At 37.8% G+C, this 140,104-nt stretch overlaps 7 protein-coding genes and 2 long non-coding RNA genes across 12 annotated transcripts in view; 5 read left to right on the top strand and 4 right to left on the bottom strand.

Moving 5' to 3' along the window:
• The first annotated feature begins 16,633 nt into the window (after nucleotides 1-16,633).
• Nucleotides 16,634-26,098, top strand: LOC103449602 (D-lactate dehydrogenase [cytochrome], mitochondrial). Of its 3 annotated transcripts, none has more exons than XM_008388930.4 (18): nucleotides 16,634-17,309; nucleotides 17,404-17,479; nucleotides 17,616-17,716; nucleotides 17,911-17,959; nucleotides 18,296-18,388; nucleotides 18,799-18,913; nucleotides 21,186-21,246; nucleotides 22,241-22,277; nucleotides 22,351-22,412; nucleotides 22,518-22,614; nucleotides 22,808-22,882; nucleotides 22,960-23,068; nucleotides 23,890-23,999; nucleotides 24,431-24,493; nucleotides 24,831-24,910; nucleotides 25,048-25,178; nucleotides 25,465-25,508; nucleotides 25,800-26,098. In XM_008388930.4, the coding sequence occupies exons 1-18, from the start codon at nucleotides 17,059-17,061 to the stop codon at nucleotides 25,917-25,919; spliced, it is 1,674 nt and encodes a 557-aa protein (XP_008387152.3). In that variant the 5' UTR covers nucleotides 16,634-17,058; the 3' UTR covers nucleotides 25,920-26,098. The 3 variants fall into 3 exon arrangements, with proteins under 3 accessions (XP_008387152.3, XP_008387153.1, XP_008387156.1); XM_008388931.4 differs by having other exon boundaries at nucleotides 16,672-17,309; nucleotides 17,597-17,716; XM_008388934.4 differs by lacking the exon at nucleotides 17,404-17,479 and having other exon boundaries at nucleotides 16,776-17,309.
• Nucleotides 26,099-36,489: 10,391 nt separating this feature from the next.
• On the top strand, nucleotides 36,490-40,408 carry LOC103413535 (carboxylesterase 15-like). Its single transcript, XM_008352001.4, has 2 exons — nucleotides 36,490-37,303; nucleotides 39,796-40,408. Exons 1-2 carry the CDS (start codon nucleotides 36,630-36,632, stop codon nucleotides 40,100-40,102), a joined length of 981 nt encoding a protein of 326 aa, XP_008350223.2. The 5' UTR covers nucleotides 36,490-36,629; the 3' UTR covers nucleotides 40,103-40,408.
• An 11,118-nt stretch (nucleotides 40,409-51,526) lies between these two features.
• LOC139190181 (uncharacterized) lies at nucleotides 51,527-52,866 on the bottom strand. Its single transcript, XR_011574236.1, has 2 exons — nucleotides 52,735-52,866; nucleotides 51,527-52,640 (listed from the first exon to the last, which is right to left on the bottom strand). It is a non-coding gene; the product is annotated as an uncharacterized lncRNA (long non-coding RNA).
• Nucleotides 52,867-60,328: 7,462 nt separating this feature from the next.
• Nucleotides 60,329-79,346, top strand: LOC103449601 (carboxylesterase 15). The gene is given in 6 exon segments (XM_017336407.3): nucleotides 60,329-60,361; nucleotides 66,552-66,671; nucleotides 66,673-66,825; nucleotides 72,453-72,604; nucleotides 72,606-72,818; nucleotides 78,925-79,346. Coding segments are annotated over 6 exon segments (978 nt in total). The 3' UTR covers nucleotides 79,232-79,346.
• A 6,883-nt stretch (nucleotides 79,347-86,229) lies between these two features.
• LOC139189743 (uncharacterized) lies at nucleotides 86,230-87,480 on the bottom strand. Its single transcript, XM_070808921.1, has 2 exons — nucleotides 87,012-87,480; nucleotides 86,230-86,914 (listed from the first exon to the last, which is right to left on the bottom strand). The coding sequence occupies exons 1-2, from the start codon at nucleotides 87,366-87,368 to the stop codon at nucleotides 86,378-86,380; spliced, it is 894 nt and encodes a 297-aa protein (XP_070665022.1). The 5' UTR covers nucleotides 87,369-87,480; the 3' UTR covers nucleotides 86,230-86,377.
• LOC139189744 (protein ALP1-like) lies at nucleotides 87,440-88,706 on the bottom strand. The gene is made up of 3 exons (XM_070808922.1): nucleotides 88,441-88,706; nucleotides 88,121-88,346; nucleotides 87,440-88,026 (listed from the first exon to the last, which is right to left on the bottom strand). The coding sequence occupies exons 1-3, from the start codon at nucleotides 88,630-88,632 to the stop codon at nucleotides 87,569-87,571; spliced, it is 876 nt and encodes a 291-aa protein (XP_070665023.1). The 5' UTR covers nucleotides 88,633-88,706; the 3' UTR covers nucleotides 87,440-87,568.
• Nucleotides 88,707-89,070: 364 nt separating this feature from the next.
• On the bottom strand, nucleotides 89,071-92,378 carry LOC139189754 (uncharacterized). Its single transcript, XR_011573622.1, has 2 exons — nucleotides 92,244-92,378; nucleotides 89,071-89,270 (listed from the first exon to the last, which is right to left on the bottom strand). It is a non-coding gene; the product is annotated as an uncharacterized lncRNA (long non-coding RNA).
• A 40,443-nt stretch (nucleotides 92,379-132,821) lies between these two features.
• On the top strand, nucleotides 132,822-136,304 carry LOC103449599 (myosin-binding protein 7). Its single transcript, XM_008388929.4, has 4 exons — nucleotides 132,822-133,265; nucleotides 133,534-135,119; nucleotides 135,289-135,335; nucleotides 135,833-136,304. Exons 2-4 carry the CDS (start codon nucleotides 133,749-133,751, stop codon nucleotides 135,930-135,932), a joined length of 1,518 nt encoding a protein of 505 aa, XP_008387151.2. The 5' UTR covers nucleotides 132,822-133,265; nucleotides 133,534-133,748; the 3' UTR covers nucleotides 135,933-136,304.
• A 2,037-nt stretch (nucleotides 136,305-138,341) lies between these two features.
• Nucleotides 138,342-140,104, top strand: part of LOC103449598 (arginine-specific demethylase JMJ22) — a 2,882-nt gene continuing 1,119 nt past the window's right edge. Inside the window, exon 1 of one of the 2 annotated variants that reach the window (XM_008388928.4) lies at nucleotides 138,342-139,755. In XM_008388928.4, the coding sequence (XP_008387150.2) occupies nucleotides 138,446-139,755 (1,310 nt within the window). In that variant the 5' untranslated portion in view covers nucleotides 138,342-138,445. The remainder of the gene's footprint in view (nucleotides 139,756-140,104) is intronic. The other variant, XM_029090387.2, reaches the window with a different exon arrangement.

Raw genomic sequence — 140,104 nt, 5'->3', positions numbered from 1 at the left:
AATGTATGACTTATTCTTTTGGCGTATTTAAGTAGTACTTGTTGGTACAAACACATAGACGAAAGCCGTTTGCGAGTTCGGATTATAACGGTATAGTTATGAATGTTTGAAGTTGGTTATTAAAGTTAATTAATTGGTTAATGAGGACCAATTAGATAAAAGGTAGAAAAATGATAGCAGCCCAATTAGAAATCAAAAAAGATAAAAAAAAAAAAAGAAAAAAAAAAGGAGAGCTCCCAACTTTCTCGTGCACGCCACCATCGAGACCACCCAACTTCCAAGGTCGATTGCGGCCAACTACGGTGGAATTTTTCGACGCCACCACCGCCATCTTGAAGCGCTCATTCCCCTCTACAAAATCCACCAAAGAACTACCTTGATTAACCTTTGTATGTGGTGGTTTGAGGCCACAAAAGTTGACGGTTCTCACGGTGCTCCAGCCACCCTTATTTATTTTTCTAGCAAATCGACAAAGCGATGGCTGATGCCACCACTTGTGCTTTGTAGCCCATCATCCCAAGAGCAAAACCCAACCAACCTTGACCCCATTGGACCACCGTAGACTACGAATCGACACCAGGAAGCCTTAGGCACCCGCCAACTTCGTGGGCAAAATTGACCATCTTCCGTCCACTTTTGGACTTCGTGGCAGGTATGAAAGTTGTTCCTCTCATTGAGATCTTCATTTATGTGAAATTTGAGAATTTTTAGAGATAGTTAAATTTTCCAACGAATCGGGACGACTGACCGCCGTATGCGGCGGCGCTTGAGCCGAGTCACCCCTGACCTTTCTAAGTTAAGTTTGACACCCCAATTCCATTGGTAAAGTTTGATTGATGAAATCTCATCGTTTGAACATAATTTTGATAAAGACCGCTACTTGAGCATTATGTGAATTGACAATATGACCGTTAGATCGTCACCAAATTTTAATACATTATAATATGTAATAATTGAGGACCATTGAAACTTACGGATCGGGAATCTGACGTATAGATCTTCCCGAATTGGATTTGTAAGTTCATAAAATAAAATGTTGACCGCCACTTGGTTTTGGCAATTGGCGGAGATCCGACCGTTGGATCGTAATGAAACCTTAGGATGTTGTTCTAGAAACATAATGTGGATCCTTGGAAGTAACGGATTGAAAATTCTTGATGCAGATCTTCCGAATTGAATTACGTAGGGATGTGTTTTATGTAAATTATGTATTCTATCGGTAAGAACTTTGAGATGTGAATTGATAATTGTTCTAGGTGATGATGGTTCGTGATGTCTCGATATTCGTGCTAGGGAGTCGTAGTGCGGACCTAAGGTGAGCGGGTCTTTTCATTTCTATCATATATATATATATATATATATATAATTGACAATTCTACAAACGTTTATAAATTGATTATTGCATATAATTACTGTGAATGCTTTGAAGTACTAATGTGAACCAATGACTTGATCCCTATTTAGGGTACGTAGGCAGTCTAACGAGACATTAGATGCAACCATACAAGAAGTGAGATTAAATAATTGAGACAATAACCTTGTTTAGGGAATTGAGTAATGTGAGGGACATTGGTGGAAAATGTGAGATTTAACCTTATGATTTGGTGGTTAATGTTGGTCATAATCAATGTGTGAAGAATCAAGAATTTGAAGTAAGAAAACGTAAGTAATGATAGTTAATGAAATTAGTGTCTAGTTGGGCTTATTACCGATAATTATTCCAAAAAATAAATAGTTTGGGAGTAGGGCGTTATAGCCTATGCATTGTTATGCCATATATATATATATGTATATAATTGAAAATGCTATAACCTAATTGAGTATTAGATTGCATCATGATTTATCTATATATATATTACCTGCACATAATTATTGTGAACGCTTTGAAGTGCAAAGAGGAACGCAGGACAACTAGGTAAGTTCAGGTGAGTTTATGGTATTAGTTGAAACGATGGAGTTATGGCATGACTACATGATGTTTTAGGCAACTTCGACCTTGTCGTATAGGTTGCAATGGTAGGCAACTCCAACACTGTCGTATAGGTTGCCCATGAGTCGTATATGTTACATTAGATGCAATTAGAGCTCATAAACCAGCACCCCGGTGTTAGTGCTCCCGCCCGTGGCTAGGGCACAGTCCTTCACGTGATGTTTACCTCCCGCACCTTACGCTCACCTTGGATCCAAGGTAGGTGCACAGTCCTGTCGTACAGACCACTATAGGTGGTTCCGACTTGTGTGTAGGGATATATGATGAGCTATGGGTTTAGCTGTACAGGCCACAATAGGTGGATCCGGCTAACATATTACTTGGATATGTGATGAGATATGGATAAGTCGTACAGGTCACTATAGGTGACTCTAACTTATGTGCTAGCATTGATTGATAAGATATGGATAAGTCGTAGAGGTCACTATAGGTGACTCCGACTTATGTGCTAGCATTGATTGATGAGATATGGATAAGTCGTAGAGGTCACTATAGGTGACTCCGACTTATGTGTTAGCATTGATTGATGAGATATGGATAAGTCGTACAGGTCATTATAGGTGACTCTGACTTATGTGCTAGCATTGGTTGATGAGATATGGGTACAGTCGTACAGGTCACCATAGGTGATTCTGACTTGCGTGTTAGTACAAGTTATTAAGCACATGATTATTTATATTGCTAATGAGATGGTAGGTAATGGTATACTTCTGGATTTACTATTAGTATACTTTTGATTTCATACTTATACATAGTATGATTTTTGGGAAACTATACAGGTTTTACGACGAGGGGTTACTACCTTTGATAATTGCAATATCTTGAAAATCTTTGTGTTGCTCACTCACACTTTCAATTTTTGCACCCCTCCAGGTTCTAGTAGCAAAGTTCCATATCGACAAGGACTTGTGGCACTCCCAGTTCAGGTGGCTCCTTATGATGGTATAATTATTATCTTAGCTCACTATACTTTTCTTATACTCTGTATCACGTGTGAAATGGGTCTATACTCGCTCACCGCGCACTTGTGTATGTAGGCACTTTTAGGTTTAAATTTATTCACATTTTACACATTATCACATTCTATGGCTTTGTCACCTTTCAGGTGTAGGCCAGCACAACTTGATTCGGAGTTTTAGTGGACATTCAGGGTCGGGGTGTGTCATTCGATCCTGTGCCTCTCCAAGTGACACCTGACCATTCTCGTTAATGCTCAAGCTGCACGGCACATTCTGCATAACCATCACTGGGGGCAAGTGACCAAGATACACCTACCGATTATGAAGAAGGGTGGACATTGGCAACCTACAAAAAGGTAAGGAAGCCAAAACCACGAGTCACATAGCCAAAGATGGAACAATGAGGAAATCGCCACTGCCACAACAATAGGAAGTCTAAAAAAAACATAAGAGTTGATAAGCCAACATATGCTGGGAACCTATGGAGCAAGAGCCACGCATTCCCGTCTCCTTGCACGAGTATTTCCCGAAGGACTTTTTCCAACGGTGCACTACCATCTTCTGTCACATGGTTGAAGTAGAGATGGAAGAGCCATCAAAAGGCAAAGCTATTGCCACTGGGAGAAAAGACCCTCATGCCCAAAGAAGGTCGGCCAACAGACTTTAGCATCGAGGAAGCGCTACGATTGCCAAAGAAGATGCGAAGAGCATTAGCAGTGGTCTTGGCAAGTCCCGGCGACCACGAAGTGTAAGAAAGCAAGGACGAAGGCTTGAAGCTTCGGCCATATGAATGTGCCACATGATGCAATCAACTTCACTAACGAAGACTTACTGCTGGGATTAAAGCCTCACAACCGTCATCTCTTTGTCTCGGGGAACGTAAGAGAGCACAAAGTCAACCGCATGCTTGTAGATGGTGGGTCGGCCATAAACATCATGCTAAAGTCAACAATGACCACAATCGGCATCAAGGTGGATGAATTGTCCCTAAGCCATCTGTTGATCCAGGGTTTTAACCAAGGAGGATAAAAGGGATGGGCATGATCTGAGTGAAGATAACCATTGGTGAACTCAATCAAGCACGATATTCCACGTGATTGATGCAAGAACCTCCTACAGCTTGCTCTTAGGAAGTCATTGGATCCACGGGAATGAAGTAATGCCATTCACCCTCCACCAATGCTTAAAATTCTACTGGGAAAGAGTTAAGGTTATCCAAGGTAATACCAAGCCATTCACTGAAGCCGAATCACACTTCGCAGACGTCAAGTTCTACATGGATGAAGACATGGTGCCCGAAACTCTTCCAGAAGAGATCAAATCCATGGGCAAAGCAGCACCTAAAAAGCAGGAATGGCAAGCCATGACCAATAAGCAAAAAGGCTTGCCGTGCGATCTTCAAGCAAGAATGATGACGAGCCTGCTAAACCTGCAACAACCAAAGGGAGTAGGACACCTTCAAAATGACTGAACACACCCATATTTCGATACATCCCGATGTCAAGAAGAAAGAATGGTTAATCCCCGTTCGAAACTGGAGTAAGCAAAGCGGACACACAGTGGCATAAGGATAATGTGAAGTTGCTTAAGACGAATGTAGTTTTGCCTTTAACACAGCTAGGCGACGCTAAGGTTTCAAGACTACCACAAGGCTTCATAAAAGCTCTGCCAAAGGGGGTGGAACCAAGCTTTTTTCCAACCAAGAGGATCAAAGAAGGTTTTGATCCAAACGCCTACAAACGCATGTCGAAGGTTGGGTACGACTTCGTTTCCTCTTTGAATCCTGGAAAGAAGGTTTCAAACACCATCAATGACAAAGAACGTAACCTCACCAAGACTTAAAAGAAGTTGAAGGAGCATGGTTACAGAGTTGACAACAATAAAGCTGAACTTGGCTTCACACCAAATGCACCCGTGAAGATTTCAAGCAAAGCGAAAAATGCTAGCACTCAACACATCAGCGTGAGTGTTGAACAAGATTAAGAGGAGCCTAAATCTGCCCTTCGTACGTCAATCTTCGATAGGATGAATCGTTGATCGTATTAGTGGTCAAGACCAAACCTCTGTTTTCAAGAGGCTTAACACGTCAACATCCCAAAGCTCTGTTTTCGAAAGGTTGTCAAAACCTAAGAAACAAAGAAACATGGCTAGCTCTCATCTGCTATGGTCAACTTTGGAAATACTTGAAGACAACAAGAAACCTTCTAGAAAGAGGAAGACAACGCTGAAGGAAGAAAAACTCGACGGTTTGGCAAGAAAAGATGATGTTCGAAGCTCTATTCCTTCAAGGATGAAGTGCCAAGCAATCTTAGAGGTTGACACAATTGGAACACTAAAAGTGAGAATGCGCACCATTATCCACATTGGCCAATCTTCACGCCAACAAGCCCGAAAGGACGACATTGAAGATGAGGTCCAAGACATCTTCCACATCAAGTTCCAAGAAGGCAAAGAAGATGAAATCACTAAGGAAGACGTCACTGCCGCACCACCATAAGAGAAGCTGATGCCTATCTTCATAAGTGCGGACGAGATAGAAGAGTATTACCAATTGTTATTAGAGTACAAAGACGTCTTTGCTTGGACCTACAAGGAAATGCCCGGCCTTGACCCTGTCATCTCTGTGCATCATCTTGTAGTCAAGCCCAGAACGCGACCGATAAAGCAAACTAAAAAACACTATCGATCGGAGCTCATCCCATAAATTGAGGTCGAGATTGACAAGCTAATCGAAGCAGGCTTCATTTGAGAGGTGTAATACCCCAAGTGGATCTCCAACATCGTTATTGTCCTTAAGAAATCTAGACAAATACGTGTTTGCGTAGACTTCTAGGACCTCGACTTCCCCTTGCCAATCATCGAAATCATGGTGGATGCAACCACTGGCCATAAGGCATTGTCATTCATGGACAACTCTTCTGGATACAATCAAATTCGCATGGCTTTCGAAGACGAGGAACTAATAGCCTTCCGCACTTCAAAATGTATCTATTACTACAAGGTGATGCCCTTTGGTCTGAAGAACACTGGAGCCACATATCAACATGCAATGCAGAAAATCTTTAATGACATGCTACACAAAAACGTAGAATGTTACGTAGGTGATGTGGTGGTTAAGACAAAGAAAATATCAGATCACTTGAAGGATTTGCGAATAGTGTTCGAAAGGTTGCAAAAATACAACCTCAAAATGGACCCGTTAAAGTGCGCATTTGGCATCACCTCTGGAAAGCTCCTTGGTTTCATTGTCAAGCACCGTGGCATTGAAGTGGACCAATCAATGATCAAGGCCATTCAAAGCATGCTTGAGCTAAGAAACATGCATGAGTTGAAAAGTCTACAAGGACGACTAACCTTCATCAGACGTTTCATCTCCAACCTTGCAGGACGTTGTCAACCGTTCAGTCGACTCATGAAGAATGATGTTTCGTTTGTATGGGATGAAGCATGCCACAATGTTTTTGAAAGCATAAAAAAATATTTATCAAGTCTACCTATCCTAGGGGCGCCTATGCCCAGGAAATCGCTTATATTATACATCGTCGCTGAGGAAAGTTTAGTTGGAGCATTCTTGGCATAAGAGAATAGATCCCAGAAAGAATGAGCGCTTCACTACCTTAGTCGAACTCTCACCGGTGCTGAGTTAAACTACTCCCCAATAGAAGATGTGCCTTGCCTTGGTGTTCGCCATCCAAAAGCTCAGGCATTACATGCATGCTTACACCATCCACTTGGTTGCTAAAGCTGACTCGGTCAAATACATCATGTCCAAACTAGTCTTGACAGGACGACTCGCTAAATGGGCTTTGCTTCTTAATCAATATGAGATCATCTACATCCCAGCTAAAGTCGTCAAGGGACAAACACTAGCAGACTTCCTTGTCGATCACCCAATCCCAGATGATTGGAAAATCTCAGATGACTTGCCTGACGAAGAGGTGTTCTACATCGACATCTTCCCAACACGGACGATGTTCTTCGACGGATCCGCACGAGCAGACGGAGCTAGGGCATGAGTAGTATTCATGTTGCCACAAAGGTAAATACTACCTTATTCCTTCCAACTAAGCGAATTATGTTCCAACAGCGTTGCTGAGTACCAAGCATTGATCATCGGGCTCTAAATGGCGATCAACATGGAAATCACAACCCTTGAGGTATATGGCGATCCAAGCTCATAATCAATCAACTCTTGACTGAATATGAGGTGAGGAAAGATGATCTCGTCCCATACTTCCGGCTGGCAACTCAACTGCTACAAAAGTTCAAGGCCGTAACATTAGAACATGTGCTAAGAAAAGAAAATCAAATGGCATATGCTCTCGTCAACCTAGCCTTGAGTATGACATTAGGAGAAAACGAAGCTACAGACGTGCCAGTTTGCCAAAGATGGGTGATCCCGCTTGTCACTGAAATGTTACTGGACGATACAAATGTCATCTTAGTACTTCCGGTCGACGCTGAAGAGTGAAGATGACCACTGATCGACTATTTGGAGCATGGAAAGCTTCCAGATGATCCTACACACCGCTCTGAAATATGTCGACGAGCACCTCGCTTCCTCTATTACAAAGGAACACTCTACCGACGTTCTTTTGAATGAGTACTTTTGAGGTGCCTAGGTGAGGAATAAGCCAATCAAGCCATGGAAGAAGCACACTCAGGTGTATGCGGGGCATATCAGTTCGGACCGAAGCTACATTTCCATCTCAAAAGAATGGGTTACTACTGGCCAAGCATGGTGAAGGACTGCCTGGAACATGCCAAAAGGTACCAAGCTTGCCAATTCCACACTAACTTCATACATCAACTACCTGAACCATTACACCCTACAACTGCTTCATGGTTATTCGATGCATGGGGATTGGATGTCGTAAAACCAATTACGCCAAAGTCATTTACAGGAGAAGCTTACATCCTAGCTGCAATATATTACTTCTCCAAGTGGGCTGAAGCCATACCCCTAAGGGAAGTCAAGAAGGAAATTGTCGTCCGTTTCATCAAGGGGCATATCATCCATCGACATGGTGTGCCTTGCTACATTTTCACTAACAACGGAAAACAATTCTCCAACCGACTCATGGACGAGCTCTGCGAGAAATACAAGTTCAAGCAGCATAAGTCTTCCATGTATCATGCTTTGGCCAACGATCTTACAGAAATATTCAACAAAACATTATGCAACCTCCTAAAGAAGGTGATCGGCCGAACAAAGAGAGACTAGCATGAAAGAATAAGTGAAACACTTTGGGCATATAGGACGACACATAGGACTCCTACCCAAGCTCCGCTTTATTCTCTCGTATATGACGTGGAAGCTGTTCTACTACTCGAAAGTCAAATCCCCTCACTAAGGATGGCTATATAAGAAGGATTGACTGATGAAGATAATGCAAAGTTGCACTTTCAAGAGCTGGAAGCGCTGGATGAGAAAAGGCTCGAAGCCCAGCAGTACTTGAAGTGTTATCAAGCACGACTTTCCAAGGCTTTTAAAAGGAAAGTTCGCCCTCGTTCTTTTCAAATGGGAGATCTCATCCTTGCATTGCATAGGCCTATCATCATAACTCACAAAACAAAAAGCAAGTTCACATCAAAGTGGGATGGACCTTACGTAAGAAGTTTACACCAATGGCACCTACTTAATCATGGCAGAAGACGGCTTGAAGATCGGCCTAATCAATGGCAGATTCTTGAAGCGCTACTACCTTTAAAACAAACGCACCACGCTTCTGGCCCACAAGAGCATAAACTGCATACGGCACAAAAAAAAAAAAAGCATTTGAACTATGTTATGACTTGATCCCTTCTCAATCGAAGGTACGTAGGCAACTTGAAACTTCGAAACTTCAAGTACAGTCACACCATCAACAACACAAAAAAAAAAAAAAAAAACAAGAGAAGAAAAAAAAGGAAGTAACACATCTTAGTGAGATATATGTTTTATTTGTATTTAGCACAATGCATTGAATAAAATAAAGCTCGTCTATTGATATCTCTAGAAATTACAAATATGTACCCAAAAAAAAAAGGGAAGCCTTCACAAAGGTTGCTCACGTGACGCCACAGTACTTGGCAAAATTCCAGGAAGAAGAGGCACCACAGGTTGATTATTCGGAGCCTCAATACTTGGTTAAACTCTAGATCATGAAGGCATAAAATGCCTCTGGAGTACAGCCACAAACCTCTGATGGTCATTTTGAATCCGACCTTCGGAGTCCTACAGCTGATCAAGCTTCCTCTTCATGCTCGTTGAATAATTATTTGCAAGCATGTGCAAATTTCTATTCTCGGGCTTGAGCTGTCTGATCTCTTGGCTAAGATTTGCCACCTCGGTGGTCAATGATTCAAGTTGGCAAGTTTGAGCAAGTAGGCATTGGCCCATATTAGATACAGAGCCCGCACACTGAACACTAAGAGCCAGGGAGTCTTAGACAGCCAACTCATCGGACCATCTTGAAAGTAGCCTATTATCTTTAGGAGTGAGGAGGTTCCTAGCTACTACTTGCATCCTTCATCACGGAGTCTTCAATGTAAGAGGGCCATTAGAAGATAAGAAGGACGGGCACTATATATTACCCTCACACGACACACCTGTATCACTCCTGAGACTCAAATATAAGCAAATGTTAGACGGGTAGGCCATTTTCAAAAATGGTAAAAGAAAAGGGTTGGATGGAGTAAAATCTCATAAATACACCATAGACAATTTTCATAAGTGGGCAATCTTCAAAGTGTGCATGTTGGATGTGATCGATACCTTTACAAAAAAAGAGGCAACACAGCTATCAATTCAAAAAATCGAAGAGACACTACTCTTCAAATTTCAAAAGCCGGATTTTCCTGCATAAAGTTTGTTAACACTTTTCGGACGCGACCTTAGCTTGTCGGATAGCACGTGCAACTTTGTCAAAGATCTCTGGCAAAGTTGAAAACGCGTGAAGTTCACTATTCCAACTACCACACTTTTACTGACAAGCGTGGGTGACAAGGCCAAATTCGCACTAGTAACAGCTATTAGGAAATCCCTGTATAAGTCGACCTTCATCCTCTGTGGTAAGGCACGCACCCAAAATGCTTGACTCTTCTTCCTTGCCAAGAATACATCTGCAACCAAACCTCTCAACATACTTAGTTTTATTCTTTCCTAAAAATACCTCTTCAACCAAGTCACACCAGAGCAAATGTATCTCATATCATCATGGTTGAAAGCAAGGGTATCTCATAGCATGCTTTCTCCCTATCATTTTCTTTGTTTTTGTTCTTCCATGCAGCACAAGGAGAAAAAGAGCAATCGGTCGGTACTTCTTCCAATCAGGAATCGACTGCTTGGAACCCCTTCCCTGATTGCTTACCTAGCATCGCTCTTGACATCTTCAACTGTTGATGCACTTCCAGAGAAGATACCAGATGCTTGGAAAACAAATAAAGCAAGCGAAAATGACACATCGAAGCATGTGGAGACAAGCGTAACAAATACATGTGATGATTAATCCGTTACTTCTTCAAAAGCCAAAGTATCTCATATCATCAGGGTCAAAAGCAAAGGTATCTTATATCATGCTTCTTCCCTGTCTTTTCCTTTGCCTTTGCTCTTACATGCAAGACAAGGAGAAAGAAAACAATCAGTCGGAACTTGAAATCAAACTTCCAATCTGGAACTAATTGCCCAGAACCTTTGCCTGGTTGCTCACCTAGCATTGTTTTCGAGTGCTCGTTTTCAACTTTTAATAGGTCTCGAATTTCCTCAGCGAATACTTCAGGACAGTTGATATGTATTGGCTATTTACACTAAAGCTGCTAAGCATGGACGAGTCGCTGAGAGATGATGTTCTAAAGGATCATTTAAAGGCAAAAGGTTACGCACCACTTTTGCTATGCAAAAGAAACAAGTAGAGAATAATGCAGCACAATGAATTGGAACGATTCACGGTAGCACGACGCTTTTCCCTGCAAAATTGCATAATCCAGACAGAGAAGTCTAAGTCAAATCCAAGCCCGGCGTCGTTGCTCTAATTGAATAGCCCAAGAAGCTTTAACATCCTTTCACTGGTATCGTCGCCAAAGAGCAAAGCCTCGCCCTGCAACACCGTCAAATCACCCATGCTTGTTCAAAAGTAAAAATATCTCATATCATGCTTTCTCCCTGTCATTTTCTTTGTCCTTGTTCTTACCTACTGGACAATGAGAATGAGAGCAATCAGTCAGCACTTGGAATCAAGCTTCCAGTCAGGAAATAACTGCCTGGAACCCATTCCCTGATTGCTTACCTAGCATCGCTCTCAAGTACTCATCCATATCTGCCTAGAGAACAGATAAGACGACTAACAACGAAACATCAAGTTTGTGGATAATCAACAAACGCAACAACTGCATATGCTGATTCATCCCCAACAAAGCCGAATCTTACTTGCTAGGTGAAACCCCTCATGGTCCCATTTAAATTCAAGATCAAGCCTCGATGGCCGTTGAAGAAATCCCGAGTCTGATTCAAGATCAAGTGCCCACCACACTTGAATCAAATTCAGCTCCAAGATAAAAGGAGTAAGTTCAGACCTTTGGAGGAAGCCAAAAAACCCTCCAGCCCAGTTCAAGATTAAGCCTATGGAAAATCAACAATTGGAGGAAACTAGAAAATCTTCTAGCCAAATTCAAGATCAAGCCCCGACGGCATCTGAAGAAATTTCTAGCCCAATTCAAGATCAAGCCTCGGCGACCCTTGGATCGACATCTACATTAAGGGATTACAAAATGTATCTTCTACATGTGACAAACACATGTATATGACGCGCCTTGAAGTGGGGGCATTTGTAGACATCGAAATTTCGGCGAAATAAATGTTGATCAATAATTAAAATTTCAACGCTCACGTGGCACATAAATTTTACACGTATCATGTGACTCGACGAAAAATCGAAAATCATCGGAAAAGTCATCAAAAAGGACACGTGTCAACACTTGGCAGAAATGATTTATTTCATCTGATTATTTAAATCCAAAAAAATCAAGTTTTGGAATTCTATAAATAGGAAGCCAAGACATTCATTTTAGGGTACCAATTCACATCACACCAAAACCTTGAAGCTTTGAAACTCTAAAGCTCTCAAGCAAATTCCGAAGGATCAAGAAAGCTCTTTTCGTTTTTTTGTCAAATCCTCCTTCAAGATTAAGCCTCAACGGCCCTTGAAGAAAGTGTTAATCGTTCATCACCCGTTCATCCTAAGATTAAGCCCCGACAGCCTTTTTGATCAACAACATCAATAAATTCATCCACCGTTCTTCAAGATCAAGCCCAAAAGCCTTCGAAGATCTGTTCATTCGTTTGTCAAGATCAAGCCCAACAGCCCCTTGAAGAAACCATCCGTACACCACTGTTCATCCTAAAGATCAAGCCCCGACGGTCCTTTGGATCAGCAGCCCATCCACAAATCAACACCTTACGAAGATCCAATCAGAGGATAAATTTGTAGAAGAGATTGTAATCGCTAAATCATTAATACAAATATTATTTTGTACACGTGTTATTGTCTCATTCATTGCAGGAATTTCCGTGTTTACAGCAACAACAACAGAGTTTGCAATCATTCTTAGAGGAATATGAGGTATTGTTTTCAACACCTAACACTTTGCCTTCACATCGAATTCATGATCACATAATTCCATTAGTTAAGGGACTTAAGCATCATAATAATAAGGTAATGTTCAAAAGTCTGAAATAGAGAAGTGTGTAAATGAGTTATTGCAAGCTGGGTTCATAAGGGTCAGTAATAGCCCTTACTCATCTCCAGTTATTTTGGTTAGGAAAAAAGAGGGCACTTGGAGAATGTGTATGGATTATAGGAGTTTAAATTTTATCACCATTAAGGACAAATTCCCTATACCTCTTATTGATGAATTGCTAGATGAACTGTTTGGAGCTCAGTACTTCTCAAACTGGATCTTCGAGCCGGTTACCACCAGATTCGCATGCATCCTGATGACATTGAGAAGACAGCTTTCAGAACACATGATGGCCATAATGAGTTTTTAGTTATGCCATTTGGCTTAACTAAAGATTTAGCCACTTTTCAGTGTTTAATGAATGAGATTTTTAGGCCATTCCTGAGGAAGTTTATTTTGGTCTTTTTTGATGACATTTTGGTATACAGTTCATCTTGGGAATCTCATATGCAACATTTGAGAGTTGTCTTTGATACTCTACAACATCACACTCTATTTGTTAAGAAGTCCAAGTGTGCATTTGGGATGGATAAGGTGGAATACTTAGGTCACATTAATGAATGAGATTTTTAGGCCATTCCTGAGGAAGTTTATTTTGGTCTTTTTTGATGACATTTTGGTATACAGTTCATCTTGGGAATCTCATATGCAACATTTGAGAGTTGTCTTTGATACTCTACAACATCACACTCTATTTGTTAAGAAGTCCAAGTGTGCATTTGGGATGGATAAGGTGGAATACTTAGGTCACATTGTGTCTCAAGAAGGAGTTGCTGCAGATCCTGCAAAATTAGATGCTATATCCAAATGGCCTATTCCTACTTCTGTTATTTAAGAGGTTTTTTGGGATTGACTGGATACTACATGAAATTCATTCCCTATTTTGGGAAGATAATTGGCCCACTCACTGCCTTAACCAAGAAAGACAACTTCAAATGGTCAGAGGAGGCTACCAAGGTATTTCACACTCTCAAGGAAGCTATATTGTCACCTCAAGTCTTGGCATTACCTAATTTTAGCAAACCCTTTATAATTGAAAGTGATGCTTCGGGTCATGTAATTAGGGCAGTGTTGCAGCAAGATGGCAGAGCAATTGCTTACACAAGTAAGGCTCTTAGTCCTTAAAATCAAGTTCTTTCAACCTATGAACAAGAGATGTTAGCCATTATCCATGCCATTCACTAATGGCAAGCTTATTTGGTTGGCAACCATTTTATAATTCAAAGAGACCGTCACAACTTGAAATATTTTCTGCAAGGCCAAGCTCACACTCACTTTCAATAGAAATGGGTGTTGAAACTCATGAGATTCGACTATGCAATTCAATATAGGCAAGGTTGTGATAATCAAGTTGCGGATGCTCTATTCGACTATGAAATTCAATATAGGCAAGGTTGTGATAATCAAGTTGCGGATGCTCTTTCTCGTAATCCATTAACCACTGAATCTTCAGTTCTTGCTGATTGTACTATGGGTGAGTGTGTGGCAATTTCCTATCCTTACTCTGCATGTATTAATGATTTGAGGAGATACAATGAGAAAGACTCTTGGATCATTGAGAAGACGCATAATGTGTTATCATCTTCTTTAGTTGATAATGGGTTTCTAAAGTACAACCAGTGAATTGTTCTTAGTCATCTCAGTGCTTGGAGGTCTAAAGTATTTGAGGAACACCATGTTATCCCCACTGCAAGCCATGAAGGTTTTCTCAAAACTTACAAACAAATTTTAAGGACATTCTTTTGGGAAGGCATGAAAAAGGATGTGAAAGATATGGTTGCGGCTTGTACAATTTGTCAACAACACAAATATGAGATTTTCTCTCATTTTGGATTTTTACAACCATTACCAATCCTTTCGAAGATCTGGACAGATATTTTATGGATTTCATAGTTGGTCTTCCTCCTTGTAAAGGCAAAACAGTGATTTGGATGGTAGTGAATCGTTTATCGAAATATGCATATTTCTTGGCTTTGGCTCATCCTTCTCAGCTTCAATGATTGCTTAACTCTTTGTTGACAACATTTTTAAGCTCCATGGCGTGCCTACTTCTATAATTAGTGATCGAGATCATATTTTCTTAAGTAAATTCTGGAATGAGTTCTTCACACTACAAGGATCTGTATTATGTTATAGTTCAGGGTATCAACCTCAAATAAATGGCCAAACATAAGTGATGAATCGATGCCTAGAAACATATCTCAGGTGCTTTTGCAGTTTATAACCAAAGAAATGGGCTATGTGGCTATCTTAGGCAAAATGGAGTTTTAATATTGGTTATAATACTGCTACTAAGTTAACACCTTATGAGATTGTGTATGGTCAACCGTTTCCAATTATTCCCTCTTATGAACTTGGTACTACAAAAGTGGAATTTGTAGAGCAATGTTTGTTGGAGAGAAACAGGATGTTGTCCCTACTCAAATCCAATTTGGAGGCAGCACAATGTCGAAAAAATGTCCAGTATGATAAGAAGTGAAAAGATAGGAGTTTTGAAGTAGATGATTGGGTTTATTTGAGTTTAGTGCCTTATCTGCACAAGTCTCTGGCTTCTCACTCATTCCAGAAGCTGCAGCCTCGTTTTTATGGACCCTTTGAGATTCTAGCAAAAATTGGAACAGTGGCATACAAATTGAAGTTACCTGACAGTTCTAAATTCCATCCAGTCTTTCATGTATCTTACTTAAAAAAGCATTTGGGTAGCCAAGTCACTCCCATAATGCCCTTACATGTCATCACTGAAGCTGGGATTTTGCATATTCCAGTTGCAATTTTAGAAAAGAGAATCGTTAAGAAAAGTCAAGGGGCTGTCACTGAAGTGCTGGTGCAACGGCAAAATCATTCACCCGAGGATGCTACTTGGGAGCCTTGTACAGAGTTGAAGACCAAATTTCCAGAAATTGTCAATTTCTTATATGCTATTAAATCACTCAATTGTACTTGTTTCTGTCTTCTGTATTAGTAGGTTTTCAAAGGGGGGGGGGTATTTTTAGAGTGATGTTAGAGTGCCAAATGGCAACACCTCATTGTGACAGGTGTAGGGTTGTGATGAAGGAATTACTAGATAAGATTGGGTTGTTAAGGTTGTTAGAGGTTCTTAGAAGGTAGCTTAAGGAGTAAGCTAGGAAATTACGACAAAAAGCAACAGTTGTAATAATTGAGGGTTGTTGATGATGTAATATTCTTTTAATAATACAAGTTACAGTACTATTGTGAAGACATAAAGTCGGTTTCTAACAAATAATTGATATGAATCTAGCACCTAAAGGAGTTAGGCCTAAGGTACAATGATTCTACCATCTAATTATGTCATACCTAAACCTCGCTTTATTCAAGCAATATTACAATCTAATCGAGACTGCATGTAAAGGAGCATAAACTCGAATGTAAAAGTAGAGTATGTTGTTTTAGTCAGTTAGACTACGCATATGATCTACATGTAATTTGGTTAGTAGACATAGTTCGGTTAGAAAGTGAAAATAGAGATTTTGGTAGTTTTAGCTAAGGCTGGTTCGATATAGGATGCCGAACTGACCGAATCCCAAACCAACTATTTTCGGGACAGGAATGTGAGGATTGATCCTGAATCGAAGTTGGGTATTCCCGAATTTCAGGATTTTCAAAATGTTTTCTGTATTTCGGATGAGATTGGGACTGGTAAGCAAAACTCACGTTCCAATTCGAGATAAAAAATTCCCAAATTCGCTTCAGAATCCCTAATTGAGAAGCCCAAATTCCGAATCCCTAAATTCAATTCAAAATAGAAATGATGGCTTATGTTGAAATGTGGTGCACCTGTAGTTTTCCAACACAAACAAGCAGATAAAAAAATGGAGGAATCTCCTACGTACCCAGGTTGTGCACATGGTTGTGTATGATCCGTATGTATCGACAACATATTGATAGTATAATGACAATATAATGATGATGCAATATCTATATATTATTGATAAGCTGGAGATATGTTGTCAATACATTGTCAATACAGATCATACGTAACGCATTACACACAACCCGCATGCGCAAGGGAGAATTTCTGATCAAAATGTGGCCGACCTATAATTGCGCATGGTGAAAATATATCGCAGCCACCGCCATCAGCGTCATGCATGCAATAATTCTCAGATTTCCATTTTCCTGCCTGTTACTTTTGCAATCACAAACAGTCCAGTCAAAGAAGGGGAGTTCCGACGTCGGACCTTTTCCAAAGAATGGTACACCACTTGACAAGCACGGGGTTTTGCTTTTTGACAAGAAGAAAAAGGCAATTACCTAACCAGAATGAGCAAGTATACATCTTGTTTGTTGTTTATGATCAAATCAAACACTCAAATTTTGTCCGTTCCTGCATTTCATCAACAAAATCTCTGTACCTCCTAGACCGCCTTGGCCATGGCATCGTGGTTCTCTCGCCTCCGCCGTTCCTCACAGCGCTTCTTCTTCACCTCCTCCGCCCTCCGAACCTCCATGTCCACCAAGCTGGCGAGAACCCAAAATACAATGAACTCCGAGAGCCCGAAAACCCCATTTCTCTTCTGGTCGAGCTCGCTGCTTCCGGTCGCACTCGCAGTCTCAGCTGGATCGCTTGCCCTCCGCCCCCAGTCGGACCCATCACTCTGTGAAGCCCCCAATTCAAATTCTCGGTAAATTTCATTCATTTCGATCAAATTTGAAAGCTTTTTCTTTGTTATTGTTGGTATTGGTTGTTATAGGCTCTCTTTCTATGTTCACACACAGCAACGAGTTTGTGGTTAAAGGGTTGCGCAAGGAAGTCCCACAAGAGCTTATTGATGAATTGAAGGATGTTTGTCAAGTATTGCATTAACCCAATTTGGCAATCTGTTCAATACATTGTTCTCTTTCCTTAATTTGAAAATTCCTGTTAGTGTTTTTGTCTGGCTCTATGATGGTAGTTATAAATCGATAGTAGTATTTGATGATTTTTATAGGATAACATGACAATGGATTATGAGGAGAGGGATAACCATGGAAAACCGCAGAGCAGCTTTCACAGAGCGGTTAATATTCCCGACATCGTTGTGTTTCCGAGGTGAGAAGCTTGCTTCATCTGCTTCAATGCCAGCTGCTTATTGCGTTTCCTTTATGCTTCACGACTGCCAACTTTAGATTGAAAACTCTTCAACATGTGATGATAGTTTCCGTGCAAAGATATGCCCTTCATGTAATATTATGTACTTAATTCTGATTTCCTCCACAAAATGTGTTTGGATTCATGATTTTCAGGTCTGAAGAGCAAGTTTCTAAGATAGTCAGGTCATGCGACAAGCATAAGGTCTGAATTTCTTTTTCCTTCCATAAAAGCTTCTATAAAGGGTTAAAGGTTTTTTTTTTCCTACCTTTCTGTTAATTTGTGCTACAGCTTATGCTTTTCTATGTTTAAAACTTCATATTTCCATTGGACTGTTCTTTATTTAAAGTTTATAATTTTGGTTTGTGATCCCAATAATATAGCGAATATAATTTCTCACATGAACTTCCAGATTGAGAACAGCATATGATTAAGCCCACATCTTATCTTGTGTATGTGATTTCTTAGATTCACAGGTTTTGGGATGATTAATTCCCCTGTAAAAGTAATGAACTGGTTTCGCTTTTGTTTGTAAAACAGGTTCCAATTGTACCATATGGCGGAGCTACATCCCTTGAGGGTCACACCTTGTCTCCCAATGGAGGTGTTTGCATTGACATGTCATTAATGAATGTATGTATATGCACCCAGTGCATTTTAGTATCAGAATACTATTGAACTTTCTTTTTCTGTTTCAAGATATCACTTTGTTCTTCTGCTGATTGGTCTAGTGTCGGTCCTTATATTTTGTAAAAAGTAAACCTCATAATAGTAATCACATTTATGCAACTAATAAAGGTTGTAGAATGATTACTTCTAAATTTCTTAGTAAAGTGCCAAATTGTCTTCAGTTGTGAACATATACCCGGAGCTGATGCTTTCTGTTTAACCTATATCACCTTTTCCCTCGGACAAATTTACAACAGAAAAGAAAAGTTTCTAGGCTAGATTATACTATGAGTGTGTCCAATTCATATCCCTCTGTGTACATTTCCCTTTTGTACTGTCCTCCTGATGTTCCCCCTTTTTGTTTCAAATTTTAGCATGTTAAAGCATTACATATTGAGGACATGGATGTTGTTGTTGAGCCTGGGATTGGATGGATGGAGCTTAATGAATACCTGGCTCCTTATGGTCTATTTTTTCCCCTGGATCCAGGTAAATTTCTTTATGTTTTCTTTTTGCGCGTAAGTTATCAGACAATGTAATATATCCCTGGATGTATAAGTTGTTTTCAGTTTTATTCGCTATACTGTTTGAATAATTTTTCAAATAATTCGTAGCAGTGTTGCATTGTGAATGAAAAACTCTATCTGTAGCTGTATATAGGCAATGCATGTGTTAAAGAATTCTCTGATAATACTACTTTAGCTTATCTTCATGCATATGTGAATTTGGTCCTCTCTTGCTTCACAACCTATAGGATAAATTTTTTACCTTTTAATATTGTGGTTTAAAGTGTATTGGACAATTTCAAGATCAGTTTGACATGGCAAAGTTTCATCTTACATATTCAAGATTTTTGAATAGGAGATTGGAATCTTTATGTGCCTTAATCTCTCTACCTATTATTTCTGTTAGAAGTGATACTTAATACATTGTCAAGTTGGAGTCTTGCATTTGTGAAAATCTTGTCTAATATCGATCCAATTGAGCTCTAGTCTTTTCTGTCCATGCTTACATGCTGGTATGGAATTGTAGATCAGTTCAATACATAGGTAGAGAGATTGCACATAAAGATTTTCTTCACATGCAATGTTCATATGGAAGAGACCATTTCTTCTAACCCTCAGATTCCCAAAGAACATTTTAGGTTTTTGTTTTCCGGGTGGAGTTAATGATTTTTGGTGGTTGTTATATTTAGGAATTAGAAACACTGTTTAAAACTTTAAATTTGCTTAACTGCTTAAAAGTTAATCTGACCCTAGTACCTTATCTTTCTACAGCCAGGCTGGAAACAAACCACAAGAATGGATAATTTAGAATATAGTTCCGTTTACTAAATATATTGTTGCTAACCAAAAACCTCACTTGGATAACATAGTTTTATTTCAGTCCTCATGATATGTGTTTATCACCAGTTTACTGTTTAATGTGCATTTTCTATGATCTTTAAAATTTTTGTTTGTAAGTACTATCCCTTGGTGTTGCCATGTAGCCTTGAGTACATGGATAATAAATTGATAATTGAAGGCATGCTCCTTAAGTTAATGTAATTGTTCGTTTTTATCTTTTGTTGTATTAGTTTCACTTAATACGCAGAGAGTAACAAACAGTGTTTTAAAAGGCTCGCCTCAGCACACTCCTAGGCGGCCTCTGAGGCTGGGCGTCAGTGTTCCCGCCTCTGTTTTGAGGGAGTGGGCGGAAGGCGAGCGTGTTTGGGCGGCGGAGGCTCGCCTCAGGGCGTCTGGGGCGTTCATCTGGGCATTTTTTTCTTCAAAATCCAGGTTTTCTTAAATGTTTTCTGCCATTCTAGTTTCAACAAAGAATCACGAGAGACTTTCTCTCTCCAAATCCCATAAATTTCCATAATAATTGCTCCACTCAGCCTTTATTTCATTTTAAATACCCGATAAATACTCCACTCAACCCTTTACTTTCGCCATTTATTTCATTTTAAATACCCTAAATTACTCCAACCCATTTATTTCATTTTAAATATCCTATAAATACTCCACTCAACCCTTTATTTTCCTTTAAATTCCCATAATTATTGCTTTATATCATTTTAAATACTCTATAACTACTTCACTTAGCCTTTATTTCCTTTTAAATACTTATAATTGCAACATTCAGCCTTTATTTTGCTTGAAATTTTCCTATAATTGTGACCATTCATCCTTATTTTCCTTGAAGTTCTCTATAATTGCTTACAATAAAATAAATAAAAAGGTCGTACCCAGTGCACAAAGCTCCCGCTTTACGCAGGGTCTGAGAGAGGTGAATGTCGACTAGCCTTACCCCCATTTATGGAGAGGCTGCTCCCAAGTCTCGAACCCGAGACCTACCGCTCATGGGCGAAGGCACTTGCCATTGCACTAAGTGCGACCTCTTACTTACAATAAAATAAATAATTATAAAATTTTGAAACTATATGACATAGTTTCCAAGTACAACTAGACTTGGTAATAAAGAAGATGATATTATCTTTGATTTAGTTATAGTTATATTTGTTTTTACAAATTATTATATTGTTATAAATATACTCATATATATAATATATATTAAAATTTTAGGTTACGTGAGGCTTTGCCTCAGACCTCACGTCTCGCGCCTAGGCTGGGCTATCCATTGGTTGCCTTGGCCACGCCCCCACCTTTTAATACTTTGGTAACAACATACTTGTTTTGATGTGTTTCTTTCCACCACAATTTGTCCTCGTTCTCTCCAAAGTCAAATTTTCATGTATTTCATATTTGTACACATACAGGGCCTGGTGCAACAATTGGAGGAATGTGCGCGACACGTTGCTCTGGTTCCTTAGCTGTTAGGTAATTGCTCTGCTCTTTTAACTTTTAAATATTTAATGGATACAATGACATTATACACATTACCTACTGGTGTACCTGCAAATTTAACTGAATAATAGAGTTTTGGCTTTCTAAGTAGTGTTAATTAACCTTGTTTACTAGGCTTTAAACCGTAGCCTTTACTTTTAACGAAAGAAAACCTTAATCACCTACTCAAGTGTGTCCTGTTGAAGTTATTGGTCTAAAGCACATACGATGGTGTCACCCAAGTTTTACCCATTTGTTAATATGTGTCATGTGATAGCCTGAATCTTGGGATGTCCAAAATAAACAAATAGGAGATTTAATATATATACACAATATGTAAGATATATCTCAGAATAATAATCAATGAGACCTGGAAAGTTGCAATGATGAATGAAAGATTTTTCACATGAGTCTTCCAGACTTTCTTGATCCTGCTGTCCACTTAGTTTTGATCACGTTAAGATCTCTCTCTCTGTCCCCTTCTGTCTCTCACACCCTCTCTCTTGTCACCAAATAGTAGCCCCATCGATCTTCGTCATAACCAAACTTCATATCTCGAACCAAGCCTGAGGAGACTGCTTGAGACCATATATCGCCTTTTTTCACCTGAAAACTTTCCTTTCCTTCCCCTGAGCTTGAAAACCTGGTGGAGTTCTCCACAAAGAAAGGCCCTTTTGACATCGAGCTGATGCAGTGGCCAAGATCTGTTAGCTGCAACTGACAGAATGAATCGTATGGAACTGAGTTTAGGTTGTCCACAAGAGCAAACGTCTTGAGATAATTGAATGATTCCTTCTTTGTATTAAGTATTGACAGATACTATTTGAGTAACAGATGCCTTTGATTTTAAACTTATATACAATTAATAGTGTGATTATCTTATCATTTTGCATTATTGTTTTTTTATTCTATAAATGATTCCATGTAAAATTTAGTTTCATAGGTCTAGTTTAATATTGATTTTAATGATTTTGTTTTTGGCATGTAGGTATGGAACCATGCGTGATAATGTCATCAGTCTCAAGGTTTGTCAATTATCTTGACTGATGCTTGACTCAAATTTGTAATGTTGTATTTCTGATGTTGTCTATCTTCCAGGTAGTTCTTGCAAATGGAGATATTGTTAAGACTGCATCTCGTGCTAGAAAGAGTGCTGCAGGGTTTGTTTTCTATTCTATTTTATTTTATAACTATGTGGTTAATCTTTGAGGTAGTTCTCCCCAACTCAGGCATGTTGTGAACATTAAAATTTTTGCACATCATAGGTATGATTTGACCCGCCTGGTGATTGGAAGTGAAGGAACACTAGGTGTAATAACGGAAGTCACTCTACGCCTTCAGAAAATTCCGCAATACTCAGTGGTAAGTTGATAGGTCTATTACTATAACTGATAAGCTTCATTTATTTGAACATCCTGACCTCTTTGGACTCTTGTATGATTTTTGTCTTTCAGTTGATTACTTCTAGATGCTTACATTATCTCGAATTACAGTTACATTTGCAGGGTATACTTTTGTGATTTCATTCTGTTATTAATATAAATTTAAATTGTAGGTTGCTATGTGTAATTTCCCTTCATTTAAGGATGCAGCAGATGTTGCTATTGCTACTATGCTGTCAGGCATTCAGGTAGAGTTTTAGGTGCATATTACGTATCTGAATTCATAGTTCAGTTTCTTGACAGAGTTCTTCTTCATAATTATTAGGTTTCACGGGTTGAACTACTGGATGAGGTTCAAGTGAGGGCAATCAACATTGCGAATGGGAAGAATTTTCCTGAAACTCCAACTTTAATGTTCGAATTTATAGGCACAGGTAAAATAAGGTCTCTTATTTTTCATCTTGACTGTCATTTATTTTTTATTTTTGTTTTGGCTAAATACATTTCCAGAAAGGAGAACATCTTAATCATTGAGATAACTGCACTGCATATAAAAAGCATATCTTTGTTTAAATCTTATCTATTGATGGTTTGACACAACGAGGAAAATCAGGAGCAATCTGGCAGTTCATCATCGTTTACGAGTCCTGACTGAAGTAATTAAATTGTTTGGGTGTAGGATCACAGCTTATTTATGATAAATACATAATGGTGGTTTACTGGTTTGTCTTCTAAAGGTTTGTGTTTGCCTCATATTTTGGCAACTGCGGGTTTAGTGATTGGACAGGGCTAAACCAGTGCCTAGTCATCATTATTGCTGAAATAAATGGGGGTAAGAAGAAAAGAAAAAAGAGGGAAACAAGAGAATATGTCCAAGAGGATACCAAATTGCTGTGATTGATTGCCTTCTTCCATATTAATAATTGGAAATGGGTTAGATATTTCATATACCGTTTAGTAGAATGCTTTTTTTTATTATTTTTTTTATTTTTAATTTTAATAAATTTTTATGCTCTTTAGTTTTTCCAAGCCTTGTGAAGGGAAACTATTTATGGATAATTTTCTCAAAGGTCTTGCCCGATTTTCTTATCAGTCCTAGTTGAATATGCTGAGCTGGGAATAATTAGTTTTCAATACAAAGAACTAGTATTTTCCATGGGACAAAAGGGTTGGTTTGTTGACTCCCTGCCATTTAGTGCCCTCTGCCTTCTTTCTACCTGTTGTAATTCGTGATTTATTTTCTTCCTGTTTTTAGAGGCATATTCTCATGAGCAAACCCATATAGTTCAACAGATTGTTTCTGAACACAATGGCTCAGACTTTGTTTTTGCGGAAGACCCTGAAGCTAAAAAGGAACTCTGGAAGGTAGTGAATACTTAATTGGTGTATGCTAAATAAATGGAAGTCCTTTCTTGTAGTAGTTGGTAAATTATCTCTTGGTATCCTTTAAAAGCACTTACTATTTTCTTTTGTTTCACTTATACTTAATACATAGTCGCACCATTTCCAATTAGTACTTGTGCCATTTCCAATTAGTACTTGTGTCACTTAATTGGCATCAAAATTAGTTCTGCATCATAAATATGTGGCTGCTAGTCACTTCCATTAATGGAACTCTGTTCCTCGCTGCAGTTATTGTCCAATCTTACAGCTTAAATTGCTACTCGATTTCAAATTGTTGTAATACCTTACTTCCAACAAAGATGGTTGAGTTCTTTGATAGATTGAAGCCAGAGGCTTGATCCAACTCGTCCTTGTTTTCATTTTCTCTATTTAATTCTCTCTTTTACATGTAGATAAGGAAAGAGGCACTCTGGGCATGCTTTGCAATGGAGCCTAATTTTGAGGCAATGATTACGGTAAGTTGATACCAATGGATCTGAAAAAATTTCTAGACTTTTAGCATTTGTTCACACAGTTGCATAATATTTTTTTAATAGTTAAAAACTTGTTGAACATGCTTGTTTGCTCCTACAACAATCACTTATAGGAATCCTACATTCTAAAAAATTGTCGAGTTTTTCATTTGAGTTCCTGATAGTTTCCCATTTTCTTGCCTACTAATTCTCATCATTTGTAAGAATGGAAGTATTATAAATTCAAAGAATTAGTTAATGGGTTACTAGAATGACATTTTTCTGGCTGTTTTGTTAAGTTCAAATGGTTCTTTTTAATTTTTACTTTTCATATATGCAGGATGTATGTGTTCCTTTATCATGTCTTGCAGAATTGATATCAAGGTCCAAAGAACAGCTGGATGCATCAGAACTTGTTTGGTAATGTCTGATCAAATGACTGTACCCCTATCATTCAGTAGAGAGGCGATGATGAAATATGTTGTGGTTCGCAAATAGCATGGAGGATTAAATGGGCTGACTATCGTTGTGCTTTTTTTAATTTTTCCTAACAACAGCACAGTTATTGCTCATGCTGGTGACGGGAACTTCCACACATTTATTCTCTTTGACCCTAACAATGAAGAACATCGAAGAGAAGCAGAGAGACTGAGCCATTTTATGGTCCATGCTGCCTTGTCAATGGAAGGTATGGACTATCCTGGAATTCTTTAGAATTTCTCTACTCTCCAAGTCAATGAATTGTTGAAGTGATATGCAATGTGGCTGTTATTGGTTATCCTTTTTGGATTCTTTCTATATTGTGGTTTATTAATTCCATTAAGTTTGTTAATCTAGTATCTTTACATGTAATAAACAACAGTTGATCTTATCAAGTTAGTTAATTCTATTCATATTGCGCTACCCAATATATTATTATAACACAATGGTCGACGAGTTAGGGTGCTAAAAGCTGGTATTTGAAAACTGAGCAGGAACATGTACGGGTGAACATGGCGTTGGTACAGGAAAAATGAAGGTACTTAGTTTTCTGTTGACTTGCTTGCCGTTCAATTTAAAATAGGCATGCCTATATGCTTTGGAATCTGGAATCTATACATAAATATATTAGCCAAATGAATACTATGCTTGGTAACTGCCGTTTCTGGCCAATGTTATGGGAGGCATATGTCGGCACGGATAGTTAAATCAGAAGCGTGAAAGTTATAAATAAACATTGAAGACCGAGTAACAGACTTGGTATATCATTAAATATAGGTTGAAGACCGAGTATTCTTTATTCTAAATGGATTCTGGTTTTTGGTTTCAGTATCTTGAGCAAGAACTGGGAATGGAGGCTTTGAAGACAATGAAAAGAATAAAAGCAGCATTAGATCCCAACAACATTATGAATCCAGGAAAGCTAATTCCTGCTCATGTTTGTTTTTAAGAGCTTTACTCCCTATGCCTACCATCTTCCTTCCCGTCGCTGTCGGATTGAGAAATCAAGCTGAAATCATTTCGTATGATTCTCTTACGTTCTTATAATCTTAAATGGTACCCCATGCATAAAAGGATTGAGATGAAAACCTGTCTGCTAATCTTTGTTAATATTAAATATTTATCTTAGTTTTGCTTGTTTTCCTTGGAAGCATTGATGCGGGAGGCAGGCCTTCGAGAAAACGATTTGAAAACCAATAACATGGATTGGAATATTAAGTGCTGTGTGTTTTAATGACATCGGAATTTGTTAAGTCTGTTGATGCACAAAATCAGTGAACACTTTGGAACAACTTAAAGTGTTAAGTTTGTGACATTTGCTCGGTTGCTCCAGTCACTAGTGAGGATAAATATGTAAAGAGATAGAGATAGGGAAGCAAACACAAGATGTACGTGGTTCATCCTAAGTTTTAGCTACGTCCATGGAGTAGAGGAGTTCTCATTAATAGTGAAGGGTTTACACAAATATACAAGTTTAAGCACAATCATCATTAATAGGTTCTGATGACCAATTTAAGTACCATAATGACATTAGGGATTAATTGTCGGAGAATGATCTCCTTTTATAGTTGAGGAGAGTCTTCAACTTCTGTCCATGGTCGATGTGGGACTTTATGAGCTTTATTTCGACGTTGACATGTGTCGTGCTATGATTGGCCTCTTGGTTGGAGGGAAACTCTTGTGCTTCAGCAGGGGTGCCTCAGCATGAACTCCTCAGTGGGTTCTTGAAGGTATGGCGTTGATTGGTGCTTGGTAGTTTCGGGATTGGTTAAGTATGGTACAAACAAAGTCAATTTCGATTATGATTAGGAAATTGTAAAATTTATGCTTTCCTTATCTTTACTTGAGAGATTTTTCAATGTGCTTGGAATATGGGATGATACCGTATATGCCATACGTTATTATACAAGTGGAGATAAGTTTTTTTGTTTTCAAGTTTCCCTCAACTTATATAATAACATATGACGTATTATGACGTATGTGCCCATGTTCCGAGCACATTGAAAAGTCTCTCTTTACTACCATTAAATTGTGATGTAATACAAGCATTAGGCAAACTTGATTGAATTGAAAATATATTTGCCTTGTGCAATTAAAGTGAGTGTTTCTTCCTAAAATCAATCGTTTGAGTTGGTCCTGGTGGTGAAGCCACGATTAGCAACATGAGTGATTATGTTGTCCTAGGTTTAGTGATTCACAGATATTTATCCTCGTTCTTTCCATTTACCCTTAGTTTGTCCTACGTTAGGCATTGCTGTGGGTTAGAGTGCGAAAACCTCTAGTAACTGGTATCTAGATCAAAGAGAACTGTAAACGATATTTGTCTGAGTCGAATGTAAACGAGCCCCCCTATTATGAATGCTGGGAGTAAAGAAAATTTGGATGTGATTACATTAAGTGAAGTCCAAACCTCTTTGTTCTTCTGTTTTTGCTTGAGAAATACAAACTTTATGTTGCTTTCTTAAATTTCATTCTTCTATGCCCATTTCTTCCTTTCTCTAATGTCTTTCCATTAAATTATTTATCCCATATTTTTAACTTTTGCTTTTCTTGTGCAATCGATATTTGGGGGAGAGGAACTTGAACACAGAATCTCTGTGCAAAGACAAATAATCTTAACTGCTATAGCTACAAGTATCTTTGCATAAAGAGTCGAACGTAAGACTTGTTAATTAAAAAGTCGAAGTCAATCCCTAGACTTGTCAATGTAATTTTTTGAAGGAATTGGCCAATGGAATAGATGTCCCATGGCTCCATTAGGGTAGGCTAACATGGCTCAAAACATTTGCTAGGAGACATGGATTGGAAGTCAATGAAGGAATTGGAAACTGCCAAAACAAGAGTGGGACAAAATAAAACTCTGATAAGATTCGCATGGATTTGAATAAAGTGTCTTGTTTTTTTCTTTAGAAAGTTTTTGATCCTCATGATTATCTGATAAGGCCATTAACCTTAAATTGGAACCAATAATTGATATGAATCTAGCACCTAAAGGAGTTAGGCCTCAGGTACAATGATTCTACCATCTAATTGTGTTATACCTAAACCGAGATCAAGGCCGAGAGACCTCCAATTTCGACTTTCAAGAGGGAGAATTAGAGATGTGGTGTGTGATGACCGTGACTATGGACTGGTGGTGCGGGTGGATTTAGGCGATGGAGTTAGGGGAGGAGGACTGGAGGAGTGCTCGAGTTTTGGTTGGGTTTGGGCGGACGAGAGGAGTCGGAGAGAGATAGAGTGAAAGTGAGGTGAAATTGAGAGAGGGAGTTAGGGTTAATTCGAACATACGGTTGAGATTAAATCTCAACCAAATCCAACGACCTACTATTTAATTATTATGTATTATTTTCAGTTCGATATGAGATTACCAAACATACCTATGTGGAAAACCAAATTCCATACCAAAATTATCGGTTTTGGTTCAGTATTGGGTGCCGATATTTTTGAGAATGTTGGTTTCAGTTCGGTTTCGATTTAGTTTGATTCGGTTTCGACATTTTCAATATTTTTTTCCACCCCTAGTTTTAGCAAATTGTCATATAGTTGTGTATCTTTTAATTGATTATTTTTTTATGAATTGGGGAAGGGAAGTTCCGACGTTGGACCTTTTCCAAAGAAAGGTACACCACTTGACAAGCATGAGGTTTTGCTTTTTGATAACAAGAAAAAGGCAATTACCTAACCAGAATGGGCGAGTATACCAACTCAATAAAACCTCTTGTTTGTTGTTTATGATTAGATTGGATTGAATAACTCGAAAACTATATCATAGAGAGGAGATGCTTGAGTTTGGAATACAATAAGCTGAAGAGAAAACTCATATTCATCAAGATAATCCAACACTTAGAAACATGAAAGAACCTTAAAATTCGTTTGGATGTACTTTTAAAATGACTGAAAGTGCTTTTAGTGAAAATTTTTTTGGAAACAATCATTAGTAAAAATGCTAGCAAATCCTAGAAAAGCACTTAAAGTGCTTCCTGGAAGAAGCACATAACTGATGCTTCTTGTAGAAAGCACTTTAAGTGCTTTTGAAACATAAAAACATTTTCTTTAAAAGCGATTTCAGTCATTTTAAAAGTACATCCAAACGAGCCCTTATTCATTCTATCCTACCAATATGAAAAAATTGGAAGGGATAATCCACCACTACGTTGGATTAATCTTTCCATTCTTTATTTAACATGCACCGAATCTAATTAGTTATTCGGTCAATCAAATCCTAAACAACAAATAAACCCTTAAATTTAAGGATTCTCATGTTTATAGACTACCCAACAAGGAATGGACAATTACCAACTCATAAACCATACATTTTATCCCTCTTTTAAAACATGGTTGTCCTTTCATTTTCTGTTTGAATCATGGCTTATGTTGAAATGTGGTCCACCTGTAGTTTTCCAAGCCAAACAAGCAGATAAAAAATGGAGGAATCTCCTACGCACCCAGGTTGTGCACATGGGTTGTGCATGATCCGTATGCATTGACAACATATGTTATCGATAAGCTGGAGATATGTTGTCAATACACTGTCAATGCAAATCATGCGTAACCCATTACGCACAACCCGCATGCGCAAGGGAGAATGTCTGATCAAAATGTGGCTGACCTATAATTTGGGCAAAAAGTATTGTGATAGATACAATACATTAAAGCACATAATAAAATGCAGGATTGCTCCTGCAAATTGGTGTACGGAGCTTAGCTTTGAACAATGGCGACCTTGCTACTTTCACCATCACGACAGCTTCAACCAACTTAATTACCGAATTTTCCAGGCACTCAGTATAATACGGATGAACGACGAGGTTATGTTTTATGGATGTGATATTAATTAAAAATTCATGTGTATGAGTGGATGTTTACATCATGCAGCTATATTCCAATATCGTACCATACAAATTTTTTTCGTGCTTAGACTTAATAAACGCATAAGCATGCAGGGTACACCACATGTTACCAATATCGTATTTGATTTAACACCGATAATTTTGAAATAGAATTCTCTAGTTACTGAATTCTGCACTTACCCTTTTTCTCTACGTGGACTCCTTTCTTCTTCTTGTTTGTTTTTTATTTCAACTTTTGTATTGAAGAAATTTAAAGTAAAAGCAAGGTACATAAACAAAGAGGAGCTCACATGGACAAAAATAATGTGCGAAAATCACTTTCCTAACTTGAAAAAGCATTTAGATGTAGAGGTGGAATAATATGGAGGGCAGGATATATTAGCTGCTCGATCGGCCCTAGTTTTGAGACAGCTTAAATAATTCGTCATCTTGGTTCCGCCACTAGGTGGGTGGTTTTCTAAAAGCTGTAAAACAATGTTTTTATAATTGAGAAGCAGTATTAGGTTTAACTTTTTTGGTCAAACATTGTTAGATACATTTTTTTATTATAAAAGTGTTTTTATGCCACAAAGATAATGAATTAGGAGTCAAAATTGAGGTAATTTTGATCATGAAGGAAGTTAAAGTTTCATTATAAAGCTAATTGAATATAGTAATCCAACTCTTTACGTCCCATAATTTTTCAATGTGAAATAACACTCAAGATCCTCAATATACATAAAATACAATAGAATATAATAAAAAGAAAATTTTGAACTGGATAGTGATAGTTATACTATGGATGTTATTTATCTTGAGTCAAGTATGAATGCATGGTGAAGATATATCACAGCCGTCGCTACCACTTTTACCCTGATTCCCACTAATCCGTGGCTGCCACTATCACCAGCTTATATATCGATCATGCATGATAAAGAAACAACAACTAATATATCGCAGCCGCAGCCATCAGCGTCATGCATTCCATTTTCCTACCTGTTACTTTTGCAATCACAAACAGTCCAGTCAAAGAAGAAATATTAAGTTTTAACCCCAGTTGGTTAGCAACTTGCATAGCATGGCCTGCGGCCAAAGTGATGCGTAATTATTTTACTCGTTGAGGGAAGATCAAAACCCTAATTTAATATGCCGTATTAAACATTATCTCACGTGGTCTGCAGGAGTGATTTGTAATTTCAAATATGGCTTAAGTTAAAGTTAAAGGTCAGGGTCCCCTTAATATTTTGGTTAATTTGGATTCTTTATAAACTATTGCTATCAACTTATCATGTGGCCCGTATATGGATCAAGACAGAAGACTACCTGTTTTCTTTCTGATAGGGTGACATTTCACCCAATCTTGCATTGACTGGAGTAATAGATGTATATTATATACAATTGTTAGTGCGAGTTCGGATCATATTTTGATCAGGAGTGATTTGAATTTGAAAATGTTATCTTGTTTTGGTTAATTTATACTGTTATGAGGGGTAAAGGATTGGTTTAAGAATATTCAAAATGCGTCTGAGGTTTTGAGTTCGAATATTACCGTCTTCACTTATTTTAATCAACAATGGAAAGGACTGAAAATTCCATTATTGAGTTCATATACTGTATTTAGTTTGGAAGTGTTCATTTATTTCTGTAAACACAATAGAATGATCACCTCCAAGTTAGGCACAACGTCTCATTCCATTCTTAATTAATATCCAAATTTATGCACCAGAGATGTGAGACTAGGGCTTTTGAGACTTGACTCTAGAACGCGAGATACTGAACATAAACCCTAATACCCAAACCATACAGTAAGTTTAAAACCTTTTGGCTCTTTAGGGTTTGCTTTTCTTATCACTCTGAAAAACATTTAGGGGGCCGCATATATTGTATATAGAGTTTGATAGATTTTCGTAGAGCTATGAGTACATGGATTTTGGGGGAGTTTACTTCCACAAAATTCATGTGCATTTTGATTGAATTCTACATAGATTTTAATGAAGTTTGTGAGATTTTAGAATTTGTCTACAATACTTACATGTATTACTATCTCGATGGTCAAATGGTGATTGTTTTTTATACATGTAATTATTGTAGCCAATCCCGAGACTTTATCATGGATTTAAATAGAACCATGTGGATTCACATGAACTTTTAGTGATCAATTTATTAAGAAACATTACTAGTTTTTTAAATTATCATGGCTAATTTGGCAGTGCTTTTAATGGGTGAAAGCGTTTTTTGTGAAAATATTTTTGGAATCAATCCTTGATAAATATGTAAGATAATCCTGGAAAAACACTTAAACTGTGTGATTCTTGTAGGAAGCAAGTGTTTTGGAAACTACAAACATTTGCTTTAAAAATGTTTTCAGTCATTTAAAAAGCACTTCCAATCGAACCCTCATTATTTGAAATGGTGATTATGACCTTGACAAAGTGGTCGTATGAGGTGGTGGAAGTGCCATATGATGGTGGTTGGTGATGATGCTCATGGCAATGACGGTGGTGACGGCATTGGCTACAATGGTGGTGGTGGGGGTGGAGGAAATGCTCATCGTAAGGTGGCGGCGGCGACTACATGGTGGTGAAACGAGAGTCATTGCATTATTGGTGGGTTGGAGTATTATCAAAAGTGAAAAAAATGAAGTCCCTCAAAATCTTAGGGAGACAAGTTAGATTTGTTATGATAAAAACTTATTATAAGAGCGCTCAATATCCATGATGTTTTAAAATTCTTTGAATTAATGAAATTTGAATACATCTGGATTTTTGTTGACTCCCAAAACATCATAATTGTATAACAAAAGATCTTCAGACTTTTAGAAGTCATAAAAAATCTTTATTAAATACAGAGTGACTTTTATTAACTCTTTAAAAGTCTACATTCAATACAACTGAATTTCAAAATCGAGCAAAGTGGATCAAACTCATATACAATACTAAGCCATGTGTATTGAACTGGGATTTTAATACAGTTATAAATTCATGCAATGAAAATATATCATTGGGTAAATCATGAAGTTTGATGGAGTTTGATTTGATTTCCTAAAGCCTAAAACAGTGTAAAATCTTTCCAAATACATCAAACTCTTTAACTTTTAAAATACTTTAAAAATTAAATTTTAATTGAATACACATGGAGTTTTAGGGACTACTTATTTCTCTAGAGTTTTATAAAAGGAAAACTAATGAAAAAGGCCTAAAAACTTTGAGTTTTAACGATAAGGACAAAATAAAGGGTAAAGTGAATAGTACTATGATTGACTTTTTAGTGTAAAAATATTTTTCGTTAAAGTGAATAGTATCGGAAGCTTTTCGTTAAAGTTCCCTTTTATAACTCCTTTGGAATCTTGATTGGATACCCATAGACTTCCATGGATACATTTAAATCCTCATATAACTACTAGTGTTTTAAAATTAAATTGTTATTTAATACACATGAACTTTTTTTGTTTTTCTCAAACAATAAATTTGTTAGATTAGATATTAGAGGATTTGAACCCATGTCATGGTATAAGGGCAACACTCTTCTCCACCATTGTGGTAGAAGGCTACTTGCATACACATGAACTTTTATATACTCCTTTAAAATACTAATCGAATACATGCAGCTTTTATGAACTTCTATAACCTCCTTTGAAATTCTAATTGAATATCTCTCACCTTTAAGATACATTTGAATCCTAAAAAATACTCCAATATTTTTATTTTTAAATTTTTTACAAACATTAGGATAATCTACATTAAACTACAGGAAGGGGCCAAGGATTTAAACTCGGAAACTCGGGTACAAAGACAAAAGCTCTTAACCAACTAAGTTAAAAGCCACTTGCATTTTTAAACTCTTTAAAATTCTTCAATATCTCAATTGAATACGTTCCTGAAAAGTACACACATTTGTTTTATATTTTTCTAGATATTCCATTTTTAACATGAATATTATTGAATATTTTGAACAAATTTTAATATCTACTAAACTACTAAAGAAAACAACCATAGCAAGCGACCCAGTGGTAAGGGCACGAACTATGGCTCCTCAATAACAAAAATGTGGGAAGTCCAGAGTTCGATGCTCCGAGCTGGTGAGTCTGCTTAATTGTGACCACATGTAAGGTATTCCCCATAGCCTATTCGGGTCGGGAAGGGATGGATAATTGTGGCTTAACACTAGTACGTTGTCCCCCCTTAAAAAAATACTAAAGAAAACAACATGGAAATTGTAGTATATAGGTATTTCCTAGTGACCATTTTCCATCATTTTGAAAACGGGAGATTGTCCTAAAAGGAAATCACCGATGTATGGTGAATTGTAGTAAAGGTAGCCTAGTGGTCGTTTGGTTAACAGATTTGATGAGTGGTAAGTCTAATATTGTTGAAAAGTAAAACTAGGTAGCCGATTTTTGAATGGACAAAGTTTTTCATTTCTTTAATTTGGCTCGTGACAATTTTTCTTTTATCTATGTGATATATGTGATGAGTGAGATTGGGTAATGCTTATACTCAATTTTGTACTATCAGTATATATGTTTGGAACCGTTAGATTAAAAGAAGATCAAAATCATTTTTAATAACTTATTATTATGGTTTTAATAATCATAGTGTCCGAGGTGTTATTGGTAATTATCTTGAAAGTGCTTGAGAGTATGAATAATTAAGGAGTCCAGTGTTTCATGTAATGAGGACTCATGTTGAAGTGACGACTAGATATGTTACATGCAACTATCTTTAATACTATATGGAGATAATCAAGTATAAGGCTTGGACTTGATCATGAGTTAAAAAGAGATAAATGGGACCAGTTGGCCATGAGGAGTTGAAGATAACTTCCAGTATATTATGATAATATTCCAAGGAGTTGCAATGCCATCACACTCTATAGTACGACTTAAATATCAAGCAATTTATTCTCATTTTGAGAATGTGAAAGTAAAAGAGTTTCACATTGGTGAAGGAGAAATCTTGCAATGGCTTATAAGAGGTTGGGCTACTCCCCATATTGTCAATTGGATTTATGATGGAACCTTAACCTTCATCATTGTATCAGAGCAGGTTGGTTCACGCGTGAATCCCAACAGCCACATGTGCTCCACATCATCCAATTCGAGTTGTCCACGTGTTTGACTTGAAAATTCATCAAATGTGAGAGGGGGTATGAGAATGTGAAGGTAAAAGAGTCCCACATTGGTGAAAGGAGAAACCTTGCAATAACTTATAAGAGGTTGGACTACTCCCCATATTGCCAATTGGTTTTATAGTGGAACCTCAACCTTCTTCCACTGTTCTAAAAATCCCCGCCTAGGCGCTAGGCCCCAGCCCATCGCCCCGACTAATGCCTAGGCCCCAGCCCACCGCATAAACCACCTAGGCACCTGCCTAGCCCGCCTAGGCACCCGCCTAGACCCGCTTAGGTTGCAACTCACTTAGACAGAAAATACATAACTTTCATTTTGCATTTTGTTTTTTTTCCAATAAATTGTAAGAGACTTGTTGCATACTTGAATGAACAAACATTATATCCTTATTTCACATGTTTTCATTATGTTCCAATACTTCATGATATATATGCATTCTATTTTGTAGTTTATGATGAAATTATATATATTTCAAATAGAAGCAGACACTTATTTACCTGAAATATAATAGATTTACTTAAATCCGCCTAGTCCGCCTAGGCGCCCGCCTAGACTCCGCCTAGCCACCTAGGCGCTAGGCCCCAGCCCGCCGCCTGACTAGCGCCCAGCGACTTTTAGAACCTTGCCTTCTTCACCTATAAATACAAGATTATGGGCAACAAGTAAATGACTTTCAACTCAAAACAAAAATTAACGCTCTATGTGAAACCCTTTCGCATCTTTCTATGAAATTGATGTACTAATTAACCATTAGCATAAATTTCGACTTAATAGACATGTTTGGGTTGGTAGCTGATGTACAACGACCTACTGGATAGACGGGCTTTTCAGAAACATCCAATGAAGGGATTGATTGGATCGACAGGGCTGGAGTTGTAGAGTCAATTTGACTTAAGAGTCTCAACCGACTGGATAGGCGGATATTATCATTGATTATGTGGCTGACTATTTATCCTAAATCTCAATTGGCGAAAATCAGATAGCTAAACCACTTTTAAAATTAGGATGCTCATCTCCTTTGAGTATCTTTGTCCATATAGTTTGATACTGATTCGATGGACCTACATTTTCACTAATATAGTTGAGGCTGCCGAACCCTGTGCACATGATCCAGAACCTCACAATGACTTAAATAATCTTGTCTTTAGGTTTTAGAATCCAAGACTGAGAGTGTTCCTTCCTCAGCTACAATCGCTCGATTCGGAAGTTAATTGCTCATTCCATCACATCACCACATTCAAGTTATTCGCCTAGCTGAGCTAGTTGATGAATTGATATGCCCGCGTCAGCATTTAAGCCACCGAAAAACATAGTTAACTCTTAGTTACTGAAATTGCGTGCCACGTAGGCTTTATAATTTTTAAGAAACAGATATATATTTACACACATGCTAGCATTTTGATAAATTTCCAGGAAACTGGTAATTTTCAACCATCCAAGCCAACTTTCTACAGCTACCTAGCTCATTTATATATGGTCCATATTCAAAACAATAAGATAAACCAATGGCCATGCATGCATATGCGACCACCTTCAATAATGTCCCCATTAACTAATTTACAAAATAACCCTCAAATTTCACTCTATCCCCACCACCACCCACCCTCCTCTTTGTCCTCTTTATATATACCCCTAACCATGATCCATCCTTCTTCACCCTCCATTCCCAATTAACCAAACCAAAAAGAAGAAGAAGAAGAAAATGGGTTCCCTCCCTCACATAGTAGAAGATTGCATGGGCGTCCTCCAAGTCTTTAGCGACGGTTCGATCAACCGTTGCTCTTTAACGGACATAAACTTCAACATTCCTGTCATTGATGACGGCTCCGTGGGCTTCAAAGACATCACTTTCGACAAAAAACACAAACTTTCCCTTCGTTTATACAAACCCAAATCGACAAACCAAGATTCCAAGCTCCCCGTGGTGTTCTACTTCCACGGTGGCGGCTTCTGTGTTGGCTCACACGTGTGGCCAAACTGCCACAATTGCTGCATCCGCCTGTCGTCGGGGCTGCAGGCACTTGTGGTATCTCCCGACTATAGGCTCGCTCCAGAGCACAAACTTCCGGCCGCGATTGACGATGCAGTGAGTGCAGTGGAGTGGCTGCAAAGGGAGGCTTCGGGAGAGAGCACGAATAACTGTGATGCATGGATTGGTGGTACAGCTGACTTCGACCGGGTTTTTATATTGGGTGACTCTTCAGGTGGGAATATGGCTCACCACCTGGCGGTTCGGCTCGCGACGGGGTCGATCAAGCCGGCTCCGATTAGGGTACGCGGGTTTGTGCTGCTGGCGCCATTTTTTGGTGGGGCGGAAAGGACAAAGTCAGAGGAAGGTCCTTGTGAGGCATTGTTGAGTTTGGAAATACTTGACAGGTATTCCTTCAAAACTTTTCGAGTCTTGTCCTTTGCTAGTTTGCACATTTAGTGCTCTCTTATCTTTTTCTCTTCTTTATGAGGAAAATGATCTCTTATCTTACTACTTGGTATATGACAATCTCCACATTCAATCTGGATCATATATTTAAGGAACATAATATAACATATATTGTGAGATTGCATATCGTCCATTTAATTATGTATTAATTAATATTCTCTTGCGTGATAATTTCACATTTTTGTCGTCTATTTTGAATTGTATATTCAATCTAAACCTCTCTATCAATAGTTTAGATTCACATAATGTTTTAAATTGTTATTTCAATCAATAGGGAGTGTGAAGATATGCACTTTAAAACTTTTTTCAACATTGTAGTAGTAAGCATGAGATAAGTCAGCCATAATGTTCTGCTTCTGCACCTTGATACAAAAAACAAGTCACAATTAATAAGTGCATACAAATCTAATTACTTAATTCGGATAATGTGCTTCTTCCGATGTATACAAGTATTTTTGCTTGATAAAAGTTACACAAACCCTAATTAAGTTAACTCCATGCATGAGACGAAGTTCCATAAACTAATTAATTCCCTTGGTGTCAACTATTTTGTTTTTGTTCTCAAATGGGCAGTTAGCTAGGTGTCCACTTGTTTGTAGAAAAACCCAAAACTTGTATACCCCATTTATCTCTTTTAAGAGAAGTTTTTATCTGTACCTGAAACTTGCGTCTCTTTTACAGAAAGATGAAAAATTATACGTTGCAATTGGCCACCTTGTGAATTTGTAAGAAGGCATTTCTACCTATTCATGAGGATCCATAAAGCAACAAATCATTTTGGTACAAAGAAATGGGAATCTCATAGAGTAAAATTTGACTACAATCAAAAGCGTCCAAATTAAGGTTTATGAGGGCATTCAATCAAATTTGACTAGGGACATATATGAATTGTGAGATGTTTTGTCAATTATTTAAATGTCATATCCATCTTGACCATAAAAGATGTCGGCACATGTGAATTGCATCGTAATTATTTGTCCTTTCATAAGACAAAGACTATATACTTTTATGGTCTAAAATTAGACTATATATAAATTATAGGTGATGACTACTAGCTAGAAGACACCTAAACAGGGGAGAAGATGCCCTCCAAATCCCTCTAAAGTTGTTGATGTGAAACTCATTTCTTCTTTACGTGTGCCATGACTTGACCTTAAATGAGTCATCATTTGGTATTGGAGGTGTCCTTATCCAAATAATATATCAAAGTAATAATTTAAGCTTAATTAGCTTGTGTTTTACGGATTTGGATCCCATTCGGATCCAAATTGTGGGGATCTAGGGATCCTTATGTCTTAGTCATTCATTATCCATCGTATAGTCAGAAATCATTTGATTTTTTTTATTTAAAATTAAATACAAATTGTACCTGATGAAAACTGACCGCACGATGTACGATGAACGGTCAGGATGTGGGGATCCGTGGATCCGGAGAGGATCCTCTTCCGTGTTTTACCAACATGAGCAATCCAAAAAATAATAACTATAATCAAAATGATCATAACTTGATTAGATTTAAACACATCAAGTTTAGCATATGAAGAATATCAGTTGGTAATTTTTTAAATAAAAAAATTCGGACTTAGAACCTCTTACATTCATGGGAAGAGAAACAAAAATAAATAGTTAAATGGTGATCACTTAGATAGCTTTAAAAAATTGATATAAAGAGAAAGAGCTATTATTGCCAAAAAAAAGTAGTCATGATGCACTCATCTCTAGTAAGAAAACTAAGAAGGGAGAAGCGTGATGATTATTTCAGTGTTTATAACAATTAACAAAAAGAATTCCTAAAATTTTTGTTTCTCAACAGAAAAAGAAGAGAGATTCAAACTTAGTACTTTTTTCAACATCAGAAAAACAAATACTGTGGTTTTGACAATTATTGAAGATACTTTGATTTGATTTGTGTGGTATGAACATATGCAACATTGCTACTTACCATGCACGAATAATGATCAAACTTTGAGTTTAGTTTCAAACGTGTAAGATAGTGCTCAATCCAATATAAGCATGACCAACTAACCCGAAATGACTATGATATAAAGCTAGATAACCTTGATATCAGGATAACAAGCAAGTCTAATTATCGTGTAAGTAGTGCTTAATCCAATATGAGTATGACCTTTGCACACCAAAAATGATTAAGATAGTGCCATATCCATTATCCTTTTTTTAATCAAACAATATTCCTTGTCATATTCCCTTAACCAATGCATTACTGATGGTTCTAATATTGTACACGTATTTGACTGGATACCGAAATAAATTTACAAGAGAACATTTTTATGATCATTTCTCTTTTTTGGTTAACAATATTCCTTCTAGTATTATTCCCACGTAAAAGATTTGATATGTATCATATTAGGATCCCTGTCCGATTTATATGAAATTAATTTGATATCCATGTTAACTGTTATAATTCATGCAGATTTTGGAGGCTTTCGATGCCAGTAGGAGAAACCAGAGACCATCCAATGGTCAACCCATTTGGACCAAACAGTCCAAACCTTGAGAAGGTGGCCCTGGATCCCATCTTGGTTATCGTGGGTGGTAATGAACTGTTGAAAGATAGGGTGGAGAGCTACTGGAGAAAGTTAAAAGATTTGGGAAAGAAAATTGAGTATGTCGAATTTGAAGGAGAGCAACATGGCTTTTTAACTAATGATCCATACTCAGAAGTCTCAAATGAAGCTTTGCAAGTTATTAAAAGATTTATGACCGAAAACTCCAACTGATTAAGGCATCATTTGCATGCATGCATGTGATATTGTTGGAAGTGTTTCCAGCTCTTTAATTTATTCTGAAGTGTTTGAGCTTGTATGTTTGTATGCAAGAATTTGTAGGTGTAGCTAGCAACTTGCTTTTTCTGAATATGAGCAAGCAATAAGTATTAATATTTATCATGAAAAGTTGTATGTATGTATGTATGTATGTATGTATGTATGTATCTATGTATGTATGTATGTATGTTTTATGTTGAATGTTACGGGAGTAAATAATGAGTAATAACCGCCAGTAGAGACTGGTACGATTCAATTCAACACTTTGTTCATTCGGGTTTGAATGTGTCATAGCTCTATGATTCGGATTAGGTTTATCGTTGGATGAACTGCATTACTGATATTGACCCTAAAAAAGAAACGATAGGTATAGCTAGCCGTGAACAACTAACCATCGCACTGCTTAAAATTATCATGCTTGGTCCACATAGAAAAAAAACCTAAACGGTTTGAGCATAGGATTAGGAATTTTGTCAAAAACAAGGCTAATAACTAGAGGGCAATGGCCTTTCTTTCAGAACCTTAGCCAAGTAATCACCATCTCTGGCTGACTTTCTTTCAATTGGTGATGTTGGCAAAACAGCCTTAGAAGAAACCGCTACAAGGTAAGAAAGTTACTTGAGGGACTAAGAGGAGCCAACATACCACAAAGCAAGCAAGAAGGAGAGTCTAGAAAAGGTGAGGCGAGGGGATCTTCTAGGAAGATTGTGTCCAGGATCTAGTAATCTAAGCCTTGCTTCTTCTGGTCGGCCCGTATTAGCCTATGCTTTATTACAGGTAGTCATTCCTTCCGTTTCTTTAGTCTTTTCAATGGTACTTGAATCTTAAGTCGCGGTCATGTCTCGCTGTAAGGGAGTTTTTTTTTTTTATTGTCAAGCGTTAAGGTAATCCATTACGGAAATAGGGGTAGTATTATAAAGGGCTAATCAGATTTTTTTCCTCATTTTTTGCATGAGTTTGTTATTGTAAGTTACTAGGGAGAGGATGAATCATTTCCTTCTTTTGCTATTAGTTGATCTAAAGGCTTTTATGATTTCTTAACTATCTGCTTCAAAAAGATAGCTATAAGAAAATTAGAGCATAAATTATGGATACCTTCCTGAAGTCTGGTTCTCTTAAACTGTTGGAAAGGATCGTATAGCCAACCATTGTGACTGGCTTCGTGAGACCATTTCGATCTACACATGGCTAAGCTCTATGGCCCTTCTTCACTCACTCCCAAAACTAGGCTTCTATACGATGATTGAAAAAGTCATTCTTGTCTTGTAAGCTGAGGAAGAAGGGTGTTATCATCTTACAAGTCTTATCATTTTAAATTATAATTTTCTTTTAGAAATTTGACGGTAAGAGAGCTTTATTCATGATTTGAAAAATACACGACTTAGTATTACGATCTAATAGTATTATTCTCTACTTTCTTCCCGAATTTAAATAGTATTATTCTCTATTTTGTAAGTGTTAGCATTAGGTTTGACTCTGTAAATTGCAAGTTAAATACCAAATTATTATGACTGAACTATTGTGTAGCTTAGCCTAAAGTTGTCACCTCTTAATATAAATATATCATTGTATAAAGGGTTTTTATATTAACACCCCATAAATGTTGAATGCACCCCACATTAAAATTTAATATTAAATAACTTATTTACTCCACTATGCAATGACAATTTTGACCTTATTAGGTTTTAAAAAAAATAAAGATTTATAAATACACCCCAAATCACTTTTAGCGTATTATTTATCTTCTCAACTATCAAACATGTTGATTAAGAAAAATTGTTTTTGACGAATGGAACACGAAATCGATGTTTTAGGAGCTTCACATGAGGTAAGACTTCATAGTTTTCATTGTTTTAGTGATTTCGATGACATCGATAATTATTTAATCTTGCGTTTGCTGCATTATTTAAACTTCTATATTCATATTCATCTTTTAGTGTTCATATGGTTAGATTCAATCCCTGAAAATTAAAAATGAGTGTTATAAGATTTGAAAAATGTTGGGTGTAAAGAAAATGTGGGGTGTATGTACAAAATATAAGATGTATATTGAGAATGTGGGGTGTATTAAGTTTGTGGGGTTTATTCAACAATTTGTGGGGTGTTAATATAATTAGCCTTGTATAAAATGATAAAAAGACAAACAGGAGATATAAGGCCTAACCCCAAGTATATAATCTTTAAATATAATAGTGTCCTGAATATTATTAGAAAGGCATCTCAAACAATTAAAATTAAAGAAAGTTGAAGTTCTACCATAAAATCAATTAGCAATATGAAAAATAACTCAACTTATATAAAGTCTCTTGTCTCATCAATGTGAGATTCAATGTCAACACAAATAAATCAGCACAAGTTAAAACAAACTGAGCTAACGCTTTCATTTTAAATATTTCATGATTGTATATAAGTGTGATAAAATTGGTTTTGAAATAAAAGAAATTTATTCTTAAGTTACAGTCAACAAGATTTATACGTAAGTTAACCCAAACATTATATGATTGCATATGTTAAGTTAGTGTTACATGATCAAGATTAATATTTGACATGGATACAAGCTATCAAGGTCCCTTAATTGGTTCAATATTTCCTCTGTTGTAGTCCCTTTACAAAGAAAACGAAATCAAGACGGACTATTTATCCCTTTGATTAAACAATAATAAACGTCCCTGTCCATAACTTTTAGACCAAAATCACTCAAATCAAACCTTTCGTATGAGATTTTGATATGCTCATCCAATATTTGCTTTTATGCTAAATTATGAAATTGTTCATTGTCTGGTTATGAGGATCCTTCTGAGAAGATTTAGTGGGTCCATAATTATCAATCCATGCCATGCTTTGGATTAGGGCTTGTATATTATATTCATCAACTACAAATTGAGCCTTATCTTATTGAGCAAAGAAAAAATATATAACTATCCACATTTCCATTTCCCCCTATTTTTAAAGATTAATGTCTCGCATGCAACGCGTTTTCCTTTTGGTTTACACACTGCTGGTTGCCTTGACAAGACGTTCGGAAATGCTTCTTTACAAAGTACTTATGTTCAATAGTACTTTACCAATTGAATTTATTAATATAAAAATACTTTTCACTTTTATGTTAATCATAGTCACAAGTATTTCGGAATTAGGTCGGTTTTATCCTTAAAGTATGAAATATTTTATTCTCGATTTGGCATGTCCAGTGCCATTTTTCTGTACTGAGATTAATGCGGTGCACGAGGCAGACAAACCACTATAACGTTCTATGGAATGGGTTACTTGGGAGGCTCTTGACCTAAGTGGCAAAGCATAGGTGGGTTGCTAGAGAAAGACGACACAGGTATCTCCAACGATTTCAACAAAAAATTTGATTGACGCTAGGACTCATGGATCGTCCGCTTTTGATAGCAAGATAAAGTTAAAGCATTCAATTCAAAATTAATCGTCGACAAATATTGGACTCAATATTTTAGAGTGTCCGCTTTTGATAACAAAATAAATTTAAAATACCCAATTCAAAACCAATTGTCGACAAATATTAGACACAATATTTCAGCGTGTATAAAACAAGACTTCAATGAAAAATGTGATGCAAAATAACTGAACTGTTAATTGACGATGGCAACTCCATGCCAAATGAAACAAATCCTATAATACTCATAGGGTAGCAGTATTAACAGAAAGAAAGGAAGATCACTTGATTATAGCAATGTATCAATTAGTTATTATGATTGATTATAATTGCCAATCTGTATATACTTGCCTAGAATAGACCAATTATAGATTGTATAAATATAGGTCTCCGTATGTACTATTATTCATCAATTTATCAATAGAGAAAATCTCTATCAAATCACATAGTTTCAAGAAGCAGGAAGAAGAAAAGCCACTTTAGGTTGAGGTTGCATACTTGGATAGGGTAGTAGAAGGGCGAACTTTATATAAGATAACGTTAATTATAATGGGATAGTGCAGGCCAAAAGTTGATAGTCATCAAAACCAAAAAAACATTAATCAAAGAGATTATATAAGATATATTGTAATATACAACAGAACCCGATTCATTTGATTTCCAACCACCGAAGAAAATGCCTTATCAAGACTAAACCCATAATAGAATTATTTTCATGTAGTTAAGAGTATTTATCCATATACTTGATGTTCTGTGTTGAGTCTTCCTCTTTTCTAGCATCGGTCATATATATAGATATATATATATATATATATATATATATATATATATATATATATATATATATATATAATCTCCCCCAACCCAAAGCATGCTCAACAATCTTCATGGGACGTTGATCCCAAAATTGCAACCAAAAGCAATAATGTCTATGATTTCTACCACTGTTTAAGTGTGTAAATGTTTTGAAAGCTATATGTATTGTGGAGTTGTCCACGTCAATCAACTAACATTTGAAATCTAACTTTCATGCAAGAAAAAGTTCATTTGTCAAACAAGTTGAGATTAGCACCAGACCATTGAGTGAATCGGCTCATAGCATGGATTGAGATCTATGGTTGTTAAACCTTAGCTAAGGGTCTATAGTTAAGGATCCAACAGTCATGGTTCATGGTCCATAGAAACTTTAAAATATGGTGACAAAAAAGAAAAACTAATTAATTAAATGATGATTGTGGTATATGAGGAGTCTTTCTCCTTCATTTCCTTGAGTTTTACAAATTTTTCAAATGATGTGGTTGTCCACATCAGATGCCACCTAACGTGGTATAGAAATGTGATATAAAAATATAATATGAATAACACTGCTCGACAAAAAAAATACAAGAGAGGAAGCCTTAACTATTATGGATGTGTTACTTTAAAAAGAAAAAGATTCCCGATGTACTGTAAAAATAACAAGTTGTAGAATGAAGAAGTTGAGCGTTTGCAAATTGTATATTTAGAACTGTTGTGAGCATAGAAAGCATTGTATGTGGGAATTGGTAAATTTTGATAAAATAGCGCTGTGAGTTTGCATAATGAACAAAATGGAACATGGTTTTTTTATGTAATGTGCATGTAGTTGTGAATTTGCACATCGGTGATCTAAATCTTCTCTAAAAGTCACTACGCACAATGCTGTAACTACATGCACATTGCATAATGTGGCAATACATCTAAGAAATTATTCTATCGAACGTTTTCTCCCCTAAATCCGGGAATAGCGACATGAACTAAATGTCATGTCCAAGTCAAGGAACTCACTCCGAATAGTTCTGACAAGTGATGATTTAGATGAGATTTGACATTTTTAAACCATGAAACGCTCGGTTTCCATTTCGGTTGTAGGTGTAACCAACCCGCTATTAAGGATATGACAGAAAGAAATAATAGAAAAGGAGCTCTAGTATAAAGACTAACATCTTATTTTTCATCAACCACCCCCCTCAAAACAAATCCAAATCCACCACATTCATCCTAAACAGAATCTCTGGCTCTCCCGAGATCAAATTTAACCTAAACAGAATTCCTAGCTCACCCGAGACCAAATTCGCCCCCTACATACCATAAGCACCATATCCAAAAAGCCATCCAAAAGGGATACATAGGCAACTTGGAAATTATTTCAAGTGCAGCTACAAAACCAAACCATCATTCCCCCAACTATTGTTTCGTCGTAATTTTAATCAAGGTTGTTCTCTTGTAATTTATTTTGAGAGTTGTAAGTAAGAGATTATTTAATCTTGAATCGTCGGTCTGAATTTAAATAATAAAACGGTTCAAACCCTACTCTTTTTTAGTAGTGTTGAAATTCTGCTGAAAGAAGTTTTGTTCCCAAATCATAAATTTCCCTTAACAATCACGCTATCGTTTCAGTTCAAAAAGAATGTACAATATCTTTTTCTTTGGTTCACTTCTATCGGGATCAAGGGTAGAATAGTAGAATTCTTATCAAATCAATCTACAATTTTATCTTTTTAGTGTGACTTCTTCAAAAGAGAAACTGGGATTAATGAACGGCTATTCGTGTTGCTATTTCAGAATCTGGAATAAGAAGCACTATCCACAACCACAGATTATCAACAGACCTACAAGCACTAGGTAAAAAGAACTCAATTTGAGCTCAACGACCATACAAGTTTTACCGCAAACTTCCCGCATTTCAAAGCCAAATCGCAGGTCATAAAACTAAACACTTCCAGTCACGAAATAAGGCCGTCGATCTCAACATCAGTTCTTGTTCTTCATTATGTTTGCAAACATTCTCATCCGTTGTGAGTGAGGTGAAGAAATACGATATATCCTTATTACGCTCATTGATTGCAGACAACCAGGCACCTATAACATGGGATGAATTGTTAGCACAGCTATATATGGGGAACAAATTGTTATGCATAAAACCAAATTGAGCTGCAACACACATGGTAGGTTCTCGGAAGGGACAAACATAGGCTTCTCTCCTTTGTTGTCGAGAATATTGCCAATCCACAATGCAAATTTCACGAGAATTATATTCTGGTTCAGTGGAATTCTTACTGGTGTTGGATGTGGATTGTTCCCTTCTGCTTGCGCCATTTCGAAAACATTTGTCCAAAAACATCAGTAGAAGACGGATGAGGAAAAAAAAACATGGTAAAAACCAAATCACAAATTTCCCAACATAAAACATAATCATAACAACTCTGCATCTATGAATCTTCAAACTTATCTTCACAGATCAAATACTAAAATTGGCACATTGTTATCGCATAAACTATATAATTAACCCCCAAAATAGAAGGGAAAAACACACCCTTCGGATAACTCCCACTACGACTATTCTCTGCCAATTTTCAAATAACACGCACCCACGAAAAAGATGACAACATCAAACATAAGAAAGGAAAGAAAAACATAACGTTGTAGGTTCTTGAAAGAGACAAATATCGGCTTTTTTTTTTCCTGCTTATCCTGATACTAATAACCCGAATGAATAAGATAAATTCTCCAAGAGTCATATACCAGGGACATGGTATCTGCAGTCAAAATCAGGATAGGCAATACTGCTATGTAAGAACCCCTTTCATTTGAGACAAGCTATGAACACAAATGAACTTAGAATTTACATATGCAGTATTAGGTACATTTTGTTGAAAAAAATAAGGTCTAATTGCTATATTAAATCACATAGAAAATTAAGAAATAAGTCAAGCAATTATAAATCAAAGTAATGCATGCACATGAGTAACCAATGTTAAATGAACATGACATAATGGATTAGGAAAACCTAAAAATACGGTCAAGGCAAGTGTTGGACACTTTGTCTTAAAAACAAGTTTATGCTCTACTACGGTGCTCATGATTGATCGGCACTTGTCTCCCAAGATACAATGTAGCACTCCAAATCATAAGGCTTCATGAACCATGATTACATTGAAAACCCTCTCATATGGACTCAATGAGACTCTCTAATGTTTAGTGCACTCTATGTATGATTATGTAAAACAATGAAAAGTTATTTTATATTTATAGAGGTTTCCCTATTTATAGAATTTGAGATACCATATGACCATTCATGAAGAGTCAAAAGCTATAACTCTTTATTAGGATAGACAAATATTTCTACCAAAAGGCATCACTTCTAATTTCTATTCAATTAACTAACTTAATATAATAAAAATAATATTAAATTTCCCAACACATTTTCCTTTCAGTATGCAAATCTTATGAACTGATATGGAGTATGTTTATACCATATTTAGGGCCTTCGTATTTAGATCTCGTACAAATACTCAGGGGACTTAAATGTGATTATGTAAGGGGCAAAAATGTAATAAGTGAGGAGCCCTTGTTCTATAAAATGACTCATTACCCTCACAATTGAAGGAGGCCAATTCCTAAGGCTCCTCACCCCCTCAAGCTCTCACTCTCAGAGCCTCTCAGATTCATTATAGAGACTCTCATTCAGAGCTCCCTCTCCCTCAGAAATATAATCAGTGTGGACGTAACCCAAACCTTAGGGTGAACCACGATACATCTTGTGTTATTTACATTTCATGCAGATTCACGGCCGGATTTACATTGTTCCAAGATCTCCGGTTTTGTGCATCAACATTTGGCGCCGTCTGTGGGAATCGATACGAAAAGTTGTGTCGGTTCTCTTTCATTTTTTTCATCTCACCACTGACCACCGTGAATCTGCAAAAACCCAACACCCATACTCAGTGACGCACCCATTCAATCTACAGAGTGAAAGAGAAACTTAGGTGCATCTTTCTTAAATCAGCTGACTGATAGTCTCCAATTCCACAAGTAAATCATAGAGACAAACAACACAACCAATTGGGCATTGACTTCTAACTGATCTCAGCTATCCATCAGATCTGAGACTCTGATCCCTTCCAAACAACTCCATTAACCTATGCCCGCCTCATTCCCCCATTAAATCATCCCTTAACCTGCACATCCGCCTGCTGCATCTCCTCCTCCTCCACCTCTCTCGGTTGTTCTCGAATCAAAAGATGGCGAAACCTCCCAGCCCTGAACCCTTCCTCGAGGCCCGCCGCGAAATCGACGCCGGAGCTGCCTTCGTCCTCCAATCCAAAGGGCAGTGGTGGCACGCGGGGTTCCAACAACAAACTGAATACAGTTGCAGGATGACCTGGAGCAGCTGGCGGAAGAAAGCATGTCGTTGGAGAGATTGAAGCTAGACAGAGAGAGCATGTCGTCAGCATAGTAGTTCTAGAGGAAGAGACTGCTTCAACTTATCAGCTTTTTCTGAGTCAAACACACAAAATGTGTAAAGGTACTTGAAGCAACGAACCTTGAACTTCACCGCATCTTTTGTTTTCTTGATTTTCATAGAGTGTGCATATTTCCTTCTTGCGGGGGTACTATCTCTGAATATAGTGGCTGTTGTCAGAGGAAGACGAAGAGTTTAGAGATCCCAGGAAGGAACATGAGAACTGCATCAGAGATCGTAGCTAAACTGAAACTGAATCCCCACCCTGTAGGTGGCTTTTATTTCGAAACTTTCAGAGATACTTTCAGAGATCATCCTAGTGCGCTGTTTCACCTGCGGCAAGGTTATCGGAAACAAATGGGATACGTATCTCGACCTGAAGCTTTATCAAAAGCTACAATTCAAAAGAAAGATAAGATCATTTTCTTTATTATTTTATTACTTTATCATTATTGTGATAAGATACCCTTGCTTTACAGTATGCATATTAGAGACCACATCATTTCTTTCATGGCTGTCATCACGTCCCACTGCTTGTGCAATAGCAACAGCTTGACGAGACCACAGTATTATTAAATAGTTTATTATTTAATCATTCATGAGCTAATTCATTATTTAATAGTTTATTATTATTTTGTGTTGGTGGACGCTTTACAGTATGCATATTCTTTGAGGAGACCACATCATTTCTATCACACTTATATTTTAGTGCACAGTTAGCTATATTATTTGCTTTCATGATCTATGTGCATATAGTGTGGCACCTCACAATATATATACATATATATATATATATATATATATATGATCTGATAGTGCGGCACCTCACAATATCTGCTTTTCCACTATTGTTGTGTGCTAATTATGTCGGGTCACGACGCATACACATCATTACTACTATCATTATTTTACTGTTATACAAATTGCATTACTACCTAAACGAACGGGGTGACATGTTATAATAATATGTTTTACATTATTATTAATGATTTATCACATGACTATTTTCCATAACATGTGACAAGTCTGACTAAATTACACCTTTTATTATTTGAATGTTAGGGTGACATGATTTTGGTGGTTCATGGCACGGACTTTGTTGATCAACATTGTTGCTGATTAAAGAAGCATACTGATACTATTGATCAGCCTATAGATCACTAAACCATATGCTTATGGTGACAAAGATTTAGTCTGAACGGTGATCTCTTGTCTGACCGGACACCCACTTGCTCGGACATTCGTTTATTGGGACACCTATGTGCCTGGACCCAACTTGATGACCCTACAGATAGCCCCAACTTGATGACCCTACGTATGGCCCCGACTTAAAGACCCGACTTGCGAACCCGATCCATGAATCCGACACATAGACCCAATATGTGAACCCGACAAACAGACCCGAGTCATGTCGAGAATCAACTCATACTGAGTGCATGTTGACATAAAGTAGATACTTGCAATGAGGAATACCACGAGCCGAGCCGCCTCGCGGCGAACATAGCCTCTAACCGAGTCGCCTCGCAATGAGCATCGCTTCAAGCCGAGCAAATGCCTCGCCGTGAGTATAGTTGTAGCCGAGCAGCCTCGCAACGAGCATCGCCTCCAGCTGAGCAGTCTCGTAACGTGTGATACCTCTAGCCGAGTATTGCTTTATGTTGAGCATTGCCTTGGGTTAAGTACTTGTTCAAGACATCTAACCACTTCAGCCTGTATATGGATTGAATTTCAAGTCTCCAGCCAAAAAACTCTCTTGACTGAAGACTTGGGGGCCTACTGTTTATACCATATTTTGGGCCTCCGTACTTAGATCTCGTACAAATACTCAGGGGACTTAAATGTAATTATGTAATGGGCAAATATGTAATAAGTGAGGAGCCCTTATTCTATAAAATGACTCATCACCCTCACAATTGAAGGATGCCAATTCCTAAGGCTCCTCACCCCCTCAAGCTCTCACTCTGACATCCTCTCAGATTCATTATAGAGACTCTCATTCAGAGCTCATTCTCCCTCAGAAATATAATCAGTGTGGACGTAGCCCAAACCTTAGGGTGAACCACGATACATCTTGTGTTATTTACATTTCATGTAGATTCACGGCCGGATTTACTTTGGTCCAAGATCTTCGGTTTTGTGCATCAACAAAGTACGAAAATGAAAATTAGATGGTAGGAAACCATCGCTAATTAGGTAGTCAGTTCGCAATTCGTGCAAACACTGTTAATCAAGAATATTCCTAACCACTCCTTAAACTCTTAAGTGATTGATTCATAAAACTACATTTAGCTGTGTGCGTACACTTTGCATGTAGATTTAAAAGCGTAGAACTCATACAAAATTCTTTCATCAAACTTATTTCTTTCCATTTCTTTTTTTTTCCCTGACCAGTACCATGACACAGCCACCTACATGGAGGCTTAAATTAGAACAGAGTATATCCATCCACTGAATGCATATAAAGATATCATATTTGAATGCAGTTAAGTTCTTACAGGTATCAAAATTCCACCGGCCTCCCTCAAACACATATATGATGAGGCTGGTTTTGGGAGCACTCAATAAATTGTCTGAATCTATATAAAAAGCATAAGTAAAACAAACAACAATCCGATTCCACAGTAGAAAATACAAATCAAGGCAATTACAGCGCAAGGGAATCGACAACTAACCTTCTCCTAGCCTCGGCAGTCTCACAATCTTGCCCACACGGACGCTTAAATGAGATGCTTTGTATTAATGAATCGAAGACTTGATACACATAAGCTGCAATCATCCTTTTATACAAGTCTAATAGCCTAACTAACTTTCTTACAGTGTAAGCTACATATAACTATTTAAACTAATTCTTAACTTCATTACTGATGACATTATGTAGCATTTCTTTAGTCAATATAAGTCAACATCCCTTCTCAATCTCAACTAGGGTAACCTAGCTTGAGATTGAAGCAATGACGAGTGAATGTTGGACTGTGCAACCCTTTAGTAGGAACATCAGTTGTCTGTTTATCAGTAGGCAGATATTCAACCAGCAGATCATCCTTGTGTACTCTCTCTCTGACAAAATGATAGTCAATATCAAGGTGTTTTATCCTCTAATGATATACAGGATTAGCATTGAGTGCTATAGCTGACATATTATCACAATGTATAGTTGGTGGAATAGGTAATGCTACCCTCAGATCTTTCAAAATTAACTTGATCCATGCCACATTTGCTGCAGTATGTGCTGGTGCTTTATATTCTACCTTTGTTTGAGACTGAAGTTTACTTCTTGGATTGCCAAGAAATAAGATTACTTCCAATATAGACTACATAGCCAGTCACTGACCTTCTTGTGTTTAAGTCAGCAGTCCAATCAGCATTAGAAAATGATGTTAAGTAAATGTCAATATCATAAGAGTAAGTGATTCCACACTTTGTAGTTCCTTTGAAGATACCTAATAATTCTCTTTACAGAACCAAGATGCACACCTGTAGGAGCTGTCATAAATTGACACACTGAATTCACAGCATAAGCTATATTTGGGTGTGTAAAAGTAAGGTAGTAAACCAACCAAACTTATGTACAATGTAGAATCTTGCAATGGCTTGCCCTCATTAAGTAGCATCTGATTGTGTGGTTTACATGGAGTATTTGAAGGCTTTCATGACTCAATTCCAGCTTTGTGAATAAGATTCTTTATATACTTCAATTGATTCACAACATTTCCACATAACATAGTCGATATCAACTCATCAGATGATTCAGCGAGTGTTTGAGATGAGCCGGCCGTTCCTGATGTACTGGTAAGCAGCGCATCCAGTTTGACCGTCCAGGAGAAAGGAGACTACAAAACAAGATTGGTTAAAGTAAATAAAAGGGATTGTTGGATGATTAAAGGAAAGATTTTAACCTATTGAGAAGAGGCTTCGCCATATCACCTGAGGAGTTAATCGAACCCAGAAAGCTTAATGGCCAAGTCCAGTATTTTAGGTGGCTCCTTAGCTCAAACAGTTGATGAAGGTTATCTACATTCGAAGGCCATTGAGGCGGCCGAGAAAAATGGACAACGTTCCTCACCTCATCAAACTGTCGGTGATATGACCACTTTCATCTGTTGGAATATAAGTGTGTGTGCTGTGTTTTTCTTATTGTTTCTAAGTTTAAATGTGAGCCATTGGATTATAGACCAATTGGACAGCTGAGATGTAATCTCAGTTTTAGTTTAACATGTTGCCACTTGTATCTATCTTATAGGATATATTACATGAAGGGTTGTGATTGTTTTGTGTGAATTCTCTTCTCTTCGGGTATATCCTTGCACATGACTTGTGAGCAGATAATGAATGAAGAAAAGCTTTGTTAGTTCGGGTTTTCTCTTTGAACGTTCTAGCTGCATTCATCTGTGTAGGAAGAGATCATTCTTTTTCTTATTGATTTCATTTCTACAAAACAGGGTCACATTCCTGATTGCTAACATGGCCTCAGAGCCAGGTTCAATCGTTTAATCTGGGAGATTGAATCTGTGAAGTGATCTGTGTCTAACATGGCAGGATCTGGAGGAGGTGAGCTGAGAGCGCCGATCTTCACCGGCGAGAATTATGAATTCTGGAGTATAAGGATGAAAACCATTTTTAAGTCTTATGGACTATGGGAATTTGTGGAAAAAGGAATCGAGAGCTCAGATTCGAAGGGAGCTGATTCAGATCTGAAGATGAAGGAGAAAGAGGGATCGAGTGACGCTTCATCTCTCACGGAGAAGCTCATGAAAGATGCCAAGGCGCTTGGGCTGATTCAGGGAGCAGTCTCGGATGAAATTTTTCCTCGGATCTCACACGAAGAAACTTCTAAGGGAGCCTGGGATATTCTGATGCAAGAATTTCATGGAGACAAACAGGTTAGAAGTGTTAAACTACAAGGTCTTCGTAGAGAATTTGAGTATACCAGAATGAGAGATGATGAATCAATTTCTGTTTATCTTACAAAATTATTCGATCTGATAAATCAAATGAGAAGTTATGGAGAAGAGCTATCTAGAGAGAGGATTGTGCAAAAATTATTAATTAGCTTACCTTCTGCGTATGATTCTATATGCTCTGTGATTGAACACTCAAGGGATATAGATGTGATTGAGGTTCAAGAGGTAGTTGCCTCACTGAAAAGTTTTGCACAGAGGTTGGAGAGACATAATGAGAACAAGACTGAGAGGGCATTTGCGAGTTTAAGTGTGAATCCCAAGTCTGTCAATTCTCCTGGAAATCAAGGAAATAGATATCAAAAGAATTGGAAGCCAAAATACAAAAATTGGAATCAAAAGCCTGTCTACCAATCTGGAAAGCAATTTGTAGCTGCAGAAGGGGGAAGAAATCCTTGCAAGCACTGTGATAAGTACCATTATGGAGAGTGTTTTCTTAAAAGCAAGCCTAAGTGTCACTGTTGTGGAAAAATTGGTCACATTGCAAGGGATTGTAATACTAAGAAAAATGCTCAAGGTGTTCAGCAACTAAACTTTGCAGCTCAGGTTCCTTCTACAACTACTATGTTCTATGTAAGTAATGAGGTTGACAAGAAGACTATTGAAGATGTATGGTATGTGGATAGTGGTTGTAGTAACCACATGACTGGTAAAGAAGATATACTGATTGACATTGACAGAAGCATAACTGCCAAGGTAGAAATGGGAACTGGACAGTTGGTTGATGTTATAGGAAAAGGAAGTTTGGTAGTGAATACAAAGATGGGAAGGAGATATATACATGAAGTAATGCTTGTCTCAGGTCTCAAAGAGAATCTACTAAGTGTAGGGCAGATGATGGAGCACGGATATTTCCTTATTTTTGGAGATAACAAAGCAGAAATTTATGATGATTGCTCTCTTTCAAATTTGGTGGCTAAGGTGCCAATGAGAGGAAACCGAAGTTTTCCTTTGAAATTCCAAACAGATTTGCATCTTGCATTAAAAGCAAGTGTAAATGAGTCAACACTGATCTGGCATAGAAGAATGGGGCATCTAAATGTTAACAGTCTGAAGCTACTACAGGAGAAAGAAATGGTACTCGGATTGCCAGAAATCAAGACCACTAATAATGTGTGTGAGGGGTGTACTCTTGGGAAACATTGCAGAGACTCTTTTCAAAGAGAGACAACAAATAGAGCTACTGTTCCATTGGAGTTGGTACACACAGATGTGTGTGGACCAATGCAAACCATTACCAAAGCTGGAAATCGGTATTTTCTTACCTTCATAGATGATTGTACTCGGATGTGTTGGGTCTATTTTTTGAGATATAAATCAGATGTATTCAATGTGTTTAAGAAGTTCAAGGTCACTGTTGAATTGCAAAGTGGATATAAGTTGAAAAAGCTGAGAAGTGATCGAGGGGGTGAATACACATCTATTGAGTTTAATAGATTCTGTGAAGAAGTGGGAATGGAAAGGCAACTCACTGTGGCATACTCACCACAGCAGAATGGAGTAGCTGAACGGAAGAACAGGACTGTTGTAGAGATGGCTAGATGTATGATGGCTGAAAAGAGTATACCACTGGAGTTTTGGGCTGAAGCAGTCAACACTGCAGTGTATGTTCTAAATAGGTGTCCAACTAAGGCATTAGATAAGAAAACTCCATTTGAGGCTTATAGTGGAAGAAAGCCAGGAATCAAACATCTAAAAGTGTTTGGTTCTCTGTGCTATGCACATATTCCAGAGCAGCAGAGACAAAAGCTTGATTTAACTAGTACAAAATGTGTGTTTCTGGGATATGGAAGTTGTGAAAAAGGCTACAAACTTTACAATATTGATTCTGGAAAAGTCATTATTTCCAGAGATGTGGTGTTCAATGAGGAAGCTTGTTGGGACTGGAATACACAAAAGGAGTGTAGTCTTAAAATGCCAATTACTGACTCTTTCACTGAGAGAGGACATGAAACTGAAGGAACAAGGTTGAGTCAAGCTGAGATCTCTGAAAATGATGTTGAAATACCAGAAGAGAGTGAAGAAATACATGTTAGATCTGATTCAGGTCCACAGGATGTTGATCACACACCTCTGAAATATAAAAGTATTGCAGAAGTGTATGAAAGATGTAATCTGTGTATACTTGAACCTGAAACATTTGAAGAAGCTGTCAAGGATGAAGCATGGCAGAAAGCAATGGAGAGTGAAATTGCAATGATAGAAAAGAATAATACCTGGGAGCTTGTTGATAGACCATCTGATAAACCAGTAATTGGTGTCAAATGGGTTTATAAACTTAAGCTGAATCTTGATGGCTCGGTTCAGAAAAACAAAGCAAGACTTGTTGCAAAGGGATACTCTCAAAAGCCTGGTATAGACTTCAATGAGACTTTTGCACCGGTTGCTAGGCTTGATACAATAAGGACTTTGGTTGCTTTGGCTGCACAGAAAGGGTGGAAAATTTATCAGTTAGATGTGAAGTCAGCATTTTTAAATGGAGTCTTGCAGGAAGAGGTTTATGTTGATCAACCTCTTGGGTTTGTGATTAAAAACAAGGAAGATGGGGTGTACAAACTCAAGAAGGCACTTTATGGTCTTAAGCAAGCTCCAAGAGCTTGGTATGACGAAATCAATTCCTATTTCACCAAGGCAGGTTTTCAAAGAAGTCCTAGTGAAGCAACTTTATATGTGAAGATTACTAAAGGTGGAATACTTATTGTTTCACTGTATGTGGATGATATAATCTACACTGGGAATTCTCAAGAATTGTTGATGGAGTTCAAAACTGCAATGATGAGACAATATGAAATGACTGACCTTGGTTTGTTGCATCATTTCTTGGGTCTTGGTGTGATACAAACTGATAATTGCATTTTCTTGCATCAGAAGAAATATGCAAAGACACTGTTAGACAAGTTTGGTTTCAAGGATTGTAAATCTGTGGCTACTCCTCTGGCTGTGAATGATAAACTGTCTAAAATGGATGGTAGTGAACAAGCTGATGAGAGTCTATATAGGCAGATTGTTGGAAGCCTATTATATTTGACTGCAACAAGGCCAGATATCATGTTTGCAGCAAGCTTGTTGGCAAGATTCATGCATGGTCCTACTAGAAAACATATGGGAACAGCTAAGAGGGTGCTGAGATACATTCAAGGCACGATTGATTATGGTATATCATATGAGAAAGGAAATGAAGCAATGCTTATTGGCTACTGTGACAGTGATTGGTCAGGAAGTGAGGATGACATGAAGAGCACATCTGGATATGCTTTTAATCTTGGTTCAGGAGTGTTTTCGTGGGCATCAGTCAAGCAAAGTAGTGTTGCATTATCTACTGCAGAAGCTGAATATGTTAGTGCAGCAGAGGCCACAGCACAAGCAATTTGGTTGAGATTTGTTCTTTCGGATTTTGGTGAAGAACAGGTTGAACCAACTACAATCTTATGTGACAATACATCTGCTATTGCCATAACCAAAAATCCTGTGCATCATCATAAGACAAGACATATAAACAGGAGGTTTCATTTCATTCGTGATGCACTGCAAGATGGAGAAATTGACTTACTGTACTGCAAGACAGAGGAACAGGTTGCAGATATTTTCACTAAGGCTTTGTCCAGAGATCGGTTTGAATTTCTGAGACAGAAGCTTGGAGTAATTTCAGCACAACACTTAGAAGGGAGTGTTGGAATATAAGTGTGTGTGCTGTGTTTTTCTTATTGTTTCTAAGTTTAAATGTGAGCCATTGGATTATAGACCAATTGGACAGCTGAGATGTAATCTCAGTTTTAGTTTAACATGTTGCCACTTGTATCTATCTTATAGGATAGATTACATGAAGGGTTGTGATTGTTTTGTGTGAATTCTCTTCTCTTCGGGTATATCCTTGCACATGACTTGTGAGCAGATAATGAATGAAGAAAAGCTTTGTTAGTTCGGGTTTTCTCTTTGAACGTTCTAGCTGCATTCATCTGTGTAGGAAGAGATCATTCTTTTTCTTATTGATTTCATTTCTACAAAACAGGGTCACATTCCTGATTGCTAACATCATCCCTGTTAGTTTGTTACTTTGTTTAGCCCAACATGCTCAGAAGTAGTAAAAATTGAAAAGGAAAAGTCAAACTTACATAAGCCGAGTAGACCTTTTGATCCAAAGTGCCAATCTCGGCATCTTGAGGGTGACGCCTCGTCTCTTCGGCCAGAGTAGCCTCAAGAGCAGCCTTGGTGGGGACGGCATAGGTTACCGATGAAGGGACAACGTTGACTTTCCTTTTGCCCTTGTCTTGTGGCAAAAGATGAGCCTCTGACTATGCTTCCTTAGGTGGAGAATGCCTACTCTTGACCAAGGGGGCCGAATCTCCCTCGCTTTTCTAAGAATCACAAGTAAAGGTCATATTAAAATACAAGTGAGGGTAAAGACGAATGGAGAATGTATGCAAAAGCAATTTAGTCATTACCTCTTCGTCAAGGAGAACCGGGCGAGTGGTAGTAGACTTTGGATTTGACAAGGGGGGACCGCAACAACCGGCCCTTGGGGGGCACCAATCGATATTGCCTCATTCATCCCTTCCCACAACATGGGGAGCAACGACGGGTTGTTCTACCGCAACCACATAAGTGAGTGTAAAAACAACACTCTATCTATTAGGATATTGGACCACATGCACATGAGTAAGTATATATGAATGATGAAATTGGTTTTGAAATAAAAGAAATTTATTCTTAAGTTACAACCCACAAGATTCATATGTTAGTTAACCCAAACATCATACGATTGCATATGTTAAGTTAGTATTGACAGTTGAGTTATAATATTACATGATCAAGATTAATATTTGACATGGATAAAAACTAATATGGTCCCTTAATTGGTTCCACTACATTATTAGAGTTCTTCTAGAAAGAAAATGAAATCAAGACAGACTATATTATCCCTTTGATTAATCAAGAACGAACGTCCCTGTCCATAAGTTTAAAGTTTTAGACCAAACTCAAACTCAAATCAAACCTTTCGTATGAGATATGGTATACTCATCCGATATTTGCTTTTATGCTAAATGATGAAATTGTTCAATGTCTGTCTGGTTCCTTCTGACAAGATTTAGTGGGTCCATATATAGTTATTAATCCATATAGGGCTTGTATATAGTATTCATCAAATACAAATTGAGCCTCATCTTATTGGTGGATCTCCTCCATCAAAGTTCACCAATCAATTAATCTGAATCCTTGAACTTCGATCCAATGGTTAAAATTATTATAATTTTTCAAATGATCTCTTATTTGTAACCATTGTATCAAATTTCAAAGGTCCAAATTAATTTATTAGTGAGCTTTGATGGGAAAGATCCGAAGGGGATCTCTTCCCCATCTTATTGACCAGAGAAAAATATATAACTATCCACATTCTCATTTCCCCCCTATTTTTAAAGATTAATGTGTCTCGCATGCAACGCGATTTCCTCTTGGTTCATACACTGCTCGTTGCTTTGACAAGACGTTTGGAAATGTTTCTTTATAAACCCTTCTTACCTTTTTGTGAAATTGACTTACTAACAGTCAGTATAAATTCTGATTCAATAGATGAGTTGAGGTTGGTAATCGACCGATGACAACCCACTGGATAGACAAAATTCTTCAGAAGCAATCAGTGAAGGCGACCGACTGGATCGACAGGGTTAGAGCTGGAGAGTTAGTTTGCCTTAGAAGTCTCTACTGACTAAATAGTTGGGGATTATCTTTGACTTTGTGGCTGACTATTTATCATAAGTCTCAGTCGGCGAAAAAACTTTGATTTTTTAGCTAAAAGAGGTTGCTTCTTTAGCCTTCTCGACGAAGTTGGGTGTTCTATGATTGGTTACTCTCAGGTTACATTCAGAGTTCGCCACATAAACAGTCGAACCACTTTTATGATTACAACGCTCATCTCCTTTAGGTAGCTTTATCCATACAGTTTGACACCGATTCGGCATACCTATATTTTCACCAATATAGTTGAGGTTGTAAAACCCAGTTTACAAGAACCAGAACTTCACAATGATTTAAATAACTTTGCCTCTACAAGTGCTCGATTCAAAAGTTAACAGCGCATTCCATCACATCACCACATTCAAGTTATTCACCTATCCAAGCTCAACGGCAAATTGGCACGCCCACAACAACATTTAAGCCACCAAAAGACATAATTAATTCCTAATTACTTGACTTGCGTGCATGTAAGCTTTGTAATTTTTAAGATTAACAAATATATATATTCCATGCATGCTAGCAATCTGATAAGTTTCTATGCAACTGGTAATTTTCAACCATCCAAAGCCAACTTTCTTCAGCTACCCAAGGTCATCTATTATGGTCCATATTCAAAATAATAAGATAAACCAGTTGCCATGTATGCCTATGCGACCACCTTCAATAATGTCCCCATTAACTATAATTTATAAAATAACCTTCAAATTTCATACTATCCCCCACCACCACCCATCCTCCTCTTTGTCCTCTCTATATATACCCCCCAACCATCAGCCATCCTTCTTCGCCCTCCATTTCCAATTAACCAAACCCAAAAGAAGAAGAAAATGGGTTCCGTCCCTCACATAGTAGAAGATTGCATGGACGCATGCAATAGGAAAGAACGCAAAACTTTCATTCTCGCGACCTACGGTCCTCTGACGGCGCCGGAGCTTCATCTGTAGGTAGGGAGACGGTGCGGCAACTTTTGGGTATTATTGTAGCAATTCTTGGAAATAGTAGGAAGATTTTCTGGAGTATGTTGTGATAAATCATGTCAAATCTGTTTGAGGGTTCTAGGGCAAATTTTTGTCCATGGTTTCAGATTTCGCTCCTCTTCCCCGAAATTCGAAGCCACCATCTATGAAGGCCAGGACCTTTGCGTCAATTATCTCGGATTCTACTGAGTGTGTTAGCTTGAGTCAACTCCCAATTCCCGTCATACGCGGCAACCAAATTTTCGTTAAAATTAGCGAAGATTTGTACCAACAACAATTGCAATCCTTCCGTACCAATTTAATTGGGCGTTTATTGTTGCGCAAGGGCACAGCCCCTTTAAAGTCTACAGAGCTCAAAATCATCCCTCGAGGCTTTATGGAGGCCAGTCGCACCATGGCTTCTCGTCCCACTCGGGAAGGGTTATTTTGATATCCATTTCAATACTGAAGATGACAAGAGAAGGATATGGGGAGGTGGGACTTGCACGTTACCGAATGGAATTTTTCGTTTATCGGAATGGCAACAAGATTTTAATCCAAATGATATTGCACCTCCTACACATGCTCAAGTTTGGATTCGAATATATGGGCTTAGCCAGGATTATTGGCATTCACGCCACCTTCTTGAAATTGCAAGGGGAGTGGGTACTCCTTTGCAACTTGATAAGGCCACGAAGGAGCACCAGTTTGGATATTATGCTCGTGCTTTGGTTGATGTGGATCTAGCTGTTGACCTCCCCTCCTCTATCATGGTGGAGCATGAGGGTCATAGTTTTCCCATTGATATAGTTTATGAAAAATTGCCGGACAAATGTAACCATTGTGGAATCTTGGGACATACCGTTGATCATTGCCGTCACCTTAAGAAGAAAAATGTGGCAATGGATTCCCAACCTTCTCTAGCGGCAGGACGAAAGGAAAATAACAGAACAGAGTATCGGGTTATTCAAGACCCAAAAAGAAATGAATGTGTTGATCTGATAGTTGTTGAAAAGATGCAACCTATTGAAGAGGTAGTCTATTCATCCTCTCCAATGGAGTTGAACTCTCCTCTTGTTCAGCAACCGGACAATCAACTCGCAGGTTTAGCAAATGAAATAATTGAATCAGCAGCCAATGAGATCATCAATTTAATGGCTGATTTAGTGGTGAATGAGCCAATGGAAGTGACTAAGCCAACTGTAGGTTCTTTGATTAGTAAGCCAACTGGGAAAGCATTGCAGAATGAGCAAGGAAAAAATGTAATTGGGAATGACTCAGAGTCTGACGAGGCTATCACCCCTCATTCTCAACGTTTTGAAGTTAATTATGGTGATTTAGGTACTAATGTTGGTCAGCTTGTGTGCCAGCATTCCTCTCCTAATTCTTCTGATCTTTAAGAAGGTGCTAAAATTTGTGATATTGTTGATGAAGACGAAATGACTTTTGTTCTTTCAAAATCCCAAAAAGCAAAGATGAGGAAAAAGATTAGAGATGGGAATATTTCTAAAGAAGTCAGGGAACCCTATCCAACCCGCTCTAGGGTCCCCACAGAACGACTTGATTTATGAAGATTCATTTTTGGAATGCCCGAGGAATGGGGAATGCTCCCACGAAACGGGTTCTAAGAAGAATGGTTCAACATCATCGTCCATATTTAATCGATATTTCTGAACCTTTTATTCAATTAAATTCTATTAAATTGTCTTTTTGGCGATCTTTACGTTTGTTTCCAGTTGCGGTTAATGATAGGGGTGACCTACAGCCAAATATTTGGTTGCTTTGTGATCAAGCCATCCAACCTTCTATTTTATTGGCAAGCGCTCAACAAATCACTATTTCTTGTACCTTGGATTCTGTCAGTTGTGTTATCACTTGGGTTTATGCAAAAACGACAATTATTGAAAGGCGTCAGTTGTGGCAAGACTTGTGATCTATCAAATCCTCTTTTGTTAATGGTCCATGGCTAGTTCTAGGGGATTTTAATTGTGTTTTAGGTGCTCATGAAAAAAAGGGTGGGCTTCTACCCAAGACTACTTCTTGTTCTGATTTTCAAGAGGTGTCTTCAGCTTGTGATTTGCTTCATTTACCCACAAAAGGATTGCCATACACTTGGACGAATAGAAGAGGAATAAAAAATCAAGTGGAAATGAGATTGGACCTTTGCCTTGGCAACTTTCAGTGGATTGATGCATGGTCTTTGTTGGAATGTTCCACTTTACCTCGTATATCTTCTGATCACTGTCCTCTTCTTGTTTCTTTCTCAAAGTTAACAATCACTCCGAAGGCTCCGTTTCGGTTTCATAATATGTGGTTGGATCATTAGGATTTTTTTTCCCTAGTTGAGGATGTTTGGAAGTCTTCTAATTTTTATGGTTGTCCAATGTATGTGCTTGGTGCTAAGCTTCGTGTGCTTAAGTCTCGCATAAAAGTTTGGAACAAGTCGGTTTTCAGGGATGTTAATATGAATGTTGATAGAGCTTTCGATGCTTTCGATGAAATTCAAAAGGAAATTTCCAGCTTGGGTCTTTCAGAAGAAAGGTTTACAAAAGAGGATAATGCTTCTTTGTGCGTGCAAAAGGCTCTTATTGCACAGGAAAAATTTTACCGTGACAAGTCTCACATTAAATGGCTTTCTGAAGGGGATAATAATACCTTTTTTTTCCATTCCATAGTTAAAATCAGGAAACTTCACCAGTCACTGGCAGTTATGAGAGATGGTAATAGGGTACTTGATAATCAGGTGGATATTAGTTAGCATGTTGTTACCTATTTTCAAGATTTTTTTCTGCAGATAGTTCTGTGACGGACACTAGTTTGGTTGCTCGCATTATTCCCAAGGTAGCCACTGCCACAGAAAATGAGTCTTTGTTAGCAATTCCAACTCCTGATGAAATTTTTGAAACTTTAAAGTCCATGGACCACTCTAGTTCCCCGGGTCTAGATGGTTTTGGCGGGTCTTTCTATTTTAGGTGTTGGCTCATTGTGGGTCATGACGTGGTTCAAGCAGTGCAAAGTTTTTTCTCCCAAGGGAATATTCTGCCTCACTTCAATTCTAACTTAATGATTTTAATTCCAAAGGTGGATGGAGCAAATTCGGTGAACCATCTTCGTCCTATTGCTTTGGCTAATTTTTCATTTAAAATTATCACTAAGATTTTAGCATATCGTTTAAGCCCTATTGCTGCTCGCACTGTCTCCCCCCAGCAGAATGCTTTTACAAAATGACGATCTATTGTGGATCCCATCATTCTCACTTCTGAATGCATGAACCTCCTTGATAGACGTTGTAGGGGTGGGAATATTGCAATCAAGTTTGATATTCAAAAGGCGTTTGGCACTTTGGATTAGGGTTTTCTTCTCCGGGTTTTGGATGCTTTTGGTTTTTCAGCAGGTTTTGTGGATTGGATTCATTTTATTCTAACTTCAGCTTATCTTTCTGTCCTTATTAATAGTTCAGTTGAAGGTTTTTTCCCATGTTCTCATGGTGTTTGTCAAGGGGATCCTTTGTCTCATATTATCTTGTGTCTAGCTGAAGAGGTTGTTAGCAGGGGTTTAACAAAGATGGTGGAAGATAATCTAATTGACATTTTTTTCAGTTCCCATGGGTATTGCTCCACCATCTCATGTTCTTTTTGCAGATGATATTATGGTTTTCATGCGTGGAACTAAGCAATCTATGCGTAACCTAATGCGTTTTGTAGAGGAGTACAGCTTAAATTTTGGGCAATGCATAAATAAATTAAAATCTTTAGTTTTTCTTGGGAAATATGCAAGCAGTCGGCATGCTATTATTCAGAAGGTTCTTGGTGTAAGTCGCGGAAATCTGCCTTTTACTTATCTAGGTGTCCCTATCTTTCAGGGTCGTCTGAAAAAGATCTATTTTCAAGCCATTGCTAACAAGATTCGTTGCAAGTTGACGACTTGGAAGGGTTCTTTGCTTTCGCAAGCAGGGAGACTCCAACTTATTAATTCAGTAATTCAAGGAATCTTGGTCTGGTGATTACCCAAGATTCGCAATTCAGGGAGACTCCAAGATTCGTTTCAAATTTATGCTTGGCCTACTAATTTGCTACGTGAAGTTCAAGGGTGGATTAGAAATTTCTTTTGGTCTGGTGATCTGTTAAAACGAGGTATGCCTCTAATGACTTGGAGTTCTTGTTGTAAGTTGAAAGAAGAGGGTGGTTTGGGTATCCGAGATCTTTTTGAATCTAACCGTTCTCTCCTTCTTAAAAGATGTTGGGATGTAATTTCTTCTTCCTTACCGGCTTCGGATTGGTTACGTAACAGATTTCTTAAAGACAACTTTCATTTGCTAAAGTCTTATAAAAAGTCTTCCGTTTGGTTGGGGCTTAAACAATTATGGCCCTCCTTCTATAGTTCCCTTCAATGGAGTGTTGGTGCTGGCCGTAAGATTTCTTTTTTGTATGATAACTGGCTTGGAACCACTTTGCTCTCTAATATTGGTGAGGTTAACATAATTCCCTTGAATTTGAAGGTAAAAGATTTTATTCAGGATGCAAAATGGTCTATTCCCATTGTCTTTACTTCTTCTTTTCCTCATATTTCGGAGAAGATTATGAAGACTCCATTGCCAATTGCACACATGGATGATGCGTTATTTTGGACAGGTTCATCTTCGGGTACTATTTCAGCTAAAGAGGCTTTTCTTTTTTTCTCATCTCATGCTCCACATAAAAAATGGGCTAAAATGGTTTGGCATCAATCTATTCAGCCACGCAAAAGCTTAGTAGTTTGGAAAGCTTGTCATGGAATATTATTGACTGATGATTTATTGCAACTTCGAGGTGTGGCTTTAGCTTCGTATTGCGCTTTTTATCATAATGTTAGGGAATCTTGTGACCATTTTCTTCTGCATTGTCCTCAAACAGTTGCTCTATGGAAATGGATTTTCATTCTTTTTGGCAAGCCTTATGATCCTTGGCAATGCATTGAAGATATTTTTTATGGTTCTTTGGTCTTATCTTTCCCCACATCTGTTTGGAAACTTTGGTTATTGGTTATTTGCAGTTTCTTTTGGTGGCTTTGGCACGAAAGGAACAAGATCAGGTTTGAGAACAAAAGTTTCAGTATTGTCAAGTCCCAACATTGTCTTTTACGGCATTGGAGGGAATCAGCTTCTACTTGTTTTTCTTCTTTCACTGGTTGTGTATCGATTCCCATATTCTCTATGTTAAGAATTTCATCCCTTTCTTTGGATGCTCTTAGTATCGTGCCTATGTTTTGGCGTCCACCTCCTGTTGGGTGGATTAAGATTAACACAGACGGGCCTTGTAAAGGGAATGGTCAAGTGGGTAGTGGTGGTGTTTTTCGTGACTCCAATTGTCTTTTTTTAGGAGCGTTTGCCTCATAGTCTTCTTATCCAAGTGCAGTTGTTGCGGAAATTGTGGCTGTCATCGAGGCAATTCATATTGCATGGGATAAAGAATGGCATAACATTTGGTTAGAGACAGATTCTATGCATGTCATCAGCCTACTATCAACTCACTCCATGGATGTTCCATGGTTTCTTAAAGTTTCTTGGGCAAATTGTTTATGGCATATTGCCCGCTTGCATTTTCGTTTTTTGCATATTTTCAGGGAAGGGAATTATTTGGCGGATGCTTTTGCTAATTTTGGTGTAATGAATAGTAGCTTTATGTGATGGGACTTGGTACTCGATTTTGCTGATGCGTCTTATAGAAGAGATTGTGTCAGGCTTCCATTCTTCCGTTCGAGCTCATGAGGAGCAAATTGTTACTATGGAAGAGCATTTTGGGAAAGAAATATAAACAACTGAATTATGGGAATTCAATTTTAGGTGACTGAAGCTAAGCACCCATAAACTAGTCCATATCATTTTCATTATTTGTTTTTAGCAGGTTTTGGCCTAGTCCCCCCGTTTGTTCTACTTTTCCTTTTTTCTTCTTATTATTAATAAAATCTTGTAGAGAGGGGATGGGCGGGGGGTTTCTGGGTGCAACGGTCCTTTCTCCTTTGGGAGGGGGTTGGTGCCTCGCACGTGACTGTTGACGAAGAGCTAATCTCGCCTAATCCGTCTCTACAAAAATTTAAAAATAAAAAAAAAGATTACATGGGCGTCCTCTAAGTCTTTAACGACGGTTTGGTCAACCGTTGCTCTTTATCGAACATAAACTTCAACATTCCCATCATTGATGACGGCTCCGTGGGCTTCAAAGACATCACTTTTGACCAAAAAAAACAAACTTTCCTTTCGTTTATACAAACCCAAATCAACAAACCAGGATTCCAATCTCCTTGTGGTGTTCTACTTCCACTATGGCGGCTTCTGCCTTGGCTCACACGAGTGGCCAAACTGCCACAATTGCTACATCCTCCTGTTATCAGTATTAAGGGCAATATTGTAAACTCATATTCCAGGGATAATACTTTAATTTGTTATGATAAGATTTCCTTTAGTTAGAAAATTGTTACTGTACAGCTGGTTTTCATAGCTTGTATATATAGTCAAAGTGTAACATTATTTCGTTTTGTGAAATGGAAATACATTTTTCTAATATGGTATCACCCGCTGATGTCTCACAACCTCTCTCTTCGATCCAAAATTCTCCCTCTTCTCTTTGTGAGCTTCTCTCTTCGATTCTTGTAGATTAATCGATCGTCATCCTGATCTTGATTGTTTCTGTGATTTCTCAAGGCATCTCTGGCCATGGCGACATCTGCTTCTCCTTCATCGGAATCGGATTATCAAGTTCTTCCTTCGGCTGCACCCTCAAACCCTAATTCTTCGATTTCTGCTTCCATTACAATTCAGAACATCAAATCTATGGTTCCAATTAACTCACCACTACCAATTACCTGACATGGAGTGATCTCTTCGCTCCAATTTTTCATCAGTATAATCTCACGGGTCTGATTGATGGATCATCGTCGGCACCGCCTCAATTTCTCACTGATTCTTCTAGCATTCGCAGTCTTAGGGCTGGTTTGGTATTGTTGTGTTTTGAAAAAAAAAAAACTGCTTCTGCTGTGCTGCAAGAATAAATAGCTATGAAATAAAGCAATAGAGTGTTTGGTAAACTTTTTTTGTAAAAGTGCTTTCAGCAAAAAAAGTAGTGTTAAAGTGTTTGGTAAATTTGTATGTAAAACTGTTGTAACTATGTAAAATGACTAAAAAGGATATGATGTTGAATATTATATAATAATTTTTTATCTTTTCTTTTATTATGACATTTATAAGATTTATATAAACTATTTATAAACGAAGAGTGTACACCTTTTTTTTTAAGATATTTATAATTATTTATATTCTTTTCTCTAAGAGTGTTTCTTCTTTATCTTGTCCCTATTGCTCACCAGAACTCTTATCTTCTTCCTCCACTCCCTCTCCACCCTCTTCCGCCTTCAAATCTAACTTCTGCAACTCATCAGCTCCATCCTCCTCTGCCTTCAAATCCACCTTCTACAACTTACCAGCTTCATCCTCCGTCTTTAAATCCACCCTCCGCCACTCACCAGCTTCATCCTCCTCTACTTTCTCTATTGAATCTAGCTTCTGCACCTCATCAGGCTCTCAATCGTCATCCCTTTCTTCTTTCAAATCCAATTTCTGAAGCTCGTTGAGGACCGCATGATCAAGATCAGACAGTGCGGGATTGAAATCGGGAGAAGAAAGCAAAAACCCCTGGTCGGAATAAGCGTGGTTGGTGCAGGGGGAACAACAGAGATAGCTTCAGAGATTGCCACTTTCCCTCTTGAGAAATCGGTTTGCGTAGAAGTTGGGCAAGGAAAAAAAACCAGTTTTTCAAAGCTGGGTTTTGCAACTTTGTGCTTTTGGTTTTTTTTCACCCAAAACTGTGGAAAAAGAACTGAAGTTGAATGTTTACCAAACACAAAAAAGCTCACAGCTTTTTTTGATACCCACTTTAAACAGAAGCACCTCAGTACCAAACTAGAGCTGAATTTGGCGTATGTTGCTTGGTTTGAGAATGATCAAAACATTCTCATCTGGATCAACTCAACTCTTTTTGAATCCCTAATTCCCTATACTGTTGGAGTATGCTTAGCTCGAGAACTTTGGGCTAAATTGGAATTGCGTCTTGCAACCGCCCCACATTCACACATCCACGAACTCTGATCTCGTCTTCGTAGTCTAACCAAAGGTGATCTCACTGATGCTCAATATCTTCAACACATTGAGGAAATCATCGATGCCCTTGCCAGTGCTGGAGCTCCAGTCGAAGATTCTGAATTAATCTCTGTTATTCTCCACAGATTACCTCCAGAATTTGATTCTTTTGTGGATGAATTACAATGTCTGCTACTCAGCAAAGAGATCTAATTGAATAATCGAAAGAAAAGTGCACCGGAATCATCCTTTCAGGTCTACAACACATCCACTGGTATTCTTCCCTCAATTCTAACTCTCAAGGATATGTTACTCATAATTCATCTACTTTCAACACTCAAAGTTATGGAATGGATTTGAATTTCAATCGAGTCAACTACAACAATCGTGCAAATTTGAAGACAAATAATAATTAGAGATTCAATAATTACAATCATGGCAACAATCAGCATTACAATCGTGAAGCTTGGAACAATTTTTCCTCATCCAACAAGAAACTTTCTTGTCAAGTTTGTCGCCAATTTGATCATCAAGCTTGTGATTTCCCTTATCACATAAATCCTCACTACAGCGGTAAGTCATCTCAATCTACCCTGGTTACCAGCACTTCTAATTCTTCTCCTACATGGCTTGTTGACTCTAGTGCAACCTTCCACATGACCAACAATTATGCCACTCTCCAGAATCCTGAAGCTTACATAGGCCTTGAACAAGTGTACATTGGTGATGGCAAAGGTTTGCCTATCACTCACTCTGGTTCTTCTACTTTAAATACTTCACATAGCAATTTTACACTAAAAAAAGTGTTATATGTGACTGATTTGAAACATAACCTCCTCTCTGCCAATCAATTTTTAATTGATAACTACTATTTCATGCATCTTTATCTTTCTCACTTCACTATGAAGGATCTTTATTCAAGGATGATGCGTTTTAAAGGTCCTGTCAAGCGTGGTTTCTATCCATTTCATCTCTCTTCTCATACTGATGACAAGCATAAAGCACTCACTGCTACCGTGAAAGCTTCAAGAAATCTTTGGCATAAACGGTTGGGCCACCCTTTTGTCAATATTATCAATAAACTTGCATCTCAATCCTGTATCTCAATTTTATAGAATACAAATAAATCCTTTTGTTTAGAATGGGCATTAGGAAAATGTTCTAGACTACCATTTCTATCCACTACATGTACCACAAAGAAACCATTATAACTCATCCATACAGATGTTTAGGGACCCTCACCTATAGTCTCTTAAGATGGTTTTAGGTACTATGTCATATTTGTGGATGACTTTACCATATATTGTTAGTTCTATCCCTTAAGATGCAAATCTGATGTAGTCTTCACCCTTATGCAATATATATCTCTGGTTGAGAATATTTTGTGCACCAAAATTATTGCTTGAGATTTGATTCTGGTGGTGAATTCATGAGTACTTTATTTTCTAATTTCTTGGTTGGGCATGGTATTCAACATCAACTTTCTTGTCTATACACCCTAGAACAAAATGGGTGTGCAAAACGTAAACACAAACACCTTGTGGAAACTACCAGGGCTCTTTTGGTAGCATCCAATGTCCCTCATCTATATTAGGTTGAAGCCTTTGCAACAACAATTTATCTCATCAACAAATTTCCTACAATGTCTCGATCTTCACCTTGGGAGTCTCTCTTCAAGAAAGTTCCTAACTATGCAACACTGAAAGCCTTTGGCTGCTTATGTTTCCCATGGTTGAAACCTTATACCTCCTCTAAGTTGGAACCTAATAGTTAGTCTTGTGTTTTCTTGGGCTATAGTCTTAACCATAAGGGGTACAAATGTCTTGATCCAGTCACAAGAAGAATTTATATTTCTCGGCATGTTTTATTTGATGAGTACAATTTTCAATTCCATCAGGTTCACCATTCTTCACCTATTTCCTATACTAAATCTCCCACAACACCTTCTTCCATACCATCAACCTTAACCTTTAAATCCATTCCTTCTCTTATCTCTCCAATATTTAATACAACCACTGCAGCATCTTCACCCACATCCCAACCTATATCACAACCTGCACGTCAATCAAAACCAACTCCCCTCCATATACTTCAATCAGATCCATCAACTTCATATAGTGATCATTCCCCGCTAACACTCAACATCCATACCATGCAAACACGATCTAAGTCCAACATATTCAAACCTAAAGCTCTCACTACAACTAAACATCCACTACCCTCTCATTTGTCACTTGATTACATTCCCACAATCTATATCCAGGCCTCCAAACACCAACGTTGGTGCCATGCAATGTAGGAAGAGTTTAATGTTCTCTTTAACACTGGCACATGGTCTCTGGTTCCTCACAACTCATCTCAAAACATTGTAGATTGCAAGTGGGCTTTCTGGATTAAACGTAAGCCTAATAGATCTATAGATCGTTACAAGGCCCAACTTGTTGCAAAAAGGCTTCCATCAATAGGAATGCCTAGATTACGCTGAAACGTTTAGCCCTGTGGCTAAACCTATGACAATAAGACTTTTACTTACTTTTGCTGCCCAATTTGACTGGTTTTTAAATCAACTTGATGTTAGCATTTGCACAGCACTTTCTCTGAATCTGTTTTAATGCAGCAGCCTCTTGGATTTGAAGACTCTACAAAACCAAATCATGTGTGCTAACTACATAAATCTTTATATGTCCTAAAACAGGCTCCCCGAGCCTTGTATGACAAATTACATACTGCTCTTCATTCCTTCGGATTTGTTGGCTCTTAAAGTGATAACTTTCTTTTTGTCAAAAAGGATCCTACATTGGTGTTCATTCTAGTTTATGTGGACGATATTCTGGTCACTGGTCCTTCATCTGCAGTTTGTTAAAATGTGATCAAACAACTCAACACTATGTTTCCCATTAAAGATCTTTGAGCATGCACTACTTTCTTGGGATCGAGGTAAAAAGGTATTTCACTGGTATTTTTATATCTCAGACCAAATACATTTTTGACCTATTAACTAAGGCCAAAATGGTTGGAGCTAAACCCTGCAATACACAACTCAGCACCTCCAACCTTGATCATGATTCTCCTCTCATTGATAATGTTTCTGAGTATCGATCTTTGGTCAGTGTTCTCCAATATTTAACATGGACAAGACCAGATCTCAGCTTTGTTGTTAATGTTGTTTGTTAATTCATGCATACTCCAAGAGTTTCCCATCTCTAAGCTATCAAGAGAATACTTAGGTATCTCAAAGGTACCGTTCATCTTGGCCTCTAGTTTTCTAAATGCTCCACTAATCCCTGCATCAAAGCCTTCTCCAATGCTGACTGTGCTGGTTGTGCTTTGGATAGGCAATCCACTGGAGGTTATTTTATCTTTCTAGGAAATTCAATCATAAGTTGGAGTGGTAAAAAGCAACCAACTCGTTCATCAATAGAGGCAGAGTATCGGTCATTTGCAAACACTGCATCTGAAATAACCTGAATCCGTAAGTTGCTAGTTGATATTGGTTATTGTCTACCTTGTTCTCCTCAACTTTGGTGCGATAATGTCTCAGCCATATCCCTGACCAAGCAAGTCTCTCTTCACTTCATTTGTACACAAGATCAAGTCGCTGATTTATGCACCAAGTCTCTATCTCAATCCAGATTTCTATTTCTTCGAGACAAACTTCAACTTTGAGTTCAACAGTTTCGTTTAAGGGGGGATATTAAGGGCAATATTGTAAACTCATCTTCTAGGGATAATACTTAGAGGTTAAGGAAACTATTAGTTTGTTATGATAAGATTTCCTTTGGTTAGAAAGTTGTTACTGTACAGCTGGCTTTCATAGCTTGTGTATATATACACAAAGTGTAACTTTATTTCCTTTTGTGAAATGGAAATACATTTTCCTAATAGTCAGGGCTCCAGGCCCTTGTGGTGTCTCCCGACTATAGGCTCGCTCCAGAGCACAAGCTTCTAGCCGCAATTGACGATGCGATGAGTGCAGTGGAGTGGCTGCTGAGGGAGGCTTTGGGTGAGAGCACGAATAACTGTGATGCCTGGATGGCCGGCTGACTTCGACCGGGTGTTTGTATTGGGTGAATCTTCAGGTGGGAATATGGCTCACCACCTGGCAATTCGGCTCGCGACGGGGTCGGTCCAGCCGGCTCCAATTAGGGTACGCGGGTTTGTGCTGCTGGCACCATATTTTGGTGGGGTGGAGAGGACAAAGTCTGAGGAGGGTCCTTGTAAGGCAACGCTGAGTTTGGAAATACTTGACCGGTATTCCTTCAAAACTTTTCGAGCTTGTCCCTTGCTATTTTGCACATTAGTTCTCTCTTCTCTCTCTTTTCTCTTCTTTTCGAGGAAAATGATCTCTTGGCTTACCACATGGTATGCGACAATCTGCACGTTCGTATATTTAAGGAACATAATATAACATATATTGTGAGAAACATTTTTCATATCATTCATTTATGTACTAATATTCTCTTTGGCATTTTTATCGTCTATTTTGTAAAGTATATGTAAGAGTAAATTGAATACCTTTAAACCATGAACGCAATGATCAAACAACTAAATCACAATCTCATGATCAAATACTAATGTTAATATCACCCAACTAAACTAATCAAAGAATGATATACCTGTAGGCATGCCGGTGGAAGAAGAAGCCATACTAGTCGATACACAAAGCCTTCTATTCTCTGCTAAACTCAATGCTCTCCCAAGAATAGGTAATTGGTACAAATCAAGAGCGTTAATTGTAAGAGCAGGGGCTTGTGGTTTTATACTAAAACATACGGATTGCCCTATAACAATCCTACAAGGAATTTGACACCAAATCCTTATACAAATATGAGTATTTGAGCAAATACCAGAGTCCCAATTCCAATATAATTGACTTAATTCTATTATTTACATTAAAACTTCTTTATAACAATTCGAAATACTCAAGGATTATCACACAACTTGTAAGAATCATACTCATACTCTAACAGTATATTCAATCAAAACCTCTTGCATTAATAGTTTAGATTAGCATAATGTTTTAAATTGTTATTTGAATCAATAGGGTGTGTGAAGATTTGCACTTCGAACCTTTTTTTCAACATTGCAGTAAGCATGAGATAAATCAACCATATTTGTTCTACTTCTGCACCTTGATACAAAAAAGAAGTCACAACTAATAAGCGCACAAAAATCGGCACGCTATCTAATTTCAATTCGGATAATGTTTCTTCCGATGTCACTACAAGAATAATGATTATGAGGAACGGTAAATTAGAGGTGGATATAAAGAAGCTCCCGTTCCTGGTAAAAGTTACACAAATTCTAATTAAGTAATTCGGATTATTTTTTTAAGGGAAGTTTTTATACGTACTAGAAGCTCGCGTTCCTTTTACAGATCTATGAAAAATTATAGGTTGCAATTGGCCACCCTTTGAATTTGTAAAAAGGCATTTCTACCTATTCACGAGGATCTATAAAGCAACAAATCTTTTTAATCTCATAGAGTAAAATTTGACTCCAATCAAAAGCATCCAAATTAAGGTTTATGAGGGCATTCAATCATTTAAATGTCATATCCATCTTGACCATGAAAGATGTTGCCATGTGAATTGCATCGTAATTATTTGTCCTTTCATAAGACAAAAGACTATACTTTTGTGGTCTAAAGTTAGACTACATATGTTGATATCTTCTAGATAAATTATAGGTGATGACTACTAGAAGACACCTAAATAGGGGAGAAGATCCCCTCCAAATCCCTCTGAAGTTGATGATGTGAAACGCATTTCTTCTTTACGTACGTGTCAAATGACTTGACCTTGAATGGGTCAACATTTAATATTGGAGGTGTCTTTTTCCAAATAATATCTCAAAGAAAAATTTTATTTGAATTCATGTAACCTCTTTCTATATTCAACTTAAATTTTAAATGTGAATTGTTTTTTTTTTTACTCTATTTGTATAATTACCATTAAGTACAAATTGAAATTAACAATAAAACTAAAATTTATCAATAAACTCATATTCAAAAATCAAACATATAAACGCAATCATTTTCGAACATTCTATTTGGCTAAAACCCTAAGACGAGAGCAAGCTCTTTTTACGAATGGATGGTAACTTTGAAGTTTTGGATCCTTCAACTAAGTTATGAATTGATTGATATAAACAAATGAACCCTCGTACACCATTGAAGGCTAGTAGGCCAAATAAGTAGTTTTATCATGCCCTATATGCTGTTGTAAATTTGCTTGTCTAAAGCTGTAGTTCGTTCTATATATAAACGGATGAACTCATTTCAACTAAGAGCTGGCTGTGGTCAGCAAAAAATGTGAAGCAAATGGATGGTTTCATTATGGATGATTCAATCTAGTAGCCTTATCGCAGTAGCACCAGATTCAAACCGCTAATTTCGGTTGCATTTCCACGACTTCTACAGATATTAATTAGTCCTCCCGCAGCAGGAACCTATAAGAAACTAAGTAGTCCAATAGCTATAATGACTCACAAGTTAAGTTGGGCTGCTCAATCTTCCCGTTCCATAGCCTTGAATTTCTTGCGCCCAAATTGCTCATAAAAGCATCAGAAAGCGAGCAAATAGGGTGTTATCAAGCTTTTCCAACATGGTAATTGCATAAAGGTGGCTTTATGCCATCCTCCTATAAACCTAAATGATAAATTAATTCTCACCAATTATTATTAATTTTGATTTTGATTTCAGTTAAATCATGAAGAAATAAAAGGGAAGATGACATACCAGTTGGAAGGATAGAATGTCAGACAAGAGAATACATGTTTTGATTTTGAGTTTTTTATAAATGGGTGTAAAAATAAATTTACATATTGAATTGAGTTTGTTAGGGTAGTTTAGAAAGTAAACTAGGGTTTAAAGAGATATTAATAACTTAATTGAAAATAAGATGGGTGTAGAGAGTAAGCTGAGTGTAAAGAGAGGTTAAATAGGTTCAAATAAAATTATCCTATCTCAAAATAATAATTTAAGCTTAATTAGCTCGTGTTTTAACCAACATGGGCAATTCAAAAACTAATAACTATAATCAAAATGATCATAACTAATTAGATTTAAACACGTCAAGTTTAGTATATAAAGAATATCACTTGGTATTTTCTTTTTTTTTAAACAAAGAAAAATTGCACTTAGAACCTCTTACAGTTATAGAAAGAGAAACAACAATAAAAAGTTGGTGATCACTTTAATAGCTAAAGAAATTTGGAGATAAAAAATGGGAGCTATATATTATTGCCAAGAAAATAGTCATGATGCACTCATAACACAAAGAAGGGAGAAGCATGATAATTATTTCGGAGTGCTTATAACAATTAACGAAAAAATAAATACTGTGGTTTTGACAATTATTCAAGATACTTTGATATAATTTTGTGCGCTATGGACATGTGCGATATTGCTAGTTACCATGCATGAATAATGATCAAACTTTGAGTTTCTTTTCAAACGCGTAAGATAGTGCTAAATCCAACGAACCGGAAATGATTATGATATAAAGCTAGATAACCTTGATATTACGATAACAAGCAAGTCTAATATCGTCTAAGTAGTGCTTAATCCAATATATGAGTATGACCTTTCACACGTAGACTGATTAAGATAGTGCCATATCCAGTATCCTTTATTTTTTTTATCAAACCTCGTTCCTTATTAATAACTGATATAACAGAAATATAGTTAGAGGGGTATTATTGTAATTAGGTTATATGGCTATATAAGGGATTGTATAGCTATCATTTCATTAAGTTCATTTTGTATACATTTTCTCTATTCAATCAATACAATCTTTCTTGTTTCTCTCTACCAATTCTTTCTCTTCCTCTGTACCAATTTCATCTTTTACAATGTAGTTAATATGATATCAGAGCCACTAGGCTTACGCCATTGATTCTGGTGGTTCCGTATTTTATTTTTTTTTTAGATTTCTTTTTCGAGTTTTATTTTCTCTTCAGATTTTCTTGAATTTTTCGTCTAAGTTCTTTGGTGTTTCCTTCTTCTCTCTAATCCCTGAATCGGAGAAAGAAGCAGAATCAATTTCTTACTTAGTTTTTGTGGATGCGAATCGACTGAGAATGAGCGTTCTTTTGGAGATCCTTGGTGCCACCAACGTGTTCCAGGCGACTCTGTGATCACCACCCTGAAAAACGTCGTCACTGACCTCATCGATTTCAACTGGGTCCGGATGACAATTGGGTTTGCGGATCTGGGTCGGGATATTTGAAGAACAGTGTACCAGTCAGGTGGGTTTTGGTCGGTGACAACAAGGATTTAGTCGGAGCTAGAGTTGTATGGGTTGGATTCTCGACTTCTTGGTGTTTCCCAAAATCGTATGCTTCTTGTTCGCTGCAGTCCAGGTGTTTGACATATTGCCCAACTCAGAATTTTCATGTGAAGTTATGTCCTCCTCAAATTTGACATCACCGATTCTTCAAATGTCATCCTCAATTGGCAAGTGCATTCTTGCACATTATTTGTTTGACGAAATGTCAAAGAGTGATTTCAAGATTATTGGTCTATTTCTTTATTCTTAGTAGTGTTCGCAGATTAGCTCTCTGAATTCTATATTTGCCACTGCTCCGTGTTCCCTTCTCTAGTGTGGAAAGCTCTTGCAGATTTGGGATGTTGTCAGTTTCTTGATTCTCTGTTGTGTCTGCCTTGTGATATGGGATCTTCTCAGGTGGTATCTGCTCTACATTCTTGGTGTAGTTTGTATATCAGCTCTCTGTGCTTCTTTGGTGTTATTTGATCCATGTTCTGTTCTCTATTCTATTACTTTGATGATCTGGTGGAGCTGCGAATTTCTGCGATTCTGTAATTCTTGAAGATTCGAGATGGTGGTGTTTGTCGGTGCTGGAGATTCTTTCCTCTTTGCTGGTTAACTCTAACTCCGTGAACCAATATGCCCTCGCTCGATGCAAGGTTAATAGCACACATGAATAGCCCAGATGTTGTCGATTGTGGTGTGCACTCATCGCTGCCCAACCTTTCAGCAACCATAGCAGACAATAGTGAAATCAGGTCATTTCCAGTCTCTGTAGTTGTTGAAAAGTGTTGAAGTGTTTGGAATATTGTTGAGATACAAAGCCGTATATGTTTCTTGCCTATGCAAATTGTTGATATGTGGAGTCATTCAGTTGATATGGAGTGTCATTCTCCTTGGTTAATTTTGGTGTTCGGAAGATTTCAGGAGTGTCATTCTCCTTGGTTAATTTTGGTGTTCGGAAGATCTTGGAGTGTCATTCTACTTGGTAGATTTAGTTTCTTGGAGTGTCATTCTCCTTGGTAGATTTAGTTTCCTAGAGTGTCATTCTCCTTAGTTGATTTGGTTAATTTTGGTGTTCGGAAGATCTTGGAGTGTCATTCTCCTTGGTAGATTTAGTTTCTTGGAGTGTCATTCTCCTTGGTAGATTTAATTTCTTGGAGTGTCATTCTCCATTGTTGATTTGGTGCCAGTTTCTGTCAAGATTTAGGAGGGATAATTTGCATATACAGTGAGTGTGTTACTATGGCTTCTCAGTTCACAGTCGACAACTTGTTGGGTACGTTCAGACCAAGACCAGATTTGATTGTATTGCTGATCTACCTGTTGGGGAGCTTGTATTGGGTTCTGCTTAAAGAAACGACAATTCTAATGGATTTAGTGCTAATTTGGACTCTACTAAGCAAGTTCACTGCTTTGTTGTCCAAGATGGTTGCAGTGCGCAAGGATGACATTTTACATCTTGAGAGCGAGACTTTAGATGATTTTGGTGATGTTACAGGCACTGGGAGCAGCCACGGAACTGGGCAGACAGTTGGAGACCAGTAATTGCATATCAGTCTCAAATCCCTGGCTAGTTCAAACTTCACTTGGATACTCCAAGTTTAGTTTGAGGGGGGAGTAATAACTGATATAACAGAAATATAGTTAGATGGGTATTATTGTAATTAGGTTATATGGCTATATAAGGGATTGTATAGCTATCATTTCATTAAGTTCATTTTGTATACATTTTCTCCATTCAATCAATACAATATTTCTTGTTTCTCTCTACCAATTCTTTCTCTTCCTCTGTACCAATTTCATCTTTTACAATGTAGTTAATACTTATCATATTCCCTTAACCAATGCATTACTTGATGGTTCTAATATGTACACGTATGTTTTAAAAAAAAATGTATGCGTATTTGACTCTGGATACAAAAATAAATTTACAAGAGCCTTTAGGACATTTTTATGATCATTTTTCTTTTTTGGTTAACAATATTAGTTCTAGTATTATTCATTTGATATGATCATTTTAAGATCCCTGTCCGATTTATATGAAATTAGTTTGATATCTATGTTAACTGTTATAATTCATGCAGATTTTGGAGGCTTTCAATGCCAGTAGGAGAAACCAGAGACCATCCAATGGTCAACCCATTTGGACCAAACAGTCCAAACCTTGAGAAGGTGGCCCTAGATTCCATCTTGGTTATCTTGGGTGGCAATGAACTGTTGAAAGATAGGGTGGAGAGCTACTGGAGAAAGTTAAAAGATTTGGGAAAGAAAATTGAGTGTGTCGAATTTGAGGGAGAGCAACATGGTTTTTTAACGAATGATCCCTACTCAGAAGTCTCAGATGAAGCTTTGCAAGTTATTAAAAGATTTATGACCGAAAACTCCAACTGATTAAGGCATCATCTGCATGCATGCATGTGATATTATTGGAAGTGTTTCCAGATCTTTAATTTATTCTGAAGCGTTTGAGCTTGTATGTTTGTATGCAAGAATTTGTAGATGCAGCTAGCAAACTTGCTTTTTTCGAATATGAGCAAGCCATAAGTATTAATATTTATAGTGAAAAGTTGTATGTATGTTATTGGAGTAAATTGAGGAGGAAGGGTGTTATCATCTTACAAATCTAATCATTTTAAATTATAATTTTTCTTTCAGAAATTTGACCGTAAGAGGGAGCTTTATACTGATTTGAAAAATACATGACTTAATATTACAGTATTACTCTCTATTTTATAGTGTTAGGATTAGGTTGGACTCTGTAAAGTCCAATTTTTTTTTAAATAAAAAAAAAACAAAGACAAACATGAGATTTAATGGGGAATTCAATACCATATTAGGCTACTCATTGTATGGCTGGCGAATTCAATACCAAATTAGGCTACTCATTGTGTGGCTTAGCCGAACTCCACTTCCCTTAGTGTAAAACTATCGATGTACTAAACAAAAGGGCATAAATTGCAAGTTAAATACCAAATTATTATGGTTAGATAATTGTATAGCTTAACCTAAATTTGTCACCTCTTAGGACAAATTGCAAGTTGTATATAATGATATATAAATATATCATTATATAAAATAATAAAAAGACAAACAAGAGACACAAGGCCTAACCCCAACTATAATTTTTAACTATAAGAGCGTCCTAAATATTATTAGAAGGACATGTCAACTATTAAAATTGAAGAAAGTTAAGATTCCACTATAAAACCAATCAGTAATATGGGAAATAGCTCAAGTTACTTATAAGCTCATGTAATGTCATTTCTCTCATCAATGAGAAATTTAGTCTAAAAAAAAATAAGCCAGTACAAGATAAAACACACCGATCTAAGGTTTGATTTTAAATATTTCATGACTGTATATGAGTGGTAAAATTGGTTTTGAAATAAAAGAAATAGCTTATTATATTAACACCTCACAAATTGTTGAATAAACCCCACATACTTAATACACCCCACATTTTCTTTTTTAATGAAAAATTATCTTAATACACCCCACATTTTCTTTTTCAATGAAAAATTATCTTAATACACCCCATTTACTTCCCCATAATACCCTCACACCTCACATTCTCAAAAAACACCTTATATTTTCTACATGCACCCCATGTTTTTTTATACACCCCACATTTCGCAAATCCTATAAAGCTTTTAATTTGGACAAAAAATGCCGACTGGAATTTTGACAAAAGATGCCGCCTAAAATTTTGACAAAAGATGCCGCCTAAGATTTAAAGCATATGTGGTTTGTTTGCAATTCCACCATTAAAACCCATCTCGTCTGCTTTTAATATTTGGTGGTAATTTTAGGTGTTTAATTCTTCATGTAATTCATGTGATCCCTAAAAGATGAATACGAACATAGAAGCTTAAATAATGCAGCTAAAGCAAGATTAAATAATTATCGATGTCGTCAAAATCACTCAAACAATAAAGAATATGAAGTCTTACCTCATGTGAAGCTTCCGAAACATCGATTTCATGTTCCATTCGTCAAAAATAATTTTTCTCAATCAACTTGTTTGTAGTTTCATTGGTTAGGGTTTTGTTCAACAATGGAGGGTCGGAGGGATTTTAATAGTTGAAGAAGATAAATAATACGTTAAAAGTGATTTGGGGTGTATTTAGAATTTTTTTTTCTAAAAACCTAATAAGTTCAAAATTGTCATTGTATAGTAGGGTAAATAAATCATTTAATATTAAATTTTAATGTGAGATGCATTCAACATTTTGTGGGGTGCTAATATAAAAAGCCAAAGAAATTTATTCTTAAGTTACAATTCACAAGATTTATACATAAATTAACCCAAATATTGTATAATTGCATATGTTAAAGTGAGTTATATTACATGATCAAGATTAATATTTGACATGGATACAAGCTGCTAATATGGCCCTTTAGTTGGTTCCATATTTACTTTATTAGAGTCCTTTTACAAAGAAAACGAAATCGAGACAGACTTTATATCATCCCTTTGATAAAACAATATAATAGTCACTTAGTACTACAGTCTAGTAGTATTCTTTTTCGCTTATAAGTGAAAAATTTTAAGTTCGATTCTCGTCATAAGTGAATTTGAACCAAATTATTGCCCCATTATGAGGTTTAACCCACTCAATATAAACGTCCCTGTCCATAACTTTTATACCAAACTCACACTCAAATCAAACCTTTCGCATGAGATTTTGGTATGGCTAATGCTAAAAGACAAAATTTAGACTCATTAACATTATCCTTTTGGTATGCTCATCCAATATTTGCTTTTAATGTTTTTTTTTTGGTCAGATTTTTTTATATTTTTTGTCAACTGATAGATTTTGTTAGATTAAATGTTAGATTAGTCACCAATGAGATTCGAACCCATGCCGTCTTACAATGACTCAACTTCTTTCTACCACTGTGGTAAAATGTCACTTACAAAAAACAATAGAGATGTAATAGGTACTTGGCACTTTTTTTGGTCAGATTGCTTTTATGCTAAATGATGAAATTGTTCATTATCTGTCTGGTTATGAGTAAGGTCTAAAATATCGATATTATCCTGATATTTCCATCGAAATTTCCATGTTTTGGGACTACCGATATTTCCGATATCCTCGATATTTTAGACCTTGATAGGAACTCTATGTGGTACTAAGTCACTCATGTATCTTACCATGCAATGTATAAAGTGTAAAATATTATACTAATTCAATATATATAAATGATTATGGTGTGTTTAAACTTCTTTCATTAATTACTACATATTTTCTACCCTCACAATGTTTGCCAGTTCGCTATATAATCAACTTAAATAAGTTAAATCCATCATACAATACATTTCCTTCCAATTTTTTTGTGATAAACTAATAGATAATTGACTAAATAAATATCCTGCAAAGTTTCAATAAAAATTTTCAAGTTTTTCTTACAAGTTCCGTGGTTTTTATTCAATTTTTATCGATATTGATAGTATCCCGATATTTCTATCGAAATTTCCATGTTTTTTAACCACCAATATTTCCGATATCATTGATATTTTATACCTTGGTTATGAGGATCCTCCTGAGAAGATTTAGTGGCCATATATGAATATCAATCCATTCCAATGCTTATTGACCAGAGAAAATTATATAACTATCCACACTATATGCATAAGATTAATGTCTCGCATACAACAAGATTTCCTTTTGGTTCACACCATGGACCAAAATATTGATATTATCGATGATATTTCACCGATAATATCGTTTTTGTGAGAGGGCAATATTTTCACGAGTATCCACTTAATTATTATCAATATATCGCGATATTATCGGAGGAATTCGTCGTTGTCGTCTGGAACCCTACTCCCCCATTGACGACGACCTCTTCGATCGCCTCCTGGACTCCCTCCTCCTCCTCGTCTTCAACAAGATCGGTGACTTGAAGACCCTTGGCAGCCGCTGCGTCGTTCTCTGTGGCGGTGAACGACTCCCAAAGATGTGGCAGTCATCGGATCCCATTCGTTCGACGGTGGGACCCACTCGAACCATTTTTGTTTGCCATGAAACGACTTGTGGTGGTCGGAACACCTCTAGACACCCACGGCCTCGCCGGAGATGGGTGTGCCTAATCCCGAGCCGATTTCATCCCAAAAACCTTAGAAAAACACGAGATAGAACTTAAAAATTCACATCTAAGCTTCAATCTAAAACAAAAAAAGGTAAACCCGAAGCTTACCTAACCGAAGAAGATTAAGAAGCTTGCCGGAGAGTTCCTGCGTTCGCCGAGTTGCAGAGACAAGAAGGAGAGGGAGAAATACGAGGTTTGATGACGATGATGATAATGGTAATGATGTTTGCACGATGGTGCTGCTGTGTGTGTCTCGGCGACAGAGAGGGAAGAGATAGAAGGTTTCGAGAGAGAGATATAGAGTGCAGAGAAAGAAGAAGAAGAAAGAGAAAGGAAAGAAGGTCACGGGGTAGGGGACGGAAAGAGAGAAGAGTGAAGAGTGATATGGTGCTACCAAGTGGCAGTTTGGGAATGTTTAGGAATCTAGATAAAGGGTCTAGATTTAATCAAAATGGGGGGGGCCAAAATGAAATCTTAATAAAACTTTAGGGGACTTACGAAATTATACATATAAATGGGGGTTGGGGTGTTACATGTCGCACCCACTACCTGCAACCCAGAAAAATAAATAAATAAATAAAACCCTAATAGTTGAGGTAGTTTTGTGTAATTTACCCTAATATTTATTATCTAGGATAAATTTCTATATTTAAAAAAACACTAAGGGATTCGAACCCTCCCATTTTACTCCTTCAACATCTTGACCACCATATCATTTATGTTTTAGTGAAAATATGCTAAAATATTTATATATATGGTTTTGTTTTGAATTCTTTTTGCAAGAAACAAATCTACACATAGAGATGATGAAGATAGTGAAAATTTTGAACCTCGTAAGAACTCTATGTGGTATTAAATCACTCATGTATCTTACCATGCAATGTGTAAAGTGTAAAATATTGTACTAACTCATTATATATAAATGATTATAATGCGTTTATACTTCTTTCATTAATTACTACATATTTTCTACACTCACAATGTTTGCCAGCTCATTATATAATCAACTTAAATTAGTTAAATCCATCATGCAATGCATTTCCTTCCAATTTTTTGTGATAAACTAATAGATAATTGACTAAATAAACATCCTGCAAAGTTTCAATAAAAATTTCCAAGTTTTTCTTACAATTTCCATGGTTTTTATTCAATTTTTATCGATATCGATAATATCCCGATATTTCCATCGAAATTTCTGTGTTTTTTGACTACCAATATTTCCGATATCATCGATATTTTATACCTTGGTTCACACACTGTTCGTTGCTTCGACAAGACATTTAGAAATGCTTCTTCATAAAGTACTTCTGTACAATAGCAAAAATTTAACACAAAAGAACTTTTAACTTTGGGAATTGTTATTGGCATTCCAAATTTTCTATATTTAGAAAGAAAAATACATTTGTGAGGAGTGTAGAATGAGATTTTTAGAGTGCCAATAACACTTCCCTTAACATTTTGTAAAACATAATCAGAAGTACATTTTGTAATCTTAATGCGATTTTAATTATTTCAAATTCACTTTTAAACAAGTCGACATGTTCCTAATTAGGTCGATTTTACCCTAAAAGTATGAAATAATTTGTTCTTGATTTGGCATGTCCAGTGCCATTGTTCTATAGTGAGATTAATGTGGTGCACGAGGCTTAGGGCTGGTTTGGTATTGTTGTGCTTTGAAAAAAAAGTTGCTTCTGTTGTGCTTTGAAAAAAAAGTTGCTTCTGTTGTGCTTAGGCATGGCAATTCCTGATACCACCCGATAACCCGACACGACACGACACGAAATTAACAGGTGTTCGAGTCGACACGATAACGAATTGGGTCGTTATCGGATAACCCGATAAGCACCTGTTAAGATAACGGGTTGGTTCGTGTATACACGTGGGTAACACGATACACGATAAGCAGAATATTAATTTAATAATTGTATAACCCTAAAAAATACTATAAATATATATATATATATTAAATTAACTATAATAATTATAATAATTATATATACTATAATAATTATACCCCCAAAATACTAACTATAATAATTATATATATAATTTTAAATTAAATTTTATACCCCTGAAAACTATAATAATTATACGTACATAATAAATAGATTTAAATCTACTTAATAAATATATATACCATTGAATTTGATGGGATACGAATTATACGAAACTAATTTCAACAATCCAACTGTCAAACTTGTTTGTATATGCTTCGAGATTGCATCATTAAAAAATCACAAAAAACAAACATTCAAAGATCAAGTAACCGAACAAAACTTTTCAACGGTTATAAAACGAAAAATCACGATTTAACTATTATTTTAACTCCGATTTTTATGATTTTTTACAGCTACACTCTTTGACCCTATATGAATACAATGAATGAATTCGATCTTCAATTTAAAATATTTACAGATATCTTATGCTATACTTAATGAAAGTATGAATAAACTCTTAAGTGTTAGTGAATCTATTGTTTTAATGGGAGACTCATTCGACGAAACTAGTTTCAACGATCCAACCGTCAAACATGTTTGTATATACTTCGAGATCGCATATGCCAAAAATTGCAAAAATCAAACATTCAAAGATTAAGTAACCAAACAAAACTTTTCAACGGTTATAAAACGAAAAATCACGATTTAATGACTATTTTAACTCTGATTTTGATGATTTTTTGCAGCTACACTTCTTGACCCTACATGAATACAATGAATGAATTCGATCTTCAATTTAAAAAATTACACTGGTGGATACCACAAAATCTTATATTATACTTAATGAGTATGAATAAACTATACTAATTATATACATTAAGGGTGCGTTTGCTGCGCCGGACTGTCTTGGACTGGACTAGCTGCCGGGACTAAGCTGGACTGGCTTAGACTGGACTAAGCTGGACTAACTTAGTGAAGTGTTTGGTGCAGTCTCGGACTAAGAAGCAGGATAAGAAAAACAGTACTGTTCACCAGATTTGTGTTTGCTTAGACTAGGACTACAAATTTTTGCCATTGTGTAATAGAGTAATGCTACAAATCTCATGATATGGGTTAATTGGAGCATATTTTTACCATGTATATTATGAATCTTAAAAAAAATTGACAATTGTTTTGTTTCTATTACCTGCTAATAGAATTGGGTTTAATTTACAAATGTAGCTTGATTTAAACTCTATCACCCAACAGAAGAAAAATAATAGTGGCCAATACATGCAACTTCAACAAATACAAGTACATAAGATCTCCATAATTTAGAAAATCCTAGTTAACATTAGTTAACAATAGCCAAAATAGATCTCCATAATTTACAAAATGGCTAGTTAACATAAGCCAAAATACTAGTGCAAAGCTAAGTTATAAGTCATAACATAAGATTGTATGATTAATAAAATACATCCATGTTAACGTTAATAAAATACATCCATGTTAACATTAGCAAAAATCCTCATCCCCTTGCGTTGTCGCTTAGAAGCCTTTGGACGAACACTTTCTTGAGTTCCGGTTTGATTGCCCTGAACACTCCCACATTTTTTTGTTTATCCAAAATAAGAGACAATGCATCAATTTGATCCATAGGAGAGAGACCCATTGCTTCAAGTTCATTAGCTATGTCAGTATGATCTGCAGTACCTTGAACTAAAGCTTCAGTTACCATTTGCATCCTCTTCCCACTTTCAACATAAAAATCTTTCAGTCCACTGATAATTGCCTCGGTTCCATCACTTGAACTTCCCACAGCTCTTTTCCTCTTTCTTTGGCTATTTTCAGATGGGGTGCTTTGTTGGCTTTGTTGGTTCATTGAAGAAACAAAATTATCACCTCCAATATCACTTTCACCAACATGATCATGACTTTGTTCCTCCACCATTTGAGCAGGGGTTTCGGCTACATTACCCGTAGCCCGATCTTTTCCAAATATATATGCAAATCTATCAAACAGTGGAAAAGGCTTGCTTCTCCATCCATCGGCTTCTTTATTTCTCTAAGATTATATCAACATAGCAAAACTAAAATTTAGCATGCGTAACAAATATAAGAGCAAGAATATAACTAATGCATAAATAAAATAGGATATGAACCTGCACATAAGTTTGCCATGCGTCATCACTGTCAACTTCAACGCACTTTTTGACATCATTCCATGCAAATCCACTTGTGTTTATCATGTCAACGACCATACTATATGTTTTTTTCCATTTCTTCAACTTGGACTCAATATGTGGATTTGCCTTTATATTTGAATGAGGACATAAAACATTGACAGCTTTTGCTATTTCAACCAAAGTACCTTGTTTGAAAGCACCGGTGTCACACCGTTGCTTCCGAGCAACAAAATCCTCAAGAACTCCTAGTAATACTTCTTCCTCAAATGCTTCCCATTTACGCCTTCTTCCTTTTGGCTCTTGAGTAGCATTCAAAATATTTTCGTTATCCATACCTAAACAAAAAATATTTTAATGAAGGAAAATACCATACAAATAATCAATTTGCATAATATCCAATCAACTTGCATAATATCCAATCAACTTGCATAATATCCAATTAATTTGCATATCATCCAATCATTGTGCTAATATCTAACAAATGCATGATAAAAAGGAATACTAAAATAAAATGTTATCATTAAAACATATAGCTAGTTCGGTTGCTGGTTCCTAATTGCTCTCCACTCATTATACATTTCCTGAGCCATATCATTCCTCATTGCAGTCCACTGGTCCGATGATTGAACACTACCAACATATTCACCTTCTTCTGTATTTTGTCCATCTTCTATTATTGGCAAATTCTCCATTAGATCTACTGACATCTCTTGCCTAATAAGATTGTGTAGTAGGCAACAAGCGGTAATTATTCGACCTTGTGTCCTTATCGGATAGAAAGATGGACTCCTTAGTATCGACCACCTTCCTTTTAGCAAGCCAAAACAGCGTTCAATTACATTCCTTGCCTTAGAATGCTTCATGTTAAAATATTCTTCCTTATTAGAAGGTGTTCGTCCCTCCCATTCAGATAAATGATAAGGTATTCCTCTATAGGGTGCAAGGAATCCTTCACCATTTGTATAACCACCATCTACAAGGTAATAACAACCTAATGAAAAAAAAAACAGACCTTATTAGTGTTTTGTAGTTGACAAACAGAACCAAACCTAACTTAGAAAGTTGAGACTAAGTAATAGTCTTACCCGCTGGTACCTTAAAACCATTAGGCCTACTAATTGCATCATGTAGCACTCTAGAGTCTGATGCGGAACCCTCCCACCCCGGAAACACATATATGAACTGCATATCTCCTGAACACACACCTAACACATTAGTTGCGACTCGACCCTTTCTTGTTCGGTATCTTGGTTTGTCAATTTCAGGTACATGCACATCAATGTGTGTTCCATCCAATGCTCCCAAGCAATTCTTAAAAATAAAAAATAAAAAACTTTTTGTTAATTTATACAAAGGGAATGAAGAGTTAAAGCTTAGGGAAAATGAAAAATATTTCTCATCATACCTTAAAACATCGCCACCTAGCATCTGTAGAATCAATAGGCACAGGCTGGGGGACTTTTAGTAGGATACCTTGTAATCGCAAAATTCCTTGCAATACGCTATTGAAATACCTACTTATAGTCTCTCCCGACCTATAAAATCTACCGCCAACACTACGATTCTTAGTATGATGTGCTAATATTTGTAAAGTCATACACACCTGTTCCTCTACAGACACCAAACCATCAGTTTTTACCCTCCCATCTTGACGAAGTAAGTCGCATAATATGCCAAAAATCCTTCTATCCATTCTCAATTCGTTAACACATTCAGTATCAGTATTCCTTATTATACCATTCAGATAACACAAACTAATCTCTCGTCTAATAAGTGAACGGTTAGTCAATGTGAGTCGTTCAACATGTCTCTGTTTGCCACGTAGCATCATCACCACAAGAATCGTACAAATACAAATTGTCTCCAAATAAGACATCTCTAACAATAAGATCAATAAAAGCTTCCTTCGATCCATATCTATCCAAACAAAAAAAAAACAAAAAACAAATTAACTAAATCATTAACCCGAGGCAACAAATATACATATGGCGTTGAAAAAAAAAATTTCATTAACCCGAGGCAACAAATATACAGGTGGCGTTGAAAAAAAAAAATTTCATTAACCCGAGGCATCATATTCAAAATGTTCTACTCTTATACATCTATAAACATGTGTCTAAGAACACTAGTATGAGGATTGCTATCATTGCTAGGCATTGCATGTGAAAAGGGAAATTAAAGGACACCTGTAATACAGTAGCCTTAGCCTTAGCCTTCCGTTTATGCTCCTCTTCTCTGCAACCAACAACCACAACAAATTGCAATTCAGCATCAACCCCACACAATACAAAACATTCACATTGTATACACAGTACATACATACACACTGCAAACACAGTACATACATACACACACTACATACACTGCATACACTACACACACACTACATACACTACACACACACACTGCATACACTACACACACACCCTGCAAGTACACACACAGTGCATACATACATACACACACTGCATACATACACACTGCATACACAGTACACAAACACACACACTGCATACACCTTGCACACACAGTACACACACACTACACACACACACACTGCATACACACTCATTCACACACACACACTGCACACACACTCACACTCACACTCACTCACACTCACACACAAACACAGTCACACACACACACACACGGGGACAGAGTGCAACACACTCTTACCCTCACACACACACACACTGCACACACACACTACATACACACTCATTCACACACACACTGCACACACACACTGCTTACACACTCACACACACACTGCACACACTCACACTCACACACACTCACACTCACACTCACACACACACACACTGCACATTGCACACACACACTGCATACACACTCATTCACACACACACTGCACACACACACTGCTTACACACTCACACACACACTGCACACACACACACTGCGCACACACTCACACTCACACACACTCACACTCACACTCACTCACACTCACACACAAACACAGTCACACACACACACACACGGGGACAGAGTGCAACACACTTTTACCCTCACACACACACACACACACACTGCACACACACACTACACACACACACACTGCACACACACTCACATTCACACTGCACACACACACACCGCACACACACTCACACTCACACACACTCACATTCACACTCACTCACACTCACACACAAACACAGTCACACACACACACACACGGGGACAGAGTGCAACACACTCTTACCCTCACACACACACACACACACTGCACACACACACTGCATACACACTCATTCACACACACACTGCACACACACACTGCTTACACACTCACACACACACTGCACACACACACACACTGCGCACACACTCACACTCACACACACTCACACTCACACTCACTCACACTCACACACAAACACAGTCACACACACACACACACGGGGACAGAGTGCAACACACTCTTACCCTCACACACACACACACACACTGCACACACACACTGCACACACACACACTGCACACACACTCACACTCACACTGCACACACACACACCGCACACACACTCACACTCACACACACTCACATTCACACTCACTCACACTCACTCACACTCACACACAAACACAGTCACACACACACACACACGGGGACAGAGTGCAACACACTCTTACCCTCACACACACACACACACACACACTGCACACACACACTGCATACACACTCATTCACACACACACTGCACACACACACTGCTTACACACTCACACACACACACTGCACACACACTCACACTCACACTCACACACACACGGGGACAGAGTGCAACACACTCTTACCCTCACACACACACACTGCACACACACACTGCATACACACACACTGCATACACAGTCATTCACACACACATTGCATACACACTCATTCACACACACACTGCACACACACACACTGCATACACACTCACACACACACACACTGCACACACATACTGCACACACACACACACACACTGCATACACACTCATTCACACACACACTGCATACAGCTTGATTCACACACACACTGCATACACACACACACTGCACACACACTCACACTCACACTCACACTCACCCACAAACACAGTCACACACACACACACACAGGGACAGAATGCAACACACTAACACACACACACTGCATACACACACACACACACTGCACACACACTCACACTCACACTCACTCACACTCACACTCACTCACACTCACACTTACACTCACACTCACTCACACTCACACTCACTCACACTCACACTTACACTCACACTCACACACACACACACTGTCACACACACACACACACGGGGACAGAGTGCAACAAACACACACACTGCATACACCTTGCACTCACTCACACTCACTCACACTCACTTACACTCACACTCACACTTACACTCACACTCACTCACACTCACACTCACTCACACTCACACTTACACTCACACTCACACACACACACTGTCACACACACACACACACGGGGACAGAGTGCAACACACTCTTACCCTCACACACACACACACACACACACACTGCACACACACTGCACAACACACTGCACACACACACTGCATACACACACACACTGCATACACACTCATTCACACACACACTACATACACACTCATTCACACACACACTGCACACACACACACTGCATACACACTCATTCACACACACACTGCACACACACACACTGCACACACACCTAAATCAAATAACTCAACAATGTTTTGTAATAACTCACACTGCACAATCGAAATCAACAATTGACTGGTTAAGAAATTAAAATCTAAAAGCTACAGACCCTAGAAAACCAGAATCAAAAGATATACAAACTTATCCCACAGAATCAACCATTAATCGAAGGCCAGAGCAACAGCAAGCTATGTTTTGTAATAACACACACACACACTGCTTTATGAAAACCCCAAATTCCAAATTTCAAACCCCAAATTCCAAATTTCTAATGTCAATTTCAAACCCCAAAGTCCAAGCTTTATGAAAACCCCAATTTCTAATCTCAATTTCACCTAAATATCAAAACCCTAAAATTTGTTCAACTGCAGAATCAAATAAAGCTCAAACCCAAAACAAATACGCCCAAATCGACGAAAAAAATCCGCCCAAATCGACCCAAATCGACGAAAAAATTCGAACAATCGAAGCTTACCAGACAACTGGAGGCAGATGAGGGCGAGCAGATCTGTTACGTGAAGACGAGGGAGCGGACGACGAGAGGAACAGATGAGGAGCAGGATGCAGATGAGGGCGACCAGGATGCAGCTGACGGCGAGCAGGACGAAGAGATGAGGATGAGGAGGATGACGTGAGGGATGAGGTCTTACGAATCCGGACGTTTTTGGGGTGGTTCGCTAAGAACTGCTAGCGAAGGGTTTAATCCGTGCGAGTCGGATCTAATCCCATTAAACCTAATCCTTGCCCCTACCAAACATCAGACTACAATACCAATTAGTGTAGTCTAGTCCAGTCCCCCCTAAGAAGGTCAAACAAACACGTCCTAATTTAACAATTTTATACCCCTAAAAACTAAAATGATTACATATATATATATATATATATATATATATATATATTAAATTATGTGTTTTAATGTTTTGAAGTAATATTTATGTGGCAAAGTGTGGTATGTGCAAATTTAAGAAAAATATATATTTTTCTTAACGGGTCATAACAAGTGTGACACGACACGAACCGTTAAGATAACAGGTGTTACACGAACACGACAGACACGATCCGTTTGCCAGGCCTAGCTGTGCTGTAAGAATAAGCAGTTGTGAAATAAAGCAGCAGAGTGTTTGATAAACTTTTTTGTAAAAATGCTTTTGAAAAAAAAAACAGTATTATAGTGTTTGGTAAACTTTTATGTAAAAAGATGTGAAAAAGCCGGTTTTTCAAAGCTGGGTTTTGCAGCTTTGTGTTTTTGGCTTTTTTCACCCAAAATTGTGAAAAAAAACTGAAGCTGAATGTTTACCAAACACAAAAAAACTCCCAACTTTTTTTGATACCCACTTTTTTCAAAATCACCTCAGTACCAAACCAGGCCTTACTATCCACTATACATTCTATGGATTGAGTTACTTGGGAGGTTCTTCATTCTTGACCTAATTGGCAAAGCATAGGTGGGTGGCTAGTGAGAGTCGACATAGATATATCCAACAATTTCAACAACAAAAATTGATTGACCCTATTGTCCGCTTTGGTAGCATGATATAGTTGAAGCATCTAATTCAAAACCAATCGTCAACAGGTATTGGACACAATATTTCAGCGTGTAATACAAGACTTCAATTAAAAACGTGTTGCATGATAACTGAAGTGTTAGTTGACGATGGCAACTCCATGCCAAATGAAACAAATACTATAACAATTGTAGGGTAGCAGGAAGAAGAAGAGCCACTTTAGGTTGAGGCTGCATATTTGGATAGTGTATAACGTTTAGTATTATGGAGATAATGCAGGCCAAAACTTGATAGTCTTGTCAAAACCAAAAAAAAAAAAAGAATTTAATCAAAGATATTATAAAGCTAATTGTAATAATTAACAGAACACGATTCATTTGAATTCCGACTACTGAAGAAAATGCCTCATAATTTTTTTTTTAACACCCAGTATTATCTACATTAAGAAGAATGAGGTGGGCTTAGCTTCACTATGGGCTAACGATAATGTGACTCAAATTTGCATTTGGCAATGATTAAACCTAAAACCTCTCACTTACAAGTGAAAAGGAATACTACTAGACCGTAATACGAAGTGACAATGAGACTTAACCAATCACATTTGAATAGAATTATTTCCATGTTGTTAAGGGTGGTGCCGTTAATTTGGACTTTGATTAAAGATTTGAAAGGATTCTTATGGACTTTGATTAAAGATTTAAATGGATTTAGAGAGACTCTCCTGTCATTTTAAAAATTATTTTTTTAGTAAAACAAAAAAAAAAATGATGGAGAGACTGGGAGGCATAGCTGGCGATCATGGCAGCGAAATGGTAAGTGAGGGTTTAGGGTTTAAGTGGGAATGGGAGGCATAACTTTCTTTCTTTCTTTCTTTCTTTCTTTCTCTCTCTCTGTAACTTGTGTATATTCAAGTCAACATGGTAAACTCGATATATTTGGAATTAAGACCGTGATATAATAATACCAAGTAGAAAGAAGAGAAGAGAGCAATTGGGTGGTTGGGAAATTGTAAAATGGTCAAATTGAATTAAATTCTATGAACCGGAAGGCTAATATGATAAAATAAAAAAAATAAAAAAAATAAAAAAAATAGAAAGCAAATCCAGGGGGAGAAATCTCAGTCAGGTTACCTTGGTGGGGTGGGAGGGGAGGGTGTGGCTGAGACGCCATAAGAGCAGTTCCAGCCATGCTGGTTGCTCGGGCCACAGGGGAGGAGAAAGGGCCCTCTGGCCGGTGGGTGCAGCTCCAGCCGTGTGAAGGCCGAGCGACGGTGGGAGCCCGAGCGAAGGGGGGTGGGGAGTCGACGGGCCTATGGCCCGAGGGTTTTACAATTTTTTATGTTTTTTTGTGTCAGAGAGAGAGAGGGAGAGAGAGAGAGAGGGGGGACCGGTTGCAATTTTTTATTATTTAAACAAACAAAAAAAATTATTATTTTAATTGCTTATTGCCAGGGGGAGGGTTTCAAGGGTGGAGATGTAAATGTCAATTACTGTTCATTAATGGTAGTTACTATTCATTTAAGGCAGTTACTGTTCAATAGGGTGGATTAAATAGTGTATTGCCAGGGGGAGGGCTCCATGGCTGGAGTTGCTCTAAGGGAGGCAGGAAGGATGAGTTTCTTGGAGAAAATGGAGAAAGTAATGGTAAGAGAGAGAAAGAGAGAAAAAAAGCTCAAGTTGCAGAGTGGAGAAAGAGAGATAGAAAGAGAGAAAAAAGCAAGACGGTTGAAAAGAAATTCTAGGGGTGGAGGTAGGATTTTTATACTTACCATCCCTTCTCAAATCCTACAAAATCTCTTATTGAATGAAATCCTTCGTAATCTATAAAAAATTTAATACATATAGATTTGTATGTACTCAATTAAAATCCTTTAAAATTCTAGTTGACTACACCTAAATTTTAAACTCTTTTAAAATCATTTAATTGATTACCCCTATATTTGAATGGACTCTTTTAATATCTTTTAAAATCATAGTTGACTATAATAGGATTATAAAGTCTTCCAAAATCCTTATAAATCTTTTTTTTTTTAACAAACTTTATGGCCTATATTTAACCAAGGGGTACGGCATAGAGAAAGAGAGTGGAGTATAGGCTTGAGGAATTGTGTGTTAATTCTCCAGTCCTTATGCCTTTATTTATAGTAATTAGGAGGAGAGAAACTTGCTCTCCAAGTAATACAAAGTCTATTAGAGTCTATTAGGAAAGATCATCTAGATCCCAAAGGATTCCTATTTTATCTCTACTTAAGATTTACACAATCACAATATTGATAACAACATATGTCACAACACTCCCTCTTAAGTGTGAAAATACTCAAGTATATGGCGCATCAGATCTTCAGGCAAATGTAGAAGCAGTTGATGAAGTCGTTGTGGATGCAAATTTTCTCCTCCTCGATCTTGGACGATTTTGCACCTACAAAACAATTAACACCTTAGGTTAAGGCCAAGAGCCTCACACGCCCACGATGAATGGGGGGGGGCTTTGGCCGAAGAACCTCCGATGCCAAAGTTAGAATTTAGAGAGAAAGAGTGTTTAGAGAATTTTGGGATTTTTGCCAAAGTGTTGGAATTTTTTCTCCTCTTTTTGGTGAGAATGGGAGTATATTTATAAGGATAGGAGGTGGCAGGGTTTTTTGGGTTTAATTAGGAGTTACAAAATAATTAGCCAATAACTCCCTAATTAACTTGGCTAATTATTTGTCATATAAAGGAAAAAAGGTAGAAGGATGAAAGATGGCCGGCCTTTTTGTGGGAGTTAGGGTAAAGTGAATGGTCTAAATGCTAATTAAGGGAATAATTAGCTAATTATCATTATTTTAGAAGGAATGTTTTAGGAATGATGGAATAGGTATAATATTTAGCTAATTGATTAGCTAAATAATGGAATAGGAAATATATGAATAAATTAGGTTTTAAGTTGATACCTATTTTGGGCACTTTTGACTTGGTTGAAGGATAATTGACTGCTGCTTGCGCGTGGGAATCCCGGTATGCCCCAAGGGTAGTTTTGTCTTCTTTTGTCAAAAATCCACGTGTCGCCTTGTGAATATTTTTTGCTCCACAAATGCCCCCACACCTGTTGGGCTGCTCGCAGAAAAAGGCAGCAGGTGTAGAGATCTTCTTGCTTTAGGAAACTTAGGACTGCTTCCTATTTTGATATAGATTCTCTCTTTAATATGAAATTAGATCCTTCTAGGAAAGGGAAATAAATTTCTCTCAAAGCCTATTTAAGTCCACCTTAAGTGGGTTATTAAATCAACTTTGGAGAGCGATTTATTCTACCCTACAAGAGAGAGATAGCTTAGAGGATATTTGTTCCCCCTCCTCTAGCAATCTTCTACATCTTGCCCGTGCAAATGACCGTCTTTCGTTGCTTTCTTCGTCTTCTTCGTGCCGCACTGAGGTAAGAAAAAAATTAATTTTCCTTGTCTTCTTCTTGGATGGTGCTACCGCGGGGCAGCTGTCGGGGTGGTGCAGCACGTCGGCTGGCATGGGCCAGGAGTTGGCTCGGCATGGGCCGAGGAGGTATTGTGGCAGGGACCACTGTTTTAAGCTACCTGACTTGGCTAGAACCAAGGGCAGCTTGTGTGGCTAGGGCCACGGATTGTGGCGCTGGGGCGCAGTACTAGGCGAGTCACATGGTTCATGTCCTTTTAGGCTTTTGGACACGACGCGAGCTAGGCCAGTGATTGAGAGAAATGAAGAGGTTACGGGCCTCATAAGCTGCTGGAATGTTGGGTTGAACTCCCTTGCTAGGTACCACGAATGGCGTTGGCTACTTTAGCTCTATTCGTCAGGAGAAACGTGGGCTGCTCCCAAAAGATGAGGTGAATAGGATCAAGGCGGATGCATTGGCTCGTCTAATCACTGTTGTGGATCCTGCTGCAAGTGAAGGTGGGAAAAGGGATCTTCCCTGCTTGCTCAAGAGATACCGGCTGAGAAAAAACCAAAGACTTTTTTCGCTCGCGTGGGTTTGTTGACTGCCTCCAGGCTTGTGATTGACTTGACTTTTTCCAAAAGGATGAAAAATGAGGCTGCTAGATCTGAGCATGTGGTGCCTGCCATGTCAAGAATGGCTAGTACGATTGTTGATAGGATTGTTTGGCATAAAGGTTCTGTCATGCTCCTAGTGCTGAATTTTGTACCAAGACGTCTGTTGGGAGCAAAGTCCGGTTCATCTTTGAAGAGGCTTGCTATTATGAAGAACGATAAGGTGGACTCTGCTGCTAAAGTGGCGCCAAGGCCCATTCCTTATGCTGCTAAGACTGATTCGGCTGCTGGGAATGAGGAGACTGCTCGCGTAGGCAGTTGTGAGAAATCCACTAAGCTTGCTTCTGGAGGGGCTGCTGAGATCTATGTGCTTTTGAAACCATATCTCTTGAAAACATGGACGCTTGTGCCAAGTTTGTTGATGGCGTTAGAAAGGTGTTTGCCCAAGCTCGTTTACGAAGTATACGACCCAATTATAGAAGGACTGCTCTGCTTGCTATGATGCAGATATAGCAAGGCTGCTAAGGAGACGGAAAATACTATGGCAGATTCTGAGCTTGTTGCTTTGAAGGGGTCTCATATGTCTGCCCCCACTCCTTTGCAGCTTGAGACCGCTCGTCAAAAGATCGTTGACTTGAAGACTAGGCTTGACGTGATCCAAGTTAAGCATGAAAGTGCAGAGAAAGAGATTGGATGTTACATACCTTAGATTCAAGATCTTGAGTTTTCAGTTTCTGAGCTTTGTTTCGCTGCTTATGCAAAGGATGAAAAGTTGATTACTGCTTATAATCAAGTGATCCACTTCAAAAGAATCGTCAATAGGCTTGAACCCCAAGTGTTGGAACTTTAAGGTGTACTGAAGATCAACGAAAGTCTGAAGAAAGAAGTGGATGAGCTGCAGAGCATCCATGTTGGTCTGCTCGAGGAAGATGAGCAGCTGAAAGGTGAAAAAGCTGGGCTCGGGGTTTCGAGACCTTCTCTATTTCTCCGGAAGACTTGCTTGATTTTACTTTTGAGGCTTTCATTGGTGAAGTAGTTGGAGAAGTTAGTGCCCAGGCTGGGGCAGCCGAGGGTGAAGCGCCGGATGATACCGCTGTTAAGAGCGTTGCGGCTGCTGAAGGTGTGGCGACCGAGTAGTCGTGGGATGTCCAAGCTGCTATAGTCTTCTAGGTAGCCTTTAGGATTTTATTTGTTTTTTCTTGTAACTCTTGTTTTGCTTGAACTCATTCGACCTTTGCTAGTTGTTTATAAACATGTTTTCCTTTGCTTTTCTTCATCTTCGCTTCTTTTGTTCATGCCCTAACCTTTAGACTTGATAGACTAGTGGCAGGCATGCTACTTTTTTATAAGTAGACAAGCCCGCGTAGCCTATGCAGCCGTAGGTGTTGGTGTATAACTTTGCAAAGTTGTTAGCCATAGGGTTGGCAGCCGGATGCCTTACTTACAGAAGCAGACAAGTCCGCGTAACCACTAGGCTGTTAACCTTGACTTTCTCCAATTCCGTAGGTTGCGTAACAAGTATCACAACACTTTAGGACTTGGTGTAGATTGTTCCGCGCTTGGCAAAGGTGAAGCTTATCAACTACGTAGCATGTCAGCAGTGGATAAAACTTCGTATATGCGTGCTAGCTTGTTTAACCTTTCACAAGAATGTGTGGTTGTATAAGTCTAGTGTGGCTTTACTGCTCGAAGGGCAAGCCGTAGGCAGTCTTCCGGAATCCGTAGGCTACCTTAGTGCACTCGGTAGCAGCTTTAGGATTCCAGGGCAGCCGTCCATCGGATGTACTGCGTAATGTGTCATCTCCGTCTCTAGGGCCCGGTTCCCCACAGATTAGGCCAAGAGACCCAAAATCCTTCAGTTAGCTAAGCCTTGAAAAAGACCATTGCGGCTACTTCTAAGAATCCCGGCGCAAGCCATCGTGCATCTAGTTATACTAGGGCAGCCCGGCTCATCCACGTCTGGATATTCGGAGTGTAGAGTTTATCCTCCCGTTCTTGTAGAGCTGACCCATGTGGGTGTCGGGGAATTGGTTTACCCTCTCGCGTTGGAGAGCAATTAGTTTACCCTCTCGCATTGGAGAGCATGGTTGGTCCCTCGGGGGGCGCAATTCCTGCGGTAAATCCCTAAGAAGGGCGCGGTCTTCTTTTGAAGTGTAGGAGTGATCGGTTGTTATAAGCATGCAGCCAAGCCAAGTCGTGATTACTTCTGAATTCCTCATTGAAAAATGAGTTAAACAAACGAGAACTTAGATGTAAGGTAAGAACTGTTGGAAATGTGCCCTAAAGCGAATCATGTGATGATACTTTACGGACATTTCACATGTTAAACTAATCTAGTTTTACATATAAAGGGCAAAGATTATTGTTTGAGCCGTCTCATATAAATGTTATATGCTTAAACGATAAAGTCCAAGGAATATGTGATTGGGAGAATGTAATCTAATGAAGTTAGATTCATGAGACCATTCTTTCGTAGACACATCCTAAATGTTCCTGATCATAGGATTGTCAATTGGGCATTGACAGTCCGTTAAGATTGGTACGTACTATGTCTTCTCTCAGGGAGAGTGATTAGTCTCGAGTCATTGGTGTGTGTGACATCAAGACAAGTACGTAGGTGCTCAATAGAGAATGAGTACACTGAACGTGATCAACGAAGAGTTCTCATATTCCATGTCACATAAGAACTCATGGTTGGGATAATGCAAAGTAGTCCTTTGACCTGAGGCATCACAGTTGTCTTGTGGTTAAGTCCTTGATCTTTGATTATGTCAAAGTCACCCCCTCGGGGTGTCCACGGCATCGTTGGGGTCAAGTGACTTAGCTATGGAGACAAGTGAATGCGCAACAAGGGATCTCTAACCTTCAAACAGTTGAGGGAGAATACTCTATGATATGATTTAGAATCTCTGGCCAGAGTATGAATGAGATTAGGGAATGCGTTCCAAATCACATTCAAGTAAATCATATAAGCACAAGATTCACATTGGATAGTAGACATGAACAAATAAACTATCAAACCAAACAATGTGGTCAAGAGTATTAGATTAGAGAAATACCGTATTGCATTTGTAATCTCGAACTGAATAGGTTCTCTAACCTCTTCTGATTAGCTTGGATAACCATGATATGCTGCTAGGTGTCACTCATGGTTTGTGGAAGCCCTAAACGTGTATAATCACTAAAGGGAGAATTGAAAATAGTTTCAATTCACAATCGATGTAAAATGGTTTTAATCGCCCACTACCTCGCTAAAAGGAACCTAATGGATCGCACACCATAAAAGGTAGAGATTGGAGATTAAACGGAAATGAGTAAGAATGATTAAATGGTTTAATCATTTATTTATGGCAAGGATTAATTAATATGTTAATTAATCAAACGAATAAGTTCGTTAAAAACCTCGGGGATAGTTTTGGACCTTAAGGCCTAATGGGCTTCGAACATCAAGCCCATTAACTTAAGTTGTATGACAATTTAATGAATAAAGATTCATTAAAGCCCAAAAGCCCAAAATTCCTTAGGTGGCCGGCCATATGGTGATGAATTAGGGTTTTGGTTATTTAGGTCACTTAAAGAAGTGACTATATAAATGACTTTATAGCCAAATATTCATTAGGGATTAAAAGGGTTTATTTTTTGGGAAAATTGGTGAGAATTGTCTCTCCATTTTCTCTCTAAAGAGGCCAACACCTTGGAGGGTACATCTAGCAATCCTACTACTCCAAGGTCACTCATTTCTTCTACAATCTAACCTTGGTGAAGAGACTTAGAGGTTCTCAATTTTGGGAACTTGGAGAACCTATTCTTCCATCCAAATCCATGGATCTAAGAAGCAAGGAATGAAGGCCCTATCTCTTTGGGTGATTAGCCTTTGCTTATGCAAAGAGGAATCTACAAAGGTATTAATTTCAACTCACTTTGTTTTGAGTTGATTAATTGGTTCACCAATCTACTAGGCTTTGAATTTCATGGTAATGTTTTGTTTTTGAGTGCATACAAGCATGATTCCGCCTTTAATTGTTAATTGCATGCTATATGATGTTGCTCAAATGAACATGTTTTTCAAAATAATTCCTTCAAGTGGTATCAAGAGCCTAGGTCTAGTAGTTGGTGAATCCTTTTGGGTTTTGTAGTTCATAAGTTTATGATTTAAAAGTTGTAATTGTTACAAGCTTTATTCTTGCTTCTTTGAATGTAAATTTTGTTTGAAAATTTGCCATCTCAAATGTTGTAGATGTAGTTCATATGAGGATGAATATTGGAGCTTAAATTTGGTGCCATGATTTTGGGGATTTTCGGCCAAATCCAAAGGGTGATTTTTTGGGTTCATGTTTGTCTTGTTAAAAGTGTTTTAAGGTGACTTATGTAACCCCTAAGTACCCTAGGATGTTAACATTATTTTGAATGGTGAAAATTTGAGTTTTATGGCTTGAAAACATTCATGGAGCTCTTATGGGTTTTCATGGATGTTCTTCATTGTTCTTGATGTTCTTGCCAAGAACTAAAAGGTTTTGTGTTTTGATTCAAAGTTTTGATTATTTCATAAAGTTTATGTTATATGTTTTTCAAATGATTTATCATATATTTAAAATATTAGATATTTGATTAAATAGCAAAAGAAATATATATCATCATTATGAAAGGTAAAAGAAAAGGTGATAAGAATTTCTTTTCTTATGCACCACTTGAATGTTTTTGACAAAACTAATAAATCAAAACACACACCACACCTTTTATCCCTAAATGGCCGGCCACCCTATTAAAATAGGGTATTTTTGGGGCTTTTATGCAATTACATAAAGTTTTGATACTTTTGTGTATTTGTACTTTGACCCGAAAGTTTACGTTTTGACGTTAAGGCCTAAAAACGCTAAAGGACAAATTGTTTTGCTCCTTTAATGAAGTTTTGAGTTTATTTAAATTTTGGGTTCTAGTTGTATTTACATGAAGTAGTGACTTTTGTGTTTTTACAAAGTGACCCCAAAAGTTTATGTTTTCGCAATATGGCCCAAAAAGTTGTGGTTATTGCATGATGGCCCAAATAGGATGAGAACAAAATTGTTTTGTCTCTTTAAATGAGAATTGGATTTTCATTTTGTTTAGCTCCACTTAAATCAATTTTATGGATACAAAATCCAAATGAAAATGTTGCATTCAATTTAATTAGTTAAAATGTTAATTAATAAAAGGGTGATTATGAACCTAAGCCTAATATAATTGAGCTATGTGAAAGGCGTTTCAAATTTGTTTGAACCATGGGAATGTGTAGATTAGATTTTGGTTGTAATTTGATTTGATCAAATGTTGTAAAAGGGCTTAAGCTCTTCTTTACTTTAAAGTAATTTGTTATATGCAAATGTTGTAATGAGCATAAGCTCACCTTTACTTTGAAGTACTTCTTTCTTGCTTTATTTGATATGCATGAAAAGGAAGTAGTTGGGTCCAACGCCCCTATGACAACACGCCTTAATGTGATTAAACGCGTAATTAAAATCAATCTCCATCCCTAGACCGAGATTCAACACAAGGCTCGTGTTGAATCTAAACAAAGGTTCATAGTCATCCTAAGGCCCTAAGGCAACTATATAGTCCATCAAATGAATGCAAACCTTATGTTAGTAGTAACATATACTCTTGCTTTAAAAACCGTTTTAAAAGCATAGTGGGAGTATTATGTACAACTAAAACAATCAAATGGACCAATAGTTGTAAGAGGACCAAAATTGTTTTAATAGAGATTAAAATGAATGTTTATATGTGATGAGACCTAAAACCCTCAACCAAACCAATATTAAGTTGATAAGCGGAGAGTGCTTAGAACACTCTTTCGTGGCCTTCCACCGTGGTAGGCTTCAATCGTGTGTGACTCATACACCGTATTCGTCCAATTCTGGGGTTGCAAAGTATGTGCTTACATTCAGGAGAAGCCTATACACATATGATGAAGTGAAAGGTAGGCAACGAGTGTGGCCAATATGGAGTTCTTCTGAGGCTATTCTTGAACCCCTACTTGAACTAGCATGGTGGGAATGACTTAACTAAGTGCAATGGTGCCAATATGGAGTTCTTCTGAGGCATCATTCTCTAGAGGCCAAACGAGATGGGTACTTGCATTAGTTGCAAATGAGTAAGCGTACTCTCTCATTATTATTGTTGCTAGCCAATATGGAGTTCTTCTGAGGTGGGCTTGGTAATAGTGAGTCTCCCATAACCTACTAAGAGTTTCATCCAAAACTCTCGAATTCCGATGAGGGATATGGAATTTGCCAAAAATAGTGGGTGGTGCTATTTTGATTTAAAGACCCGAATCAAATGGCTTAAAATCAATCAATTTATATTCGTTATGTATTTGTTTACCAATATATTTGCAAACGTTATCCAACACTTGACAAATAAAAACCGAATGTTTTAGTTTCCGTACTTAGGTAACACAATCCCAAAGAATGTCTTAAAAGGATTGCATATGTATCTAAGTAGTCTCATCCTCACAATTTTACTATTGATAATGTATCATTAGAAGAATATGTTAGAAAAGGTCTATCATAAAGAGGACAACACTTTTAATGTCATAATTCTTCAATTACAAATTGTTGTATGAAGAAATAGGAGTTGCTTTGAACAACCCTTAGTCAATGCAAACACTTAGTGCTTGTTTCTTTGTTACATGAACAAGGAACTTGAGAAGAAAGCACAAAGGCATGGACACTTTATGTGCCATGATTCTTCACTTACAATTTGTTGTGTGAAGAAATAAGAGTTGCCTTGTACAACTCTTTAAAGTTTGTAATTATGTTTAGAACATAATGGTTGGTTGACAAAAATAGTCCATTAACATGGACTTATGATGATTTTGAATCATTAAGTGTTGAAGTGTTAAAACACTTAACGAGACGGAAACTAGGCAAGGACTTCACCTTTGTTTCCCTATCCTAATCGTTCACTAAGCTTATTGTAAACTATGTAGTGAACAATAAACCACATGCTCTCCAAAATGTTTGATGTGTATAACACAATTGAAAAATGTTTCAAGAGAGATAGTGGGAGTTTAGGGACCATGACTATTGTAGTCAAAAGGAGAAGTCAGATAAAGAAGATAAATAACTCCAAGGGAACAAACTTTCTTTATGAAAGGATGGATATTGGAAGGGGTATTTGCAAGAAATGTCTTGCAAGTGTCAAGAACACACATTTCGAAGGTGTTGTAAATTATTCTTGAATAGTTCCAAACAGTTGGTTGTTCTACTTGAATGCTTGATTCCGTATTAGTAACTATGTTTTACAAATCGTTGTAAAAGTGTGACTAATAAGAAGTAGAAGATATATGAGTGAAGAAAAGGTGCTTCACATTCGGAAACGTGAATCAAATATAGATCTCTGCGAAAGCAGATGGTACTTACTTCCTCATATGAACTACCAAAGAAATTGGAAAAACATAGATTGTCTTTATATTCCAATTTTAAGGAACTAAATTCCGTCACTATGTGAAATGGATAAATGTTTTGTTTGACAAAACAATGTTCTTTATTAATCAATGATTGGATTATGGTAATCTAATTAATTGTCTCTATAGTAGAGATAATATGGTAGTGTTAACTGTTTAGAAAATAATGATGCTTAAAACCCAAAAGGTTGCAAGGTAGTGACTAATCCCAACTAAAGTTGTGATACCTCTAAAACATAAATTACGAGTTGGTCATAAATGGACGCTTTGGATCGTTAGATCCGGATCCAATACCTTCTTGTTAAAATTGTATGGAGGCGAAATGTTCGAATCTTTATTCTTTTGAAAAGAAGAAAGAATCACAAAGTTGTTGAGGCCAATTCACTTAGATGTTAGTGGCACTTGTCCACAAACATAAATACTACTCATGTTGATAACATTCACCGAAGATCACTCTCGGTTGGACTATAGTTTATTTTGAATAAACACAAGTCCGAATACTTTGCAAAATGTTTCAAAGAATTCAAGAAATGTAAGTTGATGAGTAAGACATCTAAACTATTTACCTCCTTAGATTTGATCCAAGGAAAGGTAACACTTTAGATGAGTTTCCTTGAAAGATATCAAGGAAAATAGCATCATAAGATAATGTATTTCTCCATTAGGAGAAGAACGAACTCGAATAAGTTTTAGTTCGTTAGATGTTATCTATTACCCATATATAGGATATATACTTCTAAAAACAATATGATTGTCAATGAGAAGATCTTCCAATATTTTCATGACTCCATAAGATGTAGTTGGAAAGAAAGACAAATCTTAAGCATGTTAAAGATTTGGGGTTGTGTGCTAATAAGCAATATGTGTTAGATAACAATCTTGTAGGATATCCTTAAAATAACTTTTGGATATCGCTTCTATAAACCAACTAACAAATGTTGTTTTGTTGGGTAGTTCATTGTAATTCTACAATGTGATTTGCCTAAAAGCAAATGAACGAGAGATAGAACTCGAAGAATGGGTTCTTTGAGAGACAAGATAGTAATCAACAAATATAACAACCTAGTTCCTATACCACAAGCTCGAAGGTAGTCGATAAGGATTTATAAACCGTCTCAGTTGAATGGTTTTGAAGTTTATGACTACATTGAGTGCATATACGATATATACTCAAGAAAATGGTAAAGTACCATTTGACTCGAAATAATGAAACCTTCATAGCTAATTGGTAGCTTAAGGTGACTACAATCAAATAGAATGGTTGACTTTAAAGGAACCATTTTTGACGTAGTCTTAGTTTCAATTAATTCGAAGATTGCTAGCTACAACTAAATGGTGATTCAATGTTTTGACATAATATGGGTTTCCGAAACCATTATTAAGATAGTCTTGATAATATATGTATAAAACTATAAATCACAAGACATGTAAGTTGTAGAGATCCATCCATCATGGATCTTAGCAAGTTAGTGGGAGCTATTTGCATTTTATGGGAAAAAGGATCAAATCGTTTGATTTCTCATAAAGATGTAAATGAATCTTTTGTTTACTAGTTTTACAAAAGATTAGTGGGAGTTAATCATGTTCCTAAAATTTAAATATATATGATATATTAATTTTGGAAATGAAAAGAATACTTCTTCGTTAAAGTTATGACTTTAATACATTATATGAAGATAGAATGTATATGGGAGATATAGTCTATATACATGGGATGGAAATCTATAATGATATATTTCATGATATAATTGGATTATATCAATCCCTAATAATAGACAATGGATGCTAGGAAGTTTCTCATATGATGATAAACTTCAATAAGAAGGACGATTCTAGTGAGACTAGCAAGTTGCTCTTCTCAAAGGGAATGTACCCTTTGACTCCCAAAGAAATAATGCGTAAATAGAATCCTTTATGCATACGCAGAAAGGTGATTTATGTATTTCATATTGTATGAAAAACATTGATATGAGTTGTACCTAGAATGGTACAAGACGATATCAATGCAAGCCCAGGATCAGAACCATGGCAACTGTCAAGTGAGTCCTTAAGTATTTGAGAAATACTAAAGGATAGATTCCTCAAAGAATGAGGAAGAATTAGAGTAACGTAATGGAAGCGTAAATGTATTAGATTATGAATCTAATCCATCATTGGATGTTTCTTCATTATGAATGAAGAGATAAACGAATATCTCTTTATTATGACTAAAGAGATATTTGGATGGAAACATTAAAGTAATGACTTTAGTGTGTTCCATTATGAATGCAAGATATATTGCCATATAGAAGTTTACAACAATGTTGTTTGGATGGGAAAGTTCATTTATGAACTCTCTATTCGGTTCCAACCAGAAAGTGTTTGACACTAATGGGGCGATAGCTCAAGCCTGGGAATCAAGGTCTCATCAAGATCCGAACACAAATGAGAGACTGAACCACATGATTGAGAATCATGTATAATGGTGACGTCGTTATTCTCAACGTTACTTCTATGGATAACATATAGATATCCATTGACTAGGCCTACTACTCAGCCATTTATGAAATGACTACAGAAGAGGTATCATACTGATGACCAAGCTGATTGGCTCTAGTGCAAGTGGGAGATTGTTGGAAATGTGCCCTAAAGCGAATCATGTGATGATACTTTACGGACATTTCACATGTTAAACTAATCTAGTTTTACATATAAAGGGCAAAGATTATTGTTTGAGCCGTCTCATATAAATGTTATATGCTTAAACGATAAAGTCCAAGGAATATGTGATTGGGAGAATGTAATCTAATGAAGTTAGATTCATGAGACCATTCTTTCGTAGACACATCCTAAATGTTCCTGATCATAGGATTGTCAATTGGGCATTGACAGTCCGTTAAGATTGGTACGTACTATGTCTTCTCTCAGGGAGAGTGATTAGTCTCGAGTCATTGGTGTGTGTGACATCAAGACAAGTACGTAGGTGCTCAATAGAGAATGAGTACACTGAACGTGATCAACGAAGAGTTCTCATATTCCATGTCACATAAGAACTCATGGTTGGGATAATGCAAAGTAGTCCTTTGACCTGAGGCATCACAGTTGTCTTGTGGTTAAGTCCTTGATCTTTGATTATGTCAAAGTCACCCCCTCGGGGTGTCCACGGCATCGTTGGGGTCAAGTGACTTAGCTATGGAGACAAGTGAATGCGCAACAAGGGATCTCTAACCTTCAAACAGTTGAGGGAGAATACTCTATGATATGATTTAGAATCTCTGGCCAGAGTATGAATGAGATTAGGGAATGCGTCCCAAATCACATTCAAGTAAATCATATAAGCACAAGATTCACATTGGATAGTAGACATGAACAAATAAACTATCAAACCAAACAATGTGGTCAAGAGTATTAGATTAGAGAAAGACTGTATTGCATTTGTAATCTCGAACTGAATAGGTTCTCTAACCTCTTCTGATTAGCTTGGATAACCATGATATGCTGCTAGGTGTCACTCATGGTTTGTGGAAGCCCTAAACGTGTATAATCACTAAAGGGAGAATTGAAAATAGTTTCAATTCACAATCGATGTAAAATGGTTTTAATCGCCCACTACCTCGCTAAAAGGAACCTAATGGATCGCACACCATAAAAGGTAGAGATTAGAGATTAAACGGAAATGAGTAAGAATGATTGAATGGTTTAATCATTTATTTATGGCAAGGATTAATTAATATGTTAATTAATCAAACGAATAAGTTCGTTAAAAACCTCGGGGATAGTTTTGGACCTTAAGGCCTAATGGGCTTCGAACGTCAAGCCCATTAACTTAAGTTGTATGACAATTTAATGAATAAAGATTCATTAAAGCCCAAAAGCCCAAAATTCCTTAGGTGGCCGGCCATATGGTGATGAATTAGGGTTTTGGTTATTTAGGTCACTTAAAGAAGTGACTATATAAATGACTTTATAGCCAAATATTCATTAGGGATTAAAAGGGTTTATTTTTGGGGAAAATTGGTGAGAATTGTCTCTCCATTTTCTCTCTAAAGAGGCCAACACCTTGGAGGGTACATCTAGCAATCCTACTACTCCAAGGTCACTCATTTCTTCTACAATCTAACCTTGGTGAAGAGACTTAGAGGTTCTTAATTTTGGGAACTTGGAGAACCTATTCTTCCATCCAAATCCATGGATCTAAGAAGCAAGGAATGAAGGCCCTATCTCTTTGGGTGATTAGCCTTTGCTTATGCAAAGAGGAATCTACAAAGGTATTAATTTCAACTCACTTTGTTTTGAGTTGATTAATTGGTTCACCAATCTACTAGGCTTTGAATTTCATGGTAATGTTTTGTTTTTGAGTGCATACAAGCATGATTCCGCCTTTAATTGTTAATTGCATGCTATATGATGTTGCTCAAATGAACATGTTTTTCAAAATAATTCCTTCAAGAACTGCATAACAACTAGATAATCCTCGGTTGGTGAGGTAGTGCCCGTCGAGCTGCTTGAGTCTTCGGGCTTTGATGTAGCGAGAGGTCACACATGGTACTTCCTCAGATTGTAGGCGTTCCACTGTTTTTCGATCTTTTTGTCGTTTTATAGGGGCGAGGGTGTAATTGTTCTTGCCACCTACTCTGCTGATCTTGTACGGACTTTCCCATATGGGATCCATATTTTTGGAGCCTCTTCTGCTGGCAGTGATAAAGGTTTTTCTTATGACCAGATCTCTGGGTTGGAACTGCCGGATCTTGGCCCTTTTGTTGTAGCTGGAGAGGAGTTGATGCTGGTAAGCTGCAATGCGAGTGATAGTCTGTTCGCGCCTCTCTTCTGCTAGATCTAAGCTTATGGCCATCTCCTTTCGGTTGCTCGTCTTTTGGTTGTGCGATATGCCCATAGACATCCTTGGAGTTCGTCTGGCCATTTTCTTTTCTTATTAGTGGGGGATTTCTTGTGGCAGTCGATGATCATCTTAGTGGATGCTTTGGCCCGCCTATTGCCTTGAGGATATCTTGGCGTAGACATGTGCTGCTTAATGCCATATTTTTTTAAGAACTTCGCCAAATCTTTGCCCACGATTTACGGGCCGTTATCGGTGACGATGGATTAAAGGAAGCCAAATCGGTAAATGATACTCCTTCATATGAAGCGCTCTATGTCCATCTAAACCATGATCGTCATGGGCTCTGCTTCTACTTATTTGGTGAAGTAATCGATTGCCACGATCATCATGCCTTTGCCCCTGGTAGTCTGGCTGGTGATTAGCTAGGACTCAGAATGAATGGAAAGCTTTTTCACCACCAAGTCTTTTGTCATTCGAAGGCCTGCTAGTGGGGCTTCGTACTCTGCTTCGTTGTTAGATGCTTTGAAGTTTAGAGTGATCGCCTGCTTGAGCATTGAAACGTCTGGGGTGGCAAGAAACACGGTTGCTCACGAGCCTTCGTAGTTGGATACGCCATCGACATGCAAATGCTAGAAATCTCCATTGAGGGAGCAGGTGTGGCTAAATTGTGCTCGGCTACCTTCGGGGCGTCGTTGGGCCGAGTTATTACGTTTGTCAGAAAACTTTACATATGCCAGGGTCTACGCCTTTATCGTCACCAGTTTGGATTCGGCGGAATAGTACGTCATGATGATGACTGCTTGCGTTTGAAAGTGAAACTTAAGCTTTTGGGTTACAACAATTATCGCCAAAGTTAGCTTTTGAATTCTTAATAGCATCGAGGAGAGCTTTTAAACTGTAGAATACAGGTAGTCGGGCCCCCATCTCTTCTCGCATGATGGTAGAGCTTATTGCTACTTTACATACCGTCAAACATGCGAATAAGTCCTCCACTGCTTCTAGGGAGGTGATGTCGGGTACTTCTTCAAGTCCTTGAATATGCATTGGCGAGCCTCATCCCAAAGTGCATGCTTCTCTGCCAAAGCAAAAGAGTCTGCCAGAGTTAGATATTCTTTCATGATCAATTTTCCGAATAGCGAGTGGTCTGCTGGAAGTCCTTTTTGGAAGGCTGCTCTAGCTATTGAGTCGTTGCATCCGACTATTTTTGCCTTCTCTACTTTGAACCTCCTCACATAGTCGCGAAGCGACTCCTTTGGGTTCTTCTTAACGTCGAACAAATGGTCAGACTTCTTTTTGATCGAGCGATAAAATGAATATTCTTTGGTGAAAACCAAAGAAAGTTTGTAGAAAGTTTGTAGAAATTTCGCCTTGTAGAGTAGTGGCGAATATCTTGCACATGAGATCATCATTGTTTCGATAAAGGATCATTGCGCTTCGGTAGCGCTTTAAGTGTCTCTCCGGGTCTTCATCCCCTTTGAAAGATATGAAATGTGGCATGCTGAACTCGCATAGAGGCTCTGCCTGCTCGATCTTGTCCATGAAGGGTGACCTGCTTATGTTGGTCATGTTCCGTCATAGTGCCTCGTCGGTGACCTCGTTGCATTGGAAATCATGCAATCGCTTGGTCAATAGTCTCTCTACTTCTTCCTGAATTTGCCTTTATTGGGGTAGCGGAGCTTTCGGCTACCCCTAGCCATGACTTGCTGGTTTAGGCTGCTCTTCCATGTGTTTGGCTCATCTATGCCGCGGATGCAGTGCATGTGGTACGTTCCTACCAGGCGAGCGAGTTCTTCGCAGACTGTTGGTTGAACTTGAGCAGGATTGAGTGACTGCTTCTCTCCGTCCGTCGTGCTACCTACTCTGATGTGAGGTGGAAGATGCTCCTTGTGGGCTTAGCCGCGAATGGACATTTTGTCCGGAAGGTTGCTTATGTTGACTATCAGAGTATAAGTGGCTGCTTGCCGGGACGCTGCTGGAAAGGTCTGTCTACCCTTGTCCTACTTCGGGATACCTCATCCAGGGCACGTTGGATCCCGATGCGTTGCAAAAGTTGATTTACCAAGGTTGTCTGTTGTGCAAGGGCGTTCGTCAACTCTATGACTTGTCGAGACAAGTGTTGTTCGCCATTTGGATTGGAAGAGCTTGGAAGGAATGCGCCTCCTTGGGCAGTGGAATGGTGGTAGACTCCAGGCGCGAGATTTGAGTTGGGAAATGCCAAATCCGTGAAAAAATGTGGTGAGAATGCCCTCGGCTCGATGGTAGGTCCGGATAGTTGAGATAGTCTTGGGCCGACTTAGGCTGCTTGGAAAGCCATGAGAATAGGCTGGGCCGTGAGAGTGGGCTGCTCGACTAGAGCTGGCTGGGCCACGGGAGTGGGCTGCTCGGCATGAGCAGGCTACTCGGCATGAATAGGTTGGGCCGTGAGAGTTGGCGGCTTGACGGGAGCAGGCTGGGCCACGGGAGTGGGCTACTTGACGGAAGCAGGCTAGACCACGGGAATGGGCTACTCATCGGGAGCAGGCTGGGTCACGAGAGCATGCTGCTTGGCAGGAGCAGGCTGGGCCACGGGAATGGACTCCTAAACGGAAGCAGGCTGGGCCACGGAAGTAGGCTGCTCGACGGAAGCAGGCTGGACCACGGGAATGGGCTGCTCATTAGAAGCAGGCTGGGTCACGAGAGCAGGCTGCTTGGCAGGAGCAGGCTGGACCACGGGAGTGGGCTGCTCGTCGGGAGCAGGCTGGGTCACGAGAGCAGGCTGGGCCGCGATAGCAGGTTGCTTAGCGGAAGCAGGCTGGGCCACGAGAGCAGGTTGCTTGGCGGGAGCAGGCTGCTTAGTATGTGATGCAAGCGAATGCGAGGCTTGGCCCCGGGCCCGTGCAAACTTGGATGGCACGACTTGTGCCGTGAGCCTTGGATGGCACGGCTCGAGCCGTGGTGAAGGCACCATGGACCTCGCCACGGGTGGCTACCGAAGTAGCCACCGTGGTGGTTCCCATGGTGGAAACTCGTGGTGGTGGTGCTGCTCCACTTATTGTCGCATTTAGCCTCACGGATCTCCACAATCCCATTTCTTGAACATTAGAATTTTCACTTGTGGAATCTTCTAAATTTCTAGCCATTATATTTTGCTTATACGTTTTATCAAAGAACCTTTGCAAGTAAAAAATTCTAATAATAAGAACGTATGAAAAATATTCAAATGGACTAAAAAAATAAAGAAAAAACATTTTTGTGCGAGAGTCTTCTACGAGTATGGATTTCAACTCTCAATGAAAGCACCAATTTGTGGATGCAAATTTTCTCCTCCTCGATCTTGGACGATTTTGCGCCTACAAAACAATTAACACCTTAGGTTAAGGCCAAGAGCCTCACGCGCCCACGATGAATGTGGGGGGCTTTGGCCGAAGAACCTCCGATGCCAAAGTTAGAATTTAGAGAGAAAGAGTGTTTAGAGAATTTTGGGATTTTTGCCAAAGTGTTGGAATTTTTTCTCCTCTTTTTGGTGAGAATGGGAGTATATTTATAGGGATATGAGGTGGCTAGGGTTTTTTGGGTTTAATTAGGAGTTACAAAATAATTAGCCAATAACTCCCTAATTAACTTGGCTAATTATTTGTCATATAAAGGAAAAAAGGTAGAAGGGTGAAAGGTGGCCGGCCTTTTTGTGGGAATTAGGGTAAAGTGAATGGTCTAAATGCTAATTAAGGGAATAATTAGCTAATTATCATTATTTTAGAAGGAATGTTTTAAGAATTATGGAATAGGTATAATATTTAGCTAATTGATTAGCTAAATAATGAAATATGAAATATATGAATAAATTAGGTTTTAAGTTGATACCTATTTTAGGCACTTTTGACTTGGTTGAAGGATAATTGACTGCTGCTTACGCGTGGGAATCCTGGTATGCCCCAAGGGTAGTTTTGTCTTCTTTTGTCAAAAATCCATGTGTCGCCTTGTGAATATTTTTGGCTCCACAGTCGTCTCGTCTAGTCGACACAAATAGCGAATGCGAGTGTCAAAACAAACAGAAGAATGCATGGGTGGTAAAACTCACAAAACCTCAATATGGCAAAACCCAAGATGGGACAAAAGCCCATAGTCAAAGGAGAAAAGTGAAAAATTGCATTAAGTCAAAATTATACGTCTTCGTGACACAAGTAGAACGTACACAAAGGTATAACCAACCCAGGATGGCTGCCTCGTCAAAACCTAGTCAGTAGTAAATACCCAGTGGGAAAAATGCTCCTAATCGTAGGAAATAGAGTACATTAAGGTCAAGTGAGTATACTTCTGGATACTCCCCCTGAGTTTTACAAAACTTCCAAATGAAACCACAAGCATTGCAAGTGAGAAAGTTACGCATACCAATTCTTCGGACAAGCTTCTGGAAGATAGACTTCGGCAATGACGTCGTGTAGAGGTCGGCAAGGTTGTCTGGGATCGGACTACTTGACTTCAATCTTCTGATGCTCATGCTGATGTAGACATAATATTTTTGGCATTGCCTTGTTGGATGTATCATGATCTGGTTAATACATACTACGTTGTCTTCATGCATCGTTATTGGGACTTAACGATAGATGAAAAGTGCAGGGATTTTTAATATGCTCAACAAGAGTTCTCGACTACATCTCTCAGGTGATGAGATACAGTAAGTCTTGGAATGATTCAAAATGTTTTGCAACAAAGGTGACCTCCATGATATTATGGTGTTCCTTAATGGTAAAGAGATAACCATTCGGGAATGTACCTTGTGCGGTCAGATAGTTAGTCTGATTCAATGAATCCCACAAGGTAGGCATCATTCCAAATATCAAGGGGGTGTGATCTATTATGAAATGCATAGGGATAGATAAGCCCAAATCCGTAGTAACAGAAAAACGTCTTTTACACCAAATTTGGCGATGGTGTGTAGGCGCAATGCTGCTTTATGCTAAAAGATTATCAGCACATAAGATGTCCGCTTTTAGTGCATTGAACTAAGTACAACAAATGTCAATGGTACTTAGATATGGTTGCCTCACGTTCCAATATGGAACCTTATGCTTCATACCTTCCGTAAAGGTCTATTTGCATCTAGCATACAGATGATCAGGGTATACTTAGATGTAACATCTTCTGGGTCTAGTTCGAGAGGTAGACTAGAATACCATCAAAACTAGCTTGAAACTTCAGGTCGATGTAATGTCGAGTTTTCCCAAGATCATTCATCTTAAAGTCCGACTTTAGGTGCGAGTCAGTTTTCTCAACTTTAGCAATTTCGAATTTTGTACACATAAGGGCATATATCCCTAACTGATCAAATATTCACTTAGATGAGTATACCACATCCGCCCAGATAGTTATGCATCCATAAAGTGAAGTCCTCATCTAAACCAAAAGGGTGTTCTTGTGGTCTAGAATTATTTGAATCAGTACATGTAAATCCTTTGGAAACTTCATGTAGTTTTCGTATCAGGATCCTAAAGATACTACAACCACATTTGTAATGCTGCAACCAATTACATGGTGTATGAGAGAAACCTTGCGCCACAAGACATCATTTATTTCATTCATCTTATTCGTCATTAATTGATTCTTCTAGTTGACCAATCAGTTCTATGTTGACATTAATCAACGGAACACGGTTTGTTATCGTCGTTTTTCATTTATGTCAGTAGTTACCATATAAATGAAACATCATCTATGATATTCTCATTCCAATTCCATATCTTATCCAAACTAGTATCCTGGACCAAGAACTTCAGGTCTCGGGAGTAATCCAAATTTAATCTCATGAGATAAAAAGGATTAAGACAGCGACCATTTGTTCGTGCCACGTTCCTCCACTTTTAGGGGAAGTGAATACTTAAACCGAGTGATCTTCCATGCTTCTGGCGTAGGGCAAATTGATTGGCTAACCATCAATGTACGAGGGTCGGCCACAGTAGTGGTGTTCTTGCTTTTGGGATGAAGGTTCATCGTACATTCGGTACATTTATCTTTGTAAGCACATTTGCAGCTGGTATATGTGATCTCATCACTTTTGCTAGAGCAGAGGAAGTGTCTGTTTATACTTTGACGATCTAGATTGGGATTGAGATGAGATATAGTAGGGATGTCCACGATAATTCGTGTTGTTCTTTTAGGAATGTTGTCGTTCTTATCTCCCCCTAACGACCGGAATACTATTTCATAAAAGTGATAATCCACAAAATGAACAGTAAAGAGATCGCATGTCAAAGGTTCTAAGTAACAGATATTAGAAGGAGAATCATAATCGACATAGATTTCCATCCTTCCCTGATGACCCATTTTTTTCTTTTGTACGTAACGGTGATGCAAAATGGCACATAGACCGCACAACCAAAGATGCGCAGATGTGATATGTCAGGTTCGTATCTGGTAACCAGCTAACATGCGCTTTATAAGGTTCGATCGTGACGGGCCTCAGGCGAACCAACATGGTTGCTTGTAATATTGCATAGCCCCAAGCAGAGATCGGGAACTTGGTACGTATGACCAATCGATCGCGTAATCATTTGAAGGTGTTTAATGAATGCCTTTGCTGGGTCGTTCTGGGTATGAACATAGGGTACTAAATGTTCGGCTTCAAAACCCAACCGACATGCAATATCCATCAAAAGTTTTCAATGTAAATTCTTCAACTTATCTAATCAAATAGAGTTGATCAGATAATCAGGGTGGTGAGCCCTGAGCTTGTTAATTTAAGCCACCAGTGTGGAGAATGCAGTTTGTGGACAACAACCACACATGTGACCAATGTGTAGAAGCATCAACCAATACCATAAAGTACATAAATAGTCCGCAGGGTGGTTAAATCAGTCCACAAATGTCCTATTTGAATCCTTTGTAGAAAATATGAAATGTGCTAAGGTATAATAAGCGTCCAGGTATGATGTCTTTCCTTCTGGTAAAAGGATGCCCAAAACGGTGCATCATGAATCATCCTAGATATCCTAAACGTACATCCATAGCGAAAATTTCTTTGGAATCGTGGGCTTCTGGCCGGCCACATGGTGGGCCTAAATGGGTGTAATCCACTCGTTAAACGTTCCATCTTCTCTACAATATGCTTTTGGCAATATTTGTAGGAAGTGCAATATGGTAATATGCCAAGGAATTTTACTCCATTTTCTACATTGGTTTCAATATGGTAATAATACTCTCGAATATCCTTGAAACTCAAAAAGAGCGTTCCTCATAAACGAAGTGAGTATAAGGTTTCCCTTTATGGTAAATTAGTACCATTGGACAATATAGGGCAGTGCCATGCCTCACAATCAGGTTGAATAAGCTTGAAAGGTTGTCAGATGATGATTAGGTATGAAGTTAGCATAGAACCAGACTGCTAACTTCCCAAGAAAACATACCTAAGCATGAGTTAATTGTAGTCGCATGTGGTAATTTTGGTTAATTAACTCTTATTCGAGAATAATAGTGACATCCAAACACCAATCTTAAATCCAAGAACAAAAGAAATTATTCACAAATTAAACCAAATATACAAGGAGGTTCAGCTAATACAGTCTTCCATGTCAAATTTCGCTTTTCCAAATATGTTAGGTGGAGCAAAATTAGTCTCACATATCGACTATGGGAATGGTACTCCTGAACAACATTGGTAAAAGCACAGAAAAGTGCATAACCAATGATCTATTCCGTCAAAATGGAGTTAGATTCTGCAAGGTTGAGGTTCGGGAATACTATCCCTTATTCTTGAACTTTTAGGTGCCAATGATCATACTTCAGGCATGATACCACCTCTTGGCAGGCTTGATTTTACCATATGTTGTCAAACAAACTCAAAATAGGATTGTGAGAGAGAGACAGACCCAGACTTGGGTTTGGTAGGTTCCAGCCGAAATTGGAGGGGTATGTTCGGTAGCCTCTACCAAAGCAGAGCAGTACTGTTCGGTGCACTTCTGCCGAAGTAGAGCATGCTCTTCGGTGCACCTCTGCCGAAGTAGAACATGCATGTTGGTGTATCCCTACTGAAGTAGGGCACCACCATTCTGTATACTCCAACCGAAACTGTGTTTATACCGTTCGGTAGCTCCCAACCGAATTGTTGGGGTACCTTTCTCTCACAGGTATGGTAGTAATCAAATCCGAGAATTTGGTAAACTATGGTTCTCTATACTGCTACCTCAAGAGCAATTTAGATATAGAAGGACAAGAAAGATTTTCTTCCAGTCAAAATTCGATCGGATATAAACTTCAGAATTGTACCTATTCATGGACGTAAAAGTTTCAATCATGTTTTGCTTTGAGCAAGAATTCATCTTTGCATGATTTGAAACGGTCCATAGTAAGTCAAAGAGCCATGAAGTCCTCAGCAGTGAGGTGCTTCTATTTGATATGCTTCAGGCATAAGTGTTCGAATGAAGATCATGACGGAGGCATATTCAGCTCTTCCACACCATAACTAGCTACAATGATTTCGCAACTAGTCGTAGTCAAGCAGGGTGTCACGTCTTGTATCCATATACAGTAGTTTCTTATTTGAAACTTCCAAATTAGTGAAATCAAACTTGTTACGGTTTGATAATACGCTGAATGGCGGAAACAAGAATGTGCTTGGTGTTTTAGGAAATAAAATTTCCATAAACATCAAAGTTAGAACATTCGGGTTCTAAGACATGGTTTGGTTTAAATGGATTTAAGCATAGAGAACTTCTAGTCTTAACATGAGTGTTGCACGTTAAGAAACTACAGGTTTCTATGGCACTTTTCCAAAACTTCAGGTTCGGAAGTATGACCTTCAAGTTCATAATATCTGCAAACAAGCTCAAAATATACAAAAATATACAACAAGAAAATAAGCAAATATGTATAGAATTTATAATATAATTATTTGTACTTCAGGGCAAAATTAAAAGGTGGGAAAATAAAGCCTAAAAAAAATAGGCAATATAATTGGTGACCTAAGGTATTGGACCAAAGCCCTAATAGCCTTTTTTCTAATTTAAAAAAAATAAAAATAAAGCCATGAATGAGATTTAAGCCCAAAAAATTGGGTAGGAAAAGCTTAGTCCATGTGCACAGATATGGGTTGCAGAAGCAAGCCCAAATATAGCACAATCCTGTGTGTCACGGACACAGATGCACCAGCACAGAGGCTAGGATCCAGTGTGTCGTGGACATAGGAACTGTGACAACCCATCCCTAATTTTAATTTTTATAAATTTTAAAAGCGTGAATTGACGAAAATGCCCTAGAGACAAGGATTTTGACTTTCGTTGGCCATTGTTTAGAGAGACGTATGGGTCATTCTTTTGGAGTATTTGAGTAGTAATCATTTCCACGAACGGACGTTTGAAATCGTTCTACTAAACTATAGGTTTTGAATTAATTAAACTCCCACTATGTGGGAATGAGAACCAATTAGAGGCTTGGTTTCGGCCCAATCAGGTATGTGTTGTTGAAGGGACCAATCAAATTAAAAGAGTAATGGACCAATCAGAAATTAGGGAGGAAATAAGGACTAATCAGGAAAATGAGAGAAAGCTCTCAGCTTTCCCTTCGACCTGTACACCCACACAGCAACCCAGTTCGACCCGGAGTGATTCCGGCCACCTCCACCATTTTTTCAGGCCAACCACACCCATCCTTCACCTGCAGCCTCTTTCACAACCTCTCGTCTACCATTTCCGACCAAGATCAAAGGATTTTAGGTCCTATTTCATGTAGAACTCCACCAGAGCACTGTAGGTGCTCGACGGCGATTCCTTCATTCCGGCGAGTTGCACCACCCACCACCACCCTTAATCAACTTCCTTTGGACCCAGGAACAAGACTCAACCAATGGTAGGGGCGTTGGAACACCAAGGAATGAGAATCGAAGAACACCCACCTTAGGGTTTCCGGCAGGATCGAGCTAAATTGGGGCTTTTCTTGACCAAATTGAACTTGGCCACAGGTATAAAACTTGCTTTACTTATTGAGATCTTCATTTCTATGAAATTTGAGAATTTTTAGAAATAGTTGATTTTTCCGGTGAGTAAGGGCAGCTGACCGCTGTGTGTGGTGGTGGCGTGTGGGTTGAGACCCCACCTACCCATACCCATCCTAGGCTAATTTGGATGCCCTAATTCCATATGTGAAGTCCGATTAACGAAATTCCATTGTTTGGGTACAATTTTGCTAAGGTCCGCCATTTGGTGATTATTTGAATCGACAATCTGACCGTTGGATCATCACCAAACTTTAGTAAGTTATTATTCATAATATTTGAGGACCTTGGAAACTTACAGATCAATAATCCAATATATGGATCTTCCCGAATTGGATTTGTAAGTTCGCAAAATAAAACGTTGACCGCCACTTGAATTTTCAATTGGCAGAGATCTAACTGTTGGATTTAGTATGATGTTTTAGAAGCATAATGTGGATCTTTAGAAGTTACGAATCAGAAATCCGAGGTTTTGATCTTCCAGATCGAGTTACGTAGGGTTATGGAACCTACCGACGATTGACTTTTGGTCAATGGGTTTCAAATCATTTTAGAACGTCCTTGGGGATGTGTTTTATGTAAGGTACGTGTCCTATCAAATTCCGAGATGTGATTTGATAATTTTCTAGGCGCCGATCATTGGTGACGCATCGATATTCATGCTAGGGAGTTGTAGCACGGACCTCAGGTGAGTGGGTCTTTTCCTTTTTATAGTATATATATCATTGATAGTTTCCACAAATGCTTTTAAATTGATTTATGCATTTTATGCCATATCTTATATATATTTTAAAATACTATGATATGGTTGAGTTTTAGATTGCATCATGGCATATCCATATGCATATTACCTGCATATAATTGTTGTGAATGCTTTGAAACGCTAAGGTGAACGCGGGACACGCAGGTAAATCTAGGTAACTTTATGTGGTGGATTGAAATGGTTGAATCAATTTGGCATGCATATGTTCATATAGTGCTCATCATTGCTACACCTTGGTGTTAGTGCTCTCACCCAGGGCCAGGGCACAGCCTTCATGTGTATGTTCACCTCCCGCACCGCACACTCGTCTTGGATCCAAGTAAGTACTAGCATGTCGTACAGACTACATTAGGCAATTCCGACTCGTAGGTGACCGGCGCATAGCACCAGCTGCAGGTGATCGTAATACTAGAGCGTTTATTATTACACCTAGTATAGATAACTGTTGAGCTATTCTGCACGTGATCGTAACAGACTATATTACTGTTGAGCTATTCTGTTGTGGCATATTTCTAGACTTACAGTTAGCGTACATTTGATTTTCATACCTATACTTAGCATGATATTTTGGAAACTATACATGTTTTACGGCGAAGGGTTATAACATTCTCAAAAAGGTTTTTATAAAACTTTATTTTCAGGCCTACTCATCCTTGTTTTTCGCCCTTCCAGGTTTTAGCTGTTGAACGGTTGTATTGATGAGGATTCTTAGTGAATCTCAGTATTGGTGGCTACTTTTGAGGGTATAAACCTTATCCACTCTACTGTAATTTACTTATGTTCTGACGTCATGTATGAAATGGGTTCATTCTCACTCACCAGCGCACTCTTATATTTAGGCACTTTTAGGTTTAAATTTATTCACATTTTCCACATCACTACACATTATAGCTTCGTCACCTTCCAGGTGTCGACCATCACAGCTCGATTCGGAGTCTTAATAGACATATCAGGTCGGGGTGTATCAGGAACACTAGAGTCCAATTGGGCTAGTGTCATGTGGGCTGAGCGAGGGGTAAGGGCTGCAAGCCTAGAGGGTTATAGATGCAGGCCAAAGGAAAAACGAAGCCCAATTTGGGCTTGTACTAGACCAAAGAACACCCCAGCCTTGCTGGGAATGATCGCCAGAGAGGGAATCCAGCGCCGCCGCTACTAGCGACTGTGTTGAAGGTCGAGACCATCGACGAAAGTTGGGTTCCAACAGAGGGCCATGCATGAGTGACAGAGAGGGTTACTTTCAACGCCCAAGAGCAAAAAAAAACACGGGTTCGAAATCAGGATTTCAAAATATGGTGAGATTCGAAAGAATCTAGACCAAAAACTCGTCGGAAATCTAGTGAGATTCCAAAGAATCTCAACCAAAAACCTGTCAAAGACGATTTTCAGATTGTCGGGGATGTTGACCCATAGTGTTAGGGTGGCTGCAGGCCAAACTTGGCCGTGGTTTTGGTGATAGTGACACCATTCATGGTGTCAGCTCTGGGTTCAGGCTTGGAACATTCATTTTGTGGCTTGGCTCGCTGGTTGGCTCGGCTCCAGTGGCTTAAGCTGCTGCCCTGGCATGCTAGGCTCGACAACTTAGCGGCTTAGCGACTTGACGGCCGCAGCTCGCTCAGTGAGAAGGGTTTTAACCCTTTTTTTTTCTCTCAAAATTCAATTATGCATATATAATTTCATGCAATATCAATTCACATAATTTAATAGGATTATGATTATAATGCATACACAATTTATGTAGAATCTAAAATTCAAAAAACATAAAGTTAGGTCATGTATTATGGTGAATGTTCATGCTATCAGGGCTGCAAAAATATCAAGATAAAAATCGTTATTTTGGAAGAACCTAATTGCGTGATGATATTGGTGAATTAGTTTGATGCAAAAAATTCTTTCTTCAATTTCGGGTTTCCATCTCCAAAGCTTGTATCATGTTCAACATAAGAAAAATAAATTGAATTAATAAAAGTAGATGAATTCAATAAAAGTAAAATTTAATCAATTAAAAAATAATTGAAACGTAATTCTCCCCTGATTGAAGACAAATAAATTCTCTTTAGCACAGCGTGAAGAGCGTGCTGATAACGTGTTGTGACCTATATTTAACTAAGGGGTGCAGTAAAGAGAAAGAGGGTGGAGAATAGGCTTGAGGAATTGTGTGTTAATTCCCCAGTCCTTGTGCCTTTATTTATAGTAATAAGGAGGAGAGAAACTTGCTCTCCAAGTAATTCAAAGTCTATTAGGAAGGATCTTCTAGATCCCAAAGGATTCCTATTTTATCTTTACTTAGGATTTACACAATCACAATATTGATAAGAACATATGTCACAACACAAACGATATTATCTACACTAAAAGGGTGAGAGAGTGAGCTAAGCCTCACGATGGGCTAGTAATAATATGGTACAAATTCGCCTATGACGAGAATTGAACCACTAGTGAATAGGTGTAAGACCCCATACTTTTTAATTTTAATTTACATGTAGATATTATTTTTAATTAGGGTGAACCTTAGATACTTACCTAGCTGGTACCGTGTTATGCATGTAACTATGCATATTCACACATATGATTACCTTTATGACTAAACCTTTGAGTTGGAAGGATTAAGGTGGAGGTGTCTTTTAAGTTTGCATATAATGGACAAGTGTATTTGTGATTGTCGAAATATGGAGAAAAGTTATCAAATATGAAGTTACCTTGTGGACATGTGCCCCATATTACTATGTAGTTGACACCTCGTTACAATACAGAAGAACCAGTCCTATTAAATTTTATCCATCTATATTATATTTAATGCATTTACGTAGTTACTAAGTCTTGGAACCGAGTTATATTGCTATAAATAGGAGATCATCTCCATTTGTTTTCTAAACGGAGCTAGCATGCAATGCATGCTTTGCAACCCATGTGTGTATGTATATACATACGTGTCTATATATTTTGACATGATAAATATGTACACATACTTGTATACGTACTTACATGTATCTATATATTTATATATGATATATACGTATGTGTGTGTGTATATATAGTGAGATTAGAAAATAAAAGAGTGGAAGAAATACATGGTATTAGGTGTGGTCAAAAAGCTTATTCAAGTATGTGGAGCTTAACTATTCCGGTAGTGACGTGGATCTTCGTTTTAGCTTTGGAATCGAGGTAGGGGAAATACGGTAAACCTTTACGGAAATTGATTTTATTAAATTTTGTGAAGTGTTATAATATTCTTGATCTTTTTTATTGATTAATGTAGTTGGATATTAATTGGCTAATTGTTTCAGTTGAGTGTTGACTTGTTATTGGTTATGGAATTATTGCTGAAATGTTATTCGTTGAGAATACACTGTGATACATGTGAAAGATGGAATGATATTATTTGTGCATTATTCATGTTGATGTGGTTGGAACTTTAGTGTTGAGATTGGCCTAGAAATGAGGGTAATTGGAAAGGATCTTTTATGTAGTTGAATCTATTAATTGTGAACCAGGTCCCAAGCGAGCCCAGTGTGCACATTAGAATAGGATATCGGCGGAATGAATTGTCAATGTGTGCAATTTGGGCTGGAGATCAATAAAGTAGATAAGATGACTAACAAAAGGGGTTTATGAACTTTGGATATCTTATGGGAGTTAGTTTGTATAATAGAATATTGGAACCACCATTGCAGTGGTAAAATGCATTGTACAGGATGTGCAAGTCCACGTGTTTTATTATATAAATTAATGGGTGTAGCTGAAGAAGTTGCATTGCATTCATGCATTGTTATCAATAATGATTTGATATTTGATTATTGATGATGTCATGACATACTTAATTTAATATTGTCAATTTACTATGATAAGGTTATGTCCCTACTGAGCTGTTGAAGTTCATCCCTCTATTGTTATACATGTTTACGAACTAGACATTCAGAAGGGTAGGCAGGATGAGATCGGATTAGATGTGAGAATAGAACGTTTATTCATCTTTTTACTTTAGAATTGTAAAGACTTCTTGATTTGTTTACGAATCATAAGTTATTTTATAAGAAGAAACTTATTTTCCAACCGGTTTCAATTTCTTTTTATTCATTTAGTTTTTAACTCACATTTCGGATTCGGGTTCAAATTTTTCTATCGATCTTGGGTTCAGGCTATGCCAATAGGAATACTACTAGACCGTAGTATTAAGTAACATAACTTCAAAGTTCTGATGAGATTTGGTGCATGTGAACTAAATCCTCATTTGACTAGTATTTATCTTTATACTTGAGATAGTGTATATGTGTGTGTGTGTGTAATCTCTCCAAACCCATATGTGTGTGTGTGTGTGTGTAATCTCTCCAAACCCAAAGCATGTCCAACATCGAGTGATGCTTCATGGGATGATTGTTCCCAAAAACTGCAACCAAAAGCAATAATGATTACAATTTATATGTGTTAAATTGCGTGAGTGTATTGAAAGATATATATTTTCGACAACAAATTTTTGTAACGGTGAAAAGTTATCTCCACTGAAACAGCAGTAACCTGTATAACTAAAGCTAATGTAATTAGCAAATACACATGATTATATACTTTAATCTTCCCCGTCTCCACTAATTTTTTATTTTTTATTTTTTTGCAAGACTACCAATTCCTTTCAATTGAGAAAATACACTACTTGAACGCATATCAAGAATATAATGCCCAAGTTGATCTTGAAATGCCAAGAGTTGACAAGTAGAAAATTCATTTGGATAAAATGAGCAAAACGAATTAGCTTTTCTTCATCAAAAGCCGAGAATGATTAGTTCAAACTCAAACATACCTAACAAAGAAGCAACATTGTATTTACCTCATCAAAGCGACTATTTAATTCCATAAGTTGCTTATCAATGATAGCAATAAAGAGATCTACATGATGATGATAGATGTTTGTGATTCTTTGAGCTCCATGCCGTGATCTCCCTTGAGCAATGTATCCATCATCCATGCTAGGAATTTCAATATCATGCTTGTGCAATTCTTCTCTTTGTAAAAGTTCTAGTGCATTTTTTTTTTTCTGCTGCTTTTTTTTATTTTTTATATAAAGTAAATTGGCCCAAAACAATGTTGTTTTCAGCAGTTAATATTTTTTTTAAAAGAATAATAAGAAAAACAACTCTTCTTTGAGAATTTTATCAAACGGTATGAGAGCATGTATGGAGGCTAATTCTAGCTTTCAAAAGTACAACACTCAAGTTATCTATAAAAATTCATCAAATATCAGAAGGTCAACTGACACCCATGCCCCTTAGTGCGTCCACTTTTTGCTACCAGCCAGATGATATCATAAGCAAATAAATGCTCTCTGCCTAAGTTTGATCGATCAAAAACTCCTGCAAAATTCGAAATCTCGCACTTTTTTGAAGGTGGAGTTGTGTCCATTCGGTTTTAAACTTTGATACTCAGTGTATGTTATCAATATCACCCTAGAAACATGTTCTAGAAAATTTGAAAGTAAATTCAAATGAGTAGACCTTTCTTGAAGTGGTGTCTTCTGATCAAAGGATAAGCTAATTGATGTGAGGCTTTGAATGGTTGTTTAACCATTTTAGAAAGGCACACTTAAACCTCTATAAATAGAGAACGATTTCTGGAAGAAAATAATAATGCAAATAACTCTACAAAATCCCCTTCAAGTATAAAAAAAATAGTCTTATGATTTATCCACCTTTTATTGACAAACCAAAGCACTAAGAACAATTTTATGCAGATTTTGTTCTTGATATAAACTAGAGTATTCCTCGTGATCTCGTGTGTGTCTGGGTTTTATTTTAAGAATGTGTAAAACTTTGACAAACAATAGGTGTAAGGCCATACTTCATTCTATCTACAAAGCTATTTGGATATCCCCTTTTCACTCTAGATGTAGGGGCAAATAAAGTCTTGAAGATAGCGTATTTATACGTGCCTTGAAGCAATCTTTCATCCTTTACATCACCATACCACAATTTTTTAAAATTTTCTCCAGGACATAAACATATTTTTGTTTTCTTCTTGTGCCGGTCGAACTAATGACCCCGTGGACCTCATGTGAAACACGTAACCACCAGGCCACAGAGAGACCGGCGGACATAAACATATTTGAATCAGTAACATTTTACCAACCCTCTATTCCAAAGTTCTAAAACTGTAATATGGGTTTTGTGAGCGTAAGACACTCCTATTTTCCTCCTTGTTTATTTAAACATATATCACATGCATAAATAAATAAATTTGCCAACAACTAACCTAAACTGGCTACAAAATAATTTGAACTTGGTATTTAGTGAACAGAAAGTTACTCAAGTAACTCAACATAATAGTAATGTGAAGAGAAAGTTACTCAAGTAACTCAATATAATAGTAATAACAAACAGTCAAAAGTCAGTTTGGAAAATTACCACTTGTAATTTCTTTTGACTGTTTGTTATTACTATTATGTTGAGTTACTTGAGTAACTTTCTCTTCATTTAGTATAGGATAGGTTAGGAGCGGATTGGATTGGATGGGACGCATGTGTAATGTTTGGTGTAGACAAGACAATTAAACAGGCAAAAAATTAATTTGCTTGAGAATAAAAAATAAAATAAAAAACCGTTGCATTTGAACTTAGTGCAGAAGATCTTGAACTTCGCAATTACTAGTAATCTTATCTTTAAGTTCTAGGACTCAAGATCGAGCATTCCTTCCTCAGCCGTGATCGCTCGAGTACAAAAGTTAGCAGTGCATTCGACACCACCACCACATCCATCTACTCACCGACCATGCTCAAATGCGAGTTGGCATGCCCATCTTTGCCAGAAGGACGTAATTAGTTATTAGTTACTCGATCTGTGTACCACGTATGCTTGATAGTTTTTAAAGTCAACAATTATGACTTTGTCCTTAATCTTTGACCACGCCTTCGAAACAAGATGCATAGTTAAGGCTAAGCTACCTAATTTGATTATGACTCTTCCTCAACTCAATTTCTCTATTACGAAATTATAACGTCACGAACGGAGCCTCTCTTTCTTCTTCTTTCCTTTGACAAGCACGAGCAGATCTTCTGTATTTATAGGTTATGTAGACCAGAATATTCCTTCCTCCCGATTCAATGCGATGTGTTTCGGCTAGCCGATTTTGTTTGTGAATTTTTATTGTTACAATTTTAAGGCATGGTTACTCTGTAAACCCTAAACCTAGTTATTACAATTTTAAGTGGAGAATAATTAGTGTTAAATTTAACGTATTTTGACTTTTAGTTCTACTTTTAGGAAAGGGATCCGCTCCGGATTCCTTCCATCAAATCTTGTCAATTAACAAATCCGGACCCATGAAATTTGATCCAACGACTAAAGTTATTATAACTTTTAAGAGGACCCTCTGTTTTTAACCGTTGGATCAAATTTCATAAACCTGAATTGCTTGATTGACAAGATTTGATGGCAGGGATCCGGAGGATTTATTTCCTTACTTTTATTTTCACCTTTACGTTGCTTTACCTCAGTTTTGCTCACTTCGATGCACACAACAACAACCAAGATCAGTTTCTTCTTTGGTTATTCGTTTACCTTCCATTCATTTTTCTGATTCAAATTCTTTCACTTTTCTTATTTTCACTCTTTCTTTTAATTTTACTAGTTGTTGGAGGTGTCGATGTTGATTTCACGCCGACAAGGAAGAACAAAAGCTTCGCGAGGAAGCTGTTCGGGGTCGAGATATATCGATTTTACACCGATGAAGAACAAAAGCATCGCGAGTAGTATGCATGGGCGTTTGAAGGAAGACTCACACTTCGACATACGCAACAACAATCAAGGATTTTCTTCTCCATTCAGTTTTTTTATTCAAATGTTTTGATTTCAAAATCATGAACCCAGATTTGGGAAAACTTACGTGATTAGGTACCGGACCAAGCACTGGGTGACGTTTGGGCTAACTGTACTGTTAGATGGGCGCAGTGGCGAAGCCATGATTTCTTGAGGGGAGGGGCGAACTTAAAAGAATGCAAGGTTAAAGAAAAATGACAACAACTAAATCTTTTTATCTAGTAATGTCTTCCATAATTAATCAATACAAACAAATTACAATTTGGAGATAATGTCTACGAATTGCTTCACGATAATTAGGTGGATAATTAATCATTCGACGTCTATGTGCAGGGTCTGCAAGAAGATTAGCCAATATTTCATCCAACTCAGTGACCTCACTTTGTTGTGACCTACTTGGAATATTTGAAGGATGACTTCTTAGAATATTTGAAGGAGGAGGAGGACTACTCAGAATATTTGAAAGATATAGTAGTAAAACGAGTGTGGGTTTAACATAGTGGATATAGTAGTAAAACAAACATAAGGATATATAGTGGTACGCAAAACAGGACTACGTCCACTGCCGTCTCTTTAATATATTACACGAGTTTTGATAACTCATTGGAATGACTTTATGAAATACGTCAAGTTTACTCTCATACGTGGCACACATGATAATTTCGCACGACAAACAAACTATGTTATGGATATTTTCATGTTGCAACAACTAGGAAATTACAATGATCAAATTTGATACAACTGAAAATATATTAAACAAAATTAAAATTTTGGCTTTAATGCTATGTATTGTTCAATCATACGAGTGTTTTCACTATTAAATTTGCTTTTCACAAATACTTAGATCTTATATTTTGATTCTCAACTGTTTATTTTCCGTATTATTCAATTATACGTAATATTTATATAAAAAAATCCAACTACAAGAACCATAAACTCGTGATTTATCATATTTGGGGAAAATAGGGCTTCTATTTGATTGGACCATTTCGAACAATTTATCCCCAACAGGCCCAATTGAATCGGGGGTTACCCAGTGGAGTTTTAGACTTGGGTCTGTAGCAACTTACCCCGTTGCAGAGAAGCATCGAAAATCCGAAACGAAGAAGAAGGTGGTGTTTCGTACGGAGCACCGGAGCAAAGGAAACAATCAGACATGGGAGAGGTAGTAGAAGCCGTATCGGAGCACCGGAACTCGTTCGCAGCTCCAATTGTATTCGTAATCGTCGTCGCATTCCAGAGGAGATGAACCAGTGAGGTTTCCGGAGAGGGGAGTGGCGAACCCAGCTTTCCAGTGGTGTTTTCCGGCGAGGGGAGTGGCGGCCGCCACTCCTCGCCCCCACGTGGCTTCGCCACTGGATGGGCGTACCATGAATGTTTGCTTCGTAGGGTGTATTTTAATGGTATTTGTTAGTCATGTTCTCTTTGAACTTCACTCTCATAGTAAGTAAACATACCCTTATCTTTACTACTTAAATGTTAATTATCAATTATCTACAAGAAGTTGGCCCGCCCAATGGAGTACCAGAAACTTTAATGATAAGTTGACCCTGTTCTCTTAATAATAGTATAGATGAGCTTGCAACATTTGATAAGTTGGCCCGCAAGGACGTGAAATTAATAGTTAGGGCTAATCTCAGTTTACTATTTTGAAGTTTCTTGGTTTTCAACATTTGATACATGAATTTTTTTTCGTCTTAGTCTAGTACCTAAAGTCATATTCTGTGACATTTTCATATATCTGTTAAGTTTTCCATCCAAATATCCGTTAACTGATGACATGACACATATATGGACAATGAATGGGCACCACGTGTCACTATGGCCTATTTTGCAGCTGAAAGTGAGAGCTATCGTTGTCCGCATTGTTGTCTACTGCGGCGGCTTCGCCAACGGAGGTGAAGAGGGTGGAGGTGGGTGGGGTACAGAGGGTTGGGTGGGCGCAGAGGGGAGAAGGGAGTGAGTGGGGAGGTGACGTGAGGTAGGAGAGGTGGGTGTGCGGGGAAGGTGGGTACAGATGGTTTCGGTGCAGACAAGAGAAGGGATGGAAGGGGTTGGGGAATGAGGAGTGAGGATACAGCCCAGGAAAAAAAATAATTAATTTTTTTAATTTTTTAATTACCATGTGGGCTCATAGTGATACATGGTATCTTGTCATTGTCCACCTAGATGCACGTCATCAATTAACGGATGTTTGGATGGAAAACTTAATGGATGTATGACAATGTTAAAAAAATATGACTTTAAGTATCAAACTGAAACGAAAAAAAATTCATATCCTAAATGTTGAAAATTAAAAAATTTTAAAATAGTAAACTGAGATGTTAAAAATATTTGATAAAGAGAATATGAAAAGAGTGAGGCATTGCCCTACATTTTTTTTCCGGTTTAATTATTTCGTGTAATTTGAAACCCACTTGGTCCATTAAAATATATAAATTATGATCACTTTTACCAACCTTTTGTTTGATCACTATTTAATTGATGACAATGACGGCGGCGGTCAAGCGGTTTCCACAATTATCTCTATCCTCAACCTGTCAACCACCCACAGAATGTTTGGTCCAATAAGGAAAAAACCAACAATAAAATGTGGATTGAGCGTAATTTTTGAACTCGGGTATTATCATTGAATTGGTGGGTCTCAGAGGTGCTACACTAGCGTATAAACGTGATAAGGGCATCTTCAAAAGAGATGATGAATTCCAAATATTACATTTTAATTTGATGTTTGATTTGTCAATTTGACATATTGTCAATATCTTCCATCCATTCGATATATCAAATTTTATTATTTCATTTATGTTTTCTTAAACAAGAATAACAAAAGTTGTTTGGTTACAGTTTATTATTGCTTTGTTGATGTTTCAGTTGAAATAATATGGTACGTCATTTGTTACTATTATATGCCTATATGTCATTTTTTTACATCTCTTTTTAGAGATGGTCTAAGAAAGTTCTTGATGGATTTTGACGGTAGATACCCAAGTGATTTCAAAGATAAACGATATTGACAAGGGGTGTGCTATCCACACATCCCATTTTACTTCTCACACACCCTTTGATAATTTCTGTCCAATGATCTTCTTCAATTCATCCGATCCAACGGCCGAAAATTAAAAAGCTGTGTAAGAAGTAAAATGAGGTGTCTGGATATCACATCCCTATTGAAAATTTTGATCGATTTGAAATGTAAAGGACTAAAATGATGAATTAGTCAAACTTTAGGAAGCTACTTGGGATTAAAATCTTTATGAAAATTGGGGTAGTTTGTACACGAATTAATGAAGATACTATAATGACTCGATCATTTTGATTAGGATGTGATTTCAGTACTTATAGTTTAACATCATCTTCTTCTTTTTTTTAAATGAGAGAGGATCCTTGTCAGATTCTCTTTGTGAGGATCTTAGAGATCCTCTAATCACATCCGTTCATTGTGTATCATATGGTCAGTTTTCGTTAAGTACTGTTTATATTTAATTTTAAATAAAAGAATTTACAATGATCTCTAACCGCATGATGTATGATGAACATATGTAATTTAAGGATCCTCATAATCCTTACAAAGAGAATCCAATGAGAATCATCACTCATTTTAAATAGCTTCATACATTTTAAATTGAGTATTTTATAATTTGTATAATCACAATATTTGGTGTCAATATTAAATTAAAAGTGTCAAATCGCTACCATTTTAAATATGAGACTAAATCAACAACAAGAGATAAGCTGGTGGTTTTGCCACCGTAATTCATTTTTTAGAAGTTTGAAAGACTCACAGAGGTACTTCAATCTCCTCTTGATCATCATCGTGCGATTCACCAACATAAAAAATAAAACTTAAAAGGTGTCATGTGGAATATAAGCCAAGAATTTGTCCTCAACTACTATGTCACCTCTTTGCATCATACTCAGTTTATCAAATCCCCATTAAGTATGTTTAGTCTCTAGGCTATAGGCTACAGGTGTACCTAAATCTATATTGTGATTATTTGTAAATATGTGTCCCCTGAAAATACAAAACTTCAACGTGTAGGTTTAAAATGGATTTGAATCCCATTCAGATTCAAATTGTAGGGATCATAAGGATTCTTACATTTTAATCATTTATTATGCATCGTACGGTCAGAAATCATCTGATTTTTTTTATTTAAAATTAAACACAAATAGTATCTGACGAAAACTAATTACATGATGTATGATGAACGGCTAAAATGTGAAGATCCTTAAGATTCCCACAACGTGAATCCGGAGAGGATCATTTTCCGTTTAAAAATTCAAGACTCAACAAAATCCGTACTATTAAACATATAAAAATCTAAAGTACACATCGTTTGTCATATAAAATATAATACAAAAGGGAATTCCTTCATACTATTCAATATGACTCACAACAAATTACTAGAATGTATTTTGATAAATTATTTTTTCAACAAAAGACTGGAAAATGCATTAGCAGGATTTCACAATGTATTAGTAAACTAAAGTGCATTATCCCAAATTAACCATCACACCCACACAAACAAAAAGTTTACCACGAAATGGATAAGGTAAAAGTCCATGTAAATCCACCAAGGTAAACACCTCACAAAGCTGATGATTAACAACAGTCCTTAGTGGTTAACCACGGTAATTATCAAGCTGTATACGTGTTTTGTTCGTGTTGTATCGGATGATGCGAATAATAGTAAATCAGAAAAGTAAACAAAAAATTAGAGGTAATTAGGAAAAAGTAACTATAAATTGAAAGGGGGCAGGGTAATTAGTTGGAGAGGTTGGAGTTGGACAAAAGCTGCCTCCGTCCCCCAAACAAACAAACAGAACCAGGCAGGTCCTCAATGAGAAATTCCAATCAAACCGTCCGTCTCTCTCTCTCTTCAAACGACATCACGAAATTCGAGACGAGTAAAAAACAAAGAGGGCAAAAAAAATTTAAATAACAAAAAATCTAGGGTTTGCTTAATTTTCTCTCTCTTTCTCTTCGATTTTCTTTCCCTCCAAACAGCCCCGGGAGCGCGGGTGGGGGCGAAAAAATCATTTTTTACAGCTCGGCTTTTTTTCGTTTTCATTTTTATTTTCCTGTTTTTGGTCCTTCGTTCCTCTTCAGATCCTAAGTTTTCTCGGGAAAAAACTTTTTTCCGGGAGAATTTGGCCTGCACCTCCTGCTCTCCGCGACTTTCAACGGTTTTTTGTTCTTCAAGCTCGTCCAAGGTAATTCTCCCTCTCCCCCTCTCTCTCTCTCTGCGACTCTGTTATTTCAATGGAATTTTCCGGGAAAATTTGTATCTTCAGTTTCCTAATCCTCCGATAGGTAAATTTTCAATTTCTTCCCAGATTTTTGGGGAAAGTGTAATTTTTATGCATGCTTGATGGTAGCTGTTCATTTTTGGTAAATTTTTTTTTTTTTTGAATTAAGGCAAAACAGAATTTATTTTGGTATTTTTAGGTTTAATATTGTTGCAAATTTTGCTTTTTTTAGGAGTTTTATGTGTGGATTGTTGATCTGAGAGGGACGATAGCTCGTAATCGGAGTGCAGGAAGGGAGGGAAAATTGTTGAAGTTCTTGGATTCATTGAGAGAGGATTTGGGAGCTCCAGGATAAGATTTTTGATATTTAGATGGTTGGTTTGTTCAAATAGTCGAATTTACGGTCGCTGATCTTGAATTGGTTGAATTTTGGATGCACGTTGCTCTATGGATTCAGAACCATTTCCATCCTCAAGGCCGACGGTGAAATGTTGTAATTGTGAATGTAGTTGTTCGTTGGTGAGTGTTTCTTCAGGGGGGACTTGGCTTCGGTCTGTTAAGAGAAAGTATGGCGAGTTTGAGGATGGTAACCGTTTCTTTATACCCGGGATTGAACTTTATTATAATGCACGAGTCCAAATGGAGAACGAATGTGTTGCACTACGCGAGACGCTCAGTAGCCAGCAGAACACGATACAAGATTTGTATACTGAGCTGGACGAGGAGAGGAATGCTTCATCATCCGCTGCCAATGAGGCTATGTCAATGATATTGAGGTTGCAGGGGGAGAAGGCTGAAATACAGATGGAGGCCCGGCAATTCAAGAGTTTCGTTGAGGAGAAGATGGCACATGACCAGCAGGAGCTTTTGGCACTGGAAGATTTTCTGTATAAGAGAGAACAGGCGATTCAGGCACTCACGTGTGAAGTGCAGGCCTATAAGCATAGAATGATGAGTTATGGGCTCACGGAGTCTGAGGCAGAAGGTGAGAATGGTTCCTTTAGCCGTATCCAGAGTGTGGGTGACTTTGAAGCCCAGTATGAACTTCCAACAACGCCCACATATGAATACCCACCTTTGAAATGTAAAATAAATGAGACCCAAGGTGCGTTGGAGTGTGATGATGATGCAGATGTTGAGAAATATGCATTTGGTGAGACCCCTCGTGGGAGAGAGCATTTGAGAAATTTGGAAAGCAGGCTCCATCAGATGGAGAGGAGTCCGAGTGGCAGTTCGATGGGAGGGGATTTTTCAGGTTCCAAGAACATTTTTGAAAAGGTGGTGGTTGGCCATTCTCCTCGGCGGTCAAGACATTCCGGAAGACTTTCAAGTGACTCACCTATGTATACGGTTAAAGAAACTGGTCCAGATTTTGCTGAATCTCCTAGATATAACAGCAGCTTCAGGAAGGCAGACTATGTCTCACAGTCTGAGGACTACCCAAATACAAGAAAGTTTGATAATATATCAGAAGTTGGAGATGACACGAGTGATAGAATTTATACCATTGACTCTGTTCATAACGGAGCACCTTACAATGGTTATACAGAAGCCAAATCTGGAGTAACTCCGAGGGGACTTACTGGGCCTGATTTTGAGGATCCTGATGTCATGAAGCTCTATATGAGGCTTCAGGCACTTGAGGCTGACAGGGAGTCAATGAGGCAGGCAATGCTTTCTATGCGAACAGATAAAGCTCAACTGGTATTGCTTAAAGAAATAGCTCAACATTTGTGTAAAGATATGTCACCGGAGAAACAAATGATTGTGAAGAAGCCATCTCCCGTTAGAAGCTTTTCTTTCATTTCTGTTTTTAAGGTAATTTTGGATTTCATCTATTGGCAATTGAAATTTAATTTCTAATATTGCTACATGGTTGATTATTTTTATTTATTCTCATGTTTAAGCCAGAGAATGCTATCAACATTATCGTTTCCATGGACCATTATGTATTAACACTAGTTGTCTGTTTAATTGTTGTGTTCAGTGGATCATGTCCTTTGTTTTCTGGAGAAGGAGGGCACGCCGAAGCAAGTATGTAGCTCATACTTCTTACTATCAGAACAAATATAAATCAGTAGTTTTACCTTTGTTATACAACTGACACAATCATTTTGTTGACGAAATGAAAACCAATATGTTATAATTTGGAAAAGACGAAGGCATACTCATCTAAGCAACAAGCACTGTTTACAGCAACAATTATAAGCTATGCAGAAGAATAATTTGAAACAAATAATTCTAGTCTCACTACGATGTATATCCACGGCACTATGGTTTTTTTTTCCGCATTGCTGGTTGTTTATAGAGGTCGCACTTGGTGCGATGGCAAGTGCTTTCGCCCATGAGCGGTAGGTCTCGGGTTCGAGACTTGGGAGCAGCCTCTCCATAAATGGGGGTAAGGCTAGCCGACATTCACCTCTCCCAGACCCTGCGTAAAGCGGGAGCCTTGTGCACTGGGTACGACCTTTTTATTGCTGGTTGTTTATGCCCATATTATGGTTTTCTAACATCTTTAAACATAATTTCAGGCATATGTTTGGGCTATCAGCCAATGTGGGTTTGCTTATGCTTCTAGACAAGGGTCCCCATGTAAGGCAGTGGAGATGTCTTACAAGTACACAAGTGTAAAACCAGTTAGCAAACATCCGTCATATCCATATCGAAAGCTATGCTCACATGTGGACACACGTACCAAAGGGCATTTTAAATGACACTTCTACAAGTAGGTTCGGCATTCTTTTCCTGGCTTGGTTGGTTGTGCTGCTGAATTTGGGTTTATGTGCAGAGTGTTGTTTTGATTCAATTTTTCTTTTCCTGGGGGTTTGAGTGTAATTTTCTGGCTGACCGACGAACCATGGCGATGATTTGAGCGTGCTTGCTCTCATGTATGGTTCCTTGGAATTCAGCTCAAAGCTGTGTCATTTGACAGTCCTCTCCTGTACATTGCAGATGATTGTATGATTGATTTCCAATTCAAAATATGCAAAAGGCCAATTCTTTCAGCCCTAGTTTTTGCAGGTTTTTACGGTTTTACCATAAAGGGATTTCAAAATCTTGGTTCTTGTTGGAATATAATTTGGTCATTTACCCCTATATTATTCCTCTTTGAAACCCAACTGCTCCCTAAAGCATGAGTGGATATGCTTTTTTGGACCACCACCACGCAAAAGTGCTTTCAACAAATCAATTGGTTTGCTCTGTTTAAATAATGCTGGTTTGATAGGGCCATGTGTATTGTCCTTCCCTTTGTCATAATTGCTTTTTTTTTTTCGACTTTGTCAAAATTAAGGTAAGATTTTCCCAAGTTCCAATTGTACGTTTTCAGATGCTTTCATGTCAGATTTGGACAGTGATTTCTTATTCTAAATTACTCTAATTTACCGAAGGGGATTAGAACACGGTATAAAGTTGTCCTACACAGTTAGCCTTGCGCTCGTTTTCTAATTACACTTTTTAACTTGGGTTTTATAATAGATGATTTTTAACAACTTTCATCAATAGTTATAACTACTTAGCAGTACAAAAAATGATCTGTCAGAAATGAATCAAGGAAATACATTTTTTTCCTCAACTAACAATCTAATGGATACAAAGTCGGACATACTGAAGACAAACTTGATCCTTAACAAAGTTCTATGGGAATGAGACAAATTGTAGCCTGCTGAATTAATCTTGTTACTAAACATGCTGATTAAGTTTAATAAGGTTTGAGGAGCACATTGTTTGACCATTCTCATGGACCAGTTTAATGGCAAGGCAGCCAATGGTGGGTGGGTGAGCACATTCTTTCAACCTTAAGACATATTCCTCGTGACGACTCATCCTTTTTTCTAGAGCATTAAATCCAACTAATTCTAAATCTTCTTATTTTCGTAAATGAGAATAGTTTAGAATTTTGTTTTACCAAAAATAGCTTGTGTAGCTAATCCAGTTAGTCAGATCAATGTGCTTGTCTTTTTGCCTCAAGTTCAAATCTCCTTCCATTCTCTTGATTTTATAAGAGGAAAACTAACGAAAAGTCCTCAAAAATTTTAGTTTTAATGAAAATGACAACATAAAGGTGTAAGTGATTAGTACCAAGAAAGGTCAAAATGTCATTTTTCGTTAAAAGTGAACAGTATCAAGAGTGTTTCGTTAAAACTCCATTTTATAAGTTTAGTTTTTTCACCAATAATTAAATTCTCTCTCTCATGCCGTATTGACAAATCCAACTCCAATTTCCAATGAGCACCACATTTGAGGCGCGCTGACCATCACCCGTTTGTATGACATAGTCATAACATGCATGAAAATATAACTAAAATTATCAACTGATAAGTGAACTCTTAAGTCCAATTAAGTTCTCTCTTGTGCCATTGTGGAAAAATATGATAACATTCCAATGCAGGATTTTTGGTCCCCCAAATCACCTTACGTCTTCAAGACGATGTTGTGGGGGACAAGTTCTACCTATAAGATCGTAGTAGTGTCATATTTATTTTCCCCTATTACATGAAGATTTCAATCTATAACGTTGTTCAAGATGGGTTTTTTATTTGGGAAATTGAAGGTTATAGAACAATTTTAAACTTTTATGGGAAAGTCAATATGACCGACATGACATGAACATGATCAATATGAATTCTCACACAATAAATATCCAAAATGCCTATGCATATGTTGCTTACAATACTCAACATGATCGATAACCTTTAGGTCCATTCCATCCTCCAAATGCAAAATCTTAATTGTCAATCGTATTGTTTAACATGGTATACATAGTGGGGTATTTAAGACATTTCACAAGTGTTTTGTACAAACAATGCAGTTACAACTTGTTCTAGTACAACCGGTAAATCATAACTTATTTTTTTTATACAAAGATATATTATAATAAAGAAGAATATCATTAAATTATAGTATTAAATGATACAATAAAAATAATTTGTAATGAACCTATTATAGATAACTAACATTGTACGATTATATTAGCACGGTGACATCCCGTGCCAATAAAATATAAACGTGTAATTTTTATTCACATCTCTTTTTTTTATTGGCATAAGACGTTAATAGGCGCGCTGTAGCTACACCAATCTAGCTAAAACCCTGCCCCATAACTCAGCCGTTGTCCAGTATCAGCAAAAACCCTCCATTCTCCAATGCTTAGCTGCAAAACGCTATTGTCCCAAAGGACCAAATCCATCAGGAAGAAGAAGAAAACCAAATCCAAAAACAAGAAAACAACCAAATCTGTATCCACAAAACAAAACCCCATTTCCAAAAACTACCAAGAATTAGAGGAAGAAGAAGAAGATGAAGATTTTGAACAAGGTTTCAATCTCAAGGCCTCAGCTCCATCGAGCTCCCATGGAGTTCAGCCACTGGGAAATCTCTACCTCAGCCCAGGTTCTGTCAACTCAAGGAACACTGGATTAGGTAATCTCCAAACCCTAACAGATGAACTTGTTCTTGAGATTTTGGGGCTTTTGGGTGGGACCCACTTGGGGGTTTTGGCCACTGTAAGCAAATCTTTCTATGTTTTTGCAAATCATGAGCCCCTCTGGAGGAACCTTGTGTTGGATGATCTAAAGGGTGGGCTTTTGTATAATGGGTCTTGGAAATCTACTTACATTGCTGCTCATTGCCCTTCTTTTGATGTGTCAAGTATCCGTGTTTCGGGTTTGAGAGTTAGGGACTTTTATTCTGACTATCTCTTCCAGAGCTGGCTTTGTGCCAATCTTGAGATGAAACCCGAGTGGCTTGAAAGGGATAATATAATCAGGAGAAGGGGCATTTCGGTTGAGGAGTTCATTTCGGTTTTTGAGGAACCGAATAAACCGGTGCTGTTGGAAGGGTGTATGGATAACTGGGTTGCATTGGAGAAATGGGATAGGGATTATTTAGTTCATTTGTGTGGTGATGTTCAATTTTCGGTTGGGCCAGTGGAGATGAAGCTTGGGGACTATTTTCGGTATGCTGATCAGGCGAGGGAAGAGAGGCCGCTGTATTTATTTGACCCAAAATTTGGAGAAAAAGTAGGAACTTTGGGTTCTGAGTATGAAGTTCCGGTTTACTTTAGGGAGGACTTATTTGGTGTTTTGGGCATTGAGAGGCCAGATTATAGATGGATAATAATTGGACCAGCTGGGTCAGGTTCATCATTCCACATTGATCCTAATTCGACTTCAGCTTGGAATGCAGTGATCACGGGGTCAAAGAAGTGGGTGTTGTTTCCTCCTGATGTGGTTCCTCCCGGGGTGCATCCCAGTCCAGATGGAGCTGAGGTGGCATGTCCTGTTTCAATAATTGAATGGTTCATGAACTTCTATGGTGCAACAAAGACTTGGAAGAAGAAACCCATTGAATGCATTTGTAAGGCTGGGGAGGTGATTTTTGTACCTCGTGGATGGTGGCATTTGGTGATCAACTTGGAGGAATCAATTGCCATTACACAGAATTATGTTAGCAGGTATTGTTCTTATATAACTCATGGTTCATAGTCTGTAACTTTTGTTGTATTTCTTGTTATAATGGTGAACTCTCTGCTCCTACTATCTATTAAAAGAACAGATTACATAACACCATTTTTCGAAGGCCACGTGGAAACCCTGTGAATTTAGGGGATTATTAGGTGAAACTTTAAGCATTCAATTGTGATATTTCTCATTGAGTGATTTAAGAAGCAGTAAATGATATACCCTAAATTGCTGCAGCCCTAGGTTGTGATGAGAAATTCGTAGATGCTTGAATCATGGCCATAGTCCTAGGAGTACAAAAGTATAATACTTTTAGGTAGTCCTGAGTGTTGGTGTCTGATT

Source organism: Malus domestica, chromosome 12 (assembly GCF_042453785.1).
Source record: "Malus domestica chromosome 12, GDT2T_hap1".
Lineage (NCBI taxonomy): Eukaryota > Viridiplantae > Streptophyta > Magnoliopsida > Rosales > Rosaceae > Malus > Malus domestica.
The sequence above is the reverse complement of the archived record's forward strand: the minus strand, read 5'-3'. Positions and strand labels throughout refer to the sequence as shown.

Coding starts and splice junctions, on each gene's coding strand:
- LOC139189743 (XM_070808921.1), bottom strand. CDS start 87,368: ATGGATAACGAAAATATTTTGAATGCTACTCAAGAGCCAAAAGGAAGA. Junction 86,915..87,011: donor CATGGCAAACTTATGTGCAG/GTTCATATCCTA, acceptor ATATAATCTTAG/AGAAATAAAGAAGCCGATGG.
- LOC139189744 (XM_070808922.1), bottom strand. CDS start 88,632: ATGACTTTACAAATATTAGCACATCATACTAAGAATCGTAGTGTTGGC. Junction 88,347..88,440: donor CTAGGTGGCGATGTTTTAAG/GTATGATGAGAA, acceptor TTTATTTTTAAG/AATTGCTTGGGAGCATTGGA. Junction 88,027..88,120: donor TGGTTTTAAGGTACCAGCGG/GTAAGACTATTA, acceptor TTTTTTCATTAG/GTTGTTATTACCTTGTAGAT.
- LOC103449602 (XM_008388930.4), top strand. CDS start 17,059: ATGGCATCGTGGTTCTCTCGCCTCCGCCGTTCCTCACAGCGCTTCTTC. Junction 17,960..18,295: donor GGTCATGCGACAAGCATAAG/GTCTGAATTTCT, acceptor TTTGTAAAACAG/GTTCCAATTGTACCATATGG. Junction 22,615..22,807: donor AAATTCCGCAATACTCAGTG/GTAAGTTGATAG, acceptor TTTAAATTGTAG/GTTGCTATGTGTAATTTCCC.
- LOC103413535 (XM_008352001.4), top strand. CDS start 36,630: ATGGGTTCCCTCCCTCACATAGTAGAAGATTGCATGGGCGTCCTCCAA. Junction 37,304..39,795: donor AGTTTGGAAATACTTGACAG/GTATTCCTTCAA, acceptor TAATTCATGCAG/ATTTTGGAGGCTTTCGATGC.
- LOC103449599 (XM_008388929.4), top strand. CDS start 133,749: ATGGATTCAGAACCATTTCCATCCTCAAGGCCGACGGTGAAATGTTGT. Junction 135,120..135,288: donor CTTTCATTTCTGTTTTTAAG/GTAATTTTGGAT, acceptor TGTTGTGTTCAG/TGGATCATGTCCTTTGTTTT. Junction 135,336..135,832: donor AGGAGGGCACGCCGAAGCAA/GTATGTAGCTCA, acceptor ACATAATTTCAG/GCATATGTTTGGGCTATCAG.